Source organism: Canis lupus, chromosome 1 (genome assembly GCF_003254725.2).
Source record: "Canis lupus dingo isolate Sandy chromosome 1, ASM325472v2, whole genome shotgun sequence".
NCBI classification, from domain to species: domain Eukaryota; kingdom Metazoa; phylum Chordata; class Mammalia; order Carnivora; family Canidae; genus Canis; species Canis lupus.
Window position 1 is genome coordinate 105908264 of NC_064243.1, and position 109353 is coordinate 106017616.

At 46.5% G+C, this 109353-nt stretch overlaps 5 protein-coding genes and 1 long non-coding RNA gene across 13 annotated transcripts; 5 read left to right on the forward strand and 1 right to left on the reverse strand.

Annotated features, from left to right (window-relative positions):
• The first annotated feature begins 461 nt into the window (after nucleotides 1–461).
• KLK8 (kallikrein related peptidase 8) lies at nucleotides 462–6505 on the forward strand. 2 transcript variants are annotated; one of them, XM_025424107.3, is made up of 6 exons: nucleotides 462–630; nucleotides 984–1061; nucleotides 1541–1700; nucleotides 1857–2116; nucleotides 4973–5106; nucleotides 6301–6505. In XM_025424107.3, the coding sequence occupies exons 1-6, from the start codon at nucleotides 477–479 to the stop codon at nucleotides 6454–6456; spliced, it is 942 nt and encodes a 313-aa protein (XP_025279892.2). In that variant the 5' UTR covers nucleotides 462–476; the 3' UTR covers nucleotides 6457–6505. The 2 variants fall into 2 exon arrangements, with proteins under 2 accessions (XP_025279892.2, XP_025279893.1); XM_025424108.2 differs by having other exon boundaries at nucleotides 556–630; nucleotides 962–1061.
• A 126-nt stretch (nucleotides 6506–6631) lies between these two features.
• Nucleotides 6632–94153, reverse strand: LOC112645085 (uncharacterized). Its single transcript, XR_003126960.3, has 3 exons — nucleotides 94015–94153; nucleotides 91559–91695; nucleotides 6632–6932 (listed from the first exon to the last, which is right to left on the reverse strand). It is a non-coding gene; the product is annotated as an uncharacterized LOC112645085 (long non-coding RNA).
• KLK7 (kallikrein related peptidase 7) lies at nucleotides 17009–21362 on the forward strand. 4 transcript variants are annotated; one of them, XM_025424112.2, is made up of 6 exons: nucleotides 17009–17189; nucleotides 17634–17676; nucleotides 18130–18289; nucleotides 18448–18695; nucleotides 18902–19038; nucleotides 20572–21362. In XM_025424112.2, exons 3-6 carry the CDS (start codon nucleotides 18282–18284, stop codon nucleotides 20725–20727), a joined length of 549 nt encoding a protein of 182 aa, XP_025279897.1. In that variant the 5' UTR covers nucleotides 17009–17189; nucleotides 17634–17676; nucleotides 18130–18281; the 3' UTR covers nucleotides 20728–21362. The 4 variants fall into 4 exon arrangements, with proteins under 4 accessions (XP_025279897.1, XP_025279894.1, XP_025279895.1 ...); XM_025424109.3 differs by having other exon boundaries at nucleotides 17036–17189; nucleotides 17544–17676; XM_025424110.3 differs by having other exon boundaries at nucleotides 17132–17211; nucleotides 17544–17676.
• On the forward strand, nucleotides 26692–36288 carry KLK6 (kallikrein related peptidase 6). The gene is made up of 7 exons (XM_025424100.3): nucleotides 26692–26846; nucleotides 27597–27685; nucleotides 28089–28136; nucleotides 28449–28605; nucleotides 31979–32226; nucleotides 33338–33474; nucleotides 35587–36288. The coding sequence occupies exons 1-7, from the start codon at nucleotides 26773–26775 to the stop codon at nucleotides 35737–35739; spliced, it is 906 nt and encodes a 301-aa protein (XP_025279885.3). The 5' UTR covers nucleotides 26692–26772; the 3' UTR covers nucleotides 35740–36288.
• KLK5 (kallikrein related peptidase 5) lies at nucleotides 42196–50785 on the forward strand. Of its 2 annotated transcripts, none has more exons than XM_025424102.3 (6): nucleotides 42196–42353; nucleotides 42613–42696; nucleotides 44581–44845; nucleotides 45885–46141; nucleotides 46268–46401; nucleotides 50292–50785. In XM_025424102.3, exons 2-6 carry the CDS (start codon nucleotides 42624–42626, stop codon nucleotides 50445–50447), a joined length of 885 nt encoding a protein of 294 aa, XP_025279887.1. In that variant the 5' UTR covers nucleotides 42196–42353; nucleotides 42613–42623; the 3' UTR covers nucleotides 50448–50785. The 2 variants fall into 2 exon arrangements, with proteins under 2 accessions (XP_025279887.1, XP_025279888.1); XM_025424103.3 differs by having other exon boundaries at nucleotides 42619–42696.
• Nucleotides 79118–83631, forward strand: KLK4 (kallikrein related peptidase 4). 3 transcript variants are annotated; one of them, XM_025424113.3, is made up of 6 exons: nucleotides 79118–79267; nucleotides 79862–79933; nucleotides 81294–81456; nucleotides 81871–82121; nucleotides 82208–82344; nucleotides 83191–83631. In XM_025424113.3, the coding sequence occupies exons 2-6, from the start codon at nucleotides 79873–79875 to the stop codon at nucleotides 83341–83343; spliced, it is 765 nt and encodes a 254-aa protein (XP_025279898.1). In that variant the 5' UTR covers nucleotides 79118–79267; nucleotides 79862–79872; the 3' UTR covers nucleotides 83344–83631. The 3 variants fall into 3 exon arrangements, with proteins under 3 accessions (XP_025279898.1, XP_048964641.1, XP_025279899.1); XM_049108684.1 differs by lacking the exons at nucleotides 79118–79267; nucleotides 79862–79933 and adding an exon at nucleotides 80355–80528; XM_025424114.3 differs by lacking the exons at nucleotides 79118–79267; nucleotides 79862–79933; nucleotides 81294–81456 and adding an exon at nucleotides 81597–81778.
• Nucleotides 94154–109353: the final 15200 nt, after the last annotated feature.

Genomic DNA, 109353 nt, shown 5'->3' on the forward strand with positions numbered 1-109353 from the left:
CCTCCCCTCTCAGACCCAGAAGTGCGGATCCCTAGCCCCCTATGCGGTCAGACTCAGGAGTCCAGAACCTCATTCCTTCCCCTCCCAGGTCCAGGAGTCCAGACTTTAACCTCCCTTCCCTCAATTCAGGTCTGGGCCCCCAGTCCCTCTTCCCTCAGACTTACAGTCTAGAATCCCAGACCCTTCCTCCAGACCTAGAGTCCAGGTCCCCAGCCCCCTCCAGTCTCATCCAGGATTCGGGGTTCCAGTTTCCTTCTCCCACAAACCCGGGAGTTCAGACCCCCCAATCCCTACCATCCCTGGATCCTGAGTCCAGGTCCTTAGCCCTCTTTTTCCTCGGAGCCAGTTGTCTGGAGCCTGGCTCTTTCTGTTTCAGACCCAAGCATGAGGAGTTCCAGGTCCCAACCACCCCTCCCTCAAGATTTCCCTCAGCTCCTCAGGCCCTCCTCACTCATGCACAGGGCTCCAGTTCCCAGATGCTCTGCCGGCACCAAAGGAGGCGGAGCGGGAGGCGGGGATTCCCAGTTAAAAGCGTCCAGAACCTAGTACCAGGCAGGCAGAGCTGCAGCACTGGGGCCTCTTCTTCTGGGTCTGAATCAGTCGGTGACCCCGCCCCCCGGATTCTGCAAGGTGAGATGCCAAAGTTCTCAGATACAGGCATCTGGCTCCCGGGCCCCTCTTCCCCAAAACTTAGGAATCTCAACTCCCAGTTCCCTCTTCCTTCAGATCCCCAGGAATCTGGTACCCTAATTCTCCCATTCCTGTGAATGTAGGAATCCAGTCCCCACCTCCTCTCCTCAGACTGAGAAATCTGGGTTGTGCTCCCTTTCCTCCTCAGACCTAAGAAGCTGGTTTCCCAGGTCCTTCCTCCTGCAGGACCCAGAAGAATGGCTCCAGATGCTCTGTTCCCTTCCTTCAAGTTTCTCCTAGGACTTAAGGCTCCTCCCTTTTCATTTCTCAGCCCTGCCTTCTCCCTCTCCCAGACCCCACCATGGGACATCCCCCACCTGCTGTAGTCTGGACCTGGATGTTCCTGCTCTTGCTGTTGGAAGCCTGGGCAGGTAAGGGGGGCCTGGCAGGAGCCTGCGGGAATGCTGTGTCAGGTGCTTGTGATGGCATGCGGGGGGATATGAAACATGCAAACACATGTGAGAACTTCTTTGGACTTTACTGGGGGTGGATGGAGGCATGCACACATGGCAGTCGGTAGGAGTGTGTCAGGTTATGCTGCATATTGCACGAGCACACCAAGGCGGCAGGGCTGCTTGCTGAGGGGTGCTGATATGCACAGTATACAGAGCATGTGGATGCATGTGGGAGCATGTGGAAGCATGCTCGGGTGTGTGACTCTGTGTGACTCACAGGCTTCAATGAGCGGATATGTGTGCACCTGTGTGGCAGCCTGTGCAAGCTGGGAGCCTCACAATCCCAGTATGGAGATGTGCGGAGGCAGGCTGTGTGTCTGAACCCACAGTGGGTCTTCCTGGCCTCTGCACTGCCCCAGGGGGTGGCAATCCAAACCCTCTCCCTCCTGCTGCAGGACACTTGAGGGCACAGGAGTCCAAGGTGCTCGGCGGCCAGGAGTGTGAGGCCCATTCGCAGCCTTGGCAGACAGCTTTGTTCCAGGGCGTCCGGCTGCTCTGTGGGGGGGTCCTCATTGAAGACAACTGGGTCCTCACAGCAGCCCACTGTAAAAAAAGGTGAGTGGATGTCTGAGGCAGAGGTGGACTGGGGCCTGGGGATAGGGGGAAAGGAGAGAGCTAAAGATTGACCCTCTGAAAGAAGAGGGCTGAGGGAGGTGGGGACTGGGGTCCCAGACTCCTGCCTGGATCCCAAACTACTCTCCACCATTGCAGGAAGTACACAGTACGCCTGGGGGATCACAGCCTGAAGAATAAAGACAGTTCAGAGCAAGAAATGGCTGTGGCTCAGTCCATCCCACACCCCTGCTACAACGGGAGCAATGAGGACCACAGTCATGATCTCATGCTCATCCGACTACGTGGTCGGGCATCCCTGGGGCCCCAAGTGAAGCCCATCAACCTGGCGGATCACTGCCCTGAAGTTGGCCAGAAGTGCACCATCTCAGGCTGGGGCACCGTCACCAGCCCCCGAGGTAGTAGGACGGAGAGGAGGAGCTGGCTGGCCCAGTGGACCTCAAGCCATTGGCAAAGCTTTGCCTTCAGAAGAAGATAGAGAAAGGACAGTGATTGTGAAATTGAGATTCACAGGTGGCCCATATTGGAAAATCTGAAGGCCAGAATATTAACAGGAGTGGTGGGAGATAGAAAGCAAAATAGCAGATTGTTAAACGAGTTTCCCAAAAAAAGGATGGCTAAATGAGTGGATGAAAGAATGCATGCTACTTTGGGGCACCTGGTGGCTCCATCGGTTGAGTATCCAACTCTTTTTTTTTTTTTTTTTTTAAAGTTTTTTTTTTTTAACTCTTTTTAACTTTAATTCACCCATGATAGTCACAGAGAGAGAGAGAGAGAGAGAGAGAGAGAGAGGCAGAGACACAGACAGAGGGAGAAGCAGGCTCCATGCACCGGGAGCCCGACGCGGGACCCGATCCCGGGTCTCCAGGACCGCGCCCCGGGCCAAAGGCAGGCGCCAAACCGCTGCGCCACCCAGGGATCCCAGTATCCAACTCTTGGTCTCAGTTCAGGTTTTGATCGCAGGGTCTTGATCTCAGGGTCGTGAGTTCAGGCCACATGTTGGGCTCCACACCCAGCTTAAAAAGAAAGAGAGAGACAGAGAGAGAGAGACAGAGAGAGGAAGGGAGAGAGAGAGAAAAGGATGCATGCTTCCTTCACGGTGGAGAACACTGTTTTGTTTTGCTGCTTTAAGATTTTATTTATTTATTTATTTATTTATTTATTTATTTATTTATTTATTTAAGAGCGTGAGAGGGAGAGCATGAGGTGGGCAGGGCCAGAGGGAGAGAGAAGCAAACTCCCTGCTGAGCAGGGAGCCTGACTTGAGCCTCGATTACAGGACCCTGGGATCATGACCTGAGCCAAAGGCAGACGCTTAATGGACTGAGCCACCCAGGCGCCCCATGGAGAGCACCATGTTATGAGATCTTTCGTTGTACAGGATTTCCTATAATCTTCTTAACAGACTTAGGATATATAGGCTCCAAGTGGCCCCAGAAAATACGTTCCTAAGCATCTTCTCCCTCTTGAACCATGATTCCTGGTGCCAGGGACTCTCTTCCTTCACACCAGAAGTCGTCCAGTCGCTTCCTCCCCCAAGACCCTCAGTGTAGGTCTCCAGCTCCCTCCTCAATCTGGACCTCCATTGAAGTCCCCCTTTTGGGACTTTAGAGTCTAGGCACCCCCTCACCTTAGTTCACAGTGAGAGAATTGAGGCTCAGCTCAGAGAGAGACGTGATTTACCAATAAATCCAGGATTTTCCAAGCAAAGGAGGATTCAGACCCTTATCTGTCTGACTCCTACTTCTAAGGGGACAATAGCATGCAGTGGAAATCCACCTGCTTATGATTCAGTCTGGTCAGTTCAAACCATGGCTCTGCCCTCTCCTCTGTGCAAGTCCCTTCGCATCTCTTGGCCTCATTTTCCTTATCTGCAAAATGATAGATTTTTAAGATTAGATAATAGATTTTAGGTAATAGGTAATAGATTTTTAAGCTCCATAAGGGCTCAGGATGGTTCCTGGTATACTGTAGGTATTTGATGAACATTTGTGGAATGAATGCATGGATGCATGAATGATGGAATGAATGAACATATCCTTCTTTCTTTTTTATAAAAAGATTTACATGTTTATCTGAGAAATAGAGATAGAGAGAGCAAGAGGAGGGGCAAAGGGAGAGGGAGAGAGAGAATCTCGAGCAGGCTCCACACTCAGCTCAGAGACCCACTTGGGGCTCGATCCCATGACCCGAAACCACGACCTGAGCCCAAATCAACAGTCAGATGTTTAAGGAACTGAGCCACCCAGGTGTCCCTGTAACTCTCTTTCAAATAGCTATTGTGAGTTCAGACTTCTCACAATCAATGAGATTGTGAGTATACAGCTTCTGGTACACAGAGGTGCCAGATAGAAGTTTTTTCCCCTCAAGTCTATTGCTCAAAGGTTAATAAGAAAGATTAATTCCATTTTCTTTCTTTTTTATTGAAGTATAATTGGCCACAACATTCTCTTAGTTTTGTGTGTAAATATAATGATCAGACATTTGTCCAATATGCATACACTGCAAACTGATCACCACAATAAGTCTTGTTACCATCTGTCACCATACAAAGTTGTAACAATATAACTGACTTTATTCACTGTGGTGTACATTACATGATAAATTCTGGTTTTAGTAATTAATTCAATATTTATTTGTGAGCATCTGGTATGCCCCAGCTGCTGTACTGTGAAGTCTCTGTCCTCTGGAGTTGCATGCTAGGTGGGGAAAGTAGACAATAAATAAACACATATAAAATGAATTATTAGGTAAGGGTAAGTGCTATATGAAATATCATGGAGAATAAGAGGATAAGGAGTGATGGAGGCATGATATCTTCATTAGAATGGTCAGGGAAGGTTTCTAAGATGGTGGTGTCTAAGATGTCTAAGATGCGGTGACTTTTGGGAGAAGTAGGATTTAGCTGAAATTGGGGACCTGGTGGTCTGGGGTTGGGAAGATTGGAGAGACAGGATCAGAGGAGTCACAAAGGGACACCTCCACATCTTCCAGTCACCTGATCCTTAATTTGAAAATGACTGGGCAAGAAACAAGGTAGAGAGTCCAACAGCACTTCTCTAGATGTTGGAAAGGAAACAGCAGTGGCCATGGCTTTTTTTCAATGTGGTGAGAAGTGATGTGTCCTGTGAAATGTGTCAGCAAACTCTTTTGTGCAGCCATAGATGCACAGAAGGGAGGGTATATCCAGACAGGAAGGGACTGAGGGGAAAATGGTTGCTCTCTCTGGGAACTTACAACCTCTTCCCCCTCAGAGAATTTTCCTGACACCCTCAACTGTGCAGAAGTAGAAATCTTTCCCCAGAAGAAGTGTAAGGATGTCTACCCTGGGGAAGTTACAGATGGTATGATTTGTGCAGGCGACAGCAATGGGGCCGACTCATGCCAGGTGAGTGACTTCTAAAATTCCCTTCTTCTCTTGTCCCTCACTCTCCATAGCGGCTCAAGATTTAGCAGCAGTGTGACCTCAAAAAGTTAGTATCCAGAGAGGTTACCCTTATCTCTAGAGTGGAAAGCATGTTCAGAGAAGGTCACACTCTCCCTACAGGTCACACTGCACAGGGATCAGGAACGTTGAATTGTTGCTATCATTTTCCTGGGAACCCTTGTCTTCAGGATGGGGTGCATAGAGGGGCAGGGGTAAGGGGGTAAAAGGAGATATCCATGAGGGAGAGACTCTGAGGGTACGCAAGCTCCCTGCTCCCCTCCTCAGCACTAGTTCGGGAATTTGTGCTGATTCTATCACTGACCAGGTAGTCAACCACTTTTCTTTGGGACCTGACTGGGTTCCCTAGTACAGCTGCCTTCTCCTATGATTGGTCCCTTGGGGAGTAATGCTCTCTTGCCAACTGGCCAGGAAATGGCACCATTGACTTTAATGGTCCTTTGATGAGCTCCCCATACCCAAGATGACAAATCTTGGGATTTGCCATAGATATAACATCCTCTTTCTTATTGACTGCAATTTGGGTCCTCAGGGTTCCCCCGGCTTTTCCCCTCCTCATGGAAGCCCTACCTGCTTTGCTAATGATTGGTCCCTGAAGACAATGCTTCAATGCTTTCTTCCCCATTGGCTAGGAGTGAAGTCATCTCTATCAGTGTTGTCCCATGAAATCTAATCTCTTGGGATGGTTCCTGTTTCATAGAGACAATGATATCTTCCCAAAAGACTCCTGCCATTGTCCCTTGCGTGCGTGTGTGTGTGTGTGTGTGTGTGTGCATGTCCACAGGAACTCTGCTTCTTCCTCATATATTTAGTAACTGGATTCAAAGATCTTTTCACCATTAGCTAGGAAAGGAACAACAGCTCACTTCCCTCCATGTAATCCTCACTGTCTTCTTTCTGGATTGGACCTTTGAGACACCATTCTCTTCTCTCCTTGGTCAGGATTTCATTCATTTCCCTAGGACATCTGGTCTGTGTCCCAGTACATGAAGCCCAATCCCTCTCTCTCGCCACTGGCCCTAGGGTACAATGCTCTTATCCCTATTGGTTAGAGGGAAACAACATGCTATAGAACTAATACTAACTACTGGTATCACCAGGCATCTTAGGTGAAAGTATTCTACTCTCCCCATCCAGGGAGATTCCGGGGGTCCGCTGGTGTGTGGTGGTGTTCTGCAGGGCATCACATCCTGGGGATCAGACCCCTGTGGGCGGCCTGAGAGACCTGGTGTCTACACCAACATTTGCCGCTACTTGGACTGGATCAAGAAGACCATAGGAGGCAGGGGTTGATGCTAGGACAAGCTTTGGACCCCCTTCAATAAACTCACAACTCAGCCTGGCTCCTTGCCTGTCTGTATTTTGGCCCTGCTGGGAGGGATGGAAGGACTGGGGTCTGCACCTTTCTGGGAGGTTTGATGGGGTCTATAGAGACTAGGACTCCCATGGCCACTCTGGCTATCACCGCTGCTTGGAGTGACCCCCTTTTTTTCTGGAAGGGCTGGGAGGAATGGGAGGTTAATTTCAAGGGAGAAGACACACAAGGATTTCCTTTTTTAAAATAATATTTATTTATTCATGAGAGACACAGAGAGAGAGAGGGGGGCAAAGATACAGGCAGAGGGAGAAGCAGGCCCCATGCAGGGAGCCCGACGTGGGAACTCGATCCCGGATCTCCAGGATCACACCCTGGGTTGAAGGCAGGCGCTAAACCGCTGAGCCACCTGGGCTGCCCCGCACAAGGATTTCCAAATATCCAATGGGCTGGCCTGCAAAAGACAGATTTGAAAGAACTTCTGTTTAATTTTTCTGAGCAGCTCAAACATTTCTTTTTTTTTTTTAAGACTTCGTTTATTTATTCATGAGAAACAAACATACACACACAGAGGCAGAGACATAGGCAGAGGGAGAAGCAGGCTCTCTGCAGGGAGCCTGATACAAGACTCGAACCCAGGACCTCAAGATCACGCCCTGAGCCGAAGGTAGATGCTCAACCACTGAGCCAGCCAGGCATCCTAGCTAAAGTGTTCCTAAGCTTTGAGAGGAGAGTTCCCCTCCCCCACTATAAGATATGTAAAGTAGGGTGCAGGAAATACTTGAACAGCTTAAACATGCACCCATGGAACCACCACCCAGATGAAGAAATAGAACATTGACAGCCCCCAAAACTCTTAGAGACAGATTCTTTTTCCTTGGGAGAAACAGATCTTTCTCACAGCTTAGAGCTTTTCTGCTGTGGTAGAAGGAAATGAGTCACTTCATTGCAGGTGTCCATACTTAAGTGCACAGGAAAAGAGATTTGGGGGAGTTTTCATTAGAGTAGAGGCTCAATGTAAGTTGTCTTGGGAAAGATGTGTGTGGAGAAGGTGGTTATTATAAATTGCAACAGGATGGGCACTGGCTCCCCTCTATCTCATCTCTCTTCACCTATGTTTCATTCCTTTCTTGCTACCAACATTTTAACTCATTTATTTGACTCTCTGATGCTTTCTCTTCTTCATGCTGCTGAATTTTCTTTTCTTTTCTTTTCTTTTTAAAGATTTCATTTATTTATCTGAGAGAGAAAGAGCACACACAAGTAGGGGGAAGGGCAGAGGGAGAGGAACAAGCAGATTGCCTCCTCAGCAGGGAGCCATGTGTGGGGCTCATCCCAAGACCCTGAGATCATGACCTGAGCTAAAGGTAGATGGTTAATTGACTCAGCCACCCAGGCATCCTTGCTTCTGCATTTTCATAATGTTGGCTCCCTCATGCACTGCTCCAGTCTCTCTTCTTACTTCACAACCTCTGAACTCACCTTCATCTACCACCAACAGCTTCACAGTTCCAGAATTTCCCAGATTATATTCTCATGCAAGAGAATCCAATTGGTCCAGGTCAACTTTCCTCCTTCAGCCAGCCATATGATAGGCTACTGAGTGGCCAATGGTTTGGCTGCATTCTGGTCAGGTGACCAGTCCCATCCAATCAGTGGATAGTTGGCATTCCGACAGGAGATGGTTCTCGGTCCCAGCGGTTGGATGGGGCAGTTCTCCACCAACCCTGTGGGTGTGTGGGATGCTTCTCGCTTGCATCAACCTCCCTCCTCTGTGAAAGTCTAGATTACAAGAAATCCTGAGGAAGTCTTTCATGACTGACAGTAAATTCCTGGAGCCAGGGATGCATTTCTGGAGGTGATACTCAAGGATCATCTCAGTCTAAAGAATTATTTTAGGGGCACCCACGTGGCTCAGTGGTTGACCATCTGCCTTTGGCTCCGGTTGTGATCCTGGGGTCCTGGGATCTAGTCCTGCATTAGGCTCTCCACAGGGAGCCCGCTTCTCCCTCTGCCTATATCTCTGCCTCTCACTCTGTGTCTCTCATGAATAAATAAAATATTTTTAAAAAATAAAGATTCTTGGGATCCCTGGGTGGCACAGCGGTTTAGCGCCTGCCTTTGGCCCAGGGCGCGATCCTGGAGACCCGGGATCGAATCCCACATCGGGCTCCCAGTGCATGGAGCCTGCTTCTCCCTCTGCCTGTGTCTCTGCCTCTCTCTCTCTCTCTCTCTCTCTCTGTATCATAAATAAATAAAAATTTAAAAAAAATAAAGAATCTTTTAGAATTTTTTATTATGAACAATTTTAAGCATTTGTAAAATGCTATAGGAATGCTGGTATACCACCATCCAACTCAGTCAAAATCATTGCTTTCACCTATACTACACACTTCCCTAATGACGGAATATTTTGAAAAGAATGCTGACCATCATATTGTTCTTAAATGTTTTGTTATATGTTTCTAAAACAGGGTATGGCAGGACGCCTGGGTGGCTTAGTGGTTGAGTGTCTGCCTTTGGCTCAGGGCATGATCCTAGGGTCGGGGATGGAGTCCCGCATCGGGCTCATCGGGCTCCTTGTGGTGAGCCTGCTTCTCCCTCTGCCTGTGTGTCTGCCTCTCTCTCTCACTCTCTCTCTCTCTCTCTGTGTGTGTGTGTGTGTGTGTTCCCCATGAATAAATAAATCTTAACAAAAAATAAAAAAATAAATAAAACGGTATGGCAAACTAAAGCCAATTGCTCTCAAGAGCTAAAAATAGACTTTATTACTTGATTTGATGACAGGGAGCATCAAGCTCTATTTAAGAAAATATTATCCCTCAAAAAGAATTCCATTTTACTCATTAATAGACCTATATGACAAAAAATGGTAACAAATGATTATTACTATATTTTGGATTTCATCAATTAAAATTGGAAATTTATTTTCCAGTTTTCCCTCTTGTTATAAGTACCTACATAAAGTCCTCAATTTTCTCTCATGATCTGCAAAGCCTAAACTAAACACTATTTGGCTCTTTTTGAGAAAAGTTTGCCAACTCCAGCTATAAAATATAGATTATTTTAAAACATAAGCACCTTACATTATCACACCTTACAGAGATAATAATTCCTTAATATCACCTGATATCCAGGTGATATTTAAATGTCCTCAATGAAACAAAACCAGAGAACATTTGAAGATTGATTTATAGTATTAAGGAGAGGCATGGCTGAGATCAAGGAGGGGAAGAGACTTGTCCAGGGTCAACCAGAAATTCATGAGTAGGATGGTGGACTGTGGAGTTTGGGAGGAAATTGGAACACCAGGCATGGACAAAAGCTGGAAAGATCCACTTAGGGAGATTTTGGATAGCAATGCTGGAGTCCCAGTTAGAACTTATGTACAAGAGCACTTATGTACAAGAGTGAATGGTTGGCTTAGGTGGCTAGGAAAGCTATGGGGATGGTTCATGATGTCAGAGGATGTGACACGGGTACCAGAGTTTCAAGTAGTTGAAATGGTGACTTAAGCCAATCATCTCTCTCACACATGCTCTTGCTCTTAGTCTCTGTGTGTGTGTGTGTGTGTGTGTGTGTGACACTTTCTCTGTCACTTTGCTTACTTCTCTCTGCCTCTGTTTTTCTTTCTGGGGTGTGTTAGTTGTTTCTCATCTCTGCTTAATTTCTTTCCATCTCCTGTGGATCTCATTCTAGCCTCTATAGATGGATTTTTTTCAGATGGAGGGAACATAGCAGCTACTGACACACCTAATTAAGCAAATACAGCAGAAACAAAGATCTCCATTCTCCTGGCATCTTAATATTACTCCCAGGGAAGAACTCTGATTAGTTCAGTTTGAACTGAACCCACTCCTTGGCTCAATCCTTGTTGTTAGGAAGGAAGCAAAGAAAGTTCTTGTTGGCTTGGCCTGGGTCATACATCCATCCCAGTGGTTGGGTGTGTAGATGGGAAGGTTTGGAAAACTATGATTGACATTTTCACCAGAACTATGTGAAATGAAAGAGGAGCTTCCCAGAAGAAGTGGGAAGTCGGAAACAATGGGCCTTCAGAACCCAAGGGGCTGAGTCAGGAGGTTCCAGGGTCACAGTGTCCAGGATCCCTCAGGGCAAGGCACAGCTGGCAGGATAACCAGATGCCAATTCTCAGGTGTGATCATGAGCTGGAGGATGAGTCATCAAGCAAAGGTTCAGGATGCAGGTTTGAGGGCGAGGGAGGTATGAGGCTGGGTATCTGTGTGGGACTTCAGAACAGGTGCTGTTGATAACCCAAAGAGAACAGGAGGGCTGGGATTTGGTGGTCTCACCAATGTGGGGGTGTGTATCATTAATAGACCCATAGGGTTCCAAGTCCATTCTGAGCCATATGAGACTTCAAGGGTGTGTGACAGGGTCTCAGGAAACTTTTCTTCTGAGAGTGGGAATCTGTATAACCGTGATACCATGGGCAATACTCAGCATCTGAATTCTGCCTCTTCTGACTCCTTAGCTATATGACTTTGCTCCAGTAATCTAACCTCTTTTAAACCTCCATTTTATAACCTTCATCTATATAATGGGGAAGACAGTCCTCACTCAGACTCATGTGAAGAATAGAGATGAGTTCTGAGAAACTCCTGACACATCACACAGCACGTATACAAGAAATGGAAGCTGTGTCATTCTGAATGATGGGGTGAGGGAGCTAATATTATGTGCACATCCCCTTTCTTTTCATAATTTTATCTTATTCTCCCATTTACTTTAAGAAGTAAATTTTTAGGGATCCCTGGGTGGCGCAGCGGTTTGGCGCCTGCCTTTGGCCCAGGGCGCGATCCTGGAGACCCGGGATCGAATCCCACATCAGGCTCCCGGTGCATGGAGCCTGCTTCTCCCTCTGCCTATGTCTCTGCCTCTCTCTCTCTCTGTGACTATCATAAATAAATAAAAATTAAAAAAAAAAAAAAAAAAAAGAAGTAAATTTTTATTTTTTTTATTTTCTTAAGATTTTATTTTATTTATTCACGAGATACACAGAGAGAGAGAGAAAGGTAGGGGGAAAAGCAGGCTCCATGTAGGGAGCCTGATGCGGGACTCGATCCCGGGTCCCCAGGATCAGGCCCTGGGCTGAAGTCGGCACTAAACCACTGAACCACTTGGGCTGCCCAAGAAGTAAATTTTTCACTCCCCCACTTTAAAGATGGGCAAAGGGCAGCCTGGGTGGCTCAGCGGTTTAGCGCCGTCTTCAGCCCAGGGCATGATCCTGGAGACCCAGGGTTGAGTCCCACATCGGGCTCCCTGCATGGAGCCTGCTCCTCTCTCTGCCTCTCTCTCTCTCTCTGTGTTCTCATGAATAAATAAATAAAATCTTAAAAAAAATAAATATGGGCAAAGTGAGCCTCAGAAAAATTAAGTCAATTACCTGAAATCACAGGGCAAGCAATTAGGATTCACACCTGGATTGGTATGACTTGTGAGGCCAAGTTCTTTCTCTCACACCCCATGGCTGATTGGTGCAGGGATCAAGGAAAGACTGAGTCTAGAGTTGGCAAATCTGTGAATGACAGTGGTTTGCAAACTAGTATTTATTAAAGTACCTCCCTACGTTCCCTGGTCTGGGCTGGGTGTTAAAGAAAACACCAATGAACACCAGACTCATTCTTTCTGCTCATGAAGACCAGTGTTTAGCAACAAAATCAGATTAAATAATTAAGAACACAGAAAAACAGATATGCAGAGCACAGCAGAGGAGAAGTTCTGGGCTTGTAAGAATGAGCATCAGGGCTCCGGAGGAGCATAGTTCCCTTTCTCTTTCTGACAGAATGCTGATGAGGCAGGGGGCTGAAGAAAGAATCCAGGGATAAAGATTTGGGCAGTAGATAATAAATTGGAAGTCTTGCCAAAATTCCTCTCCTAAGGAGGCTGAGAGGGAAAGATACAGATTACTGACTCACAGGGCTATGAGTGGCCTGGGGTCTACCCCACTTGATTTGGGAGCCCAAGTCAGGAAAGTTGACACCTCTCAAGGCCAGAGTCCTCCTGTGGACTTGGTGGGGTCAGAAGTCCAAGTTCTGTGGTCTCATTTTGGATTTGATGAGAGTGTCTCAGAAATTTTGGGGACTTACTTGAATTTAGTCGGTATGGGGTTAATGTTAGTATGGTGTCAGTCGGTAGACTTTTATTTTATAGTTTGTGTGAAACAAAGGGTCAAGGTGGTGTGTGGAGTTGGGAAAATGAAGATGGGATAGGGAAAGAGTCCAACATGGAAGTGAATATGGAATTTCAAGTAGAAATTGGGTTGGAGGGGATCCCTGGGTGGCTCAGTGGTTTAGCACCTGCCTTCGGCCCAGGGCGTGATCCTGGAGTCCCAGGATCGAGTCCCACATCGGGCTCCCTGCATGGAGCCTGCTTCTTTTCTCCCTCTGCCTGTGTCTCTGCCTCTCTCTCTCTCTGTGTGTGTGTCTCTCATGAATAAATAAATAAAATATTTTAAAAAAATAAATTGGGTTGGAGGCAAGATAGGGCTAGAATTGGAGTAAGAGTGTTAGGATTGATGCGAGTTGGGGATGAGTTCATAGGGAGGATGTCAGTGTGGACTTCCTAGAAGATTACTACAGTTTGAGATGAACACTATAGTTTGAGTTGTGTATGGTTCAGACTTGGGACTGAGATTATGGTGACATTCAGTTTTGGTCAAGATTAAGTTTGGTTTATGGTTAGGGATTCAGGGTTTGGGTCAAAGTTTAAGCTTGGTTGAGGTGTGAGTCATACCTCAAGTTGGCATTTGGAATCAGGGACTTGTCAGGAACTAGGTTCCAAGTTGAGGTATAAATTAGAATTGGACAAGGGTTAAAGCATATTTGAGGGTATGAGTTTGGGTATGAGTTGAGGTTTCAGGTTAAGATTCAGGTTTGTGTCAAGATTGGTGTTGAGAACAGTGTCACAATGATAACTGGAGTTAGAATTATGCTTGAAGCCAGAGACTGAGGTATTTCTCACCTTCTTATGAGCACTTGATCATATCAGACCAGACCTTCTCAATGAATGGCACCACCATCCATTGAGCAAGAGAAGCTGAAGTCTTTTTTTTTTTTTTTTAGATTTTTATTTATTTTTTCATGAGAGACAAAGAGAGAGAGAGAGGCAGAGACACAGGCAGAGGGAGAATAAGGATCCCTGCAAGGAGCCCGATGCAGGACTCAATCCTGGACCCTGGGATCATGCCCCGAGCTGAAGGTAGGCGCCCAACTGCTGAGTCACCCAGGCGTCCCGAGACCCTGAAGTCTTAACATCTGACTCCCTCACCACATCCTCCATTTAATCTAGCCCCAAGTTCTGTTGATTCTCTTTCCTAAGCACATATTGAATCCATCCACTTACTGCCATTTCCACCTTCTAAATGACCTTATCTAAGTTACTATCATCTCTCATCTGGACCGTAGCAATGGTCTTCCTATGGGTCCACATCCCCTTAAAATCCATCCTTCATATAGCAGCTAGAGTCATATTTTGCAAATACAAATCTTGTTATGAAAAAAAAAATCTTGTTATGTCATTCTTCTGACTAGAGTCTAAGTGGTTCACAATCGTCCACGGGATAAAGTCAAACTCACCATGACTGGTTCCAACCAACCCCCGGTCCCTGAGCTCCATCCATAATCCAGGATCTTTGCACATGCAGTTTCCTCTAAATGATGTGCTCTCCAGTCTCCTCCAATTTTATTCTAGTTAATGTTTACTGCTTTTTCAACTCTTAACTTATTGCCACTTCCTGGGTCAAAATCTCTAGGAAGTGTTTTCATAATTCCCAGTGCCTATCCTTAAGAGCACACATTATACTTGTAATTTTACATTTGTTTATGAATTAGTTATATTTCTTTTACACCAGACTATCAGCTCTTTGAGAGAAGGGACTCTGTCCAGGTCTGTGCACCATTGTATCCTCAGTATCTAGCTCAGCTTGGTATATAGCTGGTGTTCAATATGTATTTAAGTGTATAAAGGATTGGATCGGAAAGACTGTGGGAGGAGGGCTGGAAAGAGTACTTCTCTAGTTGGATTGGAGGCAGGAGTGATTTGTTGGTTACTGTGGCTTCAAGAGACAGATTCAAGTTAGGAGGGGCACCTGGGTGGTTCAATTGATTAAACGGTTAAGTGTCTGCCTTCAGCTTGGGTCATGGTCCCAGAGCCCTGGGATGGAGTCCCACATTAGGCTCTCTGCTGAGCAGGGAGCCAGTTTCTCTCTCTCCCTCTGCCTGCCCCTCCCCCTGCTTGTGTTCTCTCCCTCTCTCTCTCTCTCTCTCTCTCTCTCTCTCTCTGTCGCAGTCAAATAAGTAAAATCTTAAAAAAAAAAAAAAGAATTGGGTTTGGATTCGTGGTTTAGGATCAGATTTGAATTTAATGTTGAAATCTGAGTAAGGAAGATTTTGGCTCTAGGAACCAAACACTCCAAATCACGTAGGAAACCCGAAGAAGTCACAAGATGAAGAGGCACCATAGTTGGTTAATTCACTGGTTCAAAGACATTACCAAAGGCCCCAGTTATCTCCATCTCTCTGTTTGGCCTTCCTCACTGTTCTGGTGTGACCTATCAGCCACTTTGCTCCATGGTTCCAGGAGGGCTGCCACAGTTCCATAATTTATATCAGGGACATCATCTGGCAGAATAAAAGAGAACTCTTCAGGTGTCTTTTGAAAACAAGACAAGAGTGTTTCCTAGAAGTGACCCAATGACCTTCCTCTCTCTCCTTATTGGCCAGGATGGCCTCTCATGTCCATTTCCTTTTTTTTTTTTTAAGATTTTTATTTATTCATGTGAGACACAGAGAGAGAGAGAGAGAGAGAGAGAGAGGCAGAGACACAGGCAGAGGGAGAAGCAGGTTCCATGCAGGGAGCCCGATGTGGGGCTCGATCCCGGGTCTCCAGGATCACACCCTGGGGTGAAGGTGGCGCTAAACCGCTGAGCCACCTGGGCTGCCCCTCATGTCCATTTCTATACCAGTCACTGGCAAGCAGAATAAAGGTTTCACATTTGGTGCAGTAAAGCTTATAGTCATGATAAGGACAAAAGATTATCCAAGAGAAATCAGGGTGCTCTTAGAAAGGCAGAAAGAGTGAATGCTTGGGTAGGTAAAAATAATGCCTATTATGGGTCATATTAGGGGACAAAGGTAGAACTGACTAGGGTCAGCTTTGAGATAAGATTTGGGCTGATAGCTGAAGAACCAATTACATTTTGGAGGTCTGACTTAGAAGTTAGGTTAATTCCACTTTTAGGAATTTGCCTTCAAGTAAAAATCAGACAATGTCACATTTTACTCAAAGTGAAAGCCAAAGTCCTACATTGGTCTTCAAGATTCTATATCATTTGAGTCCTGTTATGGATCTAATCTCACAGCCTGATCTTGTCTCTCTTGCTCATTCAGCTCCACTCAAAATGTCTTCCCTGTCTTTCCCTGAAAATTCTAGTCACACCCCTTGCCTAATTCACCTCCCCATTTGCTCTGCCTGGAACCCACAACCAACAAGTAGCTACATGGATCCATTCATCACATCCTTCAAGATTTTGCTCAAATGTCACCTTCACGTGGAGTCTTTCCAATCATCGTTCCAGGGTATAATAATCCCAGCGATCTCTGAGAGTGGAGGGAACCAATAACTCCCTATCCCTCTTTCCACTTTTATTATTGTCCATGGCACTTACCATCACCTAACAGACAATATATTTTATGTACTTATTTTTGTATTCATTGTCTTCACTCACTAAGAGAGCCTCTGTGAAGGAATTTTTGTCTACTTTGTTGACCACTGTGTCCCCAGGAGCAAAACAGTTTCTGGCAGAGTAGATGCTCAGTGAATATTTGAACGAACACAGGAGCAAAGATGAATGTACAAAGAAGTTCATTGCTGCATTATTACAATGAAAACTATCCAAATATACACCAAATTTGAAACGCATTATGTAAATCATGGTTCAACCACAGAATAGAGTACTATGCAACCCTTAGGAAGGAGAAGGAAATTATCTAAATATACTGAGAGGAAAAATTGTTCAAGGTATTTTACAGAGAAAAAAGAAGTTATATCACATAATGCTTAAGTACAGAGTATTTTGTTACAAATACATAATATGATAGAAATCTGTGTATAATATGAGAACTCCGGCTGAATTGGTAACAGTGAGCATTTAGTAGAGTGGGATTAGAGAAAGCACTCTCTTTTTAATTTATATCCCTATATCAGAGCTGGGAGTGGGTTCAGGTTCAAAGACATCATCAGGATCCAGCCTGGACAAATTTCCACAAGCTGGTCAGAATTAGAATGAGGACAAGAAAATGGCCCCAGAGGAGGCCATTCCCTGAGCTGGGCAGTTCCTTGACTCCTGCTCCAGCCAACCCCCTCAGAGCCAACACCTGGTCTCTCCTGCAGGAGCCACCCAGGATTTAGGGCCAGAATGGGCGGGGCGAACTAGCTGGGTACCGCCCGACCCTGGCCTGGAGAGGGAGGGTGGAGAAAGAATTGAGTGTGGCCAATTGCTTTAGGGGCCTCAGGGCTTGAGATAAGTGCGAACACAGGATGGGGGCGTCCCAGAGCCGGCTCCGCCTGCACCCCAGGGCCCTGGGGGCGGGCGCGGGGGCGGGGGTGGTATAAGAGGGCCGCCCTGCACAGGGCTGGACACGTTAGTATCCCAACCGAGACTGAAGCCGAGATCTCATCAGACCCTCCGGAGGTGAGAAGAGGCCTCATTTCGGGTAGAAGCTGACTCCTGCTTCTAAGGGGAGGGGGTGCTTAGAATCCTGGTTCTGAGAGATAAGGGGTTGGAGGTCTGGAATTTGGGATCTGTTAGGGGAAAAAAAGGAACCGAGGATCTAGACTTGCCTGTGAGGAGGGATGGGAACTAGATTCCTGAGTCCCAAGGGGAAGGGAGGTTTGGAGGCTTGGCCTCCTGGGTATGAGTTGGGGAGGAGCTGGGATTTGGACTCCTTGGGTCTGAGGTAGGAAGGGCTGGGGCCCAGATCCCTGGGTGTGCTGGAGGAATCTGGGGCCTTGGACTCCTGTTTCTCGAACTCTTTGTCCTTCTCAGCTCAGCAGAAGAGACCCTTGCTCTGCCTGGCAGCCCCGGGAGAGGCTCAGAGTGGCCACCATGGCAGGATCCCTTCTCTTGCCCCTACAGATCCTACTACTGTCCTTAGTCCTGGGATCTGCTGGACAAGAAGGTGAGGGCTGGACTGGGAGATCTGACCTCATCCTGGGGCCTTCTGTCTCCACTGACCCTTGCCAGAGCCCCCATTCTCCAAGGACTTCCTGGGTCAGGACCTTCCTCCTGCAGCAGCTTCCTCCCATGGAGGACAAGACTCTTGTACCTCCTGCTCCCTATCTTCCTGCTTCTTTCTGACTCCTGGGGTCTCTGTGCCCTCCGGGCCATCTCCAGCACTCAGTGTTGCTCCTATCAGCTTGCCTCCAGACAAGATGTTCTTCCCCGGTTTATGAGCAGGCTCCCTCCATCTCTCTTCACCTCCATGTCCTGCTTTCTCTGCACTGTTCCCTGTTTCTGCCTCTGCATTTCTCAGTCTCTCTCTCTTTCCATCTTTCCCTCTAAATCCATCGACTTCTTCTTCAGCTCCCTTAATGCTTGTTACCCATGTTTTCCTCTATGTCTCTCTATCCAGCCCAAGGTGACAAGAGTGGAGAGAAGATTATTGAAGGAGTCCCATGTACAAGAGGCTCCCACCCCTGGCAGGTGGCCCTGCTCAAGGGCACTCAACTCCACTGTGGAGGTGTGCTGCTCAATGAGCAGTGGGTGCTCACTGCCGCCCACTGCATGATGAGGTATGTGGCAGGGACACTGAAGCTCTCTTTCGGGGTCTCTGTCCCCTCTCTCTCTGGTCTCTATTGCCCCCTCTCTGGGACTCTGTCACCCTCCCTGGAGTCCCTGTCCTTTCTGCCAATCATAGCGTTTCTCTCTGAGTGTCATGCTCTTCCCCCAGTGAATACAACGTGCACATGGGCAGCGATCAGCTGAGTGATAAGAGAGCCCAGAAGATTCGGGCCACGAGGTCATTCCGCCACCCTGGCTATTCCACTCAGACCCACGTTAATGACCTCATGCTTGTGAAGCTAAGTAAACAAGCCAGGTTATCATCGAGAGTGAAGAAAGTCAACCTGCCCTCCCGCTGTGAACCCCCTGGGACCACATGCACCGTTTCTGGCTGGGGTACCACCACCAGCCCCGATGGTGAGCTGCCTCCAGGACCCCAGAGCCCTGGCTCCCGACTCCTCCCTCAGCCCCTGGAAACCAGGAGTCCGGGAGTCAGACCCCATTTCGTGACTTGAAAGCCTCCAGCCCCCTCTTCCTTAGGGGTTCAAGGCTTTTCCTCTCTCCATCAACACTCAGGGGGCCACAGGCCCAGGCCTCTGACTGACCACCCTTCTCCCCACCAGTGACCTTTCCATCAAAGCTCATGTGCACAGATGTCAAGCTCATCTCCTCCCAGGACTGCAAGAAGGTTTACAAGGACCTTCTGGGAAAATCCATGTTGTGTGCTGGCATCCCCAACTCCAAGACCAACGCCTGCAATGTGAGATTCCACCCATCCCCAACTGAGTACCCCTGTCTTTCCCTCCATCCAGTGTCTGTGCACCTGACCCTGTTGCTGAGCATTGCCTTGTACCCCATCTCACCTCCAAGTCCTGTTCTCCTAAGCTCTCTCTACCCTGTCCTCTGCCTGGGGCAGTAGTGGGAGCCCAGGAGGCAGCACGGCCCTGGCAATGGGGCAGAATGGCAGTGAGAAAGATGGGGTTGGGACAGGCAGAAGGTGAGTAAGGCACTGGCTTCAAGCCCAAACTTCAAGTGGGTGCCAAGATAAATCATATTCTACTAATGCAACATTTTTAAAAATTAAGGCCCATGCAAAAAGTCCATGATGAACAAAGTATCAGAATTTTCAACAAAGAGCCATCAGCCTTACTGAATTGTTCATTTGCCTTGGGCTACAGTAATGGTGCAGCGCAGTGTTCTACTGACACTGTCTTTATCTAAAGTTGGGATACATGTTCATCATGAACTTTTTCATACTAAATTTTATTTTTTTCAAGCTCTACATTAGAATACTATTTATTGCCATTATTGAGACTTTGTGCCTGGAACTAATGTCCCCTCCACCTTATCCCAGTCTTGATTTTGGGAAGAAACTATCTCGCCCTTCCTCTTTATTACCCCTTCCCCATCTCTTTAACCTCCTCTCTGTATCTGAATGACATGGTCTTCCTCTCTCTCTGTGGGATCTCTCTCTCTCTGTTTGCCCCTGTCTCTACCTGTGTCCATCTCTGCTCCTTCCCCACCCTCTACATTTCTGCTTCTCTGTCCTCTTCCTCCTTCTGCCTTCTTCTCTCCATCCTTCTTTCAGTACCCCACTCTCTTTGCTCACATCTGCACCTTCAGCTTTCAGAAGAAGTGAGATGGTGTGTGTTAGAGATAGGGTGGGTGGGACAGAGATGTATGTCCTAGAGAATGGGTGGAGGGGTCCCCTTGTTCCCTAGTGAGGGCTGGCTTCATGAGTATGCAAACTGTGCAACGGCACAGGGCTTCACACAGTCGGGAGAGTCCCACACTTGGTTTAACACACTTCTTTTGCTATCTTGAATCTTTTAATAAGTTTTGAACAAGGAGGCCACATATTTATTTTGCACTGAAGTCTTTGAATTATGTCACTGGTCCTGCTTCTGCTTTCCAGGGCCACTCTGTCCCCCTTTCTTGCTCAAGGGGCATGCACCCATTCTCTGGAGGTAACACTCCTTCTTCCTCTGGCATGGTGCAGGTCCTCAAAGGCAGAAAGTAAATGGGGCTCGGACTCCCTGGAAGCTCCAACCCTTCCCAGTGATTGGTCCCACTGGCTGGGGCTCAAGCCAATGCCTTCAGAGAATCGATTTGTTCTCTCCATGATAGCACTAATTCCTGCTCTCCCATTGGTCCTCAGAGACCATGAGTCTCTTCACATTGACCAGGATTGAAGTCCATGGTTGGACAGAACAAAGATGTGGGAACTGCAAACCGTGGACATGTCAGTGGTGGTTTCTCTGAAACTAAAGCTAGTCTGCTCTTTCTTCTCCAGGGTGACTCAGGGGGACCACTGATGTGCAAAGGTGCCCTGCAAGGCCTGGTGTCCTGGGGAACTTTCCCTTGTGGCCAACCCAATGACCCAGGTGTCTATACCCAAGTCTGCAAGTACACCAACTGGATAAAAGAGACCATGAGAAAGCATCGCTAATCTCTGCATACCTCCCATCTTTCCATCCATACACCCTCAACAAGAAATTCACAGAAATAAGGATGTTATGAACTGTAGTCAATTTGACTTTACCTTTTCCTCAAAGACATATTAAAGCCTCGACAATAGGCCACATGTGTAAACCTATCAAGTAACCAAAGACCTAAAACTGACATGAAACACAAAAGTCTCAGTGCTGGTAGACACAGTGAGACCAGCACTCTCAACCAGTGGAACTGAATCATGCCATTTTTATGGAAGGCAGTTTGGCAAGGTGGATTGAGATCTTTATTTACTGCTGTTGACTCTGTGATTCTAGTTGAGGAAGATATTACTCACACACAAAATCCAAAGTGCGGAGCAAGGTTTGAATTCTTCACATTATTTATCATAGCAAAACAGTGGAAACACTGAACATGTCCCAAATTAGTGTATTGTTTACATAACAATAGGCTTGTTTGGGGACAAGGATATTAGGAAGCTATTAAGGATAATAACCTTGCAGAATTGTTAGCGTTATGCAAGAATGTGCTATATGATGGAACATGAAAAAAGAAAGATACAAACGTATGTTTGACTCTAGCTGTGTAAAATGAAACATTTGCAGAATAAAGTATGAAAAGCCATGTACTAAACTGCATGCGGTGGTAGTCATGGGTACCTCTTTCATTTATATTTCTTTAGATGTGCACTTTTGTAACTTTAAAACAAAGGTGGAAAAGCTCTGAAGATCTAAAACTTCAGAGGAGGAACCCTTAAGAGAGGGAGAGACATCTGATTTTGAGCCCTGGCTCTGCCCCCTGCTTAGTGACCTGTTTCTATCCATTTCGCAGATTTCAGTTTTCTTTATCTGTAAAATGAGTTGGAGAGAGGAAGAGAAGGTCCAGAGGGAATAAGGAAGGATGGAGGGAGGAGAGAATAAGCCTGCTTCACTGGCAGTGAAAAAGGGTGTGAAAGTATTCCTGAGTATTTCAAAGATGGAAAATCAGGAAAGAGGGATGTTTTCAGAAAAGATAGGGCTGGCAGGTAGATAGGACACCAGGGTCCCAGGGGAGCCCACCCAGAGTGAGCAACCAGCATCCTGTGTGCCAGAGGAAGAGGGAGATGGGAATCTGGGTTGGTGGGCTACTATTCTCAAAAAAGGCAGAGAAGGGACATCTGGAAGGGAGGAGGGAGGAGTCCCTGTGACTCAAAGTCTGGCCATGCCCTTGGCCTTCTGCCATCAAAGACTCCCTGGGCAGTCACACCTCAGACGCTGCTGACAGAGGGTTCCTCTCCAGCCCAGGGCTCAACCTCCTGCCTGTCTTTCCAGTTTCTCCCCTAGAATTCTCAGCTAATGTCCTCCAGATCCTTCCTCTCCCCATCTCATCTCCCTAGCAAGTCTCTCCTAGCCACTGCCCCCCCTTACACCTCCACCCTTCCCCATATTGCAGAAATCATGCAGCCATCAACTTCCTGCTCACAGGAGGCTAAGCCTCTTCCTAGTACAAAACACAGAGGTCTAGACCTCCAGCTCCTCCTCCCTCAGACCTAAGCCACCCCTGCCTCCAGCACCTCCCCTCTCAGACTCAGATGTCCAGACCCCTGGCCCCTCGTGCCTCTGGATCAGTGTCAAGCTTCAGGTATGTTAAGGGTTTTTGGCCACCCATCTCCATGAAAATCCCTGGAAAATCCAATCTTCCCCCTCAATATTCAATCTAAAGTTTGAAAAAGGAATGAAACATTGCAGTTGTACTAAGTCAGACTGGAGATACCTGGCCCTGCCTCTTGGCAGTTCCTGTATAAAGTCTGGAGGTGGGTTGGTTTGCAATGACTTGAGATAGTACTCTTTTTTTTTTAAGACTTATTTATTTATTTGAGGGAGGAGGAGGGGCAGAGGGAGAGGAGAGAGAATCTCAGGCAAACTCCCCACTGAGCACAGAGGCTGATGATCCTGAGATCATGACCTGAGCCAAAACCAAAAGTAGGATGCTCAGCGAACTGAGCCATCCAGGCGCCCTGAGATAGCACTTTTGTTGGATTTTTAAAAATAACTTCCTTTCTCTTTGGGCAGACAGCACAACATAGTATCAGACACTTATTTTTAGATTTCTGCCCCAGTTCAGGTGCTTGTAAGCTATTTGCACATTACTTCCCCATCTCCCTTCCTCCATCCTTGAAGTGAGAGAAATAACAACTACTTCCCAAGTCTGTTATGAAGATTAAATAAATTTAATACTCAGAAAGTGCTAGAACATTGCCTGATAAGCCTTTAGTGAGCATATGTTTTTATTGTCTGTGATTTCCGGTACTTTTGCCCACTTACACTTTCACAAAATGTTTTCTTTTTATTAAGATTTTATTTATTTATTTATTTATTTATTTAGTTATTTATTTATTTTATTTGAGAGAGAGATTATGAACGGTAGGAGGGGCAGAGGGAGAGGGAGAAGCAGACTCCAGACTCCTCTCACTGAGCAGGGAGCCTGACACAGGGCTTGACCCTAAGACCCCAAAAGCATGACCTGAGCTGAAAGCAGACACTACTGTTTGAGCCACCCAGGCACTCTTCACAAAGTTTTCTTTTTTAAAGATTTTATTTATTATTTATTTATTTATTTTAAAGATTTTATTCATTTATTCATGAGAGAGACACACAGAGAGAGGCAGAGACACAGGCAGAGAAGCAGGCTCCATGCAAGGAGCCTGATGTGGGACTTGAACCGGGGAATCTGGGATCGCGCCCTGAGCCAAAGGCAGGTGCTCAACTGCTGAGCCACCCAGGCGTCCCTAAAGATTTTATTTATTTATTTATGCATTTATTTATTTATTTATTTATGAGAGACACAGAGAGGCAGAGAGAGAAGCAGGCTCCCTGCAGGGACCCCTATGTGGGACTCAATCCCAGGATCCTGGGATCATTCCCTGAGCCGAACGCAGATGCTCAACCACTGAGCAACCAGGCGTCCCTCACCAAGTTTTCTTATAGTACATTTTCTTTATTGAAGACTTTTGTGGAACATGTCAATTTTGGGGAAAATATTCCAGAAATAATAATGTGTGGCACATAGGAGGGCAAAACCATAAAGGTCACTGGCAAATATCTGCAGATGGGGACTTCATTCTCTCTCTTAGAGGTTCTTAGAGGTGGAGTTCTCCACCACCTATCACATCCTTCTTTTCCTACCAGGTTCTCAACTCCTCCCAAACTCTCCAATCATCTGTTGTGCTAAGAGACATCTGGTGGGAGCACCGAAAGACGGGCCATGTCCACCTCCATGGAAGCTGACTTCCAATCCAAAAGGTCCCACCATTTCCTGGGTGTTGGATGTTAAGCAATTAACTTCCTTCTCTGAGTCTCAGTTTTCTTTTTCATAAAATGGGAGTGGGTGTAATGAAGACATTTAGTCATTTGGTCAACATTTCCTAAGGCTTCCTCTGGGTTAGGTCCCGTGAGGGCACACAGGGGTGAGTCAGCTTCAGTGCCTGCCCTCAAGGAGCTCACGGTCCAGTGGCCAAGACAGATGTGAATCCAAATGTTCACGATCCAGGGTGACTTCAGGGATGCACCTGCTCTGGGAACCTAGATGAGAGAGTGACTAACCCAACTGCAGGGGGTAAAAAGTTGGATGGTGTTCAAGGGAAGGCTTCCAGAAGGAGACAATGTCTAAGCAAAGACTCGAAGGACACGTTGTGGTCAGGAGAAGGTGAGAAGAGCATTTGAATAGGGGGAATAGCATGGATGAGGCTTAGAGATAAGAGAGAGCAATCTTCACGGCTGGAGCACAAGACCCATGGGCAGAGCGGGGCATGCAATGTGGCAGCCGCTCACCATGGTGGCTCCTGATTTGTGAAATGTGGAAAGTTCCAAGTGAGATGTGCTATAAGTGGAAGACACATCGGGCTCTAAACACTATGCAAAAAATAAGAAGACAAACTATCTTTAAAACGTTCTTATCTTAGGGCGCCTGGGTGACTTATCTTAGGGCGCCTGGGTGATGAGTCCAGAGTCCTGGGATCGAGCCCTGCATCAGGCTCCCTGCTCCATGGGGAGCCTGCTTCTCCCTCTCCCTCTGCAGTTCTAACTGCTCGTGTTTTTCTCTCTTTCAGATTAATAAATAAAATCTTTAAATAATAATAATAATTTAAAAGTAAATGAAATGTTCTTATTTTAATTTCACATTGCAATTTTGGATATATTGGGCTACATGAAATACTAAAATGAACTCCTAACTCTTTTTGCTATTTTTATTATTTTTAAAAGATTTTATTTATTTATTCATGAGAGGCACACACAGAGAGAGAGAGAGAGGCAGAGACACAGGCAGAGGAAGAAGCAGGTTTCCTGCAGGGAGCCCGAGGCTGACTCTATCCCAGGACCCCAAGATTACGACCTGAGCCGAAGGCAGATGCTCAACCACTGAGGCACCCAAGTGCCCCTATTATTATTTTTTTTAAGTAGGCTCCATACCCAGCATGGAGGCTCAACATGGAGCTTGAACTCACAACCCTGAGATCGAGAACTGAGCTGAGATCACAAGTCAGATGCTTGACTGACTGAGCCCCCCGGGCATCCCATCTTTTTACTATTTTAAAAAAATTGTGGCTACTAGAATTTTAACAGTGCATGTGTACTTGGCAATATATTTCTTTTGACCAGTGATGCTGCGGATGCTGAAGGTCTTCCAACAGCTGGCTGAGGGGCTGGGACTTTGTCTCAGGGGTGAGAGGGTAGCCAGGGCAGGGCTATGAGCAAGAGAAGAGCAGCTCCAGGTGCGGAAAGACCCCTCTGGGGTCAGGTGAGGGCTACAGAGGAGGGAGAAGAGCCCAGGATGATGGTCATGTGGGAGAGGAGTGGGTCTGAGCCACGTTTAGGGTCATGGGGACAGAGAGGAGGGGACCTACAGAGAAAGGAGGTCATGGGCCGGGCTGCAAGAGACCCAGCCTGGTGTCTGGGAAGATGATGAGTTCTGAGAAGGTGCCTAGTTCAGTAGGGCAGTGAGTGTGAAGGGCCTGGGGGGAGTTGGGGGCAGGGCAGCAGCCCAAGAGCATGTGGAATGCCAAATACTGATTTGCATCCCCCAGTGCCAGGCCCAAGCTGGTGCTGAGGTGGACATTACCAATATCAATTGTCCTTCTGTCCAGTGACTTCCTTGCATTCTCCTCATGCCCCACAACCATCACATCCATCCTCATCTCCCTCCATACACCTGGCCACCATACACCAGACCTTCTTGCCCTGCTTCTCCTGATTGACACCCAACACTGCGCCCAACCTTACGGGCACCTCCTCAAATCCCCCTGGGTCCCTCCAGAGCTGCTGGAGCCCCCATTTCACACTTGCAAATCGCTCTCAAGTTTTCTTGCATTCCTGCTTATTTCCAAGTCTCTCCCTACATGCTGAATCTCATCGGAAACCCGTCCATGTCCCACTGGCTTCCCCACTGCTCCCCCACATCATCCTCCCCAGCTCCCCAGGGAGCTAATTCACTTCTGAGCAGAGGCACGCTCCTCTCCTGAAAATGAAGGGGAGGCCAGGGGAGGATAAGCAGACCAAAATGTAGAGAATGTCCACAGAGACTCGGAGATTTGGGAGAAAGACAGAGAGAGAGATACAGAGAAAAAGATAGGGAAAGAGACAGAGGGACAGAGACACAAGTAGAGCCTGAGAAGAACACAAGAAAACACGAGAAAAAGAGAGAGAGAGAGAGAGAGAGAGAGAGAGAGAGAGATGGGCGTGGAGACACCCCCACCATGGCCAGGAAGACAGGTGGACAGCGAGACTGCAGAGGTGGGCAGGCTTGGAGCAGGGGAACCAGGAAGGTCAAACGTCCTGATATCCGGGCAGATGTGGGTGGGCCATCAAAGGACAGCAGCAGGACTGTCATACAGGGACAAAGGAAAGCTATTGACGCAGGCTCCCGCCTGCCCGGAAGAGAGGTTGAGAAATGGAGCTGCTGGGAGCATGGCACTGGGTGCTGGGGGCGGACAAAGCCCGATTGTTTGAGGCCCCTTTCCCCACAGCGCCCCAGCCCAGGGCAGGGGCGGGTGCCAGCTGGGTGACACATGCTTTCTCACTGGCTGCTGTCTACAGTGGGGACACGGAGGTCGTCAGCGCCCACAGAGGGACTTACGGGCAGGTGCGTGAATCACCCCAACTCCACTGACCCAAGCGGCCGGGTTCTTAGTGCCTGCAGGCAGCAGACCCAGGAGTGAGGGTCTGCAGGGCTAGAGTGCTCACAGACAGAGGTGGGGGGGATTCCTGCAGGCCGGGGGAACTATTTACTCCCCTGGGTGTTGGCTTTTGGGTTCTCAGACACCTTCTTGCTCAAGGACCTAGAGAAGCCTACTGACTGAGAACTAGCACCCATCTTTCCTCATTTAGACTCGAAAGTGCAGATGCCCAGGCCCTTTTGCTGAAGGTCTAGAATTTTAGGCCCTCTCCCCTCCTGCCTCAGACCCTGGAGTCCAGGCCCCCTAGCCCCTTCCTCCCTCAGACTTTGGAGTCCAGGCCCCCAATGCTCTCAGGGCCTGGTGCTCACCTCCTGGGAAGCCCGGTCAGGGGTCATCAGGAGCAGAGCCACGGGGACATGGGGATGCAAGGAATGTGTGTGGGAGGTCTGGGTGAGGAGGAAAGGGTGGGGCAGCCTCCTGCCTCAGGAACCTGGGGAGACAGGGGTTAAAAGGAAGCACCAGGAGTGTCTGGGGGCAGGAACAGCCTCTTCCAAGGAGGCCAGGAAGCCCAGGTGTCGGTCTGGCCTGGGCCCCACAGCCCATACATCCTCTGCTGTCTGTGTCTCTGGCTCTGGCTCCTGGGCATCCTCTCTGCTTTCTGGGTCCCATCTCTCCCCATAACTCCCTGCATTTCTGACTCTGTGCTTCTCTGTCAGTCTGCCTGTGACACGTGCTGTGCCTGCCTCAACCCAAGAACCCCTCGTCCAGGAGTCCTCTGGGCCCCCAGGCAGCCAGCTCCCAGCAGGTAAGATCACACTGCACCCTAGAACCTCCAGGTATGAGGTGAGCGACAGAGTGGGCTCAGAGCCAAGGTGCAGAAGAAAAACCCCATGGGTAGGGAAGAAGCTCAGAGCCCCTCCTGGGCCACCCCCTCCTGCTGGCAGGCAGGCACACTAGAGCCCAGAGAAATAAGAGACTTATTGAGAATTGCACTGTGAGCTGCAGACGACCACATGTGGTTTTGGGTTCTTACTCAACCTGCCTTCATGGGACCTGAGGATGGAAGATAAGGTTAGAGTGACAAGAGACCAGGGGAGAGATAGAGGTTAGGGGTCAGGAGATCATGGAGGCTGGGGAAGGAGGGATGAAGGAGGGGCCTTGAGGGGGTCTGAGACAGGCACTGAGGAGCATTTGGTTTCCCTTCTCAGGAATGGGCATGAAGACGCTAATTGTGGCAGTGATCCTGATGGCTGCAGGTGGGAAGAAAGAGGATGTGACTGGGTGGTTTGGGGGGGCGCTGCTGGTGGGAGAGTTTGGAATTGGGGATGGGGATTCACACACGTGTGGAGGCAGGGGGTGCTTGGAGTGAGGCAAAAGTGAGGGGCTAGGTTAGCGATGGGGGTGCAGACAGGAAGGAGGTAGAAGTTGGTCTGGAAGGTGGGGAAGAATTTGAGGGTGGGGGTGGGATGGAGATGACCTGGACCACTGGGACAGTATTGGGGTCCACCGTGGGGGATCCTCCTGGTGTCTCCAGAGCTCGTCCCTGACTCAGACCCTTCCTTTCTCAGCCTGGGCGGAGGAGCAGAATAAGGTGCTGCATGGTGGACCCTGTGAGCAGACGTCTCACCCCTACCAAGCTGCCCTCTACACGTCAGGCCACTTGCTCTGTGGAGGGGTCCTCATTCACCCGCTGTGGGTTCTCACTGCTGCCCATTGCAAAAAACCGTGAGTCTCCATGTCACATGAGTGAGGAGTGGTTGCAATGAGACCCCTGGGGGGCATCTTGCAGATTTCAGGCAGGAAGTGATACATACAACCCCCTGTCCCAGCACAAGGCCATCTGATAACCAGGTTCATCTGGGCAGTACTTAAATGAGCACTAAATAAGTGTCAGGCACTGTCTGGGGCCGGGAGGATATAGCGGTGAAGAAAAGCAAAACTGTTGCTTTTATGAACTGACCTTCTAACTGGGGAATCAGATGGTGCAGGGCCTGCAGGCAGCGATGCAGCAATGGATCTCATTCTAAGTGAAGGAGGAAGACACTGGAGAATTTCAGTCAGGGAAGCAGCAGATCTGATTTACATTTTTAAGAGCACCCTGGCCACCATGTGGAAAGTGGGCTGGGCAAGGGGGAATGAATGACCTAGAATGACGGGATGATGGCTTGGACCAGGGGGTAGAGGATAGTTGAAAACTTTTGGAGGTATTTTGAGACCAGCAGGACTTGGTGGTATGGGATGGAAGAGGCAGGGCTGACCTGCAGGTATAGGACTCGAACAAGTGGATATTCTGTTGTGTCTCTCTGAGATGGTGGGAGAGGGAAATAGAACCAGTTTGGATATGGGCAGAGGAGTGTCACATTTTGCTCTAGCCAAGGTGAGCCTGAGATACCAGGGAGGTGTCCAAGAAGCATGAGGGTAGGCTGCTGGTGCTCAGGAGAGAAGTCAGACCTGGAGGTAAACACGAAGGGATCATCCACAAATAAGTGGTATTTAAACACAGGACGGGATGAGATCATCCAGAAAGTGGGCATAGGTAGAAAAGCATAGAGGGACCAGGACAAATCCTCAGGGCACTAATGATCACTAGTTCAATTAACAGTTGCCATTTTGTTCAACACTAACTACCAGCCAGGTGCTGAGTTAAGCAGTTTATATATGTTTCCTGGAAACTCCACAATAAGAGACTCCTTGCCCCATTTTGCAGATGAGGACATTGAGGCTCAGAGAAGTAGTAAGTGGCAACTCAAGTGTTTGGAAACTAACAGGTGCCACTCCCTACTGTGGGGGGAGGAGAGGGGTCTAATCACGCAAGGTTATGGACTCAACAAATACCCTCAGGATGGTCTCCCCCACCCTCAGGGAGACCTGGCATTGCTCCCACCATTCTCATTCATCCATTGGCGCACGTTGATCAAAGCATCTGCTAAGTGCCAGATTTGAGCTGGGCAGTGGGGATTCAGCAGTGGATGAGAGAAATGCAGAGTCTATGCCCTTAGGAACACAGAAGCAGAAAGGCACAGAATGATAGTTATTTAACTAACAAGCCCTTGAAAAATCATGTAATTACAAATTACCCTAAGTCCAGTGAAGGAAAAGAAGAGGGATGGCTCCCTGAGAGAAAAGAACAGAGAAGTACCTACTTTAGATGGAAGAGGGTATCAGGAAAGACCTTCTGATGAGATGAAGTTCAAGCTGAGGCATTGAAAATGAGAAAGAGTAGACAAATGAAGAAGGGGGACAAGCGTTGAGGGCAGAAGAAATGCAAGGACAAAGTCCCTGAGTTTGAAATAGTCTGGAGTGTTCTAAGAAAGTTACAGTGGGGCAGAAGATGGTGGAATGAGTTTCATTAAAAAGTAATGGGGCTGAGTGAAGTAAGTCAGTCGGAGAAGGACAAACATTATATGTTCTCATTCATTTGGGGAATATAAATAATAGTGAAAGGGAATAGAAGGGAAGGGAGAAGAAATGTGTGGGAAATATCAGAAAGGGAGACAGAACGTAAAGACTGCTAACTCTGGGAAACGAACTAGGGGTGGTAGAAGGGGAGGAGGGCGGGGGGTGGGAGTGAATGGGTGACGGGCACTGGGGATTATTCGGTATGTTAGTAAATTGAACACCAATAAAAAATAAATTAAAAAAAAAGTAATGGGGAAAATAAAACAAAACAAAACAAAACAAAAGTAATGGGGAGCCAAGGGAGAATTTTGAGCGAGAGAGTGACTCTTTTGATCCATTTCACAAATATTTGTTGGATAGCTATCATAAATACGATAGACACAGGTATAGGCAGTGAGGACGCTGTATCTGAACAAAACAAAATTCCCATCTTGATATTCTAGAGCTGTGCCACCCATGTGGTAGCCACAAATGGCCAATTAAATTCACAATAAGAAAAATGCAATGAGGGATCTCTGGGTGGCGCAGCGATTTGGTGCCTGCCTTTGGCCCAGGGCGCGATCCTGGAGACCCGGGATCGAATCCCACATCGGGCTCCCGGTGCATGGAGCCTGCTTCTCCCTCTGCCTATGTCTCTGCCTCTCTCTCTCTCTGTGTGTGACTATCATAAAAAATAAAAATAAATAAATAAAAGAAAAGAAAAAAGAAAAATGCAATGAGATGACAAATCCAGGAGCACGTATCAAGTGCTCAGTAGAGGCCTATGTCTAGTGGCCACCATATCAAACTGCAGCATGACTGAAGAAGTTCTATTGGACAGTGCTGCTATGGTAGGAGGAGAGACAAAAAAGTAAATATTTAACAATACATATATAGTATATCAGATGGTGATGGTAGGTTCTGGGTGGCAAAGAAAGCAGGAAAGAGAGATAGGACTTGCCTGTCAGGGTAGCTATTTGCATTTTAATTGGATCATCAGGGAAGGCCTCACTGAGAAGGTGACATCTGAAGGAGGTGAGGGAGGAAGCCATGCGGATATGTAGGGGAAAGAGTTGCTGGCAGCAGGAACAACCAGTGCAAAGGCCATGGGGTGAGAGGATGACTGTTGTGTTCAAAGAAAGGCAAGGAAGCCAGTGTGGCTGGAGCAGAAGGAGAGAGGGAGAGAGTGGGAGGAGGTGATATTTGAGAAGTGATGGGGGCAGAATATGCAGGACTTTGTGGGTCAGGGTGAAAACTTCAGCCTTTACTCTGAATGAGATGGGAGTCATGGGAGGATTCTGAGCAGAGAAGGGACAAGAGGAGGTGAGATATATTATGTTGTTAAAATTTCTCTGGCTGTTTTGTGGAGGGGCAAACACAGAAACAAGGAGTCAAGTGGGATAGCTACTGCCATTGTTCCAGTAAGAGATGATGGCGGTGGGGGAGGTGAGAAACGGTCATATCCTGGATATACTTTGGAGAGCTAAAAGGATTTCTGGGCTGCTTGGATGTGAGGCATGAAATAAAGAGAGTCAACAATAGTCTCCAAGGTTATTCGGAAAGGATGAAATTGTCCTTTTCTGAGCTGGGAAGATTGTGAGGGGTACAGGCCAGATGGTTCGTGGTGCACCAAGCCACTGCCATCTCCCATCACAGCCTCTTCTGAAGTCTTGGCTGCAGCCATGGACTCCAGGTAAGACCGAGCCCTCCTCTTTCCCAGGAATCTTCAAGTCTACCTGGGGAAGCACAACCTTCAGCAAAGGGAGAGTTTCCAGGAGCAGAGCTCTGTTGTCCGGGCTGTGGCCCACCCTGGCTACAATGCTGCCACTCACGACCAGGACATCATGCTGTTGCGCCTGGCTCGACCTGCCAAATTCTCTGAACGCATCCAGCCTCTCTCCCTGGAGCAAGACTGCTCAGCCAACCACTCAAGCTGCCACATCCTAGGATGGGGCAAGACAGCAGATGGTCAGTAGTGGCAGGGTGACAAGGAAGCAGGCCAATGGGTGATAGGCTATGCAGGAGGTGGGCTAATGGTGAGGACCAATGGGGAGGTGTGTCAATGGGGAGGGGAGGCAAGTATGGGAGTTGTGTGAATGAGTGAACAGCCAGTGGAGAAAATAAACCCATGAGTGAATGGTATGGAAAGAGAGGCTGTGAGATGAAGGATTGATGAAGGGGGAGGGTCAGTGGGGAGATTCTAATCCAGAAGGAGGCCAATGATCGAAAGGGACCAATCGGGATGCAAAAATGATCAAGAAGAGATAGTGGAGGAGGGACTAATGGAAAAAGAGAGATCAATAAAGCAGGACAGCCCCCTGAAAGATATGAAATGAAAGTGCAGTTGGGAGTAGAGAGTGATAATTGGGAGGAGCCAACTAAGGGAAGGGTCAGTGGTCAAGGGGAGGCACTAAAGGAAGGACTGGGGGAGGAACAAGTCCCATAGGTCAGCAGGAACCGTGGAAGGTAATTGGGCCAGTGAGTGAAGGGCCAAAAAAGGAAGGTGGGCCATTGAATGAATGGCCAATAGGAAGAGAGAACCTAGGGGGGAGGGCGGTTCATTTAGGAAAGGACCAATGTGGGGGGTGCACCTCTGGCTTAAGGGCCAGTAAGAAGGGAGAGCCAATGAAGGGGAAAAGGGACTAGTTAGGAGAGGACCAATGGTCATGTGTTAGCCCATCAGGATGAGCCGGTGGGAAAGAGGGGTCCAACCATGGATGAAAGGGTGGAGGAGGGACTAACAGAAGAGAGTCTAGAGGTGAGCTGGAAGTACTGAAGAAGGTGGGACCAGTGAAAGACACAAGTAGAGGCAGGTCCTAAGAGAAAGGGAAAAGCAGTAAGAAATGAGGACTAATGGAGATGGGGCAATTAATGAGGAAGACAGGCCAATGGGAGGAAAGAATGATGTAAAGAGGGACCAATTGGGAGCCAGGGCCAATGGAAATGGATTTTTATGAATGAAAGACAAATAGGAAGAAGGAAACCAATGGGATATAGGGACCAATAGGGGAGAGAGCTCACTGGGGAGGACATGCGGAGGACAGGCTGTGAAGTAAGCCTGGCTCATCTCTCTCTGCAGGTGATTTCCCTAACACCATCCAGTGTGCATACATCCACCTGGTGCCCCGTGAGGAGTGTGAGCGTGCCTACCCTAGCCAGATCACCCAGAACATGGTGTGTGCGGGAGATGAGAAGTACGGGAAGGACTCCTGCCAGGTGAGGTCACCGGGACCTTCCAGTTACAGAGCCGACAGAGACAGACCGAAATAGAGTTTTAGGGAGACATGCTGGGAGAGGATCCCAGGGAGAGAGTCTCAGTTGGACACTTAGAGACACAGCCAGGAACAGGCAGAGGTATAAAGGCAGCCAGCAGAGACAGGAAACACAGAGACAAGGATGGAGATAGAGATTAAGAACCAGAGAGACACAGTAAGGAAGCAGGTGGTGTGAGGGGTCTGTCCTTCCTCAAACAGAGGACTGTCCTGTTTGGACATGGCCAAGCTCTGGAGGCCGGTGGACCGCAGCTGGGGAGAGACAGGGCTCTGTCCCCACTCCCAAATGCCTCCTGTAACTTGAAGTTTTTGTTGTTGTTGCTCCTATTTATGCCAAAATTTACTCCAGTGCTTTGAGGTCTCTGAAGAGACAGAGCTAGGGACAGTGATACACAGCAAGTCAGACATGACAAAAGGGCTAGCAGACAAACCTCAATACCTAAGCTGTCTTTTCTCTCCCCAGTTTTGTTGAGATGCAGTCAGCATACATGCATCAGTGTAGAAGTTTCAGGTGTACAGTGTGATGTTCCACGTCCTGTGGAATGATTGCCATGGTCAGTTAGCACCCATCATGCAGAGCAAAGCAAAGCAAAACAAAGCAAAGGTGCTTCTGGATGGCTCAGTTGTTTAAGCATCTGCCTTTGGCTCAGGTCACGATTCCAGCGTCCTGGGATTGGGTCCCATGTCAGGTTCTCTACTCAGCGGGGAGCCTGCTTCTCCTTCTCCCTCTGCTACTAGCTCTACTTGTGTGCATGCTCTCTCACTCTCTCTTAAAAAATAAATAAATAAATAAATAAATAAATAAATAAATAAATAAATAAATAAAATCTTTTTTTAAATTTTTACTTATTTATGATAGTCACACAGAGAGAGAGAGGCAGAGACATAGGCAGAGGGAGAAGCAGGCTCCATGCACCTGGAGCCCGACGTGGGATTTGATCCCGGGTCTCCAGGATCGCGCCCTGGGCCAAAGGCAGGTGCTAAACCTCTGTGCCACCCAGGGATCCCTAAATAAATAAAATCTTAAAAGGAACAGAAAAGAAAGATTTTTGTCCTTTGCGATAAGAGCCCTTAGGATATCCTTTTTTATCTATGTCTCTGCCTTTATTTATTTTTTAAATAAAATCTTTAAAAATAAAGTATTTTATTTATTTATTCGTGAGAGGGAGAGAGAGAGAGAGAGAGAGAGAGAGAGAGGCAGAGATACAGGCAGAGGGAGAGGCAGGCTCCATACAGGGAGCCCGATGCAGAGCTTGATCTCAGGACCCCAGAATCACGACCTGAGCCAAAGGCAAGTGCTAAACCACTGAGTCACCCAGGGATCCCCAAGCTCTTAGGATATCCTATCTTAACAACACTCCTAGTTATCCCACAGCAGTGTTGACTGTGCATTAAATCCCTGGTATTCACTTATCTTGTACCTGGAGGTTCTTCCTCTTTTTAGGTCTCTTTTTCTCTCTTTCTCTGTCTCCCCCTCACTCTGTGCCTCTGCTTCTCTCCACACTTCTCAGTCTCTGTTTTTTTTTTTTTTTAAAGATTTTACTAATTAGACAGAGAGAGAGAGAGAGCAAGTGAGAGAGCACAAGCAGGGGGAGCGGTAGAGGGAGAGTGAAGAGCAGACTTCTGGATAAGCAGGGAGCCCAAGAGCTCTCAGTTCTTGTACTTAGCCTTTATTCTTTCTATTTTCTTCTCTTGATGCCTCTCTGGGTCACAGTGTTCTCTCTGTTTCTACCTGTTTCTGAGTTTCCCTCAGACTGTCTCTATTTTCCTGTTTGTGACTTTGTGTGTCTGTCTGTCCCTAAGTCTATCCATCTCTGAGTGTCTCTCCTTCTCCCTCTCTACATGTCTCTGTGATCTTCTGTCTCCCTGTCTTTCTTGCTTTCTTTTTTAAAATATGCTATTTTTAAGTTATTTCTACACTCAACATGGGTCTCAAACTCACGATCCCAAGGTCAAGAGTCACATACTCCACCACTGAGCCAGCCAGGCAGCCCTGTCACTCTCTCTCTCTCTCTCTCTCTGTTTCTTTATCTGATTATCTCCCACTTTCCCACAGGGGGATTCTGGGGGCCCACTCGTGTGTGGAGACCGTCTCCGAGGCCTTGTGTCATGGGGTAATGTTCCCTGTGGATCCAAGGAGAAGCCAGGAGTCTACACTGATGTCTGCAGATATGGCCACTGGATCAGAAAAACCATTCAGGCCAACTAACCCTGACATGTGACATCCAACTCTTGACCTGTGGCCCCCACTTGCTGGCTCCAGAATATACCTGATCAAGACTTTGCCTTCCCTCCACCTGCCCAGATCCAACCCTTAATGCTTAATAAAAGCAGTGACATGATAGTACAAATTCACCCTAATTATACCCCAGCCCCATTCTTGCATCACTGGGGACGAGTGGGGAGATGGGCTAAGGTCTTACCCCCACCACTAAGAGAATACAGGAAAACCCCTTTCAAGCGTCTCTCCCACCTTGGTTATTCCATGGGCTCTACTTCTTCCTACAGAGGAATGGTTACAAGTCTGGCAAAACCTGAGTTGGAATCCCAACTCTGCCTCTTGCTGGCCCTGTGTATCCTGAGCAAGTACCTCCCTTGACTGTGTAGATTCTTTAATCTATAAATTAAGGATAACAATAGTATATTACTCATAGGGCAGTGATTGTTATTGGGAGGATTCAATATTTCCAACATGTGAAACACATACAACAGTGCCTGGCACACTTGCTTGAGCAATAAAGTGTGGATTTTATTATTAGCATTGCTTTTTGCTTTTATCCCACTTCTGCCTCTCCAAATTCCAGATATTCTGGAGTTCTCTTTTACAGCTCAATTTCATTTTTTCTTCCTTCCAGGAAGACACCAGTGAGTACTCCATCCTGTACTGGCCTTCATGGTGGCTCTCTCCCCTTAACTCCTTCTGTAGCAGTGAAAGAAGTGGAGGGAGAGGACGGGGAGACCACACTGTGTATGGGTAGAGGGTGGGATAGAAGATGGGAGAGCAGAGCACGGGCCAGATCCCAAAGGACCTCAGACTCCAGGTTGAAAGGATAAGACTTTTTCCTGAGGGCAGTGGGGAGCCATGGAAGGCTTGTGAGCAAGAGCAGCACTGGGACCTTGTATGGGATGGACCAGAGGGGAGAGACCAGAAGTCAGGGAGGAGGCAGAAGTGACAGTGCAGGGAGAAAAGATGGCTGAGCTGGGGCTGGGTGGTCTGGAGAAGGAGGCTGCATATGAGATGACTGTATGGAGAGGGTTGGGTGGATGGCGTTCTCATAGAGGGAACGACCTGTAGAAAGTCCTGGTGGTGTGAGAACACCTGGCATGCCCTAGAGATGGAGAATCATCTATGATGGTGGAGCGCGGATTTGAGGTGGGAGAAGTGGGTGGCATGGCCGGAACTGTAGGTCAGTGGAACATGGTGCTGACTTTGAGTGCCAGAAAACAACACTTGACCTCAATCCTGAGGGCCTTGAGAAAACAACAGGGTCAGATCTTGCTGCAGTCCATTTCAGGGCACAGCAATGAACAGGGAGGAGGAGAGACTGGAGTTCCCCCAGAGAAGTGAAGGGAGCACACAGGCCCAGCTTCTGGGACCTGACAAGGTCCCAGGGTTCTGCATGCTTTCTGGGCTCCTCCCACCAATGAGCATCACGCACGACCCCTAACTGACATACACACCTCTATCCCCACGTGCCAGGCCTGTCCCTGTCTCCAGAGAACCATTCTCTTCTTACAATCTCCACCTCATCATCTGTGAAGAAGGCAAATAACTGCTAAGCCAGGTGTCCTCCATGTTAGGGGCTCTCAGAGAGAGAGAATGAGGGAAAGGAAGTCCTATATGAGGGCTGGATTTGGGAGCAGAGAAATATTTAGGAACAGAGGGAGAATCAGAGACAACAATTCATTTGTTTCGATACTTATTGCAACCTTATTTTTGCCCAGCACAGTGTAGAATGAAATCAGATATTAAACAGAGCAACCGGATCATAGGAGATATTCAGTCAATTGTGTGCTATTCTACAATGGGAGTGTTATGTGGCCCGAAGACAGAGGGAGTATTTTATTTTTTTAAATATTTTATTTATTTATTTGAGAGAAAGAATAAGTGAGAGAAAGCAACAGCAGGGGGAGAGGATAGGGGAGAGGAAGAAGCAGACTCCCCACTGAGCAGGGAACCCTTCAAAAGCCTGATGAGGGGATCCATGCATTGCGGGGCTCCATCCCAGGACCCCAAGATCATGACCTGAGTCAATAGCAGATGCTTAATCGACTGAGCCACTCAGGCACCTCAGAGGGAGTATTTGAAAAGAACCAAGTTATTGGGACTTCATCAAGATAAAAAGCTTCTGCACAGCAAGAGAAATTTTTTTTTTTTTTTGCAAATGACAGATAAAGGGCTAGTATCCAAATCTATAAAGAACTTCTTAAACTCAACAGCAAAGAAACAAACAATCCAATCATGAAATGGGCAAAAGAAATGAACAGAAATTTCACCAAAGAAGACATAGACATGGCCAACACGCACATGAGAAATTGCTCCGCATCACTTGCCATCAGGGAAAAACAAATCAAAACCACAATGAGATACCACCTCACACCAGTGAGAATGGGGAAAGTTAACAAGACAGGAGACAACAAATGTTGGAGAGGATGTGGAGAAAGGGGAACCCTCTTGCACTCTTGGTGGGAATGTGAACTGGTGCAGCCACTCTGGAAAACTGTGTGGAGGTTCCTCAAAGAGTTAAAAATAATCTGCCCTACGACCCAGCAATTGCACTGCTGGGGATTTACCCCAAAGATGCAGATGCAGTGAAATGGCAGGACACCTGCACCCCCATGTTTATAGCAGCAATGTCCACAATAGTCAAACTTGTGTAAGGAGCCTCGGTGTCCATCGAAAGATGAATAAAGAAGATAAAGAAGATATCTTTAAAGATAAAGAAGATGTGGTATATGTATACAATGGAATATTCCTCAGCCATTAGAAACAACAAATACCCACCATTTGCTTCGACGTGGATGGAACTGGAGGGTATTATGTTGAGTGAAATAAGTCAATTGGAAAAGGACAAACATTATATGGTCTCATTCATTTGGGGAATATAAAAAATAGTGAAAGGGAATAAAGGGGAAAGGAGAGAAAATGAGTGGGAAATATCAGAGAGGGAGACAGAACATGAGAGATTTCTAACTCTGGGAAACAAACAAGGGGTAGTGGAAGGGGAGGTGGACGGGGGGTTGGGGTGACTGGGTGATGGGCACTGAGGGGGGCACTTGGTGGGATGAGCACTGGATGTTTTGCTGTATGTTGGCAAATTGAACTCCAATAAAAAAAATAATTAAAAAAAAAAAGAACCAACTTCCTCCATTGCAAAGGTCTTCAGATTTGGATAAAGCACACATGTCTTAAGAGCCAAAACAAGGTGAAAGTTGATCAAATCACGTGATGGCAGGGAGTGGCTGATTTTTATGTGTATGTGGAAATATTAAGTCACGTGAATGGACTGGGTCCACCTTGACCAGTCCCTTCAAAGTTGTGGATGATTAATAGGGCCATGAAATGCACCAGAGTCACCTGGAGGAACCAGTCAATGAATGTCCAGAGCAAAATCAACTTGAGTTAATTAAGAGAGCATTATCTTCTTTAATGGATACTATGAATAACAAACACTTAACTTAGTGTATGCCAGGTGCTGGTCTAAGGGCTTTATATATTAATTCATTTAATCTTCATAGCAAACCTATGAACTAAGTATCTTTATTGTTCCAATGCTACAGACAGGGAAACAGAGACACAGAGAGGCTCCATGATTTGCCCAAAGTTTCAGAGAGAGTAGGTGGCCAAGCTGGAATTTGAATTCCTGGGCTTTGGTGCCAGAGTTTCAGTTCCTTGAATGCTCTGCTGTAGGGTTAGCGTTCTCTCAATTCTGGTACGTTCTCAAGCTGAGCATAGATGTGTTTAAAGTCTTAACATGAGGGGTACCTGTGGGGCTCAGTTGGTTAAGTGTCTGCCTTCAGCTCAGGTCAAGATCTCAGGGTCCTGGAATCTGAACCAGGAGTCAGCCTCCCTGTTCAGCAGGAAGTCTGCTTCTCCATCTGCCTATGTCTCTGCCTCTCTCTGTGTCTCTCATAAATAAATAAATAAAATCTTCTTTAAAATTTTAAAAATTAAAATTCTCCTTAAAATCTTTTTTTTTAAACGGCTTCACGTGAATCTTCTCTTGAAGCAGAATCTCTACATGTTAAGCTGCTTGTATGTCTAAGAATTTTACCTGTTATAGGGACGATATTCTGACTACAGCTTGAAATGAGTCATTTGTCTGTGATTTTGAAGTTGGAGTCATACCAAATTTATATCCAGTGCTGGATACTTGAAAGACTATCATGTCGATCATATTTACAAGTGTACTATACCTAGATGTATACATTTTCCTAAATGTTCTGGGAGGTTTGTTTAAAAATTGAAGGGCTCCCAGAAGAGATTGAATGTGTTGGTTTTAAAAATGTAGTTTAGGGATGCCTGGGTGGCTCAGCAGTTTAGCACCTGCCTTCTGGCCAGGGCCTGATCCTGGAGTCCCAGATCGAGTCCCATATTGGGCTCCCTGCATGGAGCCTGCTTCTCCTTCTGCCTATGTCTCTGCCCCCCACCCCATGTCTCTCATGAATAAATAAATAAAATCTTTTTTAAAAATGTAGTTTATTTTTTTAAGATTTTGTTTATTTATTTGAGAGAAAGAGATAGCAACAGAGATAGAGAGCCTAATGCGAGGCTCCATCCCAGGACCCTGGGACATGCCCTGAGGCAGAGGCAGATGCTTCACCCACCAAGCTACCTAGGTGCCCTAAAAATATAGTTTAAAATGTTTGAACACACTTAATTAACTTAGTTTGTAAATGAGACCAAACATTATTGTAAAGACCTATCTAGAATAGAGAGGCATGTCTAGAATGAAAAAGGTTGTAAGCCAGAAAGATTAAAAAGTGGGTTGCTGGATTTGTCACACTTCAGTGTTCGATATGAATTGCATTACTCAAAATAAACCTCAGAACAGTCCCCCCCACACACACTGAAACCAGCCTCAAGGGCTCTAAAACCTCTGTTCAACAGGTGCCAGCTTAACAGAAGTGAGCAATACAGCTCAGTTCTGCCCTCAAGGAATGTGAGTTCCACAAGGATGGCAGGATCTCTGGGAGTTCTTGTCCATTTTGTTCACAGGTGGACCTCAGTCTGGCACATAGTGGGTGCCCAGTAGATAGGTGTTGAGTATTTGGCTCTTACAACCCATTGGGTCAGGAATTTGGTGACACAGCTCGAAATGGATTCAGAGAGTCAGGGCCAGATAGAAAGAATAACTGGAATGAAGAGGTCAGGAGAGGCAGCTCCAGATGGCTCAGGACTGGTGAGAGAGAAGCCACCTTTTGGGATCCCCACCCAGTGCCCCATTTCCTAAAGGACTAGGAGCCACCCACCCCCTATCCTGGCCTCTTGGCCTCTTTCCCCATCAACAGGTGGCCTGGCCCAACCCTGTCACCCACGCCTGGCTGCACCAGCCCAACCAAGCCCTCTGCAGGGGGCCCCTGGACTGGATGCCTGCCCCTTTCTGCCCTGTGGTCCTAGCCTCAAGGTGAAGGGCAGGAGGAGAGATGAAGGATCCCTTAGGCCATGTGGCTCAAGTCTTCTCTACCCCAAATGCAAGGCAAGGAGACAGAGGGACACAAACATGCAGAGATACAGATACTTGGATCTGGTGACAAGGGGTAGGGGGAGGGACAGAAGGATAGAATTGTGCAGGTGCAGAGGCAGAGACAGAGGGATATTGAGAAAGATAGAGTCACAAAGGAAAGAGAGGTAACAGAGAAGGAAAAACACAAGAAAGACCCTGAGGTATAGAGAGACACAGCTGGAGAATCATAGACACATAAAGGGAGCGATGGATATGCTCACTATCGGTGGTGATGGTCAGGCATATGCATGTCAGAACTCATCAAGTCCTACACAGTAAGTCTGCAGTTTTTTGCACCTTGATTCCACTTCAATGCTGTAAAAAAGAAAAAAGCAGAAGGAAGTAAAGAAAAATAAGACCAGAATTCTAAGGTGTGTTTGGCATATGCACCACTCAGAATCATTAGAAAGAGAGAGAGAATCAAGAGACACAGATAAAGGCAAGGGTTAGAGACACAGGAAAATAGAAAGTGAGGGACAGAAATAGACGGGGTTGAGACACAGGGAAAGAGATAGCAATCCTAAGGCAGAGGGTGAGGAGATACTTGGTGGGTGCTTTATGTCGAGAGAGGCTTGGAAAGATTCAGAGGAAAGCAAAAACAGAGAAGGAAGCCTGTAAATGCTTGAAAAAACAGAGACAAAGTTGTGAAGATGATAAGGCGAGTCAGAGAGAGGGAGAATGAGTGAAGAACACACAGAAAATAAAGAAAAATCCTAAGTACCTAGAAGAGCACCCAGAACTGGTGAGAAGTGTGAGCTCGAGGCTAAGGGGCAGAGGATTCAGGGCAGGATAGGCCAGCCCTGCGGAGACCCCTCCCCATTCAGCTGCCTGGGCCAGGGAAGCAGGGATTGGCCTTCAGGACTGGGTGGGGGGGGTGCTCTTGGGGTGGAGGTGGGGGGAGGCAGGAGGAGTGATTACTGAGGCCTGGCAGGGCACCTCACTACCTGGGAATGCGCCCCGGGGATCAGTGGGTGGTTATAACCCAGGCTGAGTGCCGGGAGCTGAGGAGGAGGTGGCTGCAGGACGGCACAGGCCTGAGAAGTCTGTGGCTGAGCTGGGAGCGGGTTCCCCACCCCCTACTTGGGGGACATAGCAGGTGAGGCTTGGGGAAGAGGACAGGGAGGGAGAGGTGTCTGTGTCTTGGATGCACCCCTACTCCCTCTTTTTATCCTCCTTCCTTACCCAATGGAGGGGGCTGGATGTCTGCTCCTCTGAAGTCTATATAGTCTCTGGGTTGGGGGTCAGTGTCCCTGTAGTTCCTGCCTGAGCTGGGAAATGGGGCAGAAAAGGAAGGGAGGTGGGGTAAGGGCTCCCAGAATCACCTGCACCTCCCTGCCCTCTGTCCTCTCCATAAGGTACAGTGGCCATGGCTACAGCAGGACACCCCTGGATGTGGATGGTCAGTGCCCTGATTACAGCCCTGATTCTGGGGGTGACAGGTAACCAGAACCCCTGTATGTGCCTGTCGGTTAACTATGCATGGGGCTGTGGGTGACTGGGGGACTCTGTGTGATTGAGTATGGCTCCAGGACTGGGTGACTATGAATTGGTGTCCGTATTCATGTTCAGGCAGTGTGTGTGGCTGGGTGCCTGTCACTGTTGGGGGGGGTGACGAAGGCGGGGGCTGACTTTCCTCATATCAAGGGACTGCCCGTAACAGATGTACTACCTTGGAGGCTGTGTGTGTGATTGTGTGACTGGGTGTGTGTGCACTTAAGATCATGTGTGGCTCAATATCTGTGTGGACAAATGCACACTATGTGTGTGGCTGTGCATGACTGTCCCTGTGTCACCAGATTGCATGTAACAGAAGTGCTTGTTACCGTGAAAATGTATGGCTAGGTGCTTGCAGGTAACGGTTTACCGTTGTGTGATTGTGGCTGAGTGCGAGACTACGTGTGGCTCTATCTGAGCTGTGTGACCTCTTGAGGTTCTATGTACCGGTGATTGTGACTGCATGTTTATTGGGGACTGTCTGTGTGGTGGTGCTGCTGTGTGGGTGGAGTTTCCATCCCTGCCTTAAGGGATTGGGTGTGCTGAAGTGGCTGTCACTATGAGGCAGTGATTCTGTGAAGGTGTATGATGCCAGGTCATTTGCACTCTGCCATGTGGGGTTTACTTAGTATAATATTGTCGCCATGCCAGTGTGCCTGCACGCAGAAGTGCATGTGGTGGTCTCTACGTATATGCATACATGCGTACATGTTACTGAGACACTGCGTGCCTGCATGAGATCTTGTGAGGCTGCCACCAACTGTGTGCACACAGCAAGCGTGTGCACCATGAGACGGAGCTGTGCCTGTAGCTACCCCGGGGGAGACGATGTGTGTCTCTCATGCAACTGTGTGTGTGCTTATCTGTGATAGTAGTTGTGTGCGTGTTTCCTGGAGTATGTGCGGAAAGTGTGAAGGCAGTGCCAGCGCCTGGCATCTCTGGGTCATTGGCAAGAATATGAATCAGTAGACAGACTATGGGGGACTGGTGATGGAGTAGGGTATCTGTGTCTGTCTGTAGAGGGGAGGGTATTGCTAGGAGGATCCAGGAGGTACATTTGTGTTTGAGAATTCCAAAAAATCAGTTCTGCTCTCTGTTGCCAGCACCACCGGGCCCCTCTAGCTGAGCACTTTTCTGCTTCTGTTCCCCCAACTCTCCTTCCACCCACGGGCTCTGACTTGGCCCTCTTTCCTCACCCGCACCGCTAGCCCAGACTATCCACAGTCAGGGTCCGCTTGGGCTGCCGCCCCCACCTCCCGCAAGCCAGGCCCCCTCCTCCATGGCTCTCCCCATCTGCAGCTCCAGAACCCAACCCCTACCTCCTTGCCCGAAGTCAGGGCTCTTGATAGACTCAATCTCCCCATGTGACCCTGGCCTCTCCAACTACCCCCTCCAACCCTGACCTCATTCACTGAGGCCTGACCCCACTTCTTGAGCTGAGAGGTCCCACCATGAAAGCTCTGGTCTCCTGGCCAACCCAGGCTCCACCCCCTGAGCCTTGGCTCCGCCCCTGGGATTGTCCTACTTTCCCCTCCCAGGCCTCGTCCACTGAGCTCTAGCCACTCCCAGGAACCTTGAGGTGCAGCCGAATCCTGTAAACCACCTGATCCTGGACCAGATCTTTTCCTGAGTTCTAAGCCTTAGCAATCCTCAAAGGCTTCACCCTCCAACTCCAGACTCCACCCCTAAAGCTCCAGCCCTATTCCCCTCAATATAGGAGCCCTTCTGGAGGTCAGACTTCTGCCGGGTCCTACCTCTTGGATCTAAGACCCACCCACTGAGCCCAGGCTCCGCCTCGATTCCGAGCCCAGCCCGCTTTCTGCCCCCAGAGCCTGTTCTTGCAAATGATGTTACCTCCTGCGACAACCCCTCTGACACTGGCCCCTCTGAAAGCACCCGGGACATTGGAGCTGGGGACCAGGAGGACACCAGGGCAGACGAGGGGAGCAGCAGTCGCATCGTGAATGGAACCGACTGCGAGAAAAATGCCCAGCCGTGGCAGGGTGCGCTGTTGCTGGGGCCCAACAAGCTCTACTGTGGGGCCGTGCTGGTGAATCCTCAGTGGCTGCTCACAGCGGCCCACTGCCGGAAACCGTGAGTGGGGCTACAAGAGCAGGGCTGCACATGGCAGGGGCGGGGTGGTGGGCTCTGGAGGACAGGGGGCCTGGAGGGGAGGAGGCCTGGGGGGAGGGGCCTGGAGGAAGGACCTGGGGGGAGGAGGCAGCACGGATGAGAAATGGGTACAGTTAGCCTGAGATTAAGAATGGAGTTGGGGTGGATTGGGTGTGCTGGGGTTAGGCTGGGGAGAGAATTGTGGTAGCGGGTGGGAGTTAGAGATGCATTGGATTTGGGGTGAGGGGTACATATGTTGAGTGGTTTGGAATGGAGATGTGATTCAGAGTGGCTTTAGTTTGGGGTGGAGTAGGGTGGAGATGAAAATGGTGTTGGGATTGGAAATAGCTGTGGGGTTGAAGATGAGGTTAGGGTTAGCCTTACCGATGGGACTAGAGATGGCTATATTTGGAGTTGGGAATTGGTGTGTTGATGGTTTGAGGGTGGGTGAAAAATTAGAGTGAGGTTCAGGGATGGGAATGGGTTGGATTTGGGGCTGGGCATGCACGTGCTGATGATTTGGAAAGGAGATGCCATTAGGAGAATTGGAGATGGGAGGAAATGAATTGGGATGAAATAGGGCTGGAGGCAGGAATGGATGTAGGATTGAGGATGGGGTTGGAATTAGAGTTATGAGGGGTTGGAGGTGGTTGGATTTGAGGTTGAGGTGGTTAGATCAAAGTTTGGGAATACAGGGCAGCGCCGGTGGCTCAGCCGTTTAGCGCTGCCTTCAGCCCGGGGTGTGATCCTGGAGACTCCCTGCGGGCTCCCTGCGTGGAGCCTGCTTTTCCCTCTGCCTGTGTCTCTGCTTCTCTCTCTCCTCTCTGTGTATTCTCATGAATAAATAAATAAAATCTTTAGAAAAAAAAGTTTGGGAATATGGATGTGGTGGTTTCTGTGTGGGGAAAGGATTCAGGTTGGGGATTGGATGGGGTGGAATTGGGGTTGAAACTAGATTTGAGATGTGCTCGGCACTGGATATGAGCATAGGAATCAGGTAAATCTGCACCATCTTCTTTAGATTTTTCAGAATCCGTCTCGGCCACCATTCCCTGTCACCTGTTTATGAAGCTGGGCAACAGTTGTTCAAAGGGATCAAATCCATCCCCCATCCTGGCTATTCCCATCCTGGCCACTCTAATGACCTCATGCTCATCAAACTGAACAGAAAGATCCGTGAGACTCAGAGAGTTAAGCCCATCAACATCTCCTCAAAGTGTCCATCTGCTGGGACCAGCTGCATGGTATCTGGTTGGGGAACAACCAACAGCCCCAACGGTGAGAGTCCAGGTCCCTCTTGATGCCCACCCATGTCTGCCTTCTCCCCCTCTCTGCCTCTGAGCACTGCCTCTCCCCATCCTTCTCTGTTGCTCACAGTGGCCCTGCTTTGTGTGTTTCTGACAGTACAATTCCCCAAGGTCCTCCAGTGCTTGAACATCACTGTGCTAAGTGACGACCGGTGCAGAAAGGCCTATCCCAGACAGATAGATTCCACTATGTTCTGTGCTGGCGACGAGGCGGGCAGAGATTCCTGCCAGGTAAGGCTCAGGACTTCTGCATTCCTTCAGCAGATTCACACTGAGCACCAACTGTGTAACCCGAAACCTTGCTAAGTGCTGAGAACTCAGCCCTGTCCCATAGAAATACAACATGAATCATACATGTCATTTTAAATTTTCTGGTAGCTACATTTTAAAAAGCGAAAAAGAAACAGGTAGGGATCCCTGGGTGGTGCAGCGGTATGGCGCCTGCCTTTGGCCCAGGGCGCGATCCTGGAGACCCGGGATCGAATCCCATGTCGGGCTCCTGGTGCATGGAGCCTGCTTCTCCCTCTGCCTGTGTCTCTGCCTCTCTCTCTCTCTGTGACTATCATAAATAAATAAATAAAAATTAAAAAAAAAAGAAACAGGTAAAGTTAGCTGTTTTAATAACAAATTCTATTTAACTCCATGTATCCTAAGTAGTTTGATTTCAAAATGTAGTCAATATAAAACAATTATAAATGAAATATTTTACATTCTTTTTTTTTAATAGTAAGTCTGTGGAAGTGTGCATCACATGACGGCATATCTCAATTTGGGCTAGCCTTGTTTCAAGTGCTCAACAGCCCCATGTGACTAGTGGCTACCATACTAGACAGCACTGGTCTAGAGGGAGAAATCAAGTCTGCTTTATATGGTTGGGCAGGTTGTGCACTGTATACAGATATCACCGCTAAGGAGGCACTCTTCATGTAATAGACATCACAGTTTGGTCTATTTATTTTAGCAAATTTCTTTTTTTTAAAGAATTTATTTATTTATTTATTTATTTATTTATTTATTTATTTATTTATGAGACACACACACACAGAGAGAGAGAGAGAGAGAGAGAGGCAGAGACACAGGCAGAGGGAGAAGCAGGCTCCATGCAAGGAGCCTGATGCGGCACTCGATCCCGGGGCTCCGGGATCACGCCCTGAGCCGAAGGCAGATGCTCAACTGCTAAACCACCCAGGCATCCCTATTTTAGTAAATTTCAAGCAGATGGCAGTTAAGTATCTTGTCATCACAAAGCCTACAGTATGAAAGTTTTCTGACAAATACTAATACACTGTCTTGAGGAAGGAAAATAAAAACCTTTGCTAGGTATTTGAAAAAAGAATGTTTAATACAGAGACTTGATTGCAAACTCGTTGGAATGGCTGGCAGGGCAAAAATGGTAAAAAAAAAAAAAATTGTCAGGGGTGCCTGGCTGGCTCAATTGGAAGAGTGCATGACTCTTGATCTCGGGGTTGTGAGTTCAAGTCCCACACTGGGTATGGAGAATAGTTAAAATAAAATAAAAAATAAAATTATTTTTAAAAACCCAATGGTGAATAAAATGCATAATAGGATAATTTCAGAGAATATAAGAGCTATGTAGACAATAAAACATAGTTTTATGATAGTGAGTGATGAGAGGCAATATTCAAAAGGGTGGTTGGAAGGGCCTCCTCAAAGAGGTGGGTAGAGACTGAATGACACAAAGGAGCCAGCCTTGCACAGATTAAGGAAAAGAAAAGCATGTGCAAAGGCCCTACTGCAGGAAGGAGTTTGGCTGGTCCAAAGGACAGAAAAAAAACAGAATGTTTAGGGGAGTAAGGGGAGTGGTGCAGTAAGAGTTGAGCCTGAAGAGATGGGTAGGGGCCAGTTAATTCCCAATACAGAGCTCCTCTACGTCCTCATGGAAGCTCTATCTGTTGAGGATGACAGAACTTAAAATTAAACTGTTGCAGGAATCAAAACCCTTCCCTGTATTCAGGTTTTCAAGGGTTCTAGAAGGAGGTAAAGGAAGGCACTTTCTGCTGGCAGGATGTACATACACTTCAGTAATATTGGGAATTAGTAAGTAAGCTGGGGCCTTAGAGAGCACTCCTGTCCATTTCTGATGGCTGGGGAAAGGTGCCTCTCCCCATATTTTACAAGCCTGAAAATTACAGCAACTTCCCAGCGTCATCTCTGTTCTCACTTAATATGGAAACACATATCTGGATAGAGGAGGAGCCAGAGGGATTTTTATCAGAAGAAAGCATATCTAATTCAAATGTCAGTATTTTTAAGATTATTTTAAGTAATCTCTACCCCCAACATGGGGTTCGAATTTACAATTGAGAGTCATGCAGTCCACTGACTGAGCCAACCGGGCGCCCCTCAAATGTCAGCATTTAAAACCACTTAGCTTTTCTGGAGCCAAGCTTAGCACCTTGTTTTTCATTTTGCAGACCTCAAGTGGCTTTTCATACCAGTTTGTGGTCAGGGTGAGGCCACTCAGAGCAAAAAGTAGTAACAACACTAATCCTATGATAATATAATGTGGGACTCTGCTTTATGTGGTTCCCACACATCAGCTCATTAACTCACTTAGCCATTATGGTTTTTTTTTAAAGATTTTATTTATTTATTCATGAGACACAGAGAGAGAGAGAGAGGGAGAGAGAGAGACAGGCAGAGGGAGAAGCAGGCTCCACACAGGGAGCCCAACGTGGGCCTCGATCCCAGGTCTCCAGGATCACGCCCTGGGTCGAAGGCGGCACTAAACCGCTGAGCCACCCAGGCCGCCCGCCATTATGTTTTTTTAATATTTTATTTATTCATTTGAGAGAGAGAGAGAGACATGAGAAGGGGTGAGTGGGGAGCAGACTCCCCACTGAACAGGGAGCCTGATGCAGGGCTCCATTCCAGGACCTGAAGATCATGACCCGAGTCAAAGGCAGATGCTCAACCATCTGAGCCACCAAGGTGTCCGTCACTTAGCCATGATTATTAGCTCTATTTTACAGACAAGGAGCCAAGCTCAGAGCAGTTAACTAACTGCATCTCAAAGAAAACTCTGCAAGGATATTACAGAAAATATAATGAGAAGAATTAAGCTGCAAGAAAGTTGAAATTTAGAGATTCAGGCCGCCTGGGTCTTTTGCCTTGAAACAGTGTCTGCTGTTGGGGAAAGAAACCAGGCTCTGGGTTTCTTTATAACTGATACCAGTATTTTGTATAAACATACATAAGAAATCACAGTAAAGAGTGGTGAGTAGTAGGGATGCCTGGGTGGCTCTGTGGTTGGGCATCTGCCTTTGGCTCCTGTCCTGATCCTGGGGTCCTGGGATTGAGTCCCACATCAGGCTCCCCACAAGGAGCCTGCTTCTCCCTCTACCTACGTCTCTGCATCTCTCATGAGTAAATAAATAAAATCTTAAAAAAAAAAAGAGTGGTGAGTAGTATTATAGGAGAGTAACTGTAGGATTTGCGGGAGTTGAGGACAGGCAACCCAAAGAAGCAGTTCTCAAACTGTCCCCCCACCCCAGGGGACATATGATAATGCCTGATGATAGTTTTGGTTGTCACAGCTCTACCTGGGGGATGAAGGGGGTGACTGGCATTTAATGTATAGAGGTCAAGGATGCTGCTGAACATCTGACAGGGCACAAGATGGCCGCCACAGCAAAGAATGATCTGGCCCCAATGTCAGTGGTGCCCAAGATGGGAAAGCCTCATCCTTCAGGGGCAGAGAGCTGCCTCTCTGCAAAGGTACAAGATGGACCGGTGTCAGGGGCAGCCAAAGGATGAGGAAGGGAAAGGAAGCCATGCCAAGCATGCTTAGTCAGAAAAATATGGTGTTCAAAGGCTGAAAGAGAGAAAGCAAATAGGGACAGGGAGATGCACTGAGGGAGACACATAGAGAAGATATGGCACTGGGTGGAGAGGACAAACAGAACTTCTAAAGGTGGGACTTACAGGGAAATGTTAACATTCCTCTCTGTGTGTCTCTGTTTTATCTGTGTCTCCTTCCTTGTCTTTGTGTCTCTTCACCTCTCTACTTTTTCCACCTCTGCATCTCTGTCTCTTCCCTGTGTGTCTCCCTCCCTCCACCTCCCCACATCACTGGGGATGGGCTCCTTTTTCCTCTGCAGGGTGATTCAGGTGGCCCTGTGGTCTGCAATGGCTCCCTACAGGGCCTCGTGTCCTGGGGAGACTTTCCCTGTGCCCAGCCCAACAGACCCGGCGTCTACACCAACCTGTGCCAATTCACTAAGTGGATCAAGGACACCATCCAGTCGAACTCATGAGGCATCCCGGGACCTGGCATTCTGGTGTGGCCCCACGATCTGTGGTCCCTCACTCCTGAAGGGACCGTGACACTGTCTCCAGACCCTGCTCCTTACTGAGGGTGTTGGGGTTGTTAATCTCTCCAGCCCCTCCTCGTCTCCTGGAATCGGGCTCCCCATTCCCCAAACCTGGGCTTACCCTGTCTTTCCAGTCAGGCCTTAGAGGCAGTTTCCCAGAATGACCAAGGTGAGGGCTGCCCTTCAGTGTCCCCCATGCTTCATTCTTTAGACCCAGAGGCTGTCCTTGCCCTGCAGCTGTTCCCCAAATTTGGTCTCAGAAATAAAGCATCTGAGGAGAAGTGGGCTCTGTGTGCGGTGTCCCCCACTCACTGAATGGCCAGGCAGCCAGGAACAAGTCACTTTCCCCTTCTGTACCACTATGTTTGCTCTTTGGGACTATTTCAGTTGCAAGAAACAGAAATCCATCCAGGCTGCTTTGCATTTTTTTCACAAATACTGATTGAGTATTTTGTGGCAGGAAGTTTCCAGATGCTGAGATACTACAACAGGCAAAACAGAACAATATCCTGCCTCACAGAGCTCCTTTTCTCCTAGGGGAAGACAGACAGTAAAGAGATAGATGAATACATTACTTGCGATGTAAATAAAATGAGCACAGAGCAAGTGGAAAGAGGACCTTTGGGAGGAGCGGACCTATTTATATTGGATGGTCAAGGAGGGTGCAGGAGGGCGATATAACAACTCACCTGCATCCACAAGATGTCTGCAGCCTAATCCCGGAACCTGGGAATTTGTGGCTTTATATGGCAATGAGACTTCACAGGTGTGATTAAGGATCTTGAGATGAAGAGATGATCCTGGATTTTCTAGGTGAAACCATTATAATTCCAAGGGTCCTTAGAAGAAGAAGTTGTGGGGGTGGGGGGGTGAGCAATGAGCATGAGAGAGAGATTGGAAGATGCTGCTAAGCTGGTTCTGAAGATGAAGGAAGGGGCGGAAGGAATGTGGGTGGTCTCCAGGAGCTGGAAAAGGCACAGGAATGGATTCTCCCTCCCAGCCTCCAGAAGGACTTCAGCCCTGCCTGTCTATGTCTTTATTTTAGCCCAGCATGACATTTCAGACTTCCGTCCTCCAGAACAATAAGAGAGTAAATTGATGTTATTTTAAGATATCAAGTGTGATAATTTGTTTTAGCAGAAACTAACATGAAGGGCCTCTGGGAGGAGGTGGCATTTGGGCGGAGTCCTACACAATGATAAGTAGCTAGCCCAGTGAATTTTGGGGGGGTTCAGTGTTCCAGACAGAAGGACAAGGCAAAGGCTCTGATATGGGGACAGGCTGGGCATTTCCCAAGAACAGAAAGAGGACCAATGTACCTGGAACCTCTTGGTTTTCCCTACGAGATTGGGAAGCCTTTGGATGTTTTTAGCCAGAGGGCAACATGATCTGATTCCTGTGTAAGAAGATCATTCACCTGTTTGTGAAGGACACAATCAATGGAGCTTCTTATTGGCCAGAGTAGAAAATGAAGGGTCAGTTATCAAAAGAATATCCAAGACTTGGGACAGTCAGATGACAGCCCAGGAGCAGCTAGCTGCCTGTGGGATCTTGTTCACTTTCCTCCGGTGATCTTTCTTTCATGTCTCCCTCTTCTCATTTTCTCCAAAGGGCATCTTCTACTTCCTTCTCAGATTTGGGTGGCATGTGGCCTACCATAACCTCACCCTGATAACTAGTTCCAGTTACTGGTGTTGGCTGCCTGTGGGTCAGGTGCTGACTCTGGGTACATCAGCCATGGCCAGAGAGGGGAGGGCACATAGTACAGCGTGAATCCCCCCCATCACCCCTTCACCAGCAGCAGTGAGCAAAGCACTGCCCTCGAGAAGGCTATGCACATGGGAGTCAATGGAACAGGACAGAGAGATTTCTCAAACAGTCATGCTATTTCTGGAGCTCAGTTTTTCCATCCATAAAATGGGAAGATTGCAATGTAATGATCTTCACATGTGGGCTCAACCCCTGAAATAATGTATTCCTGGTGGTCAGGAGTGGACACAGAAAGTCACTCCAGGAAATACCTTGGAAATGGATCATTTTCTTTTTAAGTAAGTTCTAGTCCCAATATGGGGCTTGAAGTCACAACCCTAAGATCAAGTGTCGCATGCTCTATTGACTGAGCCAGCCAGATGCCCCGGAAATGGAATATTCTAGAAAAGGAATTATATTAGGGAATTTCATAAGTAACAAAACACCAAATTAAAAGTGACTTACATAATAAGGACTTTTAGTATTTCACATAAAAAGAAACTCAAAGTGAGAACAGTTACATGGTCAGTGTGATGTCACTCAGGGTCCAGATTCTTTCCATCTTTCTTCTCTAACACCCTCTGCATTCCTTCATGAACTCAATGATGATATACTAAGCCATGTAATAGTCTAATCACTTGGGATAGAGTAATTAACAAACATTTAAAAATCTCTTCCTTCTTTCAGCTTACATTTTAGCAAGGGGAAGAAAATATGTCCAATTTTTTTCTTCAGGCTTTAACCTGGCAGGTATAAGATGGCTGCCACAGTTCCAGCCATCACAGCCTCATGTAAACATGATAAAAGGCAGGAAGGAGACCTTCTCCTAGCAAAGATCTCTTCATAGGGAGAGAAAGTCCTTCTCCAGAATCCCTCTCTAACCCCCATTTCTCTCCCCCTCTCCTTTTCTTTCACACACACACACACACACACACACACACACACACACCTCTGCAGACTTCTCTTTGGGTCTCAATGGAAGAGAGTCCTAATGTCTGTTGCTGCAAGAGAAGCTGGAAAAAATTTTCTGGCACTTTCAATCTCTATTGCGGGGTACAGTCTCTGTCCAGAGGGAAGAGGGGATGAGAAATGGCTTGTTGGATAACTACCTCCCTTGTGCTCAGGAATTTACAACTCCTCACAACAATTTGGGGGGACATTCTACAAAGGTTGGGGTGCCAGGTTTGGGGTCATTGACCTCCCCAAGGATTCATCTCTCATCTCTCCATGTCAGCTGTTACCAATCTAGGATTAACATCTAGTATGCTGTGATAGGTGTGGACTTAGCCCAGCTCCAACTGCTCTCTATAAGCAAGTACAAGATGGGTAATGTGGTTTAAGATAGGGACAAATAACCCTGACACAATTACAGGTGGTAGAGATAGTTCAAAGTTAGAAAATTAAGGGAAAAATATCTAGAACAGAGCAGAATGCTAGCTGAGGGGCAATCAAGTATATTTTCCAAAATGACTCTGTTAGTCCATCTGCTTTTGGCAACACAAGAATATTAATACTGTTTCAAATAGGTTTTCACTTTGCATGCCAAGAAATACAGGTAAGGGAAGCTCCAGGCAAAGGATGTCAGGGCTCCAGTTTCACTTCTCTCTGCTTCTCTTGGTTCTCCTTAGTGTGGGTTCCTCATCCTCAAGATTAAAGATTGTAGTGAATATCTTTTAGAGAAGGATGACCCTTTCTCAGGAACAGCCCCAGCAGAATTCCCTTCATTATTATTGGTCAGAATTGGGCCACATGTTCTCTCCTAAACTAATCACAGGCCAAGGAAAATGGATTAACATTGTTGATTTGCACCAATCAAGGTTCATTTTCTGAGATTGAGATCAGAAATTCCTGTGAGGGGTGCCTGAGCGGCTCAGTGGTTGAGCCTCTGCCTTTGGCTCAGGTCATGATCCCGAGGTCCTGGGACTGAGTCCCGCATTGGGTTCCCCACAGGGAGCCTGCTTCTCCCTCTGCCTGTGTCTCTCCCTTTCTCTGTATCGCTCATAAATAAATAAATAAATAAAATCTTTAAAAAGAAAAAGGAAAAAAAGAAAGTCCCCTGAGTCTTGTAAGCTTGACCAAAGGGACTGCTCCCTGAATAAGATGAAGATTCTCTCATCAAAGAAGGGAAAAATGGATGGTAGGTAAACAGCTAAGGGTGTCTGTAATAGACATCCTTTTAGCAATTTTTTAAAAGATTTTATTCATTCATTCATGAAAGACATAGAGAGAGAGGAAGAGACAGAGGCAGAGGGAGAAGCAGGCTCTATGCAGGAAGCCCGATGTGGAACTTGATCCTGGGACTCCTGGACCATGCCCCGAGCCAAAGGCAGATGCTCAACTGCTAAGCCACGCAGGCATCCTGTCTTTTAGCAATATTTTAAATTAACTTTTCAGTAAAGAATAATATACAAACAGAAATGAGTCTTTATTATAAATATTATAAACCCAATGAATTTTCACAAAACAGATGACTGTCTTGTAACCAGCACCCAGATGGGGCAGCAGAATATGACAAACTTTCCAGAAGATCTTCTAGGGGTTCCCCTACAGTCACTGCCCCTGCCAAGTGTAGTGACTTTCCTGATTTTTATCACCATCCTTCAGTTTCGTCCATTTATAAACTTTGTATGAATAACTTTAAATGTATTTATATCGATTTGTGGAAATATATTAAATGTATATAAATAAAATCACACAGAGAATTATCTTGTGTTTGACTTGTTTTGCTCAGTATTATATCTGTGTGCTTCATCTAGATTTTTGTTTATAGTTAGTTGTAAATGTCCCCTTCTCATTAGTACCATAGATAGACATTGGGTAGTTTCTTCAACAATTTTAAAGGCAATATGCTGGGACACCTGGGTGGCTCGGCAGTTGAGCATCTGCCTTGGGCTCAGGGTGTGATCCTGAGGTCCCAGGATCGAGTCCTGCATCAAGCTCTTTGCGAGGACCCTGCTTCTCCCTCTGCCTATGTCTCTCCTTCTCTCTGTGTGTCTTTCATGAATAAATGAATAAAATCTTTTTAAAAACTGTATACGTTTTTAAAAATAAATAAATAAAGGCAATATGCTGATCTAACATCTGCCAAAGCTATAGTGAAAAGTTTAGGAGAAGCAGTGTGCTTGACACTGCCCCTCCAACCCCCCAATCCTTATACTTCTTCCTCCTGTGGCAGAGCCTGGAAGTATCCTGGGTCATGTTTAGCCTCAAGGGTGAGCAAGAGATCAGAAGGAAGGTGTGTAGGCCAGGGGCAGAGATAGATATGTTGACACGTTGTGATCTCGTCTGACTCAGTGCAGGGCAGCCTGGGCAAAATTGAGATGTAGTTGCTGATTACCACACAAACCCAACTATTGCTCAGGGTGGCAGGTAACCTGGATAAAGATGTTCGCCCTCCATGTGGGTGTCCATTGATCTAGTTCTAAGCATAAGATGTAAGCCGAAACCTAGTGGCTGGGTTTCTCTGGGAAATTTTTGTTCTGCTGATAAAATGGTAGGCATTATGTTTGGAACTTACCCTCTTCCCACCTGGAATGGGGGTGCCTGGAAGTGGACCAACCACTTTGCACTCTAAGGATAAAAGGCACAAGACAAAGATGGGGGTGCAAGAAGCAAAGAGAAGCCTGCTCTCTTGGTGATTGCGTAAATCCCTGCTTCAGGCACACACTCCCAACATCCTGGGCATGAAACAGAAAGAACAAAACCTCCAGCATCTGGGCTACTATAGTTGGTTTCAGGTATGCTGATAAGAAGAAGTGAAGTTTCTAGGAACAAAAACAGAGCTAAGATGTTGTGCAGATTTTACTGGGCAGGTTTGACTTTCTGTTCCTGGATGAGGATGTGCTTTTATTCAGTATGAAGACTGGCTCCAGAACCAGGAGGGAACAGATGTCTGCAAATGGTTCCTGTTAAGGGTGTAAACGACCAGTGCATTTCCTGCATGGTGATGTAAGTGGTGAGAACAGGCCTCTGGTGGTGTAAGAAATAAGCCTCTTGCCCTACCAGATATTAAGACAGGCTGCAAAACAAAATAATGTAGTTTTTAAAAGTGTAGTATTAGCACAAGAATAGACAAATGGCTCAGAGAGTACAGCATTCAATATAATATTATATAATATATGGGGAGCTATAAAATATGATAAAGTAGCAACCCAAATTAATAGAGGGGAAGATGGTAAACTTAGTAAGTGGTGTCAGGAAAACTGGCTCTCTGTGCAGAGAATAATATACTTAGATTTCTATCTAACACCACACACAAAGGTGGACTCCGGATGTGAAAGATAAACTTACAAAGTAAACAGAAGAAAATCAAGGAGATAATCTTCAAATCTCTGTGACAGAGAACAACTTCTTAAGACTTCAAAAGCACAGATCATAGAACAGAACATTCATTAGTTTGATTATATCAAAATTAAAAGGAGAGTAAAACGGACCATTATAACATTTATCAGAATGGGAGAAATTATTTATGACATTCATAATGTACAAGGGACTAATACCTATGATATGCAGGAAGCACCTGTGAATTAGTAAGAAAAAAATTGGAGGCACCTGGGTGGCTCAGTTGGTAGGGCATCTGCCTTGAGCTCAGGTCATGATCCCAGAATCCAGGGATAGAGCCCCATGTCAGGCTCCTACAAGGAGCCACTTCTCCCTCTCCTCCTTGCTCATGCTCTCCCTCACTAGCTCTCTGTCTCAAATAAATAAATAAAATATTTTAAGATAAATAAATAAATAAATAAATAGGCATCTTTGGGGGAGGGAGGAATGGGTAAAGGATATGAACAGGCAATTTGCAGGAGAATCCAAAAACTCTCATGCATATGAGGGGATGTTTAAACTCATTCATTATCAAAGAGATGTAAATTTCAATAACAATGAGATGCCACTTTACACCAATTAGGCTGGAGAAAATTAGGATGCGTAATATCTAGTGTTGTCAGATGTACAGGCATCCCTGAATGTTCAAGAGCTACTGGGGTTAGCGTGGGGTCTCCAGTCCTGAGGAAGGATCAAGCACTATTTCATTAAATTAAGTATATATGTACCTTATGACTAAGTAATTTCTCTCCTGGCTATACATCCCAAAGAAATTCTTCCACACTCACAAGGGGACACAATGTGCCTTGTAGAGTTCTTTTTGGTGGCTGGGAGTTGGCAACCACCATGTGTCCATCCCTAGGGGGATTGTTGACTAAATGTGTGACCCCCATCATGGAGTTCAGTGCAACAGGGCAGAACTGTGAACACAGCAACATGGCTGGGTCTTCAAAAGAGTGCTGTTTGAAAAGTGAATTAGAAGAGAATGAGATATAATCCAACCCCAATTACATAAATTAAAATTACAGGCCATAAGAACCACACTATGAATTTTGTAAGACTGAGGGAGGGTGGGAAGAGGGGAAAAGAAGGAAGAAAGGAAGGAAGGCAAGGACAGAGGGAGGGAGGGAAGGAAGGAGAGAGAAAAGAAGGATTCTATATAAACCAGTGATGATAATGATGCATTTGACGTTGAACCTCTGCACTCAAGGTCTAAAGGTCTAATAAAAAAATAAGCTTGTTAAATTGTGAAGCCACATCTTACATAAACAGTGTCCAGAGGCTGAGCCCCTCTGCGAGCCTAGGAAAGCTGTGTGCATTTTGTGCGTCCCCGATCACTGTTGGGCACCTTCTGATACTATTCTGTATCCCAGAATTATAAATCAGACACTTAATCTAACCCAACTGTGGCTAATTCTTGCTTGATTCCACACTCCTTTGAAATACACAGAATTGGCTCAGGACCTCAGAGAGGCTGCAACTCAGGTCGAAAACTGTCATCAGGTGTGGTTTGGAAAGTTGGTGTGTCCTCCACCTGGTGCCCTCACTCTTGGGGTGGTTGATCCTGGCTAAAAACTGAGGTCAGGGAGTGGCTCCAATTTTGTCAGTGGGAGGATCTTCCCCATGCATTCCACACACCAGATAAGCATCTAATTGTTGGCTACAGAGAGGCTGGCTGTGGGTTACCTTTTATTAGTAATCATGATGATGATGATGACAACAGCAACCATTTATTGAGTGCCTAACACCTTGCTGCATTCATTGCATGCCTCATCTCTCCCAATTGTGACAGCAACTTCAGGAGGGTGGCCCTCAACAAGTCAGGAAGCTGAGGGGTATCCAAGTTGGCTCAGTTTCTACAGCTGGTACATGTGGGAACTGGGATATGAATCAAGGGACTAGGAGGCCTGAGCCGATGCCTGAAACCACACTCTGCTCTAGCCAACAGAAGAAAACACAGGGCACTGGGCCAAAGCCAGGGAGCTTTGACTATGGCAGTGGGAAGAGGGAAGAAAGGAGTGGATGGGGCAGGGGAGGGGAAGAGATTGAGCTTTATAGAAAGAGAGCAGAAGACATTTAAAGACAAGTCAGATGTAAAGAGACTTGGAGCTTTGGAAAGAGGGAAAGTGAAAGAGAATCATAGAGAAAGGTTCTGAAGGAGGGCCTACAGGAGATGGAGAGAGTAGGATAGATAGGAAGATAGATTAGATAGATAGATAGATAGATACCCTTAATCTCACTCTCCCCCCATCTTCCAGATGCCTAAGTTCCCCCTACTCTACCTCTAGGCTTTGCAGCCAGACCTCCAGAGCCCCCAGCTCCCTTCCCTCAGGCTCTGGTCTGAGACCCACATTCGTTCCTCACAAGCAAAGAGACTCCCTCCTATACTAAAGAACAGGCAGGCTGGGTTCAAATCTGTGTCTCTTTCCAATTCTGAGTATTAAAGGAGAGAATGCACATAAAGGTGAGGGCAAAGAGCCTGGCACTGAATGGGTGTGTAAAAGTAGTTGTTTCTGTGAGTATTATTTTTTAAAAAGATTTTATTTATTTATGAGAGAGAGAGAGAGAGAGAGAGTCAGAGACACAGGCAGAGGGAGAAGCAAGTTCCATGCAGTGAGCCGGATGTGGGACTTGATCTGGGGACTCCGGGACCACACCCTGAGCCGAAGACTACACTCAACCGCTGAGCCACCCAGGTGTCCCATTCTGTGAGTATTATGACCATGATTACCATTGTCCTGGAGCTCCTTGAGCAGCCTGCACAGGTGCAAAGAGAGCCATTGTGCCACATCAGCATCTCATGAGAACTTGTTAGAAAGTGTAAATTCTTGCCACCACCCCCTTCCCAGACCAAATGAATCAGGAGTTGCATCTTAACAAGATCCGCTGTTGATTCGTGTGCACTTTTGAGTTTGAGATGAGCCCCGAAAGTCCCCAGGAAGAAGGAATTTTAAACCTGAGGTGTGAGAATCCACCACTTGCTCTAGGGCGCCACCTGGAGGCCAGTTGAAGACCTGACCCCGGAAAGCCGTGAACTTGGTGCCAGTTTCCGGACTGCTTAACTCTGGAACCTTGGGCGAATTACTTGATCTCTCTGAGCGGTGGATAGTTCACACTCTTACCTGTAACACTGAGATCACAACTGCACCACATGCACGGTGCCTGCTGCAGAGTTGGTGCTGAAAAACTGTTCTACCGTTTTAGAATGCACCGCTGTGTCTGAGACAGAGGCTGGGCAGACTACTGAATCCATAGTGTTATGGGTTAAGTTGTGTCCCCCAAAAAGATATGCTGAGATTCTCATCCCTGGGACTTCAGATAGCCTTATTTGAAAATAGGGTCATTGCAGATGTAATTAGTTATCATGAGGTCATATTAGAGTAGGGTGGATTCTTAATACAATATGACTGGTGTCTTTATAAGAAGAGGGAAGACAACGCAAAGACATACACACAGGGAAGAAGGTCATGTGAAGACAGAGGCAGAGATTGGGGTGATGCAGCCGCAAGCCAAGGAATGCCAAGGATTGACAGCCATTGTCAGAAGCTGGAAGAGGCAAGGAAAGATTCTATCTAGAGTCCCAGAGGGAGCACAGCTCTGCTCTCACGCTGATCTTGGGCTTCTGGTCTCCAGAACCGTGAGAGAATAATTTCTGTTGTTTTCAGCCCCGCAGTCTGTGGAACTTTGTTACAGCAGCCCTAGGAAACTACTACACATGGGAAGATTAATCTTCTTTGTAAGCCAGATAAAGGTATTAGAATATCTCAAGAACCCTTTCCTTGAGAGGAAGAAATTAAACATAGATCTACTTTACAACCAAAGATATACAAACAACCAACAAGCACATGAAAAGATGCTCAACATCTTTTGTCACAAGAGAAATGCAACTTAAAACTGCAATGAGACACTACTACACACCCACCAGACTGGCTAAAACAATGTTTTAAATCCCCAAAGTCCCAAATGTAGCAGAGACCTAGAGCAACCAGAACTCCCACCCATTGTTGCTGGTGGTGTAAAATGGCATAAGCACTTTGGAGAGAGGTCAGGGAGCTTCTTACAATACATGATCTACTCTGTGCCTAGCAGCCCCACTGCTAGGTATTTCTCCAGGATATATGAAAGCACATATCCACACAAAGACTTTTACACAAATGTTCCTAGAAGCTTTACTTGTAATAGCCCCAAACTGGAAGCGACCCTGATGTTCATCAACAGGAGAAAGGATAAACCAACTGTGGCATGTTCAAACAATGGGATATGCAACAGCAATCACAAGGAACAAATTGCTGCTGCATGAGGGAACTCAAAATGAAAAAAATCTTACATGAAGAGTACACTTACGTCTCCATTTATAGGAAATTCTAGAACAAGCAAAGCTACTCTATGGTGGAGAGATATCAGAATGATGCTTGCCTCTTGGGGTGGAGGCTGGGATAGCCAGAACTGATGTGAAGAAGCTTGCTGGGTGATAGTGAATGTTCTGTTCTCTCCGAGGGTTTTGGTGTGTGTAGTGGCCAAAACTCACTGAAAAGTACAGCTTATGTTTTGTGCATTTCATTGTATGTGAATTTTACCTTAGAAAAGAAACATTAAGTTTGAGTTGTAGTACATGACACATGAGTTCAAGAGTTTATGATGAAGTATACTAAGGCCTGTGGCCTACTATAAAATGCATCAAAAATAAGATGGGGGGATGCCTGGGTGGCTCAGTGGTTGAGCATCTGCCTTTGGCTCAGGTCGTGATACCAGGGTCCTGGGATTGAGTCCCACATCAGACTCCCCACAGAGAGCCTGCTTCTCCCTCTGCTTATGTCTCTGCCTCTGTGTGTCTCTCATGAATAAATAAATAAAATCTTTTTAAAAAATAAGATGGATGGATGGATAGATAGATAGATAGATAGATAAACGAGTGAATGGATGGGTGGGTTGGTGGGTGGGTAGATGGATGGGTGGATGGCTGGCTGGCTGGGTGCGTGGGTGCATGGAAGATCAACAGATATGTGATAAAGCAAGTATAGCAAATTGTGAATGGTGGGATGTAGGTATCAGGTATATGGGTATTTGCTGTAAATCTCTTAACTTTGCTGTGTTTGAAAATGTTCATAAGTGTTGAAGGGAAATCAGACATGTGTCTAGTTGAGTGGCAGTAAATAATTTCTTCTCCATCTTGATTGCCACCGCCTTAGCCGGAGCTGCTCTCCTTTCTCCCATGGGCATTCATTCATTCAACAAACACTTACTTAGCACCTACTATGTTCCGAGCACTGTTCTAGGTTTCCAGATCATAGCACTGAATAAGCCAGAGAAAGTTTCTTTTTCTGTAGCTTGTTTTTTTCCTGGAGGAGAAAGACAACCATGAATAAGTATGTAATATATCCATGGGGACATTGAATGCTATGAAGGTGAATAAAGCAAGCAGGGTAAGAGGACAGAAAGGGCTGGCGGTGGGGGTGGAGGTGTTATTTCCCACTGGCTGGTCAGGAGAGGCTTCTCTAGGATGTAACTCAGACCACAGACCAGAAGCAGCGAGGGAGGGAGTCGTAGTGGTGACGGATGCTCCAGGATGTGCGGCCAATGCAGGTGCACTGGACTGTTGCAAATACCCTCTCTGCTTCCCTGCACTAGTCTCTGCATTTGCATTTGCCCTGCTCTGCCCCTCATCTGTTCTCCCACAGAAAACAGAGGAGGGTTGACAGTGTTTACAGGAAGGAGACGCTCTCTATTATGCAGGTCAGGGGCAGAGACTATCAAGCTAGGTAGGACTTGTGGTGGAGTTTGGTGGTGGGGATGGACCACTCAGCTTAATAGTGAGAAGAACTGAGGGTCCCTGGGAGGGTCTTTAGGAGGTAAAGGTGGAGAGGAGAGATATGACAGGGAAGAGGAAAGTGGAGCAAGCATTTCACCCAGAAGGGGGCGGGAGACCTGGAGGGGCTTTCAGGAGCCAGCATGCTGAAAGTTCAAGGCTGAAGTCCTTACTTGGAAGGTGACCCTTTTTGGCAAACCCCGGGATCGATAAGCTTCCTACAGTAGGGACTGCCTGGGCCAGCATTTTGTGTGGAAATAAAAAAGTGTATCCCTTCAAGTAACAAAGGATTCTAAGGTGGTGTAGATGGCAGGGCTAGAACTATTCATGGAGACCAGAGGAGAACTTGGCTGAAGTTTCTGTTTCAAGACCTTTTCTGTTTCAAGACAACATTGATGGCTTCCCACTACTTTTAGGATAAAGCCCAAACTTGTCACCAGAGCCTTCAGAGGCTGACATGGTCTGTCCCCTGTTAGTTTCCTACTTCCAGCCCAGTCAGGCAGCGCTCCTCTGCTCCATGCCTCAGATGAGGCCTGAGTTGGAGGATCCCTTTGGGGAACTTAAAAAGAGAGTGTTTGCTTTAAAAAAAAATTATCTATAATCTTTCTTTGTTTCACTTGCAAAGAAGAAGAAGGAGGAAGAGGAGGACAAAGAAAAAAATGCAAAGATGAAAAATCCTGATAAAGAACTTTTCCTAGCCACACACATTGAGTAAACCAAGTGGGTCCATAAATCAGTGAGTCAAATTCTCTTGGATTGTAGAGCAAACTCAATATTCTCTATCGAGCGTGGTTTGTGTTTTGTATTTCATTTAGATCAATGATAAGAGGAGTTGTGTTCATCATAAGGCACATTTGCTGACACATTATTAACAAGGCTTCTCTTGTTTTATTACACTATCTTGTTTTGTTATATAATGTTTTTTGATCTATCCCCCCTCCATCCCCTGTTCTTACTCCCTTTTTACTCTGCTCTAGAACTAGAGGCAAATGAGGTATTTTGCCTCAAGAGCAAAATTTAAGGAGTAGCCAAAAACCTCAGAAATCAAGACAAACAATATTTTAAAAAGTAAAAATGAACACAAACAAGTCCACACAGGGATCTGACTCTGCCCAGCATGATTCATATTCATACCTCGCCCTAATCCCAGTCCCGGTGGATGCTGTCTTTATTTTAAATCTTGGTATTCAGTTCATCACAGATTGTTGCATTAATTTTGATTTTTTTAAATATTGTATTAAAATAGGATCTACTCTTGATTACTGAGGTTTTTGGTGCATGCTTATTATGTTAAACCCTCTTTCCCCCCAACTCCTGGTTTTATGAGTTTTCCCACAGGTAACCATCCTCTTATGTTTCATTCATATCTTTGTGTTTTTGTGTGTTTCTTCTTACCATGAGTGTGCCAAACTGCTGAATCTAAGGACACATTTCTTCACAAGATTGCTCTTGTTTCAGATACCAGCTGCAGTTTTGGGAGCCTTCAGTGTCACCCCCACTTGAGACCAGCTAGCTACAAATTTGGTGTCTCCCACAGACTCCCTTGGGTTTAGTAAATCACAGTCACGTAACTCAGGAAAGCACCATCCTCACAATTACAGTTTTATTATAGCAAATAGACAGAAATTAGAAGACATGCATAGAATGAAGTGGAGGGCTTTTGTGTGAAGTAATCTCTACACCCAAATGTGAAGCATTCCTCATCCTCAGGGACATGTTAGCGTCCCAGCCTCGGAATGTGACAGCTGCCAAACAGTATTGCCAGCTAGGGATGTTCACTTAAACTTTGGCACGCAGAGTTTTTATCCAGCTACATGACGTAGGTGTGATTGACAGGCCACCTCACTACACGTTTGAGGGTTTCCACTACCTCTTCAGGTTCAATATTTTGTTAGACCAACTCACAGAACTCAGGAAGGTGCTATACTCATGATTATAGCTTTATTATAAATATAATATAGAAATCAGGCCAATGCAAAGATGTATATAAAATAAGATCTAGGAAGATCCCAAACATCTCTGTCTTCAGAATTTGTCACCCTCCCAGCACATCAGTGTGTCGACAACGAGGAAGCTCATCAGAACTTTGAATTTCAGGGTTTTTATTGGGGTCTCATTATAGACATGTGATTGATCATGATTGATTGAATCATTGGCCATGTGATTGAACTCAGTCCAGTCCTCTTTCTATTATATATATAATAGAAATATATATATATAATTTATTTACTCATAAAAGACACAGACAGAAAGGCAGAAACATAAGCAGAGGGAGAAGCAGGCTCCCCACAGGGAGCCCAATGTGGGACTCAATCCCAGGACCCCAGGATCACTCCCGGCCGAAAGGAGACGCTCAACCACCCAGCCACCCAGGCATCCCAGTCCTCTTTCCTCCCTAGGCTGATATCAAGTGGCCCAAAAGCCCAACATTCGAAACACATGGTTGGTCTTTTTGGCTTTAGAGACCTGCCATATATGTCTTTGTTATATAAAAGTTTAGAGTTTACTTCCCAAGAACAGGGAACAGAGACCAGCCAAGTTCTATTTAGTACACATTTACAAAATGTGTAGGGATTTTCGGTTTTTTTGCATATGCTTTCTTTTTAAGATTTTATTTTTAAGTAATCTCTACACCCAATGTAGGGCTTGAACCCACAACTCTAAGATCAAGAGTCACACAATCCAGCAACTAAGCCAACCAGGCATCCCTTGTGCATATGTTTTTAATGCATGTAAATTATATGGGTTATGCCCCAAATCATACCTTAATTTTTTTTCACTCAAGACTGTGCTCTTATGATCCATCTATAATTGATATATATACACCTGATCTGCTGTTTTTAACTGGTGCAGAGTTCCCCTTGGGGGGCACTCAGCACAACCTATCATCCATCACCACAGGGATGGAGACAGAGGTCACCTCCAGCTCCTCACTTCCGTGAACAGTGCTTTGTTTGTGTCCCCTTAGAATCGATGTGAGAATTTCTTTGGGATCTGTGGAGATTCAAAATACATCCACAAATTCTCGACCTTCTTCTCTCCAAAGGTTGGATCTGAATTCTTCTCTGAGTGTAGGTTGGACTTACTGACTCACTTCTCATGAACAGAATGTGGCAGAAGTGATAATGTATGTTACTTAGTGATAAAAGGCACATCCTCCCTCCCTCGCTCTCACCCCCTCTTCCCCTCCCTTGCTCTGGGGGAATTTAATGCCATGTTGGGAGGACACTCCATAGCCCACATGGTGAAATTCAAATGGTGAAGAACTGAAGCCTCCAGCCAGCAACCACTGGAGTGAGCCATCCAGGAAGTAGACCTTCAGTAGAACCTTCAGGTGAAGTTCCATCAGTGGAACCTTCAGGTGACTGCAGCCCTGGTTGACATCTTAACTATAATCTAGAGAGAGACCCAGCAGCTGCTCCTAGATTCCTGATCCTCAGAAACTATGAGATTTTTGTAAAGTTTGTTGTGCTAAGCTGACAAATTTGGGGTGAATTGCTACCTAGCAATAGACTAAAACAGAATCTAAACCCAGGAGTGGATCTTCTGGGTGATAGCGTGGGCTTACGATTAATTTGACGGAGAGGACCCAGGTCACTCTCTTGGATGGCTTTGTCCTCCACATTCCATGAACAGAACCTGAGGATCCCTGGACTTAGGGTTACTGCTGCTGCATAACATGACCCCACTTCCACTGCAATCTAATCGGTGTAAAATAATACCCTGTGGATCAAACCTTGAGTTTCTCGAATTACTGATGATTTTGAAACTCTCTTCACTTGCTTGCTACATAGCTCTTAACTTTCAGAAAACACAAAATATTCTAAAACTGTCACTCTAACAGCTATAGTTTATCTGGAAGAAACATGTCAACAAAGTTTGCGTAACATCGTCTTCACTAATGGTTCCTATTTCATGGATGATCATAATAAACGTATGATCATGTGAAGATTGGAGCAAATAAACCAACCAGGAGTTATTCTGTGAGAATAAGCTATTATGTGTGAATTACACTCAGCTTAACCAGGACCTTGTTCCACCAGGTAAAATTGTCGTTGTTGTGTAGCTGCTGCTGTTTTTCTTCAAGCCTTCATAGCTGATTGGAATATATATACATATTTAATTTTTTTAATCAAATAAACTCTGCCCCCAACGTGGGGCTCAAACTTATGACCCTAAGATCAAAAGTTGCATGCTTCACTGACTGAGCCACCCAGGCACCCCATGGGTTTAGGTTTTCTTTCCTTGCTCTTTAGGCTGGATTAGACCATTTGGAGCTTATCATAGTTCTATTTCCTTGGGAGCAAAAGAGAGCAGAACATTCAGTGCTGGTGCTATCCCAGAGACCCCTAGAAATGGTACAGAATGAAGAGGCAGTTCACTATGATCTTGGCCCTGAACTCAGTGCATCTTTAAGCGTGGAGTTATGTGAGTGTGAGAGACTGACCAGTTACTCTGAGGAACACTGAATTATACAAATGAAAGAAATAATCCCCCAAACCCCACACCACCACCATGATCTCATCATCCAGAGAAACAGAAAAAAACCAATGTTGACATTGTCCTCCATGAGGCAGGAGAGCAGAACAGTAAAATTACACAGCCTAACAGTCCTAACCCTAGCTCTGCTATGAATTGGATGTGCACGAAATTGCCAGAATAGTACAATCTCAAAGGGATTGTTTCTTTTTTTTAAGATTTATTTATTTATTTATGATAGACACACACAGAGAGAGAGAGAGAGAGAGAGAGAGGCAGAGACACAGGCAGAGGGAGAAGCAGGCTCCATGCCAGGAGCCCGACGTGGACTCGATTCCAGGACTCCAGGATCGCGCCCTGGACCAAAGGCAGGCGCTAAACCGCCGAGCCACCCAGGGATCCCCCTCAAAGGGATTGTTTCAAGGGTAATGAAACATAATGCTCAACAAGGCTTTGTGTTTGTGTTTCAAGAAAAAAATTGTCGGGAAATCACTCAACCCAGCACTCCTCTGGGGCAGTAGATAAAGAAGAGTGAAACTATTCATCTCCACAATTAGGAGTCTGTGATGAGTTTTAATAGCTTCTTAAAACAAAGTACCTTAAGAAATAAGCCAGGGGAGCTTCAGGGCTGTATCATTTACCTCCACTGATAACATTAAGGGAGTCATTACTAATTTTCACACTTAGTCATTGTTTTATAACTTATGCAATTGACTAAGTGGTGTATCACAAACTTTGTAACCAACTCAAGCATTAGGGAAGACTTTTTTTAATATTTTACTTTTAATGGTTGGGGAAAACACAGAACATGAAATCCACCATCTTATCCATTTTTCCATCTTATTCATTTTTAAGAGTACAGTTCAGTAGTGTTCATTTATATTGTTGTTCATTCACATTGTCTCCAGAACTTTTACATCTCACAAAGCTGAAACTCTGTACCCATTGTATATTTTAACTCCTCATTCCCCCTCTTCTTGGTGCCCTCCACCCTGAAACCACTGTTCTATTTTGTCTGAATTTAACTATTTTAGATACCTCCTATAAGAAGTATCACACAGTGCTTGTCTTTTTGTGACTGGCTTATCTCACTTCACATAACATCTTAAGGTTCATCTGTGTTGTAGCATGTGAGAGGATATCCTTTTTAAAGGCTGAATAATATCCATTTTATGGGTACATCACATTTTGTTTATCCATTCATCCATCGATGAGCTGTTTTTGCCTTCTGGCTGTTGTCCATAATGCTGCTGTGAACATGAATGTGCAAATATCTTTTTCAGATCCTGCTCTCAATCCTTTTAAATATATATATCCATAAGTTGGATTTGATTATAGAAAAAGGAAAAGAAGGTATCAAGTTTCATTAGTACTAAGTACATGTGTGGGTGTTTTGTTTTGTTTTGTTTTGTTTTGTTTTGTTTCTATGAGCATCTCTGGAGTCAGGTTACCTGGTTTAAATCTCAGCTCTACCACTTACTTGCTATGTGTCCTTGGACAAGTTACTTCATTTCTCTGCCCTTGGTTTTCCCTTCTGCAAATAAAAATATTAACAGAACCTACAACCTTCAGGGGCTCTTGGGTGGCTCAGATGGTTAAGTGTCTGCCTTCAGCTCTGGTCATGATCTCCAGGTCCAGGGACTGAGCCACAGACAGGCTCCCAGCTCACCGGGGAGTCTGCTTCTCCCTCTCCCTCTGCCTCTCCTCCTGTTTATGATCCCTTTGTCTCTCTTTGTCTTTGAAATGAATAAGTTCATAAGCAAAAAAAAAAAATTAAAAAACCCAAATGAATAAGTAAAAATCTTAAAAAACAAAAAAAGAACCTATGACTTTCAGGCTTTTGTGAAAGTACCGATTGGATATACACAAAGTATTTTTTTAATGCTTATAAAAGGAACAAACAATTGATACATGTAATAAGCTGGACGGATCTCCAGGGCATTATGATGATTGGGGGAAACCCCAATTTCAGAGCATTACATATTCTATGATCCCATTTATATAACATTCTCAAAGTCACAGAATTATAGTGATGGAGAACAGACCATGGTTGTCAGGACTTGAGGGTGGAGAAGGGTGTGGTCCCTCACGGATAACACAAGACACTTTCTTCCGGGTGATGCAACAATTGTGTATCCTCATGGTAGTGATGGGAGAGTCAGAGACAGAGAAAGAAGTGTAAAAATGATGAAATTCAAATAAGATCTGTGCCTCACTTACTATTGTAGCAAAGTCAGGTTTTTTGATGAAGTACTGTGGTTATGAGTGATATGATTGACGGAAACTGGCTGTGGGCTATGTGAGAATTCTCTGCACTCCTTTGCGACTCCCTGTGACTCTTGAATTACTTCAAAATGAAGCATCATGCTAAAAACTGCGCCTGGCACCCCTGGAAGTGTTCAATGAACAGTAGTCATCATGGCCCCAGATCTCCCTGTGTGCACCTTTCATTTGCTCTCTTTTCAATTTCTTTTCTAGCCAGCTCTAAGCTGCACAAAATGAATAGCAAGGCCCCTTGAGAAGAGGGAAAAAATGCCTTCCACTAAATTCTCCCAGACTGAAAGACTTCCCAGCAGAAAGCTTTATAGCCACAGATACAATTATGATTCATCTGTAAATTTCACATCAGTCATTGTTTTATAACTTATGTAATCATCTAAACAGTGTTTCACAAACCTTGAAACTACCCAGGCATTGCAGGTCTTCCTTGCTTATAACAGGAAAAAGAATGAACCAAGTGTCCTGAACACCAGGAGACGCCTTACTTTGCTAGGAGCCCAGCCCGGTGGTTAAAGACAAGAGAAAAATAAGAACACAACCTTGCCTTTGCCTGTTATGTGCAACAAAACCTTTGAAAATGACCCAAGTAACATACTCTAGTTGAAGAAAGGGAAGGGATATGGTCATGATTTAGCACTCGATACCTTTTCAACAAACATACTTTATTTTCGTGCCATATGGAAATAGCACCTATTCAAAAAATTAAGTAGAAATGATGTTTTACATCACACACACACAGATTCTCATGCAAGTCTCTCTGGGTTCTAACTTCGCTATTTCTTTTTCTTTTTAAAGAAAGAGGAGGGGAGGGGCAAAGGAAAAGGGAGAGAGAGAATCCTAAGCAGGCTCCATGTCCAGCATGGAGCTTGAGGGGGCTAAGGGTAGGGGGGATGGGAGGGACCTCAATGTCATGACCCTGAGATCATGACCTGAACTGAAATCAAGAGTTGGACACTTAACGACTGAGCCACCCAGGTGCCCCAAACCCAGTTTACTTCTCACTGTGTGGCCTTGGAAAATGATTTTAATGGCCCTTGGCCTCAATTTCCTCTGTTTATAGTGAGGACAGCAACGACAGCAAAGTTTATGGAAATAGAAAAAGGTAAATCTGGGGGTGCCTGGGTGGCTCAGTGGGTTGAGCACCAACTCTTGATTTTGGCTCAGGTCATGATCTAGTATTGTGACATTGAGTCCCACATCAGGTTTGGTGCTCATTGGGGAGTCTGCTTGAAATTCCCCCTCTCCCTATCCCTCTCCCTCTGCCCTTCCCCCCCTTCTCTCTCTCTCTCTCCCCCTCTCTCTCATAAATAAATAAATAAATCTTTTAAAAGAATTTTTAAAAATAAGAAAGTTAATCCATGCAAAACCCTTAAAAATTCTTCAGACCATGTGCTCAGCATATGTTAGCCCATAGTCTTAACATTTCCTCCTTGAGTAAGCAAAAACAAAAAAGTACTTTATTTTCACCTCCACTGCCACCCTAACAAACCTAGCCAATGAGGATTTTACTGAGAAAAAAGTTACTTCTTTTTATAATGAGAAAATCTAGTTCTTTATTTCTCTGTTTTTTTTTTAAGACAGGTTCCTGATTTTATCCCAGAAGATTAAGTACAACAACACAAGTAAAATAGTGACTACAATTGCTTGATGCATGTGAGCTCTTTATTATATCATTACTATTATTCTTATCATGATCATTACTTGGATATCCTGGTGCATAGAGGAGATGGTTCTGGAAGACAATCAGGGTCACCATGACCCAAGAAAAAACAGAGATATGATGATAATTTCTCCAACTTATTTTTTTAAAAAGATTTATTTATTGGACGCCTGGGTGGCTCAGTAGGTTAAACGTCTGCCTTCAGCTCTGGTCATGATCCCAGGGTCCTAGGATCGAGCTCCACATCAGGCTCCCTGCTCAGGGGAGAGCCTGATTCTCCCTCTCCCTCTGCCTGCTGTTCCCCCTGTTTGTGCTCCCTCTCTCTGTCAAATAAATAAAATCTTTTTTATTTTTTTTTTTTTTTTTTTTTTTAAATTTTTTTTTTTATTTATTTATGGTAGTCACACAGAGAGAGAGAGAGAGAGGCAGAGACATAGGCAGAGGGAGAAGCAGGCTCCATGCACCGGGAGCCCGATGTGGGATTCGATCCCGGGTCTCCAGGATCGCGCCCTGGGCCAAAGGCAGGCGCTAAACCGCTGCGCCACCCAGGGATCCCAATAAAATCTTTTTTAAAAATAAAAGATTTATTTATTTATTTGAGGGGGAGGGGCAGAGGAAGAGAGAATCTCAAGCAGACTCCTCACTGATTGCAGAGCCCACTGAGGGGCTCAATCTCATGACCCGGAGATCATGACGTGAGCTAAAATCAAGAGTCCAATGCTTAACCAAATGAGCCACACAGGGGCCCCAATTTCTCTGACTTATTAAATCATTAAATTGGTGGCAATACTTGGAGATAATAGTGGCTGAACGCTGGGGCAGAAATATTCCATCTCTTGCCCAGTGTCTCACTGAAGTAGGTCTGACCCCAGATGCCACACTCTCAATCCTTCCCTTTAGAACCTGAGAGACCCAAGATCAGGACCAAGGACAAGGCCCAGGTGGCCACCTCCTCCTGCCACCACCTGGGGTACACCTCTGTTCCCTGTCTAGCACCAGCACCGGATGCTGAGGCTCACCTTGCAGAACTTGGGGCTCCTCCTTTGTCCCTTACCCCCACACCCTCTAACTCTCCTTGTATGTGTGTCTGGCTCCACAAGGGGGCAGTGTTGCCTAGTGGTTAGGCACACACATTGGGGTTGTATGCCAACGAGAGTTTGGATCCCAGCTCTACCACCACAAATGGCTCTTAGCTTCTCTGTGCTTTATTTTTCTCATCTATACAGTAGGGGTGATAATAGTTCCTATTTCATAGGACGTTAAGGACGTTACACCAATTAACACTTGTGAGGAACCTAGAATAGTGCCTGGAACAAAGTAAGAATTGTCTGGGGGCGCCTGGGTGGCCCAGCGGTTAAGTGTCTGCCTTCAGCTTAGGTCATGATCCCGGAGTCCTGGGATCCTGGGGTCCTGGGATCGAGCCCCTCTTGGGCTCTTTGCTCAGCAAGGAGTCTGCTTCTGCCTCTCCCTCTGCCTCCTCCCCATTACTTACTCACGCTCTGTCTCTATCTTCTCTCTCTCAAATAAATAAATAAAATATTAAAAAAAGAACTGTTTGTATAATCTATAAGTAGGTCTATATGTAGATGCTGTATGATTATGATTTCATTGTATGACCATTACTGTTTTCTGCGGCTTGCTTTCCTCTGATCTCTCTATGTCTGAGTCTGTATCCATGTGTTCTCTCTTTTTCCCCACTGGGGTCATGAACTCTGCTGCCTCCTAGGGTCAGGCAGGTAATGTAAATGAGGGAAGCCTCTGGGTGTGGGCCAGGAAACCCGCAGGCTGCCCCTAGGATAGTGGCCACTCAGCCTGCTGATGATGGATTATGTCCGTGGGAATGCAAACGTGATATTGATTCTTCAAGAGAAGCTTGAAATCTCCTGATCCATCAATGCTGGTGGCCTGTTAAAAAAAATGCCCGGAATCAAGAGCCCATAATCAAGAGCACATAAACTCACATATATGTGGTCAACTGATCTTAGAAAGGTGACACACAAAACACACAATGGGGAAAGGACAGCCTTTCTGACAAACGGTGGGGGGAAAACTGAATATCCACATGCAAAGGAATGAAATTGGATCCCTATCTTACACACTACACAAAAATCAACTCAAAGTGGATTAAAGGTTTAAACAGAAGACCTGAAACCATCCAAATCCTGGAAGAAAATAGGGGGGGAAGAATCTTCATGACATTGATCTTGGCAACGATTTCTTGACTATGACACCAAAACCATAGGCAACAGAAGCAAATAATAGACAAGTGGAATCACATCAAACTAAAATGTTCCACCCAGCAAAGGGAACCATGCCCAGTGACAGGTGACCTATGGAGTTTGAGTAAATACCGGTAGACCATACAACGGATAAGGGCTTAATATACAAACTACATAAGGAACTCCTTTAATTCAATAGCAGGAACAAACAAGCAAAAACCAAAAAAAACAAAAACAAAAACAAAAACACACAAAAAACAAATAACCTGATTTAAAAATGGGCAAAGGACCTGAATAGACATTTCTCCAAAGAAGACATAGAAATGACCTCCAGGTATATGAAACAATGATCAATGTTTCATCAAGAAATGGAGATCAAAACCATAGGGAGATATCACTTCATACCTGTGAGGATGGCAATTATGAAAACAAAGACAAAAACAAAAACAGAGGTAAGAAGGGTTGGTAGGGATGTGGAGACATTGGACCACTTGTTCACTGTTGGTGGGAACATAAATGGTATTACTGCTATGGGAAACAGTGTGGCAGTTTCTCAAAAAATTAAAAGTAGAATTACTGTATGATCAGCAATCTCACTTTTGATTATTTATTAAAGGACCTGAAATCAGAGTCTCCAAGAGATGTTTATTTGTGTGTAGAAACAACCCATGTGTCCATCAACAAGTGAATGGATAAAGAAAAGGTACCAAAAAAAAAAAAAAGAAAGAAAGAAAGAAAGAAAAGAAAAGGTACCATATCCACACAATAGAATACTATTCAGCCTTTAAAAAGGAAATCCTGCCATGTGTGACAACATGCACGAACCTGAGGGACGTTGTGCTAAGGTGAAATAAGCCAGTCCCAGAAATACTGCATGATTACACTTATAAAAAATGGGCTATCTAACCATCAACGCACACACTTGGATAAGACTTTTTGTTTAAGAGTGGATTTCATATGTTCCTAGTGAAGAATATTTTTCAGATTCTTCATTGGGATATTAAAATAGCTAGCAAATTTCTAGATGTTTTATATATGGGTGATTGCTTCCATTTGTGGCTTCTGCAAATTTGTAACTGCCTATTTTATGTTAGTTTCTCGTGGAACTTTGAAATGAAAAGCAAACCCTTGCATAGGCTCTTCTTACCTACATTCATTTTAATGTTTCTGCAGCTCTGAATAATAAAATCCAATCTACATGGTTAAAGTAAAATAAAATAAAACAGTACAGTCAAGCAGAGGATGCCTGGCTGGCTCATTTGGTGGAGCATGTGACTCTTGATCTTGGGATTGTGAATTCAAGCCCCACGGTGGGTATAGGGATTACTTTAAGAATAAAATCTGAAAAATAAATAAAATAATCAAACACATAGAACCAGAGAGGGGAACGGTAGTTGCCAAGGGATTGGGCATAAGGGAAAATGGGACATTGCTATTCAACAAGTATAAAGTTTCGCCCACGCAAGATGATTAAGTGCTGGAGATCTGCTGTCTGGCCGAGTGCCTAGGATAGCAATACCGTAGCGCACACTTAAAAATGTGTTAAGAGGGTAAATCTCACGGTAGGTATTCTTACCACAAGTTTTCAAGATGCCCAAACTCCGCGAAGCAGGCCAGATGTGCCTGCAGCCTATGATTAGGTCAATGGGCCATGCATCAGTTGCCTGCCAAAATGAGCCAGGGAAGTGCAACGAATTTTTCTCCATAACCAGAGTTTTTCTGCCACAGAAAACAACATGTGCCTTTTAAGGGCCCAGAAGTCATAAGCCACCCCCCTTTCAGATTGGAAATATAAACCATGACTTTCCCCCTGAAGAGAGAAATCTACTTTTAAAGATTTTTGATTGATTGATTGATTGATTGATTTGAGAGAGTGAGCCTACACCACACAAGCAGAGGAAGGGACAAAGGGAGAGGGAGAGAATCTCAAGCAAACTCCTCACTGAGCATGATGCAGAGCCTGATTCAGAACTCCATCCAACAACCCTGAGATCATGACCGGAGCCAAAATCAAGAGTGGGATGTTCAACCAACTGAGCCACCCAGACATCCCAAGAGGAATCTACCTTTTTCTTAAAGATTTTATTTATTTATTCATGAGAGACAGACAGAGAGAGAGAGACACAGAGACACAGGCAAAGGAAGAAGCAGGCCCCATGCAGGGAGCCCGATGCGGGACTCAATCCCAGGACTCCAGGATCACACCCTGGGCCAAAGGCAGGCGCTAAACCACTGAGCCACCCAGGGATCCTGAGGAATCTACTTTTAATTAACAACTTGGCAGCTGAATTTGCAACAATGAGCCAAATATGTGATTTAAAACTTTCTAGCAGCCACATTCAAAAAAAGGAGGAGGGGGGAAGCAAGTGAAACATTAATTTTAGTATTATTTTTATTTTAACCCAACATATCCAAATGGTGATCATTTCAACATGTAAGCAGTATAAAATTAATAAGATAGTTTACATCCTTTTATACCAAGTCTTCAAGACCTAGTGGATATTTTACACCTACAGCAGCATCCGCATCCAAATGCTAAATTTTCATCAGAAATAACTGATCTCAGGTCACCTGGGTGGCTCAGTTGGTTAAGCATCTGCCTTTGGCTCAGGTCATGATCCTGGGGTCCTGGGATCGAGTTCCACGTCGGGCTCCCTGCTCAGTGGAGAATCTACTTCTACTTCTCCCACTCTCTGCTGCTCCCTCTGCTTGTCCTCTCTCTCTCTCTCTCTCTCTCAAATAAATAAATAAAATCTTAAAAAACAAGAATTGATCTCTATGCAGAGTCTATAAAACTTTGACTTGAAAAATGTAGATTCATGTACACAGATTGTTCCAAATGTACTCAAAACTTTTTCAATACTGAATCATGTTTCAATGTTTACATTTGAATTAGTTAAAATTGAATAAAAGTTAAAAGCCGGTGCCTCTACCACACTTGCCATGTTTCAAGTGCTTAGTAGCCACCCATGGTGGTTACTGTATTGGATGAAACAGACCTAAATCTGCCTGACAGGAAATGTCTCAGCCACTTCCAGGGTCTCCCATCCTCTTCTGCAAATCTGTAACAGATAACTCAACTTGGCTGGTGCTAGAAAAATAGGGGAATGTCCAGGCCTTTGGTGCACCATCTCAACTTCTGCTCCTTTGATATTTGCTGAGGTCTCTCCCAAACCCTCCTGCTGCAGAAGAGCTGGGAGATGCTCCCTATGGTGGTTCCCACAGCCCACAGCTTTCCTCCCTTGGTACATGCAGCCAGGACATTTTCTGTGGCTCCCCCAGGCTGGAGCAAGCTACTGCTCTTCCTCCCCAATAAAACTCCCTCTCTCCATTCTCTCCCATTCCAGGCAGACCCCAGGATTGCCCCTGCTCACTGCTGGCCTCTCTCTTCCCTAAGTTAGGAACAGAGAAGGAAGATGCCCACATGAGGATTTGTGGGGTTTTCCCTACCGAATCCCCCATTGCTCTTAGTAAAGAAGGAAAACGCTTCACTTCTCTTCAGGTGATATAATCTGCCCCAATGTCGATTTCATTATTACATGAGACAGGGTTGGGGGGCATCTGACAGGAGCCACATCCCTCTAGGAATAGATTGAAGTTGGCATGAGGTGGAAAGGGTCTGGACCGGGAGAGAGGAGCCGAGGTGGGGGACCTGCGAGGTCTGAATTATGTTTGGAGGTGCTGCCAGGGCATCCTGCAGGTGGGCTGCTGTGCCTGCTGCAGAATCAGAGGGGACTTGTGAATGGGGTGCCACTTATTCAGAATTCACCCCGGGGGCTGGGGTGGGTCACGCTGGGAGAAATTCACACTCCCTTTTGTCCCTGTTTTTAAAATGACTTCCAAAAAAATAATAATAATAAAATAAAATAAAATGACTTCCAGGATGCATGATAATTTCTCCATCTGTGACTCGATCTATCTGTCTCTGTCTCATTTTTGGTCTCTGGTCTTCTAGTCTCTGTTTCCCTCTGCCTTTATCTCTTTCCCCTATTCTCTCTCCCTGTCTCTGTTCCTCTCCATCTACTCAGCTCTGCAACTTTCTCTCTGCTCATCTGTCTCTCTTTGTCTCTGTCTCTGTCCACCCCCAAATAAGTGGGTCACTTCTACGTGACCTCAAGCACGACAGGGCATAGGAAAGGCCACAAAACAGGGACAGAAGGATATGATGTCTCCTTTCTTCTCTTTTCTTTCAGTTGCCCAGCCCTGGGCCTCAGCACTGGCCCTAACCTGCCTCCTGCAACCCACCAGACCTTAGTCACGTCTGGGTGGCTATGGGACCTGAGCCCACTCTGCACCACACCACTTCCTGCCGACCCGTCCCTACCCTCCTCTCAGCCTCCTCTGTCCTTGTGGTCAGGCTATTGGTTCCAGGACCAGGGCAGGGGTGGAGGTCTGTGTGCCACCAGGAGACTGAATGCAGGCAGACAAATGGAGACAGGGCTAGAGAACCAGACAGGTACTAAGAGAGAGACACAGAAAGAGAGGGGGTCAGAGAAACAGACAAGGCCAGAGAGAGGCAGAGAGAAGCACAGACATTCATGCTTCATCATCACGGTCATCTGCCACCCAACCCCTCATCAAAGCCGTCCACACCTGCTCCTTAGGTGATCTCACCCAACCCCATGGCTCTAAACACCACCTCTCCCCTGTGACTCCCTACTGCTCTTCAACAGTGCTGACCTCTGCCTGCACCTCTGCCTGCCCATGCGTCCAACCACTTGGCTCCGGACTGGCATCCCCACCTCCACCTTGCCGCCACATCTCCTTGCCCACCTCCACAAATGGCACCACAAATGGTCAGACCAATCCTCAGAGGCACCATTCTCACCTCCCCTCCCTCTCCACTCTCCACCCCTTGGTGAGTATATTGACTCTACCTCCAAAATGAGCCCTGCATCTGTCTGTTCATTCCTCTTCTCCTGGGACCACAGCATCACCCCACCTCCGTGCTTGTCTCTGCTCCCCTCTCACCCTACAGCCATTCTCCACGCAAGATGTCTCTTAAAAGTATATGAAATCATGTCACTCCCTCTATTCCTATGCTTAAAATCCATTGCACTTAAAATAAACCCCAAACATCTTCCCCAGCCCTTAAACTCCTGCACAATCTGCTCTGTTCCTTCTCCTTATTCGGCCTTGCACACATCAAGTTCTCTCTTTATTTCTGCAAGGCTCACATGGCATGCTGGCTGTCAACCTAAATAGCCCCTCCTCTGGCTCCCCAATCACCCCCTTATCTGCTGAAAGCCCGCTGCCCCAGTCATTCTACCATTGCCCGTGTTCTCTGCACACAGGTGACTCTCAGATATTTCCTTTCAGTTTTTCTGTTTGTCTCCCCTACTAGGATGAGAGCTTAATGAGTGCTGGAATTTGCTTGTTCCTTCCTGCATCTCCATGGCAGACAGCAGAGCTCAGAGGGTGGCAGGTACACAATTGCTCCTCACTGAGCAAGGGCTTCACCTTGCTCCCACTCACTGGGCACCTACTACATGCCCAACACTGTGCCAAAGCACTTTCCCTGCATTATCTCTTTGGATGTATCTGAGGAGTGAATAACTATGGTTCCCCAATTTCACAGATGGGAAAATGGAGGCTAAGAGAGATGCAGTGACCCCAAGTTTCCACAGGTAGACCATGACGCAGTCTGGATTTGAACCCAGGAAGGTTTGCTGGGGAAGCACAGTAGGGAGACAGAGGGAGGGAGGGAGAATGGGAGAGATTTAGTAAGAGAGAAAATAAGAGAGAGAAGATGAAAGAGAACATGGGCGCTTGGGTAGCTCAAATGGTTAAGCATCTGCCTTCAGCTCCAGTCATGATCTTGGTGTCCTGGGATTGAGCCCCATCTCAGGCTCCCTAGTCAGCAGGAGTCTGCTTCTCCCTTTCCCTCTGTGCTCTCTTTCTCTCAAATAAATAAATACATAAATATTTTTTAAAAAAAGAAAGTGAAAGAGAGCAAGAGAGACTAAGAACATGACAGAGAGAGAAAACCAAGAAACAAGTGGGACCCTAATTCCAGGATATCCTTGCTGGGTCACTGCTTTTAGCACCTCTGGCCCCCTGACGGTAGCCTGGCACCAGGGCAGCCCCATGAATGCTGAGCTGGAAACATGCAGCACCTGACCCCAGGAATGTGTCCCCGGGGGCAGGCCGGCCCAGCTGGGGATGCTTATAAGTCCCACAGGGGCCCCTGCAGGAAACAGCCAGTGAGAGCGCAGCCCAGCGCAGGATCCCAGAGCCCAGAGGCAGCCAGGTGAGTGCCCCTGTGGTCCCTACCCCGCCCACCGTCCCTAAGAGTGCAGTCTCCCTACAAGCCCCTGTCACTGTGAATCTTCTCAGCCTGGTGACCCTGTGTCTCTGTGTCTCCCCTCCAAAGAGGTCTCTCTCACTCTCTCACTCTCTTTCTAGTTAAGGGTGTCTCTTCATTTCTCTCCCTGGCTGCCCTAGTCTGTTTCTCTGAATGTCTCTCTCCATGACTCTGGTTCTCAGACTGTCTCTGATTATCTCTTGCAAGTGTTCCTTCTCAGTTCCCTCCGACCTCCATGCTCCTACTCTCCCATCTCCCAGCTGAGACATAGAAGGACAATTCCTCCATCCCTTCCTCTCTGCAGAATTCTCTTTCTATTTCTCTCTCTCTCTCCCTTCCTCTCTCCCTCTCTAAATCTCTCCAGGTTCTGAGGCTCTGGGCCAGGATCTCAGACCTATGATGTGTCTATTAGTGGGAGCAGGTGTGGCACAGGTCCTTGTCTGACCAATGATACCCTACGGGGACAGAAAGAGAGACAGAAACAGATAGATTTGGGCTGTAGGTCCCCCAGACTCATCAGAAACTGACCTTCGTGTCCAGGCGCTGACGTGATGACCACAGCAGGAAGCCCCTGGGGCTGTTTCCTGGGGTACCTCATCCTTGGTGTCACAGGTATCTGAGTGTGTGTGTGTGACTGTCTGTGCCTGAGGGCACAGTATTTGTGGCTGTGCAGGCATGAATCAGGGTCCTCCCAGGTATGACTAAAGCTGCCTGCATGACAGTACCATGTGACTGATGCTCTCTGGTTAAACATATGTGATTCCTCGTATCACAGAGAGTTTGTGTGTGTGCTGCTGGTGTACTGTGTGTGTGTGTGTGTACTGTGTACTGTGTGTAGCTTTGCACACCTCTGTGTGTGACAGGGTGATGGGCTGTGTAGTCGAACCGGTGAGTCAGTGCGTTCCGATGAAGAATTCTGACCGTCTGTGCCTTGAAACCCTCCCGGGGGGTAATGGCGGGGGGGGGGGGAAGGAAGGATAATGCTGTGAGGGCCTGGGGAACCCAGGGTGCCGCTGGCAGGAAGATGGTGCTTCTGGTCACCCATTGCTGGGAATATGTGCCTACCTCCGGAGTCTCTGATCCAGGGACCCCCAGGGGCCCATGTCACGGGCGGATATGATGGGGTTTCTCGGTGAGCCAGCTTGTTGCTGGTGCGACTGTGGAGAAGGCTGAGCTGGGGAAGGCGTAACTCGGAGGGCCACTGAGGGTGGGGATGTCCTTGAGCATCTGGGGTGTCACTCTTGTCTCTGCACCCTGTTGGAGGGTTTCTGTCTGTTCTGGGGGATTGTGGCTCGGATAGTGCACGAACCTGGCGTGTTGAGTGTGTGTGTGTGCGCGCGCGCGCGCGTGTGTGTGTGTGTGTGTGTGTGTGTGCCGCGCGCGCGCGCACTGATGGGAGGAGGGAGGGAGACAGACGGAGAGGGATTGCATGTGGGTCTTGGAGTTGGATGTGGCGGCCTCAAAGCTGCAACTCCCCTCTCCTTATTCTGATCCCCGCTTCCGGACTCCCATCCCACCCCAAGAAAGTTGGTCCCTGAACTCCCTGCATCAACACCCCGCCTCCAGGAGGCCTGGTGCCACCTCCTGAGACTACCTCTGCATTCCTGACACCGCCCCTAGGAGCCCTGACTCTGCCCTCGGGATCCCTGACCCCACCCATGGGGCCCCGGTCACGCGCCTGCACCATAGCCTCGCCCCTGAAGCACTGGCCGCGCCCGGTGCGCTGCGACCCCGCCCTTAGGAGCCCTAGTCCTGCTTTTTGATCCTGCCCCCTAGCCTGTCCCTCTCCCCTGCACGGATCGAAGCCTGCTCCTTGGAGCCTCGGCTCCACCCTGAGACCAGCCCCAGTCCCGCCTGCACCCTTGAAGCCCTAGCCATGCCCCTAGCCCGTGGCCACGCCCCCCGGAGCCCAGGTTCCACCCGGAGCCCTGGTTCCACCCGGAGCCCGCCCCCAGCCCCGATCCGCCCTCAGGATCCCTGGCCTCGGGTGGCGGCAGCCACATCATCAACGGCGAGGACTGCAGCCCGCACTCACAGCCCTGGCAGGCGGCACTGTTCACGGAAGACGAGTTTTTCTGCGGGGGCGTTCTGGTGCATCCGCAATGGGTGCTGTCAGCCGCACACTGTTTCCAGAAGTGAGTGCTGGGCAGGGTGGGGGCGGAGGCGGGGCTTGGGGCCCGGCCCGAGTGGGGGGGACCTGGAGGTAACGTTAGCTGTGCGGAGGGGCCTAATCTCGGGCTAAGAGTGGAACCTCTGTGCAGCGAGACTGCAGACGAAGCGGAAGCTGTTGCTTTGCAAAGCCTCAGCCCAGGGTCGAAATCCCAGCTCAGTTGCTGAGTCCTGAGTGGATTAAGACAAGTTTTTGTCGCTGAATTGCTGATTGTGCAAATGAGGAGGATTTGAGATCCTGGTTAGGTAGCTCTTAGTGTCGCGTTTAGCGAGGCGGATGGAGTTGGGGTAAGTGGGTGGAGACGGGGTTGAGGTTGAGGGTGACAATGTAGATAGCGATGTAGTTGCCACAAAACTAACCAGTGCCCGGTGGTCCTCAGCTCCTACACCATCGGGCTGGGACTGCACAGTCTTGAGCCCAACCAGGAGCCAGGCAGCCGGATGATGGAGACTGACCTCTCCATACAGCACCCAGAGTACAACAAACCCTTTGTCGCCAACGACCTCATGCTCATCAAGTTGAAAGAATCGGTGTCCGAGTCTGACACCATCCAGAACATCAGCATCGCCTCCCAGTGCCCGACCGCTGGGGATTCTTGCCTTGTTTCTGGCTGGGGTCAGCTGATAGATGGTGAGCTCCCAAGTATGAGTGCGTCCACCCTCCCTACAGGGTTCTCCTCCCAGCCAGAGGCGCTGACCCAGAGCTCTGTGTCTCAGGCAGGCAGCCCCAAGTGCTCCAGTGCGTGAATATCTCGGTGGTGCCCGAGGAGACCTGCAATGCCTTCTATGCCCCTGTGTACCACCCCAGCATGTTCTGCGCAGGCGGAGGACAGGACCGAAAGGACTCTTGCCACGTGAGAGATGGGAATGGGGAGAGGGAGGAGGGAGGTAGAGAAGGGAGAGAGGGACACTCAGGGAGAAACAGACATGGGGAGAGAGAGATGGAGAAACAGAGGAATAGACAGGAGCACATACACAGAAATACCTCAGGGAGGGACGCCTGGGTGGCTCAGCAGTTGAGCGCCTGCCTTTGGCTCAGGGAGTGATCCCAGGATTCGGGATCAAGTCCCACATCAGGCTCCGTGCACCGAGGCTGCCTCTCTCTGTGTGTCTCTCATGAATAAATAAATAAAATCTTTAAAAAAAAAAAAAAGAAGTACCTCAGGGAGAAATAGACTGGTAGAGATGAAACAGAAAGAGAAATGAGGGGGGATAGAATATACAAAGCCATGCAGAGAGGTACAAAGACTCTGGGAGTCAGAGACAAAGAAGCCACAGGGAGGAGATAGAGCAAGAGAGAATAACAAACCCAGGAGAACCAAGCAGCTGTTGGGAAAGAAGAGTGTAGGGACACCTGGGTGACTCTGTGGTTTAGCGCCTGCTTTTGGCCTGGGGCGTGATCCTGGGGTCCCAGGATCGAGTCCCGGATCCACTCCCTGCATGGAGCCTGTCTCTGCCTCTCTCTCTCTCTCTCACAAATAAATCAAGTCTTTAAAAAAAAGAGAGAGAGAGGAAAGAGGAGTGCAGAACTCCCTAGAGTCAAGGCTCACTCTGAAAGGGACCAGTCAGAGTTCTGGAAGGTGTATGTTGTTATCTTTTATTTCCCTGTCTTTGTCTCTTGGTGTCTTTTGGTTCCTTTCTGATCTCAATCTGTCTCCACCTCTCTGTGTTTTGGATTCTGTCTCTCTCTCCAACAACAGGGTGACTCTGGGGGCCCCCTGGTCTGCAACGGGTCCCTGCAGGGCCTCGTGTCTTTTGGACAAGCCCAGTGTGGCCTACCACACGTGCCAGGCGTTTACACCAACCTCTGCAAGTTCAAGGACTGGATACAGAAAACCATCCAGGACAGTTAATTCCTAGGACTTGGACCCAAGAAAATGAGCCCCCCAATATATGTTGGTGGAAAGGATTCAGGAACCTGGGGTTGCAGTGCTTTCCTCCCTAGGACCCAGGAGTCTAGACCCCCAATCCCCTCCTCCCTCAGCCCCAAGAATCCAATCCCACCGAGAATCTTTTCCTGTACACAGTGCCCCCTTGCGACACAAAATTGACCTGGCCTTACCAGGGGCAGAGAAGATTGGTTTTTCATCTTTTTTTGTCCCCTTCTCTTAAGCCCAGAAATAAAATCCAAGAGAAGCACAGGCTCTGTTTGAACTGTCTTCCTTGCTTCTATTCCCATTCAAAGGATTCCAGCAAATAGTTTCCCCCAGGAGGGTCACTGGATTCCCAGGGGAGAAGATATGCTTGACAGATTAAGAGAAATTGATTCTGTGGATATTGTCCAGTTTCAAAAAAAAGTCAAGTTGGCAAATGGCAAGTTAATGAGGGTTTCTTGCTTGGTTTATTTTGCTTTGCTTAACCTGTTTTGGTTTTGTTTTCTTAAATGCATTTGAAGAATTTTTCATTTGAATCTGCCTCAGAACCCTCCTGCTGTAACTGGAGTATGTTGGGAAGAGTCACAGAGACATAGGGAAATGGAGGGCAGAGATGCAGGGAGACTGAGGGTCCAAAAATATTTGGAATTGTTCTCATACTTTTCACTGATAAATTGTATTCATAAGAACATACAGCTAAGAATATCTATTCAAGAATATATTAATAAATGTATTATTTGGGAATCTGGAGGTATTCCTCAAAATGTATAAAATAAGGAGTAAAATAACTAAAAGTGAAATAAACAAACCTCCACTCACAGAAGAGGATTTAAAGATGCCTCTTACAAAATAATAGAACAGGGGCACCTGGGTGGCTCAGTGGTTGAGCCTCTGCCTTTGGCTCAGGTCATGATCCCAGGGTCCTGGGATTGAGTCCCGCATCAGGCTCCCCACAGGGAGCCTGCCTCTCCCTCTGCCTGTGTCTCTGCCTCTCTCTGTGTGTCTCTCATGAACAAATAAATAACATTTTTTAAAAAGAAAATAATACAACAGAGGGGCTTGGCCGGCTCAGTCGGTAAAACATGCAACTCTTGATCTCAGTTCAAGCCTCACATTGGGCATGGAACCTACTTACAATGAAAAAGAAAAGAAGGAAGGAAGGAAGGAAGGAAGGAAGGAAGGAAGGAAGGAAGGAGGAAGGAAGGAAGGGAGGGAGGGAAGGGAAAGAAAAAAGAAAGAGAAAGAAAGAAAGAAAGAAAGAAAGAAAGAAAGAAAGAAAGAAAGAAAGAAAGAGAATGAACAAGGTGAATAAGGACATAGATGACCTGAACAATAGGATTTACAAATTCTATTTAATGGCTATATATAGAACATTGCACCCAGTACGTGAAGAATATACAATCTTTCCAAAATGTGCATCTATCAGAATGGCTAAACTTAAAAAGAATTGCAGCACCGAATGTTGATTAACATGTAGAGCAGCTGTAACTCATACATTGCGGAGGGGATGTAAATGGTACAACTGCTTTGCAAAACAGTTTGGCAGTTTCTGAGAAAGATGAGCATGCATCTACCCCATAACCAGGAGGTCTACTCCTAGGTAGTTATGTAAGAGCAATGAAAACAAAAAAAAAAAACAACAACAGACTTTCCAAGAATGCCCATAGAAGCTTTCCTCCCAATCGCTCAAATTGGAAAAAACCCAAATGTTCATAAAGGGTGCATGGACAAACCATGACATATTCATTCAATGGAATGCTACTTAATAATAAAAAGAAATGAACTGTTGATATACCCAACAATGTAGGCACATCTCAAAATCATTACACTGAGTGAAAGAAGCCAGGCACAAAATATTACACACTGTATGATTCCTTTTATATATGAAATTCTAGAACAGACAAAACTAATCATGGCATGGGAAGGAGGAGTAGATGTGGAAGCAATGGGAGGTGTTGTAAGGGAACTTTCTGAGGTGATGGAAATTCTCTAGAACTTGACAGGAGTGTGGGTTACAGGGGTGATGCATTCGTTAAAACTCATTGAACTGTGCACTTGACGCCTGTCTGTTACACTGTATATACCTCAATAAAAAATTATACCTCAATAAAAAACTTCATACAGCATTTACAAAAAGTGAACAGATACTGAGCTATGAAGCCAGTCTTAACAAACTTCAAAGTTTATATGTAACATACAGAGTATGTTGTCTGACCACAAGTAATTATGCCAGAAATCATGACAAAATGATTATGCAGAAAATCCCTGCATGTTTTGAATTTTGAAATACGCTTCTAAACAACCCACAGCTCAAACAAGAAACCATACTGGAAGTTAGAAAATATTTTGAATTGCATGACAAGAAAAATATGTCATAGTATAAAATATAAAGTGTAACCACTAATGAGTAAAAATAGCATATATTAAGTCCAGAGAAGTAGAAAGGAAAAACCCCCACAAAATCATATGATCCCAAAAGGCATGAAACATAGAAGAAGCAAGACAAATGGTAATTTAAAAGTAAGATAAGGACTGCCTGGGTGGCTCAGCAGTTGAGCGGCTGAGTGTTTGCCTTTGGCTCAGGGCGTGATCCCAGGGTCCTGGAATCGAGTCCTGCATTGGGCTCCCTACAAAGACCCTGCTTCTCCCTCTGCCTGTGTCTCTGCCTCCCTCTCTGTCTCTCATGAATAAATAAAATCCTTAAAACAAAATTTCCAATAAATGTAAACAAAGAAGACTGAGGTGGGGAGACCTCCGGAAATGAAGATCTGGTGCTAGCTGGAGGTAAGAGCCTCCTGGGGCTCTGGGTCAGAAGCCACCCTAAAAGTGCCTGTTCCCACCCCAAACTCTAAACACCCTGATGGTGGGTGGAGGGGTTGTGGACTGGAAGAAGGCAGCATCTGACCCCCGAGGCTTGTGTCCACCAGCCATAGGGGTGGGAAAGTCCACAGAGAGGAGCCTATAAGGTTCTGGGTGGCTCCAGGAAGCAGTGGCAGATTGGAGTCCAGCCCAGCCCAGATCAGCCCGGTGAGTGAGTGAGTGACACGGGAGTCTATGTCCTGCCTCTCTGGCTCCCATGTCACCTTCCAGGTCTCTGAGGTCTCTGTCTCTCCATCTGGGAGTCGGAGTCTATATCTCTGCCTGGTAATTTCTCTCTCCCTCTGTCTCTGCTTCATCTCTGTATCCTCCAGACACAGCATCCATCAGCTCTCCTGTCCCTCTCTGTGTCTCCATCACCTGATTCGGCCCCGCTCTGACACTCTTGCCTTAACCTTCTGTCTTTCTTTCTGAATCTCTATGTTTCTGAGCCTCACTGTGTTTCTCTGATTTTTTTAAAATTTATTTTATTTTATTGTTTTGGTCACTGTTGGGCCATTTTCCCTCTGCTGCCACTCTTCCAGACACTTTCTCTGTCTTTTCCTCCCAGCTGTCTTGCATTCCTGGCTCTAGGTCTCTAGGCTTCTCATCTCAGAGCTAAAATCTCAGGGCTGAGGATGAGGCAGGAGCCCTTTCTGCAGCCCTCCCCCCCCCCCCCCCCAGATATCCTGGGAGATAGTGGAAGAGCCTAGAGAGAAGGAGGGTGGACAGACCTGAGCTAAGGGCCTCACACTCAGCTGAGGACTCCGTAGAGTAGGAGCCGTCCTCAGGACTCTTGCATAGGCAGAGAGATTCCTCTTGGGGAGGGAAAGCGTGTGAATGTGAGATGCTGTGTGCACGCAGGCAGGTTTTTCAACTGTTGTGTCAGGGTGGGGAGAGGCGAGGGGTGGAGGGACAGATTTGCAAAAGAGGGGTTCCAACGTATAACTTTCTTGATGGGAGACAGTGTCCAGGCCTCACCTTCCTGAACTTTCCTTGGTCCTTGACCCCACCCCCTGAGCTCTGGCCCCGCCTCCAGGAGTCCAGGGCCGCCCAAAGCCCCAGCACTAATGGTACGGAGTGTAGACCACCCTGGAAGGTGGCGGTGTTGCAGCGGGAGGGACTCCACTGCTCCTACCTCTTGGAGCGAAGTGTAGGGCTGGGGGCAGGGGCGGGCGTGGGACGGGGCTTTGGGGGCAGGGTTTCCTCTCTGGGGTGGGGCCTACGTAGAAGAGGAAGTGCTTTTCCTCAGCTCTGGAAAGGGGTCTCCCAGAAGTTGGAGAGGGTTAGAGACGGGATGGGAGTCTCTCCCTAACAGCTCTGTCCCCAGTGTGAGTCTCTGAGCCTGGATCCTGTCCCGAGACGGCAGCCCAACCGTCCTGCAGTGGTGTCCAAGGAGTCTGTCACACAATTCCCTCTTGATTCACTCTCTTTTGGGGGCCTCATGGGCAGGGGGCTGAGGTAACTGTATTCCTTGGTTCATAGACCCTTGACAGCATCCATGACAAGCCCCTTCACTGTGTTTACATTCAATTCATTGACTCACACCTTCGACTAACAACTAATGATTTCCTCGTCCTCATTCTTTTTTTTTTTTTTTATTGGAGTTCAATTTGCCAACAGTTAGCATAAGACCCAGTGCTCATCCCGCCAAGTGCCCCCCTCAGTGCCCATCACCCAGTTACCCCAACCCCCCGCCCACCTCCCCTTCCACTACCCCTTGTTCGTTTCCCAGAGTTAGGGATCTCTCATGTTCTGTCTCCCTCTCTGATATTTCCCACTCATTTCCTCTCCTTTCCCCTTTATTCTCTTTCACTATTTTTTGTATTCCCCAAATGAATGAGACCATATAATGTTTGTCCTTTTCCAATTGACTTATTTCACTCAACATAATACCCTCCAGTTCCATCCACATTGAAGCAAATGGTGGGTATTTGTCTTTTCTAATGGCTAAGTAATATTCCATTGTATACATAGACCACATCTTCTATATCCATTATTTTTGGTGGACACCGAGGCTCCTTCCACAGTTTGGCTATTGTGGACATTGCTGCTATAAACATTAGGGTGAAGGTGTCCCTGCATTTCACTGAAGCTGTATCTTTGGGGTAAATCCCCAGCAGTACAATTGCTGGGTGGTAGGGCAGATCTATTTTTAACTCTTTGAGGAACCTCCACACAGTTTTCCAGAGTGGCTGCACCAGTTCACATTCCCACCAAGAGTGCAAGAGGGTTCCCCTTTCTCCACATCCTCTGCAACATTTGTTGTCTCCTGTCTTGTTAACTTTCCCCATTCTCACTGGTATGAGGTGGTATCTCATTGTGGTTTTGATTTGTATTTCCCTGATGGCAAGTGATGCGGAGCATTTTCTCATGTGCTTGTTGGCCATGTCTATGTCTTCTTTGGTGAAATTTCTGTTCATGTCTTTTGCCCATTTCATGATTGGATTGTTTTTTTCTTGAGTGTTGAGTTTAATAAGTTCTTTATAGATCTTGGATACTAGCCCTTTATCTGATATGTCATTTGCAAATATCTTCTTCCATTCTGTAGGTTGTCTTTTAGTTTTGTTGACTGTTTCTTTTGCTGTGCAGTCAAACTCTCCCTCTTCGCAGATGACATGATACTGTACATAGAAAACCCAAAAGACTCCACCCCAAGATTGCTAGAACTCATACAGCAATTTGGCAGTGTGGCAGGATACAAAATCAATGCCCAGAAATCAGTGGCATTTCTATACACTAACAATGAGACTGAAGAAAGAGAAATTAAGGAGTCAATCCCATTTACAATTGCACCCAAAAGCATAAGATACCTAGGAATAAACTTAACCAAAGAGGTAAAAGATCTATACCCTACAAACTCCAGAACACTTCTGAAAGAAATTGGGGAAGACAAAAAGAGATGGAAAAATATTCCATGCTCATGAATTGGAAGAATTAATATTGTGAAAATGTCCATGCTACTGAGGGCAATTTACACATTCAATGCAATTCCTATCAAAATACCATGGACTTTCTTCAGAGAGTTGGAACAAATCATCTTAAGATTTGTGTAGAATCAGAAAAGACCCCGAATAGCCAGGGGAATTTTAAAAAAGAAAACCATAGCTGGGGGCATCACAATGCCAGATTTCAGGTTGTACTACAAAGCTGTGGTCATCAAGACAGTGTGGTACTGGCACAAAAACAGACACATAGATCAATGGAACAGAATAGAGAATGCAGAATTGGACCCTCAACTTTATGGTCAACTAATATTCGACAAAGCAGGATAGACTATCCACTGGAAAAAAAGACAGTCTCTTCAATAAGTGGTGTTGGGAAAATTGGACATCCACATGCAGAAGAATGAAACTAGACCACTCTCTTTCACCATACACAAAGATTAACTCAAAATGGATGAAAGATCTAAATGTGAGACAAGATTCCATCAAAATCCTAGAGGAGAACACAGGCAACACCCTTTTTGAACTTGGCCATAGCAACTTCTTGCAAGATACATCCATGAAGGCAAGAGAAACAAAAGCAAAAATGAATTATTGGGACTTCATCAAGATAAAAAGCTTCCCTCATCCTCATGATGCACTCCCACTCCCCACTCCCCACAGGCACCCCTTCTAGTGTTTTCATTGGGTGTCGTTACTTGACTGTGTTCTGCAGAATGAGTATTGTGGGTTCATACTGTAATTTGTGTAAGGCTGTTATGCTCCATGACTCATCGTGTGTTCACACTTTTTTACTTCTGGCTGTGTTTTAAACTCCATCCTTGGTGTGCATACATCTGCTTTGCCCTTCTGACTCTGCTCAGTGCCACATGCGGAGCATCTGCCATATGTCACTACCGACCCTGGGAGGGTGGACACCCTCCTTCCCACAGGACCATGGCCACCCCCACCATAAGTGCATCCCTGCGGAACCTGTGTGAGAAGATGTCTCCAGACATTGCCTAATGTCTGCTGGAAGTGGGAGGGACACCCCCATTTGAAAACCACTGGTCTCAGTCTCTGCCTCTGACTCCACACTTTAGGACACCTGCCAAGCAGGTCCCTAACTCCCAGGTGCTCTGTATCCAGAAAGGCTCAATGATGCCAGAATTTGATGTGTATTCTATTGACTGAGGAGGGGAAGATCAGAGGCATTCAGTTGTTCTCTGACATAATGTCTCTGATCCACTGCAGGTAGTGGAGTCAATTTGGTGTAGACAGCAGGCATACTGGGGCTGCCACATGGGATCTGGCCCCAGGATGTGATTCCTTGAAGCATCCCATCACAGATAAGTGGGCTGCCCGAGTTACCCTGCAGCACAAAGGGGAGAGGAAAAGAAAGATCACAAAGCTGCTCACCTGAGAGACTAGGGACAAAGTTCGGATCATTCTAAGTCTTGTCTGCCTCTCTCTTCACTCTCAGTCACTCAGCAAACCCTATGGGCTCCCTTTAGGGGTATCAGAAGTAGGGACCCATCCCTGACTCCACCCTCGCCACCCCTGTCCTCACTCCACACCAGGCCCCCCACCTCTCCTCACCCCTGCGATCTGACCACACAGATGCCCAAGGGACCTGTGAACACCCACATCAGACCTTGTCCTGCTTCTGCCTAGCTTTTCCCACAGCCCCTGGGTCCCTCAGAGGAACCACAGTTACCTCCCTTTTGCCCCAGGTGAAGCCCCACAGGATGGGTGCCCTTCTTCCCTCTGGCATCACCTCCCACTCTCTCCCCTTGCTCATTGGGCTCCATCCACACTGGCGTCACTGATACCCTCACATCCCGCATCAGGCATGCCACCTGGCCCACTTCCTTCAGAGCCACAGCACCTGCTCTTCCTTTGCTCTTCCCACACACACACACACATTCACCTGCTGCAGGTGTTCACTCAGTCCCACCTCCTTCCTGTCTTCCCCCTCATCACTGGGCTATCTGTCCCTGCCCTGCTAGGTCTCCTCCTGCCCCAGGGCACCAGCACCTCCTGACATGCACTATCACTTCTGTGTCACAGTCGCTGTATCCATCTGTGTCCCCTCACATGGGGGCAGGGAGAGGTGGGGAGCCTCTGTGAGGGGGGCTGTTCTCTGTTGGTCACTGCTGTCTTCCCAGGAGTTGGCATAGTAAATGTTCAGTAAGTATGTGCTGCATGGAGGGGGAGGTGAACTGTGATGTGGGAGACTGAGGGGCAGGTGGTACCTGGATCCAGATGTGGAAAAGGGCAGAATGCAGGCACTGTGGGGGTGGGGCTACACCCAGGCAGCACTGGGACAGATGCCTGGTTAACCCCACACCCCCTGCACTGAAGCTGGGTCCCCTCCACCAGCTCAGGTGACTGAGGGGGAGGGGCTGACTCACCAGACAGCTGTCACTGATGGTCTCCAAAGGCTCAGCGCACAACATTTGATCTGTCATCTTTTGGGAACAGGCCTTGGCACATACATCTTTGGGTAGGAGTTTGAGGTCTGCACACTGGAAATTGCCAATGTATGTGGCTAGGAGCAGGAGGAAAAAAGAGCTGTGACCAGACCCCAGGTGGCTCCTCAGAAGCTCCTCAGAAGGAGGTTCCCCAGAACCAGGTGCCCAGTTCCCAGCCCCTTCCTCCTGACTCCCAAATGTCTGGGCTCCAGGCTGCAGGGTCTGGCCCCAGCCAGAGGCATAGCAGGTGCTCCCCACTTAGGGTTCCTGGGGGGGCAGGTCCGGGACCCTCACAGCATCTGTAATCTGAGCGGGCTCTGCGAGGCGCAGCGGCACGAGGTCATGGCTATAGTCCTCTTCCGGAAGGCGAGTATGGTTCTTCGGGAGACTCAGGCTGAATTTAGGGTGAGGGAAGCTTGTAACATCCTCAAATAACTGGGTAGTATCTTCATGGTCGAACAGGTTGTGGTGAACCAGCCAGAGCTGGTAATATCTGGGGAGAGAGGGGGCCCCAGGGAATGAGAGAGGAGCGGGATAGGGAGACGCGGCCAGGGAGCAACATGAAGTAAGTAAGCATGGAGAGAGAGGCTGCAGGAAAGAATTAGTCATGGAAAAATAGAGACCTTGGGAAAACAAAAGATCATGACAGCATGAAGGACAGATCCAGAGACTAAGAAGCAGTGAAAAAGAAAGAGCTTGAAACAGGAAAAGGGATGAGGCAGAGGGGAGAACAGTGAGCCAGAAGGAGCCTACAGGGGCAGGAGTGGAAGGGAAAAGGCAGCAGTCCTGAGAAAGGGTCCCTGGAAGGAGCAGGAGGGAAGGAACAGGGAAGAGTAGGAGCAGTGGAGGTCCAGTGAGACAGAGACAAGAAGCGAAGGGAGAGAGTGAAGAATACAGACCCTGGCAGGGGGGCGGGAGGGGGGAGCCTGAGAAAGAACAGGGAGGGAAGACAGAGTGGGGAGGGGGCCTGGGACCACTCAGCTGCAGTGGGGGCTGTGGGCCTGGTTCCCAGCCCAAGGCCAGTGTCCACCTTCCTCCCTGGACCTTCTCCTCCATCTTCTGCCTCCTGCCTACCTTCCTCCTCCCCTCCCTCCTCCTCCTTCCTCTGGGCCCCCATGGGGCAACAGGTGAAACCAGTCATTCTATGTGTCTCCCTGCAGGACACCCTATCCTGGAGGGAGGGGTGGGGCACCTGAGAAGCCCCCTCACACACACACACACACACACACACACACACACACACACACACACATGGCTAGATATCCCTTCTGTTCTCTGAGGTTCTGTTCACCTCCCATCCTGGGAGGTGCTAAGCAGCAATGGGGGAGAGGGAGTGGAGCAGGGACCCAGGGAGATAGATGGGGCAGAGAGATGGAGGGTGAGACATACAGTGACAGGGATGCAGCAGAGGGACCCAGAGGAGGGCAGACACAGGGACACACACAGACACCAAGACAGGAAAAAGAGGGAGATAGAGATAAATCACAGTCAGACACATGATAAAGCCAGGTACTGAGAGACACAGAGACAGGGCAGAGAGACACAGGAAGACAGTTATAAGGGGAGACAGAGAGACACAGGCTGCCCTGAGAGGGCTTCCCCGGGGTTATCCCTGCCACTCTCCATGGGACCCAATACCCAGCCCTGTGTCCAGGTACTGCCCTGGAGTCTGATCCACTGGGTCCACACCGGAATGCTTGGTCTCTGGGTTTGTGCCTGCCACCATGAATCACCACTAAGTGGCATGTGGGTTAATCCAGCTTTGACCTTGACCATGTGTACCTGTGTCTGCATAGATGTCTGACTGTGGCCATATTTGTGTTCACAACATGAATATTCACAAGTATGTTCCCCTAGTAGGGGAACTAGTTCTTGCACCTGAAAGTGCGGGAACCAGGGAGTTCTGGAAGTCAGAGCTCCTATTTCAGAGATGTGGGAAGTTGGGGAACACAGCATCTTGGCTCAGAGAGGTGCGGAGATCAGAGAGCTTCAGGGATGGGAAAGTTCACCTGGGGACTCAGGAGCCAGAGCACTGGACCCTGGAGAACTGGAGGTAAGAGGGGAGGTCCCAGGGTCCAGTGAGAAGGGGACACTGCTTGGAAGAGTTGGGGAACCCCAAAGTGAAACACAGAGATAGCCTCAGGCTGAGCTTCTAGCAAAACTGCCTGGGGATCACAAGAGAAAGCAGGGACCCATGTGGCAGTGACAGGGCTGTGAGGAAGGCTTTGGGATGGGGGTGGGAGAGGAAGACCTGGTACTCTGTCTGACCTGGCCGTGGGCTGGAGGAATAGGCTGCCTGATGGCGGGAGGAGATGGTCTTGTGGAGGCAGGGGAGGGTGGTCAGAGCACCGTGAGAGTCAGGGCCCCTCTCCCTCTCTCAGATCCACTCTACTCACCAGTCCACCCCAGGGACATTGCCAGGCACAGGGCCAGGAACCACATGGTGACAGGAGTGCTGGGAGCTGGCAGACAGTGAGCTAGGAGCTGGAGAGCAACCCTGGGGAGCCTTTAAAAGCCTACATACACCCCCAGGGCCCCGCCCCTGCTCTGCTGCCACCCAGAAGCTGGCCAAGGCCTGGCCCTGCTTCTGGGTGTGGACAGCCCCCACCCCCAGGGCTATTGGAGGGATGAAAAAGCAAACACCTGTTGTCCTAGGTCCTTGATCATGCTGGATATATTTCAAGGTCTGAGGCCAAATGGGACAGGACCTATAGCCCTGTTGCCTTGCTCTTGATGACAGGGGCAGGGAGGGGAGGCCCCAGAATGACAGAATCAGCAGCTCTGGAGAATCATGATACCTATCACAAAGCTTCTAATGCCTACACCCCAAGAGAGATCTTGTACTCCAAAGCCCATTAGACCCTCAAATACTTGCACTATGTCCCTTTCTGGCAGGGAAAGATAGAGGGTGAGAACCAACTCATGTGGGGAGAAGTTCTCCATGGGTGTCACCTGTCTACAGAGCAAAGGAATTAAAATTTTCACTCTGGACTGTCTGTCAAGATTGTTTGGCCTTCATGCAGACTTTCAAGATGGTATCTCCCTTAGAGAAGCCTTTGTTTGCTGTCCATGATTTAATAAAAGATAATATCTGTTTACTGCCAAGGACAGTAAGTATAATATGTCCCTCCAGAGCAATTTTGTTTGCAACTCAGAGTTGTAAAGATAATATCTCCATCAGGGACAAACTTCGGGCAGATTTGCCAGCAGCCCTCTTATAGGATTAAGGATTCCTAAGCTCAGTTCCTAAAGTGTGGCACAAACCACTGTGTGCACAGAGTCCACCTATGGTCCTCTGATCACCCTCATGGGACTTGGGGAACCAGGTGAACTGATATGAATATTGTTGCGCGCGCTGTGGCAACACGATCAGGGTCCTAAGGATAAGGGGATGAGGAAATTAAAAGAAAAGTAAAGAGATGGGGACAGGAGGGACACAGTGGATGATGTCTAAGCAGTGCCAGCTTTATTCAAGGTTTTACAACATTTTATAGCATGAGCAAAACAAAGCCAAGAAGGTGTTTATTTTTAGCAGGTTTGTGAAAGTCTCCAAATTTCCCCTTTCTCAGCATGCAAGACAGACTCACGGGTGCAGAAGACCTTGGTAAATAGATAAGCTTGTTGCTCCAGATGTGCATACTTCAAAGGAATATTAGGTTTGGCAAACAGACCAGCAAGGACAGACAGACCCTTATTTACATTTATGACCACGTCAGAGTAAGTTGTATCTATTGTGTTATGTGGGCGATCACGCACGAGCAAGCCCTGAGAACCATTGCTTAAGCCCTTTCTCAAGCGTCTACCAACTATTCACCCTTTAGGCTCCTGAGCCTTTTGAGTGAATGAGGGACGCAAGTCCGGGCCTGGTTTGGTTCAGTTACTCCAGCTAGTTCATGGTCGCCCACAGAATATGAAGCCTATGCCCCCTGCTGCACCATGAATAGTAAAATTCTGCCCCGACCCAGGATCTGGTGTCTTCTGCCAGTACCCATGAAGCTGGTCTCCTAACATTTGTTTGCAAGTCTGTAAAATCTTAAGACTCTTTAGAGTTCTTGACAAACAGCTAGGCACTGAGGCAACACCTGGCCAGATGGAGCTGGGGGTGGGTGGAGGGACCTGCTGGGTGCAGCCACATGGTGGAGGACAGACCAGGACTGAGATGAACTTTAGGGGAGAGCTGTAAACAGTGGAGACGCGAGACCCTTCTCCCCATGGCTCCCTCCAGACACAAATTTGTCACATCCTCTGCTTTATTTTTATTTTTTTTAATTAATTAATTTATTTTTTATTGGAGTTCAATTTGCTAACATATAGCGTAACACCCAGTGCTCATCCCATCAAGTGCCCCCCTCAGTGCCTGTCACCCCCACCCCCCACCCACCTCCTTTTCTACCACCCCTTGTTCGTTTCCCAGAGTTCTGTCTCCCTTTCTGATATTTCCCACTCCTTTCTCTCATGTTCTGTCAAGAGTGTCCTCATGCAAAATCCAGTACTCCCTGCAATAGACTATGCAGCTCTCAGGAGCTAGATTCATGCCTCTCAAGGTTGGCCCTTGGGGTCTCAGAGAAAAAACAGGAAGGTTTTCTAGGTTTCCACCATTTTGATTACCAAGGCTATTCAAAAACCAGAACAAGTCATGATGGTCCAGCATTAGAAATGTGTTAAGAAAACAATCCAATCATGAAATGGGCAAAAGACATGAAGAGAAATCTCTCAGAGGAAGACATAGACATGGCCAACATGCACATGAGAAAATGCTCTGCATCACTTGCCATCAGGGAAATACAAATCAAAACCACAATGAGATACCACCTCACACCAGTGAGAATGGGGAAAATTAACAAGGCAGGAAACCACAAATGTTGGAGAGGATGTGGAGAAAAGGGAACCTTCTTATACTGTTGGTGGGAATGTGAAATGGTGCAGCCACTCTGGAAAACTGTGTGGAGGTTCCTCAAAGAGTTAAAAATAGACCTGCCCTACGACCCAGCAATTGCACTGTTGGGGATTTACCCCAAAGATACAGATGCAATGAAACGCCGGGACACCTGCACCCCGATGTTTATAGCAGCAATGTCCACAATAGCCAAACTGTGGAAGGAGCCTCAGTGTCCATCGAAAGATGAATGGATAAAGAAGATGTGGTTTATGTATACAATGGAATATTACTCAGCCATTAGAAACGACAAATACCCACCATTTGCTTCAACGTGGATGGAACTGGAGGGTATTATGCCGAGTGAAGTAAGTCAATCGGAGAAGGACAAACAGTGTATGTTCTCATTCATTTGGGGAATATAAATAATAGTGAAAGGGAATATAAGGGAAGGGAGAAGAAATGTGTGGGAAATATCAGAAAGGGAGACAGAACATAAAGACTCCTAACTCTGGGAAACAAACTAGGGGTGGTGGAAGGGGAGGAGGGCGGGAGGTGGGGGTGAATGGGTGACCGGCACTGAGGGGGGCACTTGACGGGATGAGCACTGGGTGTTATTCTGTATGTTGGTAAATTGAACACCAATAAAAAATAAATTTATTTAAAAAAAGGAAAGTAATAAAAAAAAGAAATATGTTAAGAACTTAATAGAAAATCCTTCCCCTTTCCTAGCCAAATAACCAGAAAAGCACTCAAGATTATGAATGAAAAAGAAGTGGGCTTGAGGGGCACCTAGCTGGGTCTGTTTATAGAGCATGGGACTCTTGATCTCCAGGTCACGCAGCAGGTGAGTTTGAGCCCCACATTGGGGGGTACACCTTACTTAAAAAAATAATAAAATCTTGTCCTTTAAAAAATAAAATAAGTAAGTGGACATTGTACACCTGAAATTAATGTAACATGGCATGTTAACTATACTGCGATTTAAAAAAAGAAGTGGGCATAGATAAACCTGTTTTAACACCATAAGAGCAGTGGAATATAGTCAGCCAGGGACCTCATAACCCATATGCAGTCAGGGGTTCTCCTGAGTCACTCTGTCGAGAGAGGACCTACTGAATCCAGAACGGCATCCCATTCCTAACCTTCATCCACAAACCCAACCAACATCTCACCTGACCCAACCCAACTCAATACAACCCAACTCCATACAACCCCAACTCAATTAATTTCAACCCAATCCAAGTTCTGGCCATGGCCCTTCCAGAATGGAGCCTTGGAGCCTAGGATACATGGAGAGCTGACATCCAGCCTCTCTCATACACCTTTCCACCATGGCTCCCTGCGGTCCTGGGCTCCTTGTCAGACACCAGGGCTCAGCCAGATGCCACCCAGACTCTACCCACAAAGGGGTGGCATGGGCAGCACTCTGAGAAGTGTGAGTGCTGGGTGAGGTCACACTCACTCACCAAGGTGAGGTTAGTTGCAGTAACATGACCTCAATGTGGTGGCCTGTGTCTCACAGTCCTTGCTGGATGATGCGTGCAACAGCCCACAGTTGTCCTTCGAGTTGCTTTTATACAAGACTATTCTCACTACAAGCACCCATGTGGAGCTATTTAGGAAGGTGGCTTTGCACAAGTTGAGTGTAGACAAAAAGCAAAGTGTAAGCAACTTGAGCTCCCTCAAACCTATGGGATGCTGGCATTCCACTTACCTGCTCTTAACATCCTAGAGTCACAACACAGTCATGCCTTGCCTCTCAGCTTCCTTGCAGTCCCAAGGCTCCAGTCCCATGACTCTGGTACATTCTTCCACATAGTATGAGAGTTGGGAAATGTCCCTTATCTTTTTCCCCAACCTAGGAGTCCACATCTCCAGATTACTTCCCACAACACCAGGAGCCAACCCTCAGATGTCTCCATCCTCGGATCCAGCATCCTGTTGTTCTGTGACCTCCCGAGTCATGCCTCATTAGGACCCTAAGCCTTGCATTGACACAGCCTTTGGCAGTGGGTCCCATGCAGCACATGTTATGGGGAGATGAGGAAAGCAACACGGCCAAATGGCCACATGTTGAGGCCATTTGCCAGAGCTAGGACTGGAGCCCACACTCCTCACCTTCCAGGACCTTGTCACCATCCTGGATCTCTGGGAAAGTGAGTGGAAAATCCCTCGGGACAGGAACCTTTTCCTGCACTGTTACCATTTCCTTGTGCCTTGCTCTACCTGTATATCACTTCCTAATACCTATTCAGTCCCTGTTTTTGTGGATTGTTTCCTTGCACTTCCTCTTTCTCTTACAGAGTCCCACTTAATATTTCTTGCAGAGCTGGTTTGGTGGTCACATATTTTTTCAGTTTCGGCCTATCTTGGAAGCTCTTTATCTCTCCTTCTATTCTGAATGAGAGTCTTGCTGGGTAGAGTATTCTTGGCTGCATGTTCTTCTCATTCAGGATCCTGAATATATCCTGCCAGCCCTTTCTGGCCTGCTAGGTCTCTGTGGAGAGGTCTGCTGCTAACCTAATACTTCACCCCATAAAGGTTAGGGATTTCTTGTCTCTTGCTGCTTTAAGGATCTTCTCTTTATCTTTGGAATTTGCAAGTTTCACTATTAAATATCAGAGTGTTGAACAGTTTTTATTGATTTTTTTGGGGGGGAATCTCTCTATATCCTGGATCTGAATGCCTGTTTTCCTCCCCAAATTAAGGAAGTTCTCAGCTATGATTTGTTCAAATACACTTTCTGGTCCTCTGTCCCTTTCAGTACTCTCGGACCCCAATTAAACGTAGATTTTTCCTTCTGAGACTGTCATTTATTTAACCTTTCCTCATGATCTTTTAATTGTTTTTCTCTTTTTTCCTCAGCTTCCTTCCTTGCCATCAAGTTGTCTTCTATGTCACTCACTCGTTCTTCTACCTCATTAACCCTCGTTGTTAGGACCTCCAGTTTGGATTGCATCTCATTTAATTGATTTTTAATTTCGGCCTGATTATATCAAAATCTGCAGTCATCAAGTCTCTTGATTCCTTTATGCTTTTTTTCCAGAGCCACCAGTAGCTTTATAATTGTGCTTCTGAATTGGCTTTCTGACATCGAATTGTAATCCAAATCCTGTAACTCTGTGGGAGAGAGTAATGTTTCTGAATCTTTCTTTTTTGGTGAGTTTTTCCTTCTAGTCATTTTGCTCAGTGCAGAGTGGCTAAAAACATGTTGCACTTGATAGAAGTGCAAACTCTTCTCAGTGTAGCATTCCAGCTGTTCTCTTTTTAAATCTCAGGCTTAATTCATAGGTTTTCAGGATGATTTGAAAGTTATCTAGGTAAGTTGGTGGGGACAGGTGACTTGGGGATCCTACTCTTCTGCCATCTTACCCCGCCTCCTTGTATATCACTTCCATATGCTGTTCCTGCAACTTCTCCAGAAGCCGCTAATTTTCAGAAGCAATACTATTTCTTTAGGTTTTACAACTGCTGTCTATTTTTTCACAACTTTCCCCCACTTCCTTTGATCTTATTAGCTATAGACCCGTGTTGTGTGTGTGTGTGCGCGCGCGTGCGCAGGCACACATGTATCATGTCTTAACTGTCCACAGATATATTCTTAAGGTCACAGCCACACACACATATACATGTGCCTTAGGGCAGGATTTGCATATCCGGATCAAAAGACCACCTTCTGCCTGGTCAGGCTGGGGAAACATGGATGTATTATAGTAGCCATATATGGAAGGATAAATGAGGTTATCCTGCAGAAAATGATGGAAAGTGTGTTGTAAACAGTGTCAGGTTAGAATTCTCCACAGACTCACATGTTTCTGCATGTCTTCTGAGCAATGGCATGAACATATTTTGCTTACATGGGAGTTTTGTCTGGCAAGCAGTCTTGCAAGACAGTTATTTCCCTCAGAACAGTTTATTATTCAAGACAATAAAGATGTCCTTCCAGAAAAAAAAAATCTGTTTCTTGTCCTAGCTAATAAAGATAATGTTCCACCTTCATAAAGATTTATTTGCTGTCCAAAACAATAATTATGCTCCAGGGCATATCTGTTTATAGCTCAGATTAATAAAGATGATATCTCTCTCCTGGCAAAGTATGGGCAGATTTCTTGCCAACCCTATGATACGACTGTGGATTTATAAGCTTGGTTTCTGCCTTTGAGGTACAAAACACTGTGTCTACAGCATAAACCTAGACATGGGGACTCCCTCGACTTGATAAAGAACATATACAAATATCTCACAGATCACATTTGTTAATAGTGAGAAACTAGATTCTTTCTCCCCGTAACTGCAAACAAGGAAAAAAGTGTTTTCTCTCACACTGCTTATCCAACATTATAATGGAACTCCTACTTAGTGCAGTAAGACCCCCTGCCAAAAAAGAGTAAATTAAAGGTATAGTAATTATGATGAAAAAGTAAGAGGGTCTTTGCTCCCAGATGACATGATGGTCTATCTATAAAATCACAAAAACTTTTGACAAAACCTCCTGAGATTAATAAACAATTATAACAAGTTTGTGTTAACCCTAAAATAGGGTTATTTGTGTTAACCCTAAAATAGGTCAGTTATTTTACCAGCAAGATGGGTTTATCCAAAAGAAGATGTGGTTTATGTATACAATGGAATATTACTCAGCTATTAGAAATGACAAATACCCACCATTTGCTTCAACGTGGATGGAACTGGAGGGTATTATGCTGAGTGAAGTAAGTCAGTCGGAGAAGGACAAACATTATATGTTCTCATTCATTTGGGGAATATAAATAATAGTGAAAGGGAATATAAGGGAAGGGAGAAGAAATGTGTGGGAAATATCAGAAAGGGAGACAGAACGTAAAGACTGCTAACTCTGGGAAACGAACTAGGGGTGGTAGAAGGGGAGGAGGGCGGGGGGTGGGAGTGAATGGGTGACGGGCACTGGGTGTTATTCTGTATGTTAGTAAATTGAACACCAATAAAAAATAAATTAAAAAAAAAAGATGGGTTTATCCAGAATACCAGAGAACTGCAGTTGGGGACATTAAAAAATGGCAAAACTATCGGCAAGTCCAAAGAACACAAGGGAGGAATGCTCTTTTATAAAGGAAAGGAAAGAGTTGGAGGGGCTGCTATAAAGAAAAAGCCCACTGGAAGTTTGGACTCTAGTGGCTTCTCATTGGCTGAGTTGTGGCAGTCTTTCACTGGTGGGGCTGTTGCCCAGAATGGAAAAAATTTTTCTTTTTCCTGCTGGGTTAGTTAAGCATAGGCTTCTTTCTATTGAAAATGTAAGACATGTCTCTTCTTGCTGGCGTCTACAATTGACAAATGGTAGAGTACGAGAGCTCCCACTTCTGACTCCAGATTACATTTTAAGTTTCCTTTTATTAATTTTTGCAGTTGCAAGATGCAAAGATAATATATATAAGTCAACTGTCTTTTTATATACCAGCAATGAACAGTTGGGATTTGAAATTAAAAACACAAAGCCATTTACATTAGCACTCACAAAAATGAGATCTTAGGAACAAATATAACAAAATGTGTGTAAGACCTATATAAGGAAACTACCAAAGTCTGATGAAGGAAATCAAAGGTCTACATAAATGGAGAGAGATTTCATGTTCGTGGATAGGGACACTCAATATTTTGAGATGCCCGTTCTTCCCAATTTTATTTGTTGAAAATCCCGATCAACGTCCCAGAAAGTTACTTCATAGATATTGACAAACTCATTATCAACTTTATATGGAAGGGCAAAAGACCCAGGACAGTCATCAAAATACTGAAGAAGAAAAAGAAGAACAAGGAGAAAGTTTGAGAACTGACACCGTGCCAAGACTTACTATAAAGCTCAACTATCAAGACAGTGTTGTGTTGGTAGGAGAATAGATCAATGGAATAGAATAAAGAATGAAAACACAGATCCACACAAATATAGTCAGCTGACCTTTTACAAAGGAGCAATGGCAATTCAATGCTGAAAGTCATAGTCTTTTTAACAATTATTGTGGAAACATATTAGATATCCACAGGCCAAAAAAGAACAGAAAGAATCCACAGTATGATTTTACCTTTTTGCAAAAACTAATGCGGAATGGACTATAAATGTAGAACAAAACTATAAAACCTCTAGAAGCTAATACAGAAGAAAACCTAGGTGATGTGGAGTTTGCAATAAGTTTTCAGTTACAACAACAAAACATGATCCAAGAAAATCATGGTTAAGTTGGACTTTATGAAAAGTAAAACTTCTACTCTGAAAAACACTGTCAAGAAATAAAAAGACAAGCCACAGACTGGGAGAAAATATTTGCAAAACACATATCTGATAAATATCCAAAATATGCAAAGAACTCTTAAGATAAAACAATAATAGGGTGAACTGGGTGGCTGAATCAGTTAAGCATCTGCCTTGGGCTCTGGTCAGATCCTAGGGTCCTAGGATCAAGGTCCTAGGATCAAGACCCACAATGGGCTCCCTGCTCAGAGGGTGACCTATTTCTCCCTCTCCTCTGATGCTCCCTCTGCTTGTGCATGCTTTTTCTCTCTGAGCCAAATGAATAAAATCTTTCCAAAAATTTTAAAATTCAACAAGAAGAAAAAAATCAATCCATTCACAAACAAGCAGAAGATCTGAATGGACACCTAACCAAAGAAGATAGAGAACAAATGATGGATGCCATACAAGCAAACAAAAAGATGTTCAACATCATCTGTGTACAAGGTTGAATTGTGTCCCCCTAACAATATAAGTGTAAATTGTAACCCCCAGTACCTGTGAATGAAACTTTATATGGAAACAGAATCTGCAGTCAAAATCAAGGAATACTAAATAAGAACTGAACACACCAAAAGCCAGGAAGAGACAAGAAAGGATTCTTTCCAGGAAACTTCAGAGGATCGTGGCCTTGCCAGCAACTTGACTTCAGCCTTTAGCAACCAGAACTATGACAGGAGAAATTTCTGGTGTTTAAAGCCACCCTGTCTGTGGTGCTTGGCTATGGTGGCTCCAGGAAATGAACACAAGCCTTACTTTGCCTTTCAGTCCTCCTCTGTCACCAATGGGAGATTCACTCACTGCAGCAATGGGGGTTCCTGGTCTGAGACACAGAACAGAGAGGTCAGGGAAGGCAAATAGAGAGAAGATGTTCAGAGGCAGGCCCATGGGAGGTCACCCTCCAGCATCTGACCCCATCCATCTGACCATGAATGGATATCCCAAAGGTCAAACACCAGGAGGTTTTCATAGATGAGGTTCCCCTCTGTGGCTGATGTGTTCAACTTCATGAGCATGACAGTGTCGGCTTTTTTACTTTTCCAATTTGCACACACACACACACATTCAGTTATCTCTAACATGGGAAGGTCAGAACCCAGGCACCAGACCCAAGTCATTCTGTGTATGGTCATCATATTAGTACCTGCTAGAAAGATGAGGACTCACCTGAGGACTTTGAGTCCAGGTTCTACAAGTTCTCCTTATCCCCCCATTCTCCTTCCTCCAGGAAGTCACTGGGCAGGGAGGGGCTGGGCTGAATGACATTGAAATCATGGCCCAAAGACATTGAACGTAGGAGGACAGCAAGTCAGAGTGTGAGAGGGAAGGAGAGAAAGAAGTAGAAGAAGTTGGAGAAAGTCAGAGACTTGAGAGAGACAGAGCTGGGCACTGGCTCCATTCGGCTCCACAGCCAGACCTAGAGGAAGGAGGAGGAGAGATGGACTTGGGGACCGAGAGACCCAGAGAGAAACAGTCAGAAATGGAGTCAGAAAGACAGAGAGACTGAGTTAGTGGAGGACACACACAGAGGACAGAGCCCAGGAGGAAGTGATGGAGGCATAGGATCTGGGAAACAGCAAATCGAGTAGATGCACCACAAGGCTGTTCATGGGGTTACCTCTGGACTCCTGGGTACTGTTCCAGGCTGAGCCCCTGCCTGCTGCTTCCTTGATGAGGATGAGGATACATTGATGAGCATCTTGGACTGGGTATGTCCTGACTCCATGGCAGCAGATACACTCAAGGTGCCCTGATTTTTAAGCTAAACTCTTGTGCTGCTCTGATCCCAGACCCAGGTGAAGGAGCCAGGAGAGAAGTCAAGTGCAGGAACACAAGGAAAGACCCCTGAGCCACTCCCAAAGGATACTGATGTGTCTGTCTGTCTGTCTGTCTGTCTCTCTTTCTCTCACTTTCATCTCTTGTCTCAGCTTGACTAGTTCTCCACGTTAGTCTCTATCATGACTGTCCTCGTCCACAGTCTCATTAGCAGCATATGGAAGGTTCTCACACAGCCACACCTCCATCAGTTCCTGGTGTTACTCAGCTTCTGAGGGTGGCAATCTGTGAGATGTGAGAAGAGATATCCCTGTGTCACCCTGCATTTATCTTACTAGTGATTTGGAACATCTCTCAAATGATTGTTAGCTCTTTCATTTTCCCTCTGTACACCACTTGTTCATACTGATGCTCATTTCTCTATAAGACAGGCCATCCATTTCTTGCCCACCTGCAGAACTGTCTGATATATTCAGATTTCTCATCTGTTAGGGGGCACAATTGCTCTTTCCTTTCATTCTGCCATCTACTCACTTATCTAGCCTATGATTCCTTCCATGAACAGTTCTTAATTTCAAGACATGAAATCCATAATGTGTTTGCGTTAAGACTGTGTCTGACATCACGGCTAATACCCTCCCTTGCCCTCCTTTACAAAGATATTCTTCTTCATTTTCATGTCATTGCCCTATGTTTGGTCTCTTCTGTGTCTCCTATAAATATCTTTCTGTTTATGATCTCATTCTCCCTCTTTCCCTCCATGCTGCCCTCATGCCTCTTCTTTCTGTCCATTTATCCATGTCTTCAACTCTCTCTTTCTGGTCTTTTTTCCCCTTCACTTTTCCATGATATTGTAGTAAGCAGTATATGAACTGGAGTCAGCCTCCCTGGATTCAGTTTGCTACCTGTATGGTTTGGGATAGTAGGAAATATTCATTGGAGCCTGCAAAGTTCTAGCATAGTGCTTGGCATATACTGGGTGCTTAATAAACAGGAGCTGTGATATGAACCATCGAGTGAGGCTCTCTTCCTGTTTCCCTCTGTGTCCCATCTCCCTGTGTCTCAGGCCGTCTTATTTACTCTCTCTCATTCTTTGTCATTTCTATCTCTAACTCAGCTTCTATCTTCCCTGTGTCCCCATGTCTCTGGTTTTCTCTGTGTGTGTATATGTCTCTCTCTCTTCCCCTATCTTGCATGACTCATAATCCTTGTTCATTAAACGCTTTCCTCATTGAGATGAATCTAACCCCTATTTATTTTTCCATTCTCCTTGAAATAAGCAATCTCTCCAGCTACCATGGGGATCACACACACAACCCTGAAAATGAGGGTCCCACGCTCCACAGACTAAGCCAGCCTGGAGCCCCTCGTTCAATCATTTTAAATTCTCTAAACCCTACCTCCCTCATTTTCTTTAAAAAAAAAAAAAACTTTATTTCTTTATTTATTCATGAGAGACACCGAGAGAGAGGCAGAGACATAGGCAGAGGGAGAAGCAGGCTCCCTGCAGGGAGCCTGATGTGGGACTCCATCTCAGGACCCCAGGATCATGACCTGAGCCAAAGGCAGATGCTCAACCACTGAGCTCCCAGGCACCCTTCTACTACATTTTCCCACATATTTCCTCTTTTCTATTTTTCTCTCTTTCTGAGACCTTAATGTCAATTTCTGTACTTCCAGCATTGATCTCTCTTAGCATTACTTTAAACTTTTTCCTTCTCCTTCATTCTGGTCTAATAAGCCATTTTTGTCTCTTCAGTCTAATCATTTCATTATTGTGTATTCCATGCTGCTGCTTTTCTGTAATTGTTTTCACTTTTTACAATGATTACGTTTCTTCTATCTAATATTTCTCTTTGGTTTTATTTTATGTTTTCTTGTTCTTTTGCAATATTCCTAATATCTTATTTCCTTTTTTTAATAATAAATTTATTTTTTATTGGTGTTCAATTTACCAACATACAGAATAACACCCAGTGCTCATCCCGTCAAGTGCCCCTCTCAGTGCCCGTCACTGATTCACCCCCACCCCCCCCCCGCCATCCTCCCCTTCCACCACCCCTAGTTTGTTTCCCAGAGTTAGGAGTCTTTATGTTCTGTCTCCCTTTCTGATATTTCCCACACATTTCTTCTCCCTTCCCTTATATTCCCTTTCACTATTATTTATATTCCCCAAATGAATGAGAACATACACAGTTTGTCCTTCTCCGATTGACTTATTTCACTCAACATAATACCCTCCAGTTCCATCCACGTTGAAGCAAATGGTGGGTATTTGTCATTTCTAATGGCTGAGTAATATTCCATTGTATACATAAACCACATCTTCTTTATCCATTCATCTTTCGATGGACACTGAGGCTCCTTCCACAGTTTGGCTATTGTGGACATTGCTGCTATAAACATCGGGGTGCAGGTGTCCCGGCGTTTCATTGCATCTGTATCTTAGGGGTAAATCCCCAACAGTGCAATTGTTGGGTCGTAGGGCAGGTCTATTTTTAACTCTTTGAGGAACCTCCACACAGTTTTCCAGAGAGGCTGCACCATTTCACATTCCCACCAACAGTGTAAGAGGGTTCCCTTTTCTCCACATCTTCTCCAACATTTGTGGTTTCCTGCCTTGTTAATTTTCCCCATTCTCACTGGTGTGAGGTGGTATCTCATTGTGGTTTTGATTTGTATTTCCCTGATGGCAAGTGATGCGGAACATTTTCTCATGTGCATGTTGGCCATGTCTATGTCTTCCTCTGTGAGATTTCTCTTCATGTCTTTTGCCCATTTCATGATTGAATAGTTTGTTTCTTTGGTGTTGAGTTTAATAAGTTCTTTATAGATCTTGGAAACTAGCCCTTTATCTGATATGTCATTTGCAAATACCTAATACCTTATTTCCTGCAAGGTTTATTAGGCCAATTTCTTTTTTTAAGATTTTATTTATTTATTCATGAGAGGCACAGAGAGAGAAGCAGAGACAGAGGCAGAGGGAGAAGCAGTCTCCATGCAGGAAGCCAGATGTGGGACCCGATCCCGGGACTCCAGGATCATGCCCTGGGTTGAAGGCAGACGCTCAATGCTCAATCGCTGAGTCATCCAGGCATCCCTATTAGGCTAATTTCTAATTCAATCTAAAATCTATGAACTTTTACATTTTTTTAATGATCCCTTCACGTGCATGTGATGAAAGCCCTGAAAACAAGATTCAATATTATGTGTTGCCTTGATATCTATCACTGGGAGGTCCTCAGAAGGTCTAAACTCAGGATCTCCTGCTCTTACCAGATATGACCGCTACCCAATAGGAAAGACCATCCCCTGGCCAGCTCCTCCATAGGTTTCACAAGCTTCATTCTAGAAAGTCTTCAGCCTAATGGCTTTTACTTCCTTGTCAGCCTGTGACACTTTGAAGTATGTTTCACTTATTGTCTATAACATCTACCCATGATAAGCAGAGTTCACATCACCCTCTTATTACTACAGGGCCTGCCTCCCACAGTCCCTGTTTGCTCCTGCTGATCCTGAGGGCATCCCCATGTCACCCCATGGGGCTGCATGGGGCACTGTATCCAGTGCCCTCCTTCTCCAGGCTGTGAATATATGTGGCTAATAAATACCAACCATTTCATCTGTCCAGTGCTGTGTGTGGTGTGCTCAGGTTTCCTCATAACCTTATCGTGGGAATCTCTTCCTTATCAACAGTGTGAAGAAGACCTGAATAAAACAATCACTCTGTTCCCTTTGAGCCCAGTGTCTTTCCTCACACATGCTCCTACTTCTGGATTCCCCAACCTAGGGATGCTTCCACTAAACACTCAATCACCAATCCAAACAACGTCTCCAAGTGCTTTCCTCATCCCTCCCTTCCCTACCCACTGTGCAGTCAAAGGTTAATTCAGCAGGCCTGTGGTGCTCAAAGCATGCGTAGTCCAAAGAAAAGACTGCCCCTTGAGTGGCTTCTGGGAGGTGACATCCGACATCTTGGAAATTTCTGCCTGACAAGCAGTGCCTTACATACCTGGTGTCTTGAACCATGCCAGGTAGCTTATTCTACCAATATGATTTATGGTGAATGCCTGTTCTTGTACACCTGGGCCTGGGCCATGCTCTATCACTTGGACCTCTGGAGAGACTGGAGACTGAGTAGCTAAGGTCAGTCATACAGGTACTCTATGCCAATTATAATGACACCCACTACGAACTCTGGACATCAAGGCTTGGATGAGTTTCATTGGGTAGAAATACTTTGTACTTGTCACACATTATTGCTGGCAGAATCAAGTGCTGTCCATATGACTCCATTGCCAGAGACAACTGCAGGTTTGTCTCTGAGCTCTGTACACTTCAATCACTATGCCTACTTCCTTTGTTGATTTTCATGTGTACCCTGTCACTGTATAAACCATAGAAATCACAGTATAACAGCCTTTCTGAGTTCCTCGAATCCTCTAGGAAATCATTGAATCTGAGGGTGTTTGTGGACACCTCCAACATACCCTCCCCCATAGTAAGTCAGCTTCCAGGGACTCCAGTCTCTTCCTTAGTCTGTCCCCCAACAGCATAATGCTGACTCTACTGCTCCTCTACTCACAATTTCTCTAGGACTTCCCACAGCCCCCAGGACAAAGTGATTATTCTAAGTTTCATCCTTGTGTATGTCTGATGTGCTCTGCTTCCCAGTTCTGTTCCTTGTATGGCATTGACCACATGTCACTCTCCCCTCTCTCCGGGTGGACACACATCTCTCTTCCATGTCACCATCACCACACAGTACATGGATATCCACCTTGTTATGTGTCCCTACAGAACCCTACGTGAGATGGC

What these genes read in the sequence shown, in the direction of transcription:
- KLK5 (XM_025424102.3), top strand. Translation starts at nt 42,624, where the DNA reads ATGGCTACAGCAGGACACCCCTGGATGTGGATGGTCAGTGCCCTGATT. An exon ending in CCTGATTCTGGGGGTGACAG is followed by an intron (nt 42,697 to 44,580) that starts GTAACCAGAACC and finishes TTCTGCCCCCAG; the next exon opens with AGCCTGTTCTTGCAAATGAT. An exon ending in AACAACCAACAGCCCCAACG is followed by an intron (nt 46,142 to 46,267) that starts GTGAGAGTCCAG and finishes TGTTTCTGACAG; the next exon opens with TACAATTCCCCAAGGTCCTC.
- KLK4 (XM_025424113.3), top strand. Translation starts at nt 79,873, where the DNA reads ATGACCACAGCAGGAAGCCCCTGGGGCTGTTTCCTGGGGTACCTCATC. An exon ending in CCTCATCCTTGGTGTCACAG is followed by an intron (nt 79,934 to 81,293) that starts GTATCTGAGTGT and finishes ATCCGCCCTCAG; the next exon opens with GATCCCTGGCCTCGGGTGGC. An exon ending in CTGGGGTCAGCTGATAGATG is followed by an intron (nt 82,122 to 82,207) that starts GTGAGCTCCCAA and finishes TCTGTGTCTCAG; the next exon opens with GCAGGCAGCCCCAAGTGCTC.
- KLK6 (XM_025424100.3), top strand. Translation starts at nt 26,773, where the DNA reads ATGCTTTCTCACTGGCTGCTGTCTACAGTGGGGACACGGAGGTCGTCA. An exon ending in ACAGAGGGACTTACGGGCAG is followed by an intron (nt 26,847 to 27,596) that starts GTGCGTGAATCA and finishes CTTCTCTGTCAG; the next exon opens with TCTGCCTGTGACACGTGCTG. An exon ending in ATGGGGCAAGACAGCAGATG is followed by an intron (nt 32,227 to 33,337) that starts GTCAGTAGTGGC and finishes CTCTCTCTGCAG; the next exon opens with GTGATTTCCCTAACACCATC.
- KLK7 (XM_025424109.3), top strand. Translation starts at nt 17,604, where the DNA reads ATGGCAGGATCCCTTCTCTTGCCCCTACAGATCCTACTACTGTCCTTA. An exon ending in TACCACCACCAGCCCCGATG is followed by an intron (nt 18,696 to 18,901) that starts GTGAGCTGCCTC and finishes TCTCCCCACCAG; the next exon opens with TGACCTTTCCATCAAAGCTC. An exon ending in CCAAGACCAACGCCTGCAAT is followed by an intron (nt 19,039 to 20,571) that starts GTGAGATTCCAC and finishes TTTCTTCTCCAG; the next exon opens with GGTGACTCAGGGGGACCACT.
- KLK8 (XM_025424107.3), top strand. Translation starts at nt 477, where the DNA reads ATGCTCTGCCGGCACCAAAGGAGGCGGAGCGGGAGGCGGGGATTCCCA. An exon ending in CGCCCCCCGGATTCTGCAAG is followed by an intron (nt 631 to 983) that starts GTGAGATGCCAA and finishes TCCCTCTCCCAG; the next exon opens with ACCCCACCATGGGACATCCC. An exon ending in ATGGGGCCGACTCATGCCAG is followed by an intron (nt 5,107 to 6,300) that starts GTGAGTGACTTC and finishes CTCCCCATCCAG; the next exon opens with GGAGATTCCGGGGGTCCGCT.